Genomic DNA, 144,179 nt, shown 5'->3' on the forward strand with positions numbered 1-144,179 from the left:
AACCATTAAAATCAAAAAGACTATAACCATCAATTCATGAAGAACCACAACTTGGTAAGCGTTTGTAAAGAAATGGCTCCCTGTTGCAGTTACCCCCCACTTTTTGCCTGATACTGATGCTGACTTGACTGAGAAGTGTGCTGGGACCCTGCTAACCAGGCCCCAGCACCAGTGTTCTTTCACCTAAAAGGTACAGTTGTCTCCACAATTGGCACAACCCTGGCACCCAGGTAAGTCCCTTGTAACTGGTACCCCTGGTACCAAGGGCCCTGATGCCTGGGAAGGTCTCTAAGGGCCGCAGCATGTCTTATGCCACCCTAGGGACCCCTCACTCAGCACAGACACACTGCTTGCCAGCTTGTGTGTGCTGGTGGGGAGAAAATGACTAAGTCGACCTGGCACTCCCCTCAGGGTGCCATGCCAACCTCACACTGCCTGTGGCATAGGTAAGTCACCCCTCTAGCAGGCCTTACAGCCCTAAGGCAGGGTGCACTATACCACAGGTGAGGGCATAGGTGCATGAGCACTATGCCCCTACAGTGTCTAAACAAAACCTTAGAATTTGTAAGTGCAGGGTAGCCATAAGTATATATGGTCTGGGAGCCTGTCAAAAACGAACTCCACAGCTCCATAATGGCTACATTAAATACTGGGAAGTTTGATATCAAACTTCTCAGAATAATAAACCCACACTGATGCCAGTGTTGGATTTATTAAAAAGAGGGTGTAGCCACCCTCAAGGACAGTAGCCATTGGCTACTGCCCTCCCAGACTTAAACACACCCCTAAATTCAGTATTTAGGGGCTCCCCAGAACCTAGGAACTCAGATTCCTGCAACCTAAGAAGAAGAGGACTGCTAAGCTGAAAAACCCTGCAGAGAAGGTGGGGACACCAACTGCTTTGGCCCCAGCTCTACCGGCCTGTCTCCCCACTTCTAAAGACACTGCTCCAGCGACGCTTTCCCCAGGGACCAGCGACCTCTGAATCCTCAGAGGACTGCCCTGCTCTAGAAGGACCAAGAAACTCCAGAGGACAGCGGCCCTGTTCACCCAAGACTGCAACTTTGTTTCAAAGGAGCAACTTTAAAACAACTGCGTTTCCCGCCGGAAGCGTGAGACTTGCTACTCTGCACCCAACTCCCCCGGCTCGACTTGTGGAGAAACAACACTTCAGGGAGGACTCCCCGGCGACTCCGAGACTGTGAGTAACCAAAGTTGTCCCCCCTGAGCACCCACAGCGACGCCTGCAGAGGGAATCCCGAGGCTCCCCCTGACCGCGACTGCCTGACCCTCCGATCCCTACGCCTGGAAAAGACCCTGCACCCGCAGCTCCCAGGAGCTGAAGGATCGGAACTCCAGTGCAGGAGTGACCCCCAGGAGGCCCTCTCCCTTGCCCAGGTGGTGGCTACCCCGAGGAGCCCCCCCCTTGCCTGCCTGCATCGCTGAAGAGACCCCTTGGTCTCCCATTGATTTCAATTACAAACCAGACGTGTGTTTGCACACTGCACCCGGCCGCCCCCGTGCTGCTGAGGGTGTACTTTCTGTGCTAACTTTTGTCCCCCCCGGTGCCCTACAAAACCCTCCTGGTCTGCCCTCCGAAGACCGGGTACTTACCTGCTGGCAGACTGGAACCGGGGCACCCCCTTCTCCATTGAAGCCTATGCGTTTTGGGCACCACTTTGAACTCTGCACCTGACTGGCCCTGAGCTGCTGGTGTGGTAACTGTGGGGTTGCTCTGAACCCCCAACGGTGGGCTACCTTGGACCCAAACTTGAACCCCGTAGGTGGTTTACTTACCTGCAAGAACTAACAAACTCTTACTCCACCTAGGAACTGTGAAAATTGCACTGTCTAGTTTTAAAATAGCTATATGTGTTTTATTTGAAAAGTATATATGCTATTGTGATTATTCAAAGTTCCTAAAGTAATTACCTGCAATACCTTTCATGCAAAGTATTACATGTAGAATTTGAACCTGTGGTTCTTAAAATAAACTAAGAAAATATATTTTTCTATACAGAAACCTATTGGCCTGGAATTGTCTCTGAGTGTGTGTTCCTCATTTATTGCCTGTGTGTATGTACAACAAATGCTTAACACTACTCCTTTGATAAGCCTACTGCTCGACCACACTACCACAAAATAAAGCATTAGTATTATCTCTTTTGCCACTATCTTACCTCTAAGGGGATACTATTCATTACTTTGAAATAGTGCATAGAGAGCCAACTTCCTACAGCGTTTAACAATTATATTTCCCTATTATTTACAATACTAAATCACCAAGTTAGATCAAACTGTATTTTAATCCACATGGAAGTAATTCATTAGTCATCATCAATATCATAAACTAATCAGACACTGAGAAAAACATATCCTTGAATGCGTCAGCATAAGTCAATAAAATGAGTACAATGACATTAATAGCAGAAGTTAGCAAGCAGTTTGTCAGTCATTTGTCACTGTCAAACATCTCTCCTAGAAGCCTACCTAACCCAGATTGGCATCAGCATGTTGGGCTTCATGCAAATAATTTACAAAAGATGAATTATGAAAAACATCTTGCTACGAGAAAAGTGATAAAACAGCGCAGTTGGTACCTAAAAGAAAAGGCACAAGTTAGTCACATTGTCATAGCTACCTATCCACGGAATGGATCAGCAACAAAGTCAGCCTTCGTCTTCAGGTCATCAGTAGATCAGCAACGCATCAGGCTCTCAGAGTATGAGCCCAATGACAGAATCTCGAACCGCGTCTCCTGACGTCATCAACGTCTCACCCCTATTCTCCCACATCTGAAGTTTTAGTCCCTTGTCATGACCTTTTATTAGGGTCTTCCAGTCCATCCCCCTAAATTCCCAATTGGTCAGTCAGTCAGCAAATATGACTCTAACCTATCATATAAATTTTCCAAATCTATAAATTTTAATATTAGTCAGTTCACAGCACACGGATTGGTATAGTGGATACGATGTTCTCATCATCCGGCTCTTCAGGTATCGAAAATGTTGCATGTTCCTCTTCAGTCAGTGCTTTCATTGTTCAAGCCCTGGGAAAGTACATTTAGCCTACTCTACCCATAATTGTATCAAATTGTATTCATTATCTCTTGTCTGTTGGTATATTGCAGAAAATTATAGCTAAGCAACTTTAACATCGGGTGGCTAAAGGACAGGTCATGCACCAGCTTCTCTGCAGTGCATTAGTATTTCAGCTCCTCTTGTGAGGCCTGGAAAGGCTAGGCCTTAACCTCAGCTAAGTTAACTTCTAAAAAAATGCAAAATATAGGTTATACATCCTAATAGAACATATCACTACATTATTCTTTCACATTTTCATTATTTCACACATCTTTTAGTTATTTTAGCACAACTTTGTATAAATGGCTACCAATCCCCGTGGTCACAATTTCAAACATGCACTTTATTTTCTCTACAATTAATTTCTCTACAAACTTTTAATTAATCAAGACACCTCAATATTCATTAATAATTTCTAATTAGCATATTTGCGTCAGCAGTACAGTGTTAAGTTTGCGTTTTGATAGGAAAACTGTAAAACAGACCTATACTATTAATAATATACATTCTTCAAACCGCTTCTTTCAACCCTTGACTGGAGAAAAGGTTAATCACATATTGGTTCAAGCCTGGGAAAATATTATGCTCTCACATAATTCTATTGGCTTCTTGGGCATATAATTCCTCTTCCACTTCAGTGCTTCCATTGAACTGTAAGAGGAATTACTTTACAATTGTAGCCCTCTCAGTCTGCTCCCACTGGCTCTCTCGTCTGTCTTGCTGTAATGTGCTAATGCTAAATTTGTAGGCACACTAAACCTCTGTCTATTGGTTTTGCCAGTGCTTGCTTCAAAATGCACTTGGTATCTTTGTTCACTTCATTTTCCATCCTGCCCGGTAATGTCTAGCATGTGTTGTGGCTGGAAATCTACAAGAGCCTGCAGCAATTCAGCTACTCATCTACACAGAACTTACAAGATGGGACAGGTTTCACCAAATGCTCTTGCCTTGGAAAGAACTAGTGATATCACAGAAAGCTATCAAGATAGAATATGAAAGGCCTCAGCACTAGCTATGACATAACAGAGGTAACAAAAGTGATCTATGGTGCAGAGCAGCCAAAACAAAAAGTAACTCTTCAGAACCCAGTCTAAGCCATCACTCAAATAACACTTATATTCCATAAATGTCACACATGTCATTATCTTGCCTTAAACAGCAGCTTGACAGTTTCTGAGAATAATCTATTTTATTAATATTGAATTTTCATTTTACATAAGCATGTTCAATTTCCCTAAACAGCACCTTGCCATTTTCAAACATCACTCACATTTTCTACATTCAAACAAAGATCAATTTTACCTTTCACGCCCATTTATCATCATCAAGATAATAGGGAAGTCCAGCATATGGCAAGGCCTTACACCACATTTGGCAAGGGTAACCAAAATTATGTCAGAAATGGGCACAACAGGTCAAGTTTCTTCACCATTGTGGCAGGACTACTTTTATACAATAGATAGCCGTATGTTAAGAAACCTCAAAACATGTCAAGGATGAGCACCATGAAGCCAGGATACGCACAAACGGGGCCATAATGCTCACATATGTCATAAAAGACTGTAAATATGACAGGGCTAGCCAGAATGACTCAAAAGTGTCTATAATTATGTCAAGGATGGGCCAGAATTTCTGCTCCTGAACCGCACCTCCAACACACACAAACATTCACATTTGAGTTGAAATGTAGTAATGACACATTCCCTAGCCTAAATGTACCTTAATTACATATAAATCAAATGTTGCAGGTAACAGCCTGGTATAAATACCTCTGCCTTGGTGTATCAATTTGGTTGATTAATTGCATCATCTCCATCAATATAAAACATAGACAGCCACACATTGTAGTCTGTCTCCTCTACCTACTACTCTCATGAGCCTTTAACTTTGGCCTGGCTATCCCGTGATGGTAGTGCTATCAGCATTGACTGTTTCAGCTTAGACAATGTTATGGTCACCTAAAGGCAGTATTTCACTCCTTATCAGTACATACTTCAAACCGTAAATGTAACTCGAAAACACTTTCAAATGTGTTTTACAGCTGCCCTAATTACCAATGACCAGTCCTGGAAAGTAGGGGGAACCCGGATTTGCAGCTATTTCTGGGCCAGATGTACCCAGGAAAACATGATGAATTTGTCCTGGTGTCATTTTGCAACACTGGGGCATAATTCAGTTGCCTGTGTTCGGTTTAGAGCAACAACCTTCAGGCAGAGAGTAGACTTTCTTCTTTTAAAATCCAGCTGGTCCCACGACAAAGGCCTGATTTAAAGGGCCATTGGCCCTCCTTTTGTCCAAGTATCCTCCTGGCTGGGAGGCACTTGGATCCTCACACCTCGATGCCAATGCAATGGAAGGAAACAAAGGCAAAACTATGATTTAGCAGCAGATTTTGAACTTTGTTCAGCTCCCTACACAAGAGATTTGCTTGCACTGTAAGAATTCAAGATTTATCTGTTTTATCAATATACAAATATTGATTTAACTGGCACCTACTAATTTATTTTATTTAATTCTTTGATAGCACTACTCATTTAAGCCTAGGGTTTTAGAGGCACAATAAATATAACAAGTGTATAAATCACTGTACAGGAAATGTTATACAAGACATTGAGGGTTATAGGGTGTATGAAGCACATATCATCCATGCTTGTTAACCTTCTTTGTTAACAGTGAATGGTTGAAACAAACCCAAAGGGCCTAACTTAGATGTTTGCGGATGGAACACTGCTTCACCAGTGAGTGATATCCTGTCCACCGTATTACGATCCCCATAGGATAGAAAGGGATCCTAATACAGCGAACTGGATAGCCCTCATGTTTGTGATGGAGTATTCCCCTCCACCAACATCTAAATCGAGCCCAAAGTCAGGGTACAAAACATAACGCAGTGATTGTTGTTGTCTGTACTAACAAGACTCTATCACTTCCCAAGCAAACCCTTCTCTGCAATCTTAGAATAACAACAGATTGAGAAAAAACAATAAGGATCTAAATCCTAGACTTGCAGTTTGCATGCAGCTTATTGATGTTTGTAAACAAATCACTGTACTATATTAGGACTTGTAACTTATGAACTGGAAGTAACAAAATTATCTCAGTGTCAAAAGCAGTAGCCCACTTACCTAGCTAAATAAAATATGAATGTGTGATCTGCACGTTACATGATGTGCCTTGCAGCAGTAACAATAACCCTCTATACTACTTTATGAGTAGTACCAGCACTATGTCATGAGGGCAGTCCCTTGCAAATGAGGGAATAACTTTGCCTTCGTATCCGCGCTGTATTATGGATGCGGGCGCAGATGCAAACATGCCTTTAGAAGGGCCAATGAAAGTAAGCAACAAACAGGTGATGCAAATACAGTTCAATTCCTAAAGGTAGTCATCGGGAAGAGAGAAAGGGGACTCCACCCACACATCTGCTTGCAGGTGGGTAAGTCACTCACTGCACCTCTCTGCAATGGGATCTTTAATGCCCCTTTAATGGCAGGTAGGAGCCACTTGCACAGCAAAACATGGAGTGGCTGCTTCAAAGCCACCCTGTATTTCACTGGATCGCACTGCCCAGAGGGCAGCACATTCACCATAATAGGGTACACTTTCCCTGTTTGTGCCTGGTGGACCTATTTTAATGTGCGCAGTGGCACAAACAGGGAAAGTGTTTCCTTACTGTAATACTGGCCCAGGTGTCCTAATCCTGTGTACTATTTTCCTGTCACATATGCGTTTTCTGCCAATTTCACTGCATCAGATTTATTTTTAAATAAATGTATAAGTTGACTGTCAGATCCCCAAATTATGGGTTCCTGGAGTATTTTTTGTCTAATTCAAGCACTTCCACTCACTGATAATTAAAGCAAACAAAGACAGAAAGGTAATGTTAAAAATGATTACAGAAGATATATATATATATATATATATATAAAATGTACACAAACGGATCAACTGTCACGAATGAGGGATACTTATACGAAATGCTCCAAAATGAATGATAACTGCAGGAAACATTGGGAAATTGTGTCAGCCTTCATTTTAAGTGAAGAGTACATTAAGGTCTAAAAGATGTAATAACATCTGCCCTTGTGCCTCTTGGCAAATACATTGACTTTTTCATTAAGGAGTTTGTTCCATGCACTAAAATCTAAGTTTCTGATAGTGGTGATATGATGACTCAAATAGAGAACATATGTTTTGATCCTGACAATGAATTGCTGGTGTGTTTGGACATTGAATCCCTATATGCCAACATTTCACAGGCTGAAGGTATAAGGGTCCGTAATGATGTTTTGAATAGCCGTCCTGGCCCTGTGATTGTTCTTACTGAGTTTGTAATTGACTTGCTGAATGTGACTCTCACACATAATTATTTTGAATTCGATGGGCAGTTCTATATGCGGATTAAAGGAACATCTATGGGGGCTTCTTAAGCTCCTATTTTTGCTATTTTGGGCCAGATTTATGAAACATTTTTGCATTCTCAAACGGTGCGAATCGCAAAATTCAGCTGTTTGCGAATGCAAAAATGCCTTTCAAGATTTATGAAAGGCATTTGCAGTGCAATTTCAAGGAATCGCTAAAATAGCGATTCCCTGAACTTATGACTCGTTTTTGGGAATCGCAAATTGCCATTCTCTAAATAGGAAATCGTAAATAGGGAATTCCTATTTGCGATTTCCAAAGCACTTGTATCAAGCATTTCCTAAATGCTAATTGGGCATTTAGGAAATGCAATTACCACCAAATCCAATTTGGTGGTAAGCATGTGGAATTTTTTAAATGCATTTTTAAAAATGACATGTAGTGCACACATGCCCCCAGGGCATGTGTGTGCTTAACATGTCCTCAAATATTTTTGGAGGGTGCATCAAATGGGGCCTTAGGCCCCCAGCACCTTGGGGTTTGCATTACCTAATTTGCAAATTCCTAAGAAGAATTCGCAAATTGGGAAATGCAAAACCATTCGCACCTATGGGCCTACAGGCCCAAAGAGAGGAATGGAGTCCCATTCCCTAATTGCGATTCGGTAATAGCGATTGTGATTTTTAAGAAGTCACTATTTTTCTAAATCACAATTTTCATACATCCTATTTTGCATTTCTTAAATAGCGATTTCTCAAAATTCGCTATACGTGTTACCATTTTGTGCACCCAGAGTAATGCCATTACTAAAATTGTGAAAATACATTGGCCACTGATTAAATCTGTCAGTATTTCCATTGAACTACTCTTGTTTTCCAGTAAGGTCATATCAGCACTTATGGTCTCTCATTTTCTTGAAAGTAATCATTTTGCAAATGATATTAAGTGGTAAATTATTGGACAGATTAAGAGACCTCCATCCAGTGGAAACACTCAGGCCATTCTCAATCGAGCTGAATGTTGTTGGATTTTAAGATGTGACAGTATCACACAAGGACTTAATACGATTGAGGAGTGTAATTCTGGGGTTGGGATAACTAATTAGGCATTTTTATTTTTTGTTGGCATTATAGGCTGCAGTATTTCCCAAACATCCATTGACACTTGGTGCGTTTCTTTTGCCTTTTGTAAATTTTGGCTCCTGGCAAACTGTTTCTGTACAAAGAATTCTTTTCAGAAGCTGTGGGCTACTGTTTTGGTTAGTTTAGATGTCATATCACCTTGGACGTTTTAGTAATTCTTTTAGTTCAATCGAAGGCATTGCCCACATTGAGACGCTGGGTGCGCATGTTTCATATCTTTAGAGAGGTTTCCGGGGCTGGCGCAGCTGCCTTGATAAAGCATACTTGTGATGCATCAGGTAATCTCTTGCTTTTTGGGCCTTTTCTTTAAGCTGCAGCTTGTTTGGTGATTGCTCACACCAGGCTGTATATTTATTTTTATTTTTTTCCTCCTTTTCTAGGACAAGCAACTAATTATTGGGTTGGCACTTGAGTTTTGATCGTGCTCTTCCAAGGTGGTTGCTCTGAAGAGCGTACTTTGTAAGCTCTTGGAAGGTAAAGATGGGTTCTCTCAGAGCACAAGTTCTAGAAAAGGAAGTTGGGGGGGAACCAAGTTAAGCAGCATGCAAGTGAAATCATGGTATATGACATCACAGTGCATGACATCACACTTGGGGGCATATTTACAAGCCCCTTGGCCCCCACGTGCACCATATTTACAAAATGGGGCAATGCATGCATTGAGCCACTTTGTAATCCCTTGTGCCACATTATACCTGCGCCAGGTATAATGTATTCGGGAGGGTAGAGGGGTGTTCCATCTCAGGGAGGCCCAAAAAATGGTGCAGTGAAATTTACAAGATTTCACTGCATGATTTTTCTGTCATTTTTAATGCCTGCTCAGGGCAGGTGTTGAAGTGACACTCCCGTAATAACCTGTGGGCCTCCCTGTGCTTTGCTGGACTAGCACCATAATTTATGGCATTAATCCAGCAAAGCACCACAATAGCGTCATAAATTATGATGCTAGTGTGCTAACGCAAATACAGCTCTACTTTTGTGACGTTATGGGGGGCAGTGTGACGCAAGAAAAGTGGCACATCATAGCTGATGTAAATATGCCCCTTGGCATCACAACATAGAACGTCACAGGAAGTAGCATCAGATCTTAACATCTCAGATATCTGTGTAGCAGTACTATTACAACAAAATGTGAGTGCATTGTGAGATTTAACAAGTAAGGTATTGCGTTGGGGTTGTGCCAAAAGCGTTACGCAACCCCAGCACAAAATCTGGGCCGTAATTTATACATTTGTTTTTTTTTAAAGTCTGCCATGAAGAAATCGGCAGCAGCGAGAAATGTGGCAGTAAATCAGCTGTGCTTGATTAGTTACAAAGTCTGCATTTTAAAATATCTTATATGGTTAGGGCACCTTCTGCAGAGATCTTTATGTGCCCAGTAAATCTCAGGAAATAATAACTTGCCTAGTCCCAGATTGAATCAAAGCAGCATAGAGGGTTAATGTGTCTCCTGTAAAGTTCACAATTTGTAATCCTTCTAATATATCGCAGGGAGCTATTAAGGACATGTGACTCCTAGACCTTCTAACCCTCACGGTATTATGTAACACATCCTGTACATTGATTTAAACACATATCATTTATTTTCAAAGTGTTATGTTTACATATGATGTAAAGCACTTGGCCACTCTGCATTAGGATGAGTCACGCTATAAAAGAACTAAAGCAAAAAAGTGGTATTTAAATTGTTATTTGGCTAAGTACTGAGACAGAGCAATATATTTGACATTCTTACAGTGCATGCATATGTCTTGTATGCAGGGTCTGAACAAAGTGAACCATTCCTCTCTTAAGTACCTGTGAAGAGATAACCTGTTTGCTTTTGATTCCTCCATTGCAGCTAAGTGTGAGGCCCCAGACAGCTTTCTGCAAGGATAATAAAACAAAAGGGGCCTGGTGGCCCCTTAATATTGGCCTATGTCCTGGCCGAGCAGGAAAGCCTTCTCCCATCCTGCACGTAGCTGCTCGGAATGAAGGAAAGCATCAATGTGCATTAGCTGCTGAAAGTGTGTTCAGGCGCTGTTTGTGAGTGTCCTGCTGCACGGGGACGAATTCCCTATATTTTAGTAGGGCCCAACTTCTTGGCAGGGTGGACGGTGTCCAATCTGTGAAAACAGTGGCTGGACGCAGTCTACCTGCGTGTACCCCTGACTTGTTCTCTGTGCCGTCTCACTCTACACTGTAGCATTTTTGGTTGTTTTTCACCGCTTGAATTCTGACCTGTCAGTTTATTTATTGTCTCCACCCCTTTCCATAGGAACAGAGACTATTCATTGTTTGGCGCATAATTGTTTATTGTGCTTTGCTTGCTTGGTTTACCTGATTATTATTTCTTCACTTGGTGATTCACTTTTACTTATGTGTTTAAGGTGTTTGTTTCCTGTCACATTGGGCACTCGTCACATTAGCTTTTTTGAGTTTAGTGTCCCTTTACTGGTTGATGGTGACTAACTTTATTGACATGCCACTCCTTGATGATTTGTTTTGTTTTGTTTTTCGTAGGCAAACTTGTTTTCGCCTCTGACTTCTTGTTGGCCTGATTGGTTAGAGACTTGTTAAGTAAGCCTACCCATATACAGGTCCGTTGTAAGTAGGACTGCACTTACTTTTGGCTTTGCTCCTTTTTTTCTCTGCCTTTTCTTTGTACTAATTATGGTACCCTTCATATTTTTTTAGGTTACATTATTTTTGTCTTGGTAGTGACCCTTTGACTTGGTGGGGTTGAAATGCCATTGACCCATCTGGCATTTGGGAAGGGATTTAAACCCTCACTTCCAATTGAATTTGGATCTATGACCTATTTCGAAAGACTATCCCAATGCCATTGCTTGCCTGTTTTAATTCACTATGTATTATCTAATTTGTTTTTGTTATTGTTAATGAGTTGAGCATTAAGTATGGAAGTATTCGTTCCTTTAAGTCTCTTTTTGTTTATATTGGTTGTTTGCCCTAATAATGTACTATGCTGTTTTGAAGTATTGTGTGGGCACTTTTTATTATTTTATTTATATCTTTTTGTCCTTCATGCACTCTTCATTAATTGATTTTACAACTGGTATGCCCTATACCTGGAACCATTGTTGTTTGTAAAGACTGTATTGCCCCCGGTTCTGGGTTCTTTGGGCTGCCCCACTTGTGGTTTACCGGGCTTCATTTTAAGACAGTGTTTAATCTCTGTAGGCTCTCGGCCTATTACAGTGTATTTCTACTCCACAAGGATTTCTTCCATAGTTTATTTACCTGCTTGCTTCTACACGTCTTGGCGGGCTTCATTGGGCTTTGTATTGGCGTGCCAGGAACTTGCTGTTTACAGCTGTACCGGAGATCAAGACAGAGCTGAGAATTTATGCTTTTGCTAACGCGTCCCTTTATGGCTAATTTACTCACTCTGGGACTCGTTTTAGGCCAATGAATCTTTTGACCCTGATTGAAGACACCTGAGGACGAGATAACTAATCAGCATGTCAATCAATATGTCATTAACGTCATTAATATCTATCGTAATAAGACAATTCAAATTAGTCAAATACATTAATAAAACTCAGAAACCACCATGACCTTGCAGTCATGAATAACCACACCAGTTTAGTATGAGTTTGTGATATTTATTCCCTATTGATTACAATTCTTCTAGTAAGTTTATTAATCTCAAAAACAAGAAACACATTAGCATAGTCACAATATGGCAACTCTGATAAGATTTCATCAAAGCAAGAATCACGAATATTAGAACATAGCACGGCGTCAGCATAGGATATCCTTAGCAAAGTATCATTATCATGTTATTCAACAAAGCATAGATTCAGTCATTTGTCTATTTGCATCTGTTTAGAGAACTCCTCATCTAACCTTGTATTAGCATTGGCATGTTGGGCTTCATGCAAAACAATTTGGCAACACCAATTTGGAAAACATCTAACTATGGTTTCTGTCAAAAGGAAGCAGTTGGTCCTAGAAAGGAAAAGCAAAAATCACAATTTCATTGTCATATAGTTACCCTCCTTTTTGAGTCAGCATACAGGTTTTGTCTCCATCCTCAGCTGATTCGCCATCAGCCAGGAATTCTGCAAGTCAGGTAAAAGGGGCACTTCCCTCATAAGGAGGTAAAGTGTAAATGGGCAATATAAGGCAAGAATGGTTTTAAGAACCAAACAGCAAAGTGTCTATGCAGAGTGACAAAGTGTCTGGGTCATAGCAATTCTCATCAGCATCTCCCTAACAAACTAATTTCCTTGTGTCAAGGGTTTTTATCCCATTTTCGTTATACAGTCCCCTAATTCTTCATTGGTCGAGGGGTTGCACCCCACTATCTTCATCCAATAGTTTTTCTATTAGCTCATCAAATTTGTCACCCCATAACTGTTCTCACGTAGTTTATTGGTCCTTATGATTGACGTCTTCAGCAGGTAGAATGTCCGGTATGATTTCATATTCTTGTGGTCCTCTTTGCATCTTTAGTTAGTGGCTCCATTGTCTGTACCGGTTCAGGCGATCTTGTACCTGCAAGTAGTCTACACTGATGCATTCAGCAAGAATGTTTCACTAAGCAAGTCAAATTTCATGACAACGGATTTACTACAGTTACATTCATCTTCTAGTTTTGGAAAAACAAGAGTTCATGTCCTTCAGCAAGTCAGCACACTGCACCTTAGAAAAACACATTTTATATGAAACCAGGCAGCTAAGCCTCAACTCATGCTAACTAAGGCCTAATGATTTATTAGCAGAACTTTGACATAGAAACTTTTAATATTAGTGCAAAATCATATGTTAGCATAACATTTCATCATTATTAGTCAGTTCCATTAGTCCCCGTATATATTGGCGGCCACTCCCCGTGGGCACATTTAAAACACGTGTTTAGCAAAATACATTAATGCACTTTATATACGGCATTATTACATGTTAGTTCAAAAACATTTCATGCTAATATTTAAGTATATAAGCTATGCTCTCCCACTTTTTTCACTGTTGCTCCATCCTAACTCCTGATAGAGCCTGGGGCTGCTTTGTCTCGTCCATTCTTAGACATGCTGCGCTTCAAATGGCATGTGCAGCATGTCTATGGATTGCAAATATGTAAAGAGGGCTGAAACGAAAAGCGCTCTTCACCCATATGCAATCTATGGAGCCCAAGGCACCCCTTCCCTGGGCTGCTCATCTGCACACTTACTTTGCCACCAGCACAGAACCAAAAGCAAAACGAACAGACACATGTGTCAGTTCATCTACTTACATTTCTGGAGCCTTGAGATGCAAAGAGCAGCGTTTCTCTCCTTTTGCATGCTGGTGATGGTAGGTCTTCGCGTTAGTGCCCCTTATGGACCAGCCCTGACTGCTCTTTGGTGAGTCTCTGTGAGAAAATAGCTTACTGCACAAGCAAGCCATGCACAACTAGCTAAATTCACATTTGAGTTTTATCAGACCTGGTTGTTGGCCAGGTGTAGAGGTGAACCACCACTGAGTGTGGTCAAACTTCATGTGCATTGCCTAATGTATAAATAGAGGTTGTCTTTTTTTTTTTAAATGAATACAAACTTCGTTAACATTAAGTAATGCAGTCCAGGTTTATAGCATATTAACCCCTTCGCTGCCAGGCCTTTTCCCCCTCCTGTGCCGAGCCTTTTTTGGCTATTTGGGGCAGTTCGCGCTTAGGCCCTCATAACTTTTTGTTCACAGAAGCTACCCACGCCAAATTTGCGTCCTTTTTTTCCAACATCCGAGGGATTCTAGAGGTACCCAGATTTTGTGGGTTCCCCTGAAGGAGACCAAGAAATTAGCCAAAATACAGTGACATTTTTGTTTTGCTTAAAAAAAAAGAATGGGAAAAAAGGGCTGCAGAAGGCAGCTCATGTTTTTTTCCCTGAAAGTGGCTCCAACAAAGGGTTTGCAGTGGCAAGATCACCATCTTCCCAGCTTTCAGGAACAGGCAGACTTGAATTGGAAAACACAATTTTTCAATACAATTTTGACATTTTATTGGGACATACCCCATTTTTACTATTTTTTGTGCTTTCAGCCTCCTTCCAGTTAGTGACCAAAATGGGTGAGAAACCAAAGCTAAACATTTCTGAAAAGTAGACAAAATTCTGAATTCAGCAAGAGGTAATTTGTGTAGATACTACAAGTGTTTCCTACAGACAAAACAGCTGAAATAAAAAATATTGAAATTGAGGTGAAAAAAACAGCCATTTTTCTCCAAGTTTTACTCTGTAACTTTTTCCTGCGATGTCAAATTTTTTAAAGCAATATACTGTTACATCGGCTGGACTCTTCTGGTTGCAGGGATATATAGGGCTTGTATGTTCATCAAGAACTCTAGGTACCCAGAGCCAATAAATGAACTACACCTTGTAATGGGTTTTTATTCAATACCGGGTATACAGCAATTCATTTGCTGAAATATAAAAAGTGAAAAATAGGTATCAAGAAAACCTTTGTATTTCCAAAATGGCCACAAGATAAGGTGTTGAGAAGCAGTGGTTATTTGCACATCTCTGAATTCCGGGGTGCCCATACTAGCATGTGAATTACAGGGCATTTCTCAAATAGATGTCTTTTTTACACACTGCCTTATATTTGGAAGGAAAAAATGTAGAGAAAGACAAGGGGCAAAAAACACTTGTTTTGCTATTCTGTATTGCCCCAAGTCTCCCGATAAAAATGGTACCTCACTTGTGTGGGTAGGCCTAGCGCCTACAAAACGAAATGGCCCAAAACACAACGTGGACACATCAACTTTTTTCACAGAAAACAGAGGTGTTTTTTGCAAAGTGCCTACCGGTGGATTTTGGCCTCTAGCTCAGTCGGCCCCTTGGGAAACCTAGCAAACCAGCACATTTTTGAAAACTAGACACCTAGAGGAATCCAAGGTGGGGTGACTTGTGGGGATCTGACCAGGTACTGTTACCCAGAATCCTTTGCAAACCTCAAAATTTGACCCAAAAAACACTTTTTCCTCTCATTTCGGTGACAGAATGTTCTGGAATCTGAGAGGAGGCACAAATTTCCTTCCACCCAGCGTTCCCCCAAGTCTCCCGATAAAAAATGGTACCTCCCTTGTGTGGGTAGGCCTAGCGTCCACAAAAGGAAATGTCCCAAAACACAAAGTGGACACATCACATTTTTTCACAGAAAACAGAGGTGTTTTTTAAAGTGCCTACCTCTGGATTTTGGCCTCTAGATCAGCCGGCCCCAGGGGGGGCAGAAATGGCCTAAAATAAATTTGCCCCGTACCAACACACCCGGGGAGCGATCCTTGCCTACGGGGTCACTCCCCCTGCGTGACATTCGTGCAAAAAAAAAGATCCCCAGTGCCTAGTTGTTTCTGCCCTCCATGGGGGCAGATTGACCTAAAATCCGGCGATTTACCCCCAAGGGGGGCAGAAATGGTCTAAATACAATTTGCCCCCCAGGGAAGCGACACTTTCCTAATGGGTCGCTCCCCATCTCTAAAAAAAAAAAACAAACAAAAATAAAATTGCCCTGGCGCCTAGAGGTTTCTGCCCCCACTGGGGGCAGATCGGCCTAAGAACAATAGTCTGATCTGACCCCAGGGGGGGCAGAAATGGGCTAAAATAAATTTCCCCCGACCCCCTCGGGGAGCGACCCTTGCCTACGGGGTCGCTCCCCTTGTGTGACATTGGCGCAAAAAAATAAATGCCCGGTGCCTAGTCGTTTCTGCCCCCCTTGGGGGCAGATTGACCTAAAATCCGCCGATCTGCCCCCAAGGGGGGCAGAAATGGTCTAAATACAATTTGCTCCCCAGGGGAGCGACCCTTGCCTAATGGGTCGCTATCCATCTCTTTAAAAAAACCACAAAAAAAAACACACAAACAAAAATTTGCCCTGGCGCCTAGAGGTTTCTGCCCCCACCGGGGGCAGATCGGCCTAATAACAATAGGCCAATCTGCCCACAGGGGGGGCAGAAATTGCCTAAAATAAATTCCCCCCCAACCGCCCCAACCCCTCCCCGGGGAGCGACCCTTGCCGACCGGGGTCGCTCCCATTGCGTGACATTGGCGCAAAAAAAAAAATCCCCGTTGCCTAGTTGTTTCTGCCGCCAAAGGGAGCAGATTGACCTAAAATCAGCCGATCTGCCCCCAAAGGGGGCAGAAATGGCCTAAATACAATTTGCCCTTCCAGGGGAGCGACCCTTGTCTAAGGGGTCGCTCCCCATCTGTTAAACAACAAAACAAAAAAAAAACGGTGCCTAGTTGTTTCTGCCCCCCTTGGGGGCAGATCGGCCTAATTAAAATAGGCTGATCTGCCTCCCAGGGGGGCAGAAATGGCCTAACATAAATTTGCCCCCCAGGGGAACGACCCTTGCCTAAGGGGTGGCTCCCCTTGCATGAAATTCGCGGAAAAAAAACAAACTCCCTGGTGTCTAGTGGTTTCCGTCCCCCTTGGGGGCAGATTGGCCTCGTAAAAATAGGCCAATCTGCTATGGGAGAGACCCTTGCCTAAGGTGTCGCTCCCCCCTCAAAAATATAAAACAACAGAAAAACAAAACAAAAAAATATATATACTCCCTGGTGCCTAGAGGTTTGATCGGCCTAATTATAGGCCGATCTGCCCCCAGGGGGGGCAGAAAAGCCTTTTTTTTAAAGGGGTCGCTCCCTAATGCCAGTTTCATTTCCCAAAAAACATCCCTGGTGTCTAGTTGGCGTTTTGACAGCCAGATTGCTTTGCAATCCGGCTGTCAAAACGCTGAGCAAGACTTCAAAGGGAAGGAAATAACTTTCCGTGCTCGCACGCTGATGTCACAGGGGGGTTGGGGGTCATCAAGGGTGGAAGGGGAAGGTCTTCCCCTTCCATCCCTGCCTTGGGGGGCTGGGGGGGAACCCCACAGACGGAGCGCTAGCGCTCCCTCTGGGCTCTGTGCCCAGGACGTAATGGTTACGTCCTTGGCACACGAGCACTGTGCCGCAGGATGTAACCATTACGTCCGCGGCACAGAAGGGGTTAAGAATGTTCATAAAAATGACACAAATACTGTTAAAAAGCACACTTAAAATGGAGTGATGACTAAAATACAAAGTCTGAAGAGGAAAAATGCCTGTTATGGCTGGATGTGCGATCTATAACTTACATCCAACCAATGACATCACTGATGACATATCAAATAATATCATCAATGGAATCAGAAATAACTTGTCAAAATGACATCACTGATAGTGGAGGCTGGCACAATGACACTGTGATTTACACACAAGTGGACACTGTAAGGCATGTAAAACAGTGAATTTATAGGGCCATATGTATGAAAACTGGGGTCTGCGAATCGCAAATAGCGATTTTTAAGAAATCGCTATTTCCGAGTTGCAATTGGCTATGTAACAAAAGTGCGATTCGGAATTAGCGATTTCATAAAAATCGCTATTTGTGGTTTGCGAGGCCCATTTACCGAATCGCAATTTGCATTCTCACAATTTGCGATTTTTTTGCGATTCAGTAAAAAAACGCAAAATGTGAGAAAGTTCGAAAATGCACACCTGGAGGAGCCTGATCACATCACCAGCAGGAAATGAGTCATCCCAGGCAGTTTCAGGTGCCACACCCAAACCAGCATCCTGAGAGAGAGCAGCCCAGCCACATAGAGCAGCACTCAGCAGGAGCAGCAACACCTGAGCCAGAATGGAGACCCAAGGAACATCACAGGAGAAGCAGGAGAGGAAGCGCAAGCTCAAGTTCAGTGAACAGGAGCTGGAGGTACTGACTGAAGAGGTAGTGAGGAGCCATGACCGCCTGTTTGGGAAATCATCACTTCAGGTTCCTGAGAGCGAGAAAAGAAGGCCATGGCTGGACATCCAGGGAAAAATCTGCACCATTGGAGTGGCACAGCGCTCCATAGAGGAGATTAAGAAAAGGTGGTACGACCTGCACTCCCCGGCAAAGGAGAGGGTGGCAAGGAGACTTGCAGAGGCTAGGGGCACAGGTGGCGGACCACCAACCGAACCACCTTCCACACCACTGGAGGACCTGGTGGAATCCACACTCCTCCCTGAAGCTGTGACAGGGGTCACAGATATCGACACCTCCGGTCAACCGAGTACCAGCCAAAGTAAGTGCAATGTTGTGTGTGAACCCAATATGTGTATGCACAAAAGCCCCTTAGGAATTAGCATGTAATGTGAAGTAGTGTGTGAAGTAGTCCAGTCCACATCTTAGAAGCAGCACAACAATGCATTATGGAAGTTGCGGTCCACAAACTAGTACAGACAGTAGCATGACAATGTAATGAAGCATAGTGACACCTAAGGTAACACAACACACATAACACCATGTAGAGCAGTACCTGCACCTTTATTGCCATTTTCAGACAGATAATGTAACATACATAACTGACATGCTGCATATTGTTGTTGCAGGTGGGCCTGGCCCAGCAGCCACACACAGACCATGTGTAGGGGAGACAGACACCCAGCAGCCCTCTGACACCAACACCAGTGGGTCCCTCAACATCTCCACTGTGCGCCATAGGCCCAGGGCACTACCACTGCCAGACTTCAGTGGCGACTCAGATGTGCAGCAGGAGGGGCCAAGCACACCGTCTGCACCAGACAGGCGCAGCCAGATACTGGAGGACAGGGGTCAGGCAGCACAATGCAGGAGTGCCACAGTATCCCAGCAGCAACCGCATCAGGCAGGTGAGGGTCCATCCTTGTTCGGGGGCCTTGAGGCTGCTATGTTGCAGCAACAGCACCTGCAAAACAAGCGAATACTTAGTTTGGACCGGAACGTGAGAGTCCACAATAGACACATGATGGGCCTGCATCGGCAACTTGACACACTGAACAGCAACATTACACAGCTGCGTGAGGGACAGGTGCAGGCTTCTGAGGACACTAGGGACCTTACTAGTGCAGTGCGTGACCTCTGCCAGGAGCTGCGCCATGAGAGGGTTAGCCGGCGCAGACAGGAACACCGATTCAGGACAATGTTTGCAAGCTACTGCAGGTCCTCCAACAGGATGGCGAACTCCACAGCACTCATCGCCTGTCGCGCTGTGGCGGCACAAGTGGAGGCTGCACACACCAGCAGGGACGTGGTCCAGGGCCTTGTGCACATCACTAATGTGATTGAACTTGTCATGGGACAGAGATCTGCCACTCCCAGTGAGGTAGCCTTGGGGGACACTGAGGACAGTTCTAGCCTCGGTAGTGTGGCCGTACCTGCAGCAGACACCAGACGGCGCAGTGCCAGGCGCAGCACTGCCACTGAAGGTGACATTCAGGGTGCCAGTGAGTTAACTGGGCACCCGATTGGTGTGCGTGGGAGGAGAAAGTGACTCTTGCCGCATTAACACCGGTGTTGCCACTATGACGTAATAGTGAGTGACTCAGTTCTTTTGTTAATTTTAGTTGTTGCCATCACCTGTTTACTTCATTTATTACCATTCATTACCTGACGTAAGGTAATCAATTTCTATCACTTCAGGTACAGTTGTCAGTGGAGTTTTGTCATTCATACTCACGTCTGAAATGGTTGTGTGTGATGTCGGCACGCCTTTGCCTTCCCTCTGCTGCACTGGTCCTGTCTGCTGGCTGTAGAGGTGGTATGGGATCGTCCTCCTCATCTGATTCAGTGTCACTGATTTCTATAGGTATACCCCTGGTTGTAGCTATATTGTGCAGGATTGCACAAGTAGCCACTATTCTACATGTGGTTTCTGGACTGTACTGTAGTGCCCCTCCACTTTTGTGGAGGCAACGGAAGCGACTCTTAAGAAGGCCAAATGTGCGCTCCACCACGTTGCGGGTTGCCCTGTGTGCTGCATTGTATCTCCGTTCTGCTGGTGTTGTGGGATTGAGGTAGGGCGTCATCATGTAGGTGGGCACTGCGTAGGCACTGTCTCCTGTAAGGGACAGAAGGTGTGATGAGTAACTCTGCCATCTGACATGGGTTTGTCATCTATGCGCCAGTGTACAGAGTGACATTACCTAGTAGATATCCTTCACCAAACTCCCCAGCTAGCAGTCTTGTGTGAATGCCGCTGTGACGAAAGATGTATGAATCATGTGTGCTCCCTGGGTACCTGGCCACAAGATCAGTTATGATATAGGAGGCATTGCATATCACCTGTATATTCATGGAATGTTGGTGTTTATGGTTTCGGTACACATACTCTGTGACTGATGGTGGACATATTGCCACATGTGTGCCATCTATGGCACCTAGGACGTGGGGGAACTGTGCTATCTGATAGAACTCTATTTTTGTCTGCTGTATTTCCTGTGGGGTGTGGGGGAATCTGATGTACTGTTGGAGTTTGCTTAGCATGGCATTGATAAATGCATTGAAACATCTGGAGAGGGTGCTCTGTGACACCCCCCCAGCCGCTGCTATGACACCTTGATAGCTCCCTGAGGCGAGTAGGTGTAAAGAGCATAATACCTGCACATGGGTGGGAATACTATGTGTCCTTAGTGTTCTGCGCTGCAGTAGGGGTTGTAGCTCAGCTATCAGATCAAGTATCATAGCTGAGCTTAACCTATACCTCTCAAATATTTCCTCCTCTGTCAGGTCAAATAGTGTAATGCACACCCTGAAAATGGGCTCCTGTCTCCTCCTCCTCCCTCTCCTCAAACCTGCCAAGATCCTCATCCTCCTCGCCATGACGTAGAGTGCAGCCATTGTGGAGAAGAGTCTGAGGCATTCTGGGCCTCTATATATAGGTTGCACCTGGTTACCACCTGGTTTCACTTAGTGGTATTTTCCATGTGCAAAATGCCTTTCTACGAAAAATCGCTAATTGCGATTTTTTGATGCATCTCTTTGTGATTTGGATTTTGCGAATCGCATTTTGCACCTCGCAATTTCCTACTGGAAATACCGAATCGCAAAATACGACTTGCAAAACCAGGTCGCACCGCAAAAAAACGCAAATTTTGCGAATTCTTAGTTTTGGTCTGCGAATGCCTTTCGTGTATCGCAGACCACGTTTTTGCACTCGCAAACGGCCGATTTTTGCGATTCGCACCGTTTGCGAGTGCAAAAACCTTTCATACATATGGCCCATAATTGCATCATTGGAAAGGCCATAAAAATCATTTACATAATTGAAGCATTTTTACGTACAAAAGCAATTAAGTAGTCTATGGACTTGAAAGTCCTTCCCAGAAAGCATATACAGGTAACACCATCGTCCTGATTTAGGCATTGGAGGAGGGAGATACTCCATCATTACCTGTCGACTTATTACAATCCCATGATATCATATGGGAATCGTAATAAAGCGAACGGGATATCCGTTACTTTGTGAGGTAGTATTCCCTCCACCAAGATCTAAATCAGGTCCTATGTTTCCTATTAAAAGAGAAACTTGGAACAGAAATGGTTTCTGAAAAACAAAGACATGAGCTGTTGTGAGTTATAGAGATTTGTCACAATAAGGAATTGACAGAATGAATATGTGTGATGTTTTGATCGACTCTAGCAACTTTGCTGGTTGGAACTACGATCTATTATTATGTTAGAGTTAAAGGAGCCTACACTTCTAAATTTCTAAATATGGACAAATAACAATTATACATCTTTAGCTTATTTTAGTTACATTAATCTGTAGTACTGTTGTACTTTGTGTTGATCAACGACAGGCAAGTCGCTACACCCATTATATTATAAATACTGAAACACACAAACACGCACACATTAATTACGAGATGAAGCACTTTTACTTTGTGTTTGGCAGTGGTTTGGTTTCAAAAGCCCAGATTACACAGAACAAAGTTTTCAAATGTGAATTATTTCCCATAATACACAGTGCTGAATTAATTTGCATGAAGTGAAATTTCCCAAAACAAAAAATTAACACAGCATTTTGTCTTTCATTGCTGTTGAAACATTCTTTACAATGACAGTGCTGCTCTTAGAACAATAATCAACACACCTAATAAGATCACCTTTGCAGGTCCAACCTTGTTGTAAGCATCTACCAATGAAGCCAGTGCAGCGCTACTTTCCTTGCGCCTCTTTGCACTCCCCTGCTGCCACGATGTGCACACCGTATCTAAGATATGACGCATGCTAGGGGGGAATAGCACCAGAATTTTTTATGCTATCGATGGGCTGTTTAGGGTTAGCGCCAAAATCTTGGCGCTAACCATGAATAGTACATAGCGGCCCATTGTAAACAATGGTGTGCCCCTTTTAACACCTGCTCTGAGCAGGCGTTAAAAGTGCTGAAAGAAATACGCAAAGAAATCAGTTAGATTTCTTTCGTTATTTTTTTGGCCCCCCTTAATAGGGGAACAACCGTTTTGCATATTATGGCATATTATCCCTGGTGCAGGCATCATGTAGCACAAAGGGTCGCAAAGTGGTGTAGTGTATGCAGTGCACCACTTTGTACATCTGGTGCGGGGAAAAGGCCTACTTAACGCCACTTTAGCATCATAAAAATGGTGCTAAGGCAGCACTAAAGTGGTGCTTGGACCTGTTAAATCAGGGCCTAAATATTTGAAAGACAGAAACCTGTCAACAAAAACACTATCCCACATTACACTTTAATACTTTATTTTGCTTCTTTACACATTTCTTGTTAAACCTACTTCTTAGTGTCAATGTGAGTTGGTTTGGAAATGCCACTTTTAGAACGAGGGCATTTTCTTGCTTAACCATTCTGTGACTCTGTCTGCTTGTGGAATCCACGTCTGGGTCAGACTGACAGTTGGGCTGTTTGTGAATTCCCTCTAGACAGTGACACAAAGGGAGCTGAGGTGTGTCCGGTATTTCCTGGTGAGTCTTCCTGGGCTAGAGTGGGGAGGGAGGAGCTGACACCTCCACCTGAAAGGGCTATGACTGTCCTCACACAATGCAGTCTCCAGCTCCCCGGAGTGTGCTTGAGGCAGGTCTGGACAAGGCAGTATTTTGTGAACAACAGAGACTTTCAAGGTTTGACTACTTTAAAGGCAGAAATTAGTATAAGCAGTGGACCCAAACCCCAGATCTTTAGAACACTTCTGAACCAAGAGGGACCTCTGCCAAGGAGAAGAGCTAAAGAGCAAGACCAGTACTGCCTCTTTGCTGTGTGTGCTTTGCTGGGTTGGCCTGCATTTGCTGCATCTGCCTTAAAGAGGACAAATACTGGACGTTGCTGTGTATCCTGCTTGTGAAGATTCTCCAAAGGCTTGGACTGAGCTTCCCTCCTGTTAAGAAGTCTCAGTGACATCAAAGATTTAATCTGCCAGCACCTGGGACTCTCTGACTTGCCAAGTGGTGGCACATCCAGTCCCTGTACCCCTAGAAAGAGAATCTGGCAGAACCAGAGAGAAAATCCATGTACCGGAGGCCAGTCATAGAAAAATTGATGCAGTGCCTGCCCCTCAGCCAGCTCAGCGCAGATTCATCGCTGCTGTGCATCTGGATTTTCAACGCATCGTCCCTGGGCATCAAAATCTTCAACATCACTCCACGGACCCCAGACTGCTGGTCCGGAAACCGACGCATCGCTTACCTGGGCGAAAAAGAATGGATGCACTGACTCACTTGTGAGTAAGGAATTGACACATCACTTGCTTTACCGATGCATGATTGCCCGTGCTGCTTTATTTTTCACGCATACCAGGTACTTTGTGCTAAAACAATGCATCCATTGATTTCTAAAGATTGACTCTTTTTACTTTAAAAATTCATATCTTTGCTTGTATATGTTGGATTTTTGTCATTTTGGATAAATATTGGCTAATTTCCGTAACTTGTGTGGAGTCGTTTTGTGGTGTTTTCAATGGGTTACTGTGTGAGTTGGTGCAAATACTTTACACATTACCTCTGAGATAAGCCTGACTGCTTGTGCCAAGCTACCAAGGGCGTGAGCATGGGTTATGTGAGCTGTCTATCTCCCTTACCGTGAGTAGAGTGAGAGTGCCTAATTGGACAAGGTGTAAACTGACTGCCAACTAGAGACCCCATTTCTAACATGCTCATTTCACAAAAATGAAACCACAATATAACAGGAAGCACTTATAAATATAAGCATAGCAGGTGGCCCAGATGAAGCTCAGCTTCCAGTAAGAACAACTCATCCTAACTTGTTGCTCTTGGCCAAGGCAAATCAAGTGTGTTTTTGTCTGCTGTAGGTTCCGTCAACCCTCGCTGCACACTGCCAAAGGCCATACATGTGAGGTTGGATGTCTATGGGGGCTTGGCTGCAGGGCTGGCTGCAGGTCAGGCCCTGTTACCAGCCCCCACTGAGCACAGCCAAAGCTCATGTGTGGGGCGAGATTTACTGTCCATAGATGGCCAGCTGCAGGGCCTGCCCACAGAAAAGGCTTGTGGACAATCCCTACTGCGCACGGCCAAAGGACATCCATGGAGAGGATTGAATTAATGTAAGGTAATTTGATATTACTTAACATCAAAAAATCTTAGAAAATCACTGAACAAAACAAGGGCTACAGGGACATCATAGTGTGGAAATAGAATTTAAAAAAACTCAGAAATTCACAGATAAAAACAAAGATTACAGAAACTTTATAGTTAGGTTCTGAATTTAAATGCACAAAATCATAGAAATGTAGCTGTTATAGATAGACTTATTTCAAGTAACCAGAACTCGTGCCCTAAGGCAACTATAAGCCGCACCCTCGTCATGCAAGCTAATTACCCCACATATTACATCACTGATGACATCTTCTATGGCATAATTCATATTATCACTGCAACATTAGCAATAAAATGATTGATGAGAACATTGTGCCGACGTGCACCCCGGTAGTGACCGCAATAGTGCAGCTGTTCACCAATGGTTTCTTTCACAAGGTATCAGTCATATGGGAAGTCTATACAATCAGCTAAACTCCCGTAATTTGTTCATATTACAACCAAATAGGGGAATGCTGTCAACGTTTCAGCCCCAAATGATTTTAGGAGTCTCCTCAGGCCACAGTCATCCACCTAACACATGTACAGGGCCATCCAATGCCCCAAATTGTTCCCTATTCCAATAGGTCAGCGTAAATCCAAACAAAGTTGTTGCTATGAATGTAGGTGTCAATTATAGGATGAACTTTCCACATTTTCTTCCCCTAAATTACTCTGGTGATGTACAAGTCCATCTTCAATGCACCAATACACAGCGATGCTGGGAATGAGATGCACAGCCCATCCGCAGAGCTGATGAGCTCATTGATTAGCTTGGAACTGCTAAGTTCCTCAGCACATTTGACCTAATGACTGGGTATTGGCAGATTGCCCTGACCCATGGGGCCAAAGAGTGATCTGCATTCTCTGCACCAGAAGGGCACTTCCAGTCCCAGGTCATTCCCAGGTCATGCCCTTCGGGTTGGAGAATGCCCCTACCACCTTCCAGAGGTTGTTGAATCAGGGCCCACTGGACTGGAGAACTTCAGTGCTGCCTACCTTTGCATTGCAGTCTTCATTTGTAGCTGTGCCACCTGAAGGAAGTACTTCAGGCTGTACAGATGGTAGGCCTGGCCAACAAGGCCAACAAGGCCAGTAATCGCCAGATAGGGCAGGGTTCTGTGATCTGCTTTGGACAACAAGTGGAGCCCCTCTTGGCCAAAATTTAGACTTCATATTTGGGAGCTCCCCAAGACCCGGACAGAAGTAAGAGTCTTCTTATGCCTACTGGATTCTAGAGGAGATTCATCAAGGGTTATGGCATAACCATTGCCCCCTTGACAGAATTGACTTACAAGAAGAAGCCATGTTAGGTTGTTCGAACAGAGGCATGCCAGAACGCTTTTGACACCCTAAAAGAACCCGAGTGCAAGGCACCCGAGCTCAAGGCCCCATATTTCTCTCTATAATGTTTTGTTTAGACGGCGCTTCAGAGCATGGTACAGGGGCTGTGCTCTCACAGATAAATGAAGAGGGACTGAATCAACCATAGCTTTCATCAGTAGGAGGCTACTTCCCAGAGAAGAGAAATGAAGCGTGATTGAAAGGGAAACCTTTGCTGTGGTCTGGGCACCGAAGAAGCTAAGGCCATAACTGTATGACACTCACTTTCAGGTTCAGACAGCTCACAGACTCCTTAGATGGTTAATGCAGATAAGGGGTAAGAATCCCAAACTGTTGAGGTGGTCCATCTCCTTAAATGGAATGGACTTTATGGGGGAACACCGCCCTGGAGCAGACCATGCCAATGCTGATAATCTCTGGTTATTCTGCCTTAGTGAAGAGAACTCCAGAGGGATTGCACAGATCTCCCCACTTTCACATGGGGGGCCATTTGTTAGACCTCACGTCCCTGGTGTGGTTTCCCCTAACCTTTTGCCTTCTGACCTCCTGGTTTTCTGAATCATTTTTGCTGGCTTTTAGGATTCTGGGCACTTTACCGCTGCTGAACAGTGCTAAAGTGCAGGTGCTCTGTACTCTAAACATGGTACCATTGGCTTTGTCACAATGGGTATATTTATATTTATATTACTTGTAAGAACCTAGTAAAGTACCCTAAATCTGCCTGGGCCTGTAAAATAAACGCTACTAGTAGGCCTGCAGCATTGATTGTGCTGCCCACTACAGTAGCCTTTCAACATGTCTCAGGACTGCCACTGCAGAGCCTGTGTGTATAGTTTTAAACTGATATTTCAACCTGGCAAGTGTACTCACTTGCCAGGCCCAAACCTCCGTTCTTCTTACATGTAAGTCACCACTAAGGTAGGCCCTAGTTAGCCACAAGGGCAAGTGCAGTGTAAAGTTGGACATGTGCTTTTAAGTTTAACATGTCTAGGTAGTGAAAAACTCATAAATTTGTTTTTCCCTATTGCAAGGCCTATCTCTCCCATAGAATAACACTGGGATTGCCTTAAAACATCTTTTAAGTGTAATTACCAATTGGGAAAAGATAGAAATATAGAGTTTGGTGTCTCTAGACCACACATTTTGTTTTAAACATCTCTTTATTAGATATTTTAACAGTGTTATCAGTGTTTTACAGCTAGGGATTGATATTTCGCAATATAGGCTAAAGGCCTGTCTTCATGCAGAAGTGGAAATATAAACATATAGTAATTGTATCACATGTCATAGAAATGAACCTCAAATTGGACATTGTCAGCAATCGTCACAATGCTAAACATTGGAGTAAAAAAGTGGAACATATCAGGAAAAGAAAGTAAGCAACATTGCATAACTATGCATGTCTCCCATGTCTATTAGCAAGATGTAAGCAAAGAAAAAGGGGTGGAGGGGGAGTTAGGGATTTGGGGGACCAGGTGTGGTGCTCCCGCTTGTGTATGCTTGCAAATGGGATTGTAATAAATGGGGTTCTAGAGAGTAGTGCAGAGGCCGTCAGCAAATAGTATGCCAGTAGAGAGAGAGAGGCCCTGGGGATGATCGTCCCGTGGTTTCAGCGGGATTAGGTTAAGGGCCCAAATAATACTAGAGCCCGCAACCTGGGCGGATTGAAGCAGTAATATTCCCATTTGAAAAGTATTGTATGAACTGGCTCAAGGTCATTGGAGCGTTCTATAAGTATTGGAGATCAGCCCATTCAACCCCGCATTGGTAGACACCAGCTTTTCAAATAAGATAAGTGGACAGATAGCCGCCGGGTATGCTGAGGGGTGAGGAGCGGTATGCTGAGGGGTGAGGAGCCCAGTGTCTTAATTGCAAGTACTGCAGAGTGATTCAAGAACAGCGTATTCTTCTTTACACAGGGCAAACGTTTTCATAGTGGTGCCCGTAAAAAGCTCTCGTAGCATTCGACAGTCCTTGTCGGTCCACCACCGGAATGCGTGTGTAGAGATAGCCGGTGGGAATACTGGATTACAAGCAATTGGGGTCTTTGGGGAGGGAAAAGACGTGAGGCAGCGTCTCACAGCTATTCTATCGCCAATATAGCTGTTCTCAGGTTTGTTACTAAGTATGCACTACGCGGTCTGGTGGATTTCGGGAGCCAAGCTAGATCCCACAGGGGTTTGTAGGCTACCACTCGTTCCATATGGAACAATGGCATTCGCTTGTGTGCACCGTCTAGTCAGATATAAAACATAAGTGCATTGCCAAGTAGTACTCTAGGCATGCTTAACCTCCTCCCTTGCGTGGCTGCATCAAGAGTTTGTTCGAGATTCTGGGTTTCTTGTTCTAAATAAAGGCAATGATATCCCGCTGTGGTCTAATTATAGCAGGGACAGGTGTGGGTAGGGTTTAGAACACATGGAGGACTCTTGGTAGGATGTTCATTTTTATGACATTGATTCACCCTAGCCATGAAATATAAAGATGCCGCCAGTGGCGGAGGACTTCTAATGTGCCCTTCCGAAGAGGGATCCAGTTTGCTGTTGTCCATGTGCCGAGAGTGGGCGTAAGGTTGAGGTCCAAGTATCGGATTGTGTGTGTTTCCCACTGAAGCGTGCCAGGCTTTGTAAGTGAGAGATGTACGACCTGTGGATAGTGAGATTCAAGATTCATTTTCAAGCCAGAAGCAATCACAAAAGTATCAAGAGCCTGAACAACTGCTGAGAGAGAGGTAGAGGGCTGTGTGAGAGCTAGTAGCAGATCATCTGCAAAGAGACTAACTTTATGTTCCTTACTGCCTAAGGGAATTCCCACAATTGTGTTGGCCTGTCATAGTATAATAATAAGAGGCTCCACAGCTAAGGCATGGAACATGGGCGATAGTGGACATCCCTGATGTTGATTCGCCCTAGCCATGAAATATAAGGATGCTGCTAACGGCGGAAGACCTTTAATATGCTCTTCCAATGAGGGGGCCGGTTCGTTTCTGTCCATGTGTTGAGGGTGGCCGTAAGGTTGAGGCCCAATTATCGGACTGTGTGTTTTCCCACTTAAAGGAATAGCAGAAGGGCTGGCAGTTCATGCCTGTGGGCTTTCTCTAAAAGGTGTGCGATACGTCTCGCATTGTCTGCCCCCTATCTATCCTGTACAAATCCCACTTGATCAGGATTTATGAGGCCAGGCAGGATTCTTTCCAAACACAGAGCCAATATTTTAGTGAAGAGCTTTGCATCAGAGTTAAGAAGGGCAATTGGAAAATGCGAATGGCAGTGGGAAGGATCTTTGCTCGGCTTAGGGATTAGAGCAATCTCAGCCATTGCCATAGAAGGGGTAAGGCCTGTGTCATGGGTAAAAGAGTTAAATAGCCGTAGGAGAGAGTCTCCAAGTTCAGGAAAGAACATTCTAAAAAAGTTAACAGGGAGACCATCCAGTTTGCGGTTTATTCCTTAATGGTTGTGCCTGCAGGACCTTCGTGATTTCATCATGTGAGATGGGGGCATCCATCTCAGCAGCGTGCTGAGGGAGAAGCGGTTCCCATTCGTAGGCCTCTAGGTATTAATACATTTCTGATTGGGGGTCATCCTCCCTGGTATATGGCTTGTGGTAATAGGTATTTAAACCCTGCATTTACCTTCCTCTCCATGTATCCACTCTCCGTCGGTAGATCGTATTTGATCAACATGGGCTTTAAGCTGAGACTGTTCTGAGTCGGTGTGCTAAGAGAGAGCCCGTTTTATTGTCTCCTTCATAAAAGAGCTGCTTTAGCGTCAGGAGGGTGTGTTTTGCTCTATTGGTTCTGTGTGCCCTGAGTTGCCCTCTTAAGAGAGCTGTTGCGGCGTGTGGAGTGCGCCTTATCCTGTTGTTCCAGGGTGTGAATGTCTCATGTCAAGGTGTCTTCCACCAGATGGGCCTCCCTCCTTCCTGCAATAACTAATATGGTGATTACCCCCCCGTATGTGGCTTTGAACCCATCCCAAATGGTGTGCAGTGAAGTATTGTTTTTCCTATTGTGTGCAAAGTAGTCCTTTGTGCCTACACGGATGTCATTGATGTTGGATGGGTCGCACAGGAGGTCCAGGGGAAAGTGCCAGTTTAGTGTATGTCCTGATAGGCTGGGAGAGGACAACCAGGACAAAGCCGTATGTGCGTGGTCTGAGATTGATTTGTCAGATATTTCAGTGTAGAAGAGGAAGAAGAGCGGGAGGGAGAAGGACGTAGTCAATGTAGGAGTAGTTCGCGTGTATATGGGAGTAGAAGGAGTGACCACAGGAATCCGGGTGCTGATGCCACCAGGCATCAATCAGGCCCAGTTCTTGTATGTTTTTTTTCAGTTGAGCCTACATGGCTCGGCCTCTTGAGCGGCTGTAATTTGTCTGTCGATCAATGGATCCCATACCAAGTTGAGGTCACCTCCCACCACTATGTCACCCGTGACTCCCTCTAGATGATCATATAGGACCTTGTGAAGGTACGTGTTCTGTTCAGTATTTGGAACATACATGATCAGGAGTGTAAACTTATGTCGATTTTGGGAAAGGTGTAGGCTGAGGTTTTGGCCGTCTGGTTCATGTACTACCTTAGTAAAGGATGCCTTCCACAGTATGCCCACCACAGTGGTTTTAGTGTCTGTATAGTCCCAGTGACGGATCATGCTGAAGGATGGATCCCCAGACTTGTTTATGCTTATTGAGAAAGTTGAGGCCTCGGATGTTGATGGAAAGCAATTTAGTTCCCCGTAGAAGGGTAGTCATTGGTTACGATTGGTGAGGGAAAAGCTCCCTTGTAGGCCGGGGGCTACCCCTAAGGCCATAGAGCAAGAATAGGCAAGGAAGTGGGATAAACCCCCAAAAGCTGGCTGAGTACAAAAAGATGTTCGGTGGGAACCCCTGAGAAGAAGCTTGGAAGTACGAGCCATGGAGACACTCCTGTAAGGGAAACAATAAGAAAAAAATGAATTTTAAGCAACGGCCAACAGGGCCTAACTCAAGGTTCTTTTTGCTTGGAGAGCAGTGGAGGAACTCCCACTTTCCTCCAGAGGAGTCACCCTCAGGGAAGGTTGAGCAAAGGGGTCAGGCCACATCTTCCCAGAGTCAGTGTGTCACGTATTCATGTCCGCAAGAACTCTCCAGGCTCCTGGTCTGCACCACTGCCAGGAAGCTCAGTTTAAGGGTGCAGGAGGCAAATGTGTGGATAGGCAGATCTCTTCATAATGCTCTGGTGGCAGGAGTCATGGAGTGCCAACAGTTGAGGAGGGAGGGGACGGGGTGTAATCCAGGCTTCGCAAGTGTTGAATGTAGTTGTTTTTTGCTTTCCTCTGGGATGCCTCATATGCACAAGGCTTCTTGCTGTGAAGGCCTGCAGTTTCCCAGGCTGGTTTCAGACGTTTCCTGGGAGGGGAAGTTTCCCCATCCGGGGCCTCTTCAGAGTCTGTGTCCATGAGACTGAGGAGCTTCCGTGCTTCAGAGATGGATCTCAGACATCAACTCTTCCACTCCCAGTCAAGATGAGGGCAAATGGGTGTCCCCACTGGTAGTGGATATTTCTGCTGCGTAGGTGGTCCGTGACCAGTATCAATTCCTTTCGATGGCGGAGGGTACGGGGGGAGAGGTCTTGATACAATTGAGAGTTATAGCCATTAAAAACCAGACTGGGTGATTTGCATGCCTCCACGAGTATCGCTTCCTTCTCGGTGAAGTAGTGGACCCTCACTAGGATGTTGAGGTGTATTGAGTCTTCTAGATGTTTAGGACACCCTATGTGCTCAGTCTAGAGCAGGGAGATGGGCCCAAGGGTCCCCCTTAACAGAGTGGAGGAGGGTCGCCATGAAGGCCATAATGTCTGTCCTTTCCGCTTCTTACAGAATACCTTGAATGCATAAGTTATTTCAGCTGCTTTGATTATCAAGATCTTGTTTGGATTGCAGTTCTAAGTTCTGTTGTTCCAGGGCATTCACAAGTCTCCAAAGCAGCTCCTGGTCCTCCTATCTGGCATCTACTGTGCACTCAAGGTCATCCACTTGTAGTGTAGCCATTTTTATTATAGCTTTCTCCGCGTTTGCTTAAAATATTAGGCCTCTGTGCACTTTGCCCTAGATGCATTTTATTTAGCCTTGCACTGTTATTTTACAATAACCAGTTTCACTGTCTTGTTTTATTTCCTTCTATCACACTGTTTAGCTTACTTCAGCACTGAAGTTCTCAAACAATACATTCTTGCTCGCTTTGTGCTTCAGTCAAGGATACAGTCTGGTACATTGCCGATAGACGTGGTAGAAGTTTAGTATTTAGGGTTCGTAGAAAGTACACATTCTTACGTAGGGACGTTTCTTAGAACACCGGCGTGTTAGTTATAAAAACACTTCCTAGTCCTGATACACGTAAGAGGGAGATTCCGACCAGGAACCCACTACTAAACGCTGACTGCCCTGTTGCAGATGCTGATCCCGATCACATGCCTTTGCTCAGGTATGAGGGTCGATGTCCTCCCGGGGAAACCTAAAAGGCAGGCTTAGAGCTTAACATGCTGTGCTCAAAATAGAACTTAGGAGAGAGAGCGTAATCTAGTTGCATTATGATACCGTTATTCTTATGTTTCACTCTCCTCGTTACTCTTTCAATCCTACTGTGTTGTATGGTTCTGGTTATTGCGGCTCACGCCTTGTTATCTAAAATGCAGTTGTTTTATTAAACCAACCTCTAAAACTCAAACTGCCTTTGTCATTAATATATGAGACCACACTGTGTATGAGAGAACTGGTTGGGACCTGAGTGACCACGACTTCCCTGGGAAACACTAAGATGTCATGTGCTCGGCTGCCCAATTGTCTCTTCCCTTTGGGAGAGATGAGGCACTGCTAGTTAGCCGGAGCTCAACCCGGATTTAGGGTGACAAGGGTCCTTCGCCGTGGGTTGGACTTAGTCCCACACACTACGAACGATCTTGCCACCTAAAAATCCAGTAGTCTCATTAGGATAATGAGAGCCTAAGTGACATGGCGCCGCCAACGATTGGTCTGGCTCTAATTTTCGGGTACACCAGTTTCTCTCGGTCTCATATATTATAATGATCCCTCAGTTCCTTTAATGGAGACGTCCGTGGCACTGAGGACTTCCACCACTGCGATATAGGTGATCCTAGATATAGCGGATGGTTGTTCAAGCTCGAACCTTAAAAAGAAAGACCCCGTTTTGGTGTGCCTTCTCTGAACCAACGCTGTTTTTCTAATGGCGAATCCCCAGGTAATACAAATAGTTCTTAATATGATACAGCCGCTCACGGCACATTTGCTTGCACATGGTCTTATGATCCAGGGTGGTCCAGTCACGTTTGTGGTGGCCGCCCATGCAGCCTATAGAACAGAACTTTTTTACTCTTGGGTCACATTTTCGGCAGTTGATGGGAACACAAATACATTTCACACATATACGGTTGCGAACGCGCCTGGCCAGTACAGAGCGTACGCATACCTAGAGATACCTCTATCTTATCAAGAACATAATAATTGGCTTGATGGCGCTCTACCCCATACAATATTGCCAGTAAGGTTAGGTCCACTGAGTAATGATGGTCCGACCTGGCCTTTATTGGCCACATATACACCACATCCTGCGGTTGCAAACATGCCAGTGGCTGAAGTTCGTCGTTTATATACAGACTTAGCGTCTACATATAGAGGCTTAGTACAATTTGTAATGCAGACATTAAGTACAAACCCAGCGCATGCTGCTCCAGCACAACCACATGCAGTAACACCAGGTATAAATCCGGTAACTGTGCACTCTATCATGGGTGAGGTTCCAGCAAAACGGGAGGAAACTCCATTTTGGCTGGCACAGAAAATGTATACGCTGGAAGTGGTATTTCCCCATATGGGACCTCAGGACAAACATAGAATATTAACTATGTGTTTACCGTTTGGCATGGTTCCCACAGTGGAACATTGTAATACACGGGGCACGGTGTTTGCCGCGCTCTACACAACGGCACACGGTACACCGACATTAGCAAACCTACCGGAAGTGCTTAAACAGATTCAGGATGACTATGAGGCTGCCCCAGCCTTAGATTTGGGAATGCAACTGATGGCCAATTTTGCCACGGTTTCTTCAATAATATTAAGTAATCTTAAAGGGGAGGCAGTTGCACTAGCGGTGTGTATGAGTCTTCTTGGCGTCCTGCAACTAGATCAGGAGCGGGAACTGCCTAAAATAATAGCGGAAACATATTCCAGTATCGGTCGAGATAGCCTACGGGCTAGACCACAGAAACCACAGTTTCAAGGGAAAAATAGTAAAGACAATACTAAACAGCAACCGGAGGGTAATAAAAAGCGCTGAGAGAAAAAACAACAGACAACTAAAAAGGAAAGGGGAGAATCTCCGCACGCGGAGACCCCTCAGACTAGGTATAATCTCAGAAATAGGGATAACTTGAAAACGCCTGATAGATATCAATATAGTGATACACGCCAATCTCGTTCCTTTCAGGACTCATCGGAAAAGAGAAATGAGAGAGGTGGGCGATCAGAGCGAAGAACAGAGTACGTGAAACCAAGACAGGAATCACAACGCTCTTCAGAGGTTTCTGTCAAGAAGGAAGAGAAACCGATACAACAAAAACAACAGTTTAAAAAGAAAACAGTTGCGGCAGTCTCAGTTAGACATGCCACACAGGAAGAGAGTTCTCTTGAAGAACAAGACTTGGGCACTAGCACTGCTAGACAGCGCGGCAGAGGTCACAATAGTTCACCGGAATATTCTAGAGCATCTGGAGGTGAAAGCAACTGATGACTTCATACAAGTCGAAACAGCAGATATGCGTGTCTCTGAACCCGATAGGGTGTATACAGTGACTTTACAATTGGAAGGAGACATTGAACGCACTATAAACGCAATCGTTTGGGATCGCATAGTCAAGATATATGACATTTTGCTGGCTGAACAGGATTGACCGCCTGACTTTGTTCGCACCTGCCCAGTTGGGGAGGAGGTTATTAAACCTTCGTTCTCACCACTTGTTCCAGGGGAACTCGCAGAGTCCTATTGCATCAAGTGAGCTCTGGCACAAGCACCTGCCTTATATAGAAATCACGTAGGGTGGGATAGGGATTCTCCGTATCATGTAATTCCGATTAAAGGTGAACCTCAGCCACAACCGCAATATCCAATAAAACATGAAGCAAGGGCACCGGTGAGAGAAATACTTATGCAATTAGAATACCAGGGAGTAATTGAACCCTGTGTCTCGCCGATGAATAATCCCTTATTCCCTGTAGCTAAACCGGACCATTCATATAGAAAAGTCTTAGACTACAGACATTTGAACGGACATACACGTACATATGCTATACAAAATTCACATAGTGCCGCACTGATGAACAACATTGTGCGGAAAAAATACAAAACGAATTTAGACATCTCAAATGGTTTCTTCTGCCAGAATATAGCACCCGAAAGTAATGACCTCACAAGCTTTAGTCGTTAGCCTCCCAGAAAAAATTCTGTCGTTTACCTCTGGGGTATAAGAATAGCCCGGGACTATTTGCGGCTTGTGTGACTGAAATTTTACAGGGGTTGGACCGCAAAGCATTGTCATATGTAGCTGAAATATATCTCACGGATGACGAGTTACTACAACATTTAAGACGGGTAGCCCGCATTGTTGTTGGGTTTGCCAAAATTGGCTACAAATTTAACTTCAAAAAAAAAAAAATTGCCTTGCTCAGCGTCATATTCCTGGGATATGAGCTGTCAAATGAAGGTAAGAGCCTAGCACCACAATTTAAAGAAAAATGTGCACAAATGCAACCACCTAATACGATTAAAAAACTCCAATCATTGTTGGGCTTTCTAAATTTTGGCAGAATATACATTCCTGATTATGCTACACGCATAAAACCCTTATACAAATTAATTCGTCCTGATTTTTCAGGTAAATTCTGGAAAATTGAACATACACATACTCTTCAGGAGTTACAAGCAGATCTTCTAGCTGCAAAACATTTACATACACGGGACAATAAGACGCATTTTGTCATCGGGGTGATAGCTGGGGCCATTGGGTTTACGTATGTCACATTTAATGAAGGTGAGACAGTCCCAATTGGATACAAGTCCCACTTGTATTCAGCTGCTGAACAACGATTTGCACCAACAGAGAAAATTCTCACTGCTGTACAGATGGCTGTTATTAAGGAACAACCTCTTGCCCAGGGCAACAGCATTATAGTTGTTTCCCCTATTACGGCCCTAGAGGCTGTTACAAAAGCGAGTGTTCCTAACGCGAAAGCACTACACCCGCGATGGATACAATGGGCTACGTCTTTAACAGCCACTGATGTAGATTACATTTTTGACCACAAGTTACAGACTCAGGAATTTCTGCAATATGAAGTTGAATATCCTGTTCCCTCTGACAAGTTGACTATTGATCAATATCAAGTAGTAATGTACACCGATGGCTCTGCGCAACCAGAGGTGGGAACAAAACACCAATATTCTACTGCATGTGCTGTAGTGAGCGGCCATATGGAGGGGGAGAAATTCTGCCCCCAACATACTTATACACAGACCTTAGGGGATTGTACGGCACAGTTTGCTGAGCTGAAGGCTCTGCTGATGGCCTTAGAACATACGGATCCGACACAGTTCACACTGATTGTTTGTGATTTGTATTATTGTGTCCAGTCCTTTAATGAATACCTACATTATTGGCTCTTGAATGGGTTCAGAGATTCAAAGACTGCTGTGGTGGAAGGTAGCAGACCTGAAGGAGACGCTACCCAAAGTCCATGTTGTACATAAGACAATACACAACGAGGTGCCCCTAACGTATACAGTAAACAAAAAAATGAAGAATTCACATATTATTACGAAAATCAGTCCATAATGCCACCAGTGAGTCTTGGAGTAGATCAGTACAGGTAATAAATCAGTCCAATTTATTTAAATTTATTTAAATAAATAATTCCAACTATAATTCACATGTTCTCCATATCTTAATGTATTGGGGAGAGAAACACCAACTATAATTGTCACCAATTCATAAAATAAGCCCAGTTCCGCATTGGGTTCAGTTACATATTTATTGTGAATTTTGACGATTGAGCATATTGGTCCTAACTTACGTGTGTTGTTTATAATTTCTAGCCCTGAAGAAGTCGTAAGGGATGTTAATTATTCCCAAAGATGAAACACGTGTTGGCTGGAAGTTGGAAGTACATTTTGCTTTGGATTGTGGACTGTTCAATATGAAATCATACTCTCAATAAATTTTGGACTGATTTATTACCTGTACTGATCTACTCCAAGACTCACTGGTGGCATTATGGACTGATTTTCGTAATAATATGTGAATTCTTCATTTTTTTGTTTACTGTACGTTAGGGGCACCTCGTTGTGTATTGTCTGAGTTATGAGGTTTTTTGACCTCTAGGGTTGGGTGTTTCCCTAGTGGGGTTCCCCATTATTTACTTGGGTGGATTAGGCACCCTGAGCGCCATATTTCCTCAATTTGCACCCGGTTCTTTTTATTTCTTTCCATGTTGTACATACTCTTGGACACCAGCGTGTTGGAATACACGTTGCTGGGAATACTTTGGCTGGTGAAGCCGCAAAATCGGCAGTGGCAGTTGCCACTGTGGCCGCAGTGACTCGTTCGGGTTCCAAACCAGACACAGAGATTCTGGCTTCCATAAAAGCCACGGTTCATGGTACGCCCTATCCTAAAGGATTTCCTAATAAATATCAATACTTCATGGGAAGTATGCTCAACGCTGAGGTTAGAATACCTAGTGTGGGCATACGCGAGATCCCCAATAAAGTTGAAAGACCACAATTGATTAATGCAGCACATGAGGGAGTGGCATCTGCACATGCTGGCGTGGCCGCCACAATTTCGCTATTACAGGCCCATTACTGGTGGCCTGGTCTTTATAAAGAGACTAAACAGTATGTCCTTTGTTGTGACATCTGTCAACAAATTAAAGTTTCGACAGCTAAACGCCCGCCGCAGACACCCCTCTTAATAGCGAACAGACCATTACAATGTGTGTACTTGGATCATTGCGGTCCACTCACACCGGATAGTGCATACAAATATATACTAGTGGCTGTAGATTCTTGCTCCAGATTTGTGTGGGTGTGTCCACAACGCTCGGCTGACGCTCGAACTGTTATTAAAGATTTGCGTGTCTTTGTCAGTACATATGCAGTTGCGGCGTTCCATTCGGACAAGGGCCCTGCTTTTGCCTCAAGGGCATTCAGGGACACCATGGCTTTGTTGGGGGTCCAGCTCCAGTTCTCGTCTCCATTTCATCCCGAGGGAAATTCCGTCGTGGAGCGATTAAACTGCGATTTAAAGCAATCCTTAACTGCAAGGGTCTTAGGTACGGGTCGTAGTTGGCTAACCCACCTGTATGGAGTTCAGAGAGCACTAAATAACTTGCCTAGAAGGTCCCTGGGGGGTCGTACTTCATATGAGTGCCTGTTCGGAACACAAATGTTTGTTCCGGATCTTGATGGTCCTGGTGTGGAGGCAGCGGAAACACCTTTTGACATAAATGATCGTGTCACTGTTTTGCAGAAATTACAACAGTTCCGTGAAGATAACTCTTCTAAAAGTGCTGCCTCCACAGGAATTAAGGATGTGCCAGTAACACCTACTGGTTGGATTCCCAGAGTTGGGGGTCTTGTGCGTGAAAAGGTCGCAGTGAAAAAAGAATTTGGCCCTTCCTATCGAGCACCAGTCCCTGTGTTGGGGATACACGGAACGAGGACTGTTATTTTACCACCGTTGCCGGGTGCCAAAGAAAATCGCTTTGTTTCTATTGACAATGTCAAGTTACAACATGTGGCCGATTCTGCACAGCAGACCAAGAGGAACATCCAGTAGTTCCCGAATCCCTCTCACTACTGAGGAAGATGTTCCGCTCCAAGTTATCTATATCAACACTGTTGCCTCTCCGAGTTTGGGGAGGGTGGACGATGATCTTGCTTTAGTTCCACTGACAACGAATAATTTAGAAACATTTGATCGAGTCACCATGACTACTGATGTGGCGGGTGGTGCCATCTACATTGTACCACAGCGAGAAACACCGACTCCTCCATTGAATACGGCGACACCTTTTGCACGAACTGCCTCTGGGTACTTTGCCAACAACAACGATGGTCTATCGGACTCGTTTGCCTCTTCAACTACTGACCCAGGTCCATGTAAGCTGATGTATTGGCTTAAAGATACATATTTTGTTTTTCCTTGGAACTATCTGTGGCTCTTCTTGACTATGTCAGCATTTTTTCTCTGGATAGGATTTGTCATTACCTTTTTTCTGTTGATACATGGTCATTTTCTTCCTGAGAGATCAGCGGTTGAACAGGTGGAGGAGGTGTTGAAGCCACATTTTTCATCACATAGGTTTCGAAGAGACTTGTACTTTGTGAACATTTCTGCAGTGCCAATTCCAGATGGGATTGTGTGGAATAAAGTAATGTTTGATATATACGGTCCCACTGAGATAATTCAAATACCGTATGTCCTAAAGTTATCTATGAATGAGATCGTAATACCTGGCATTGTATCTGATGATTGGGATGTGAAAACAGTTGATTCTATGATGACTGAATTACAGTATTATACAGTCTATGAAAATGAAGATGTGTACCAGTTTAAAGACAATTACGGTGACATGTTTTGCTATAATTAGTATGGGCACCATTTTATACATAAAGCAAGTAGTCCAAAAACGATATTTGACTATACGCAATGGGAACATTGCCCAACTCCCCCGCAAGGGAGTTCCAAAACTTATTCTGAAAAGTTTACTTATTTTTTTGGGCATCAGCAAACGAATGCTAAGTCATATTATTTTAAGTTAACTCTGTCGAAAGATAAGCAAATGTTGTTGACTAATACGAAATTCATATACTCAGATTCCTTTGTTTCCCGACTGTCGATTGAAGGTTATGAATATTGGTCAAATAATGTTGATTTGAAAAGTGTTTGTCGAACAAAACATTGGCAGACACAGGATAGAGAAACATTGTTTAGAACATGTCTCATTCCTGTCCAACTGATTTTTTTAAATGAAACAGTACAACAGACTAGTTGTTTTGGCTTAGCAACGATTAGAGAATTGAACATGCCTGGTATACATGTCCCTACAAAAATTAATAATTGGCAGAAATACATAAATGACACCTTTAGTGAGCTTACAGACTGGGTCCAGAATGGTACATTTAACACTTCATTGACACGTCCGGGCGGGTGGTTATTGTGGCCTATAGACACCAATGGGTGTCATCAACGTTTTGTCACCTCCTCGGGGGGTTTCAGGACGAGTCGGGCAGACTCTTGCTATATATTACCAGAACATGCTGACATAATTACTACATACAGTGTGCGAAACTTGTGCCAACAATGGTTAAGATCATCCTCACTAGATGCAGTCAAGACACATCTCACTCTCCTGTCTAATAACACTGACTTGCAAGATTTTTTGTGAGGCCCGAAGACACCACGTAGGAAGCGCTTCTTGTACGAAGTCTACAATGAAATATGGAAACTTTCCCAACAGGAGGCTGCGGCCCGGTTAAGGCAGATAGATCAGGAAAATTTGTAAAATGGCATTAGCTGTTGTGGATAATGGAATTCACACCTTGTCCGACCGAATATATACGATTAACAGCATTGTTTCTTCTGCTATAGACATTATACTATCTGATATGTGTTCTTTATATCATGGACAAAGTCAGACCAGGTCCATTATGCAGTTTGGTTGGACACTTCAGACATTGAAGGCGGGTCGCGTTCCATGGCAGCACATCAGTGCCAGGGAGATATTTTTTTCCTTTAATTTAACGCGACAACAACAACTTATGGCTAAGAAGGAGGCGACTTATGTCATGGTCAACATTTAAAAATTAGAAAGGTTGCCTTTTACCGTGGCCGAAATACCGTCTGCTGAGTGGTTGATGCAAGGGGTTATTAATCTGCCTATTTCTATATTACAATTCACTTCTTGTTTGAAACATGTTCCGGTAGGCAGATATGAAAAGTTGGGAGATAGTTACATCCATGAGGTGTGGGAGCTTCCCTTCTTGTACAAATCCCTCAATGGCATGAAAGAGGTCTTTCTTAGCGGTAGTGAATGTGAGACTTCAGTCAGCCATTCGATGATTTGTAAGCAGCTGTCCTTGCACAGGGCATGTAATGCTTCGGTTGTGAATTTGGCTTGCTATCTGAAGGGAGTTCCAGTCCTCTTGATTAAACGCACGTTCCAGGTGCTTTCAAACGGCAGCTACATCATCCTCAATAGTGAAGACTGTTGTGGCATGCGGGCCGGAATAGTTTACGTTGTTTCGGTCACTAAGGTCGTTACTTGCTGCGGGAATGTGTTGTTTCCCCCCACTAAATTAAGGGAGTTAGCAGCTATCTGGCCTCACATTGCTACTTCCAAGGTGAATTTTGACACGTTAAGTAGACTAAAGGCTTTATTGTTTCAGAAGCATGTGGCCCTTACATCTGCACGCGAGACCTACGCACTTCAGGTGGCAAGGTCATCAGCAGGAATACAGTCCCTGTTAAATACCAACTTTCCGAGCCACTTTGATGAACTCGTGGAACGTATATTTAATGCGTCCAGCCCGGCTGGATTAGCACATTGTTTCAAAGCTGTTGGTGTTGGTTTCGTTCACACCTTCTCTTCCATATTCGGTTTAATACCTTCGGCTATTCATTCAATTTTCGGAAGCATTTTTGGGGGATTTCCGATAACTTTGGCTTTATTACCTGGCATTTTGCTGTTGCTGTTGTTTTTCCGCAGTGGCTGTCCCACCGCAACACGGACGAATTCCATGACCACTAATTGACTTGGATCTCGTCTAAATTGACACTGTTACATGATTTTGGCTCCTGCCGCATGCTTATTTCTAAATGGAGGATTAATGTGCTTTGGTGTCCTCTTAACGTGTTGAAATTCTGTAGGGTTTTAATTATTATTTAGTGCAGGGCATTTTTAGCTTCAGCTTAAACCACTTTCTACCGATAAGGGGAGGGTGTAGTGTAGCCATTTTTAATATAGCTTTCTGCGCGTTTGCTTAAAATATTAGGCCTATGTGCACTTTGCCCTAGATGCATTTTATTTAGCCTCGCACTGTTATTTTACAATAATCAGTTTCACCGTCTTGTTTTATTTCCTTCTATCACACTGTTTAGCTTACTTCAGCACTGAAGTTCTCAAACAATAAATTCTTGCTCGCTTTGTGCTTCAGTCAAGGATACAGTCTGGTACATTGCTGATAGACGTGGTAGAAGTTTAGTCTTTAGGGTTTGTAGAAAGTACACATTCTTACGTAGGGGCGTTTCTTAGAACACCGGCGTGTTAGTTATAAAAACACTTCCTAGTCCCGATACATGTAAGAGTGAGATTCCGACCAGGAACCCACAACTAAATGCTGACTGCCCTGTTGCAGATGCTGATCCCGATCACAGGCCTTTGCTCAGGTATGAGGGTCGATGTCCTCCCGGGGAAACCTAAAAGGCAGGCTTAGAGCTTAACATGCTGTGCTCAAAATAGAACTTAGGAGAGAGAGCGTAATCTAGTTGCATTATGATAGCGTTATTCTTATGTTTCACTGTCCTCGTTACTCTTTCAATCCTACTGTGTTGTATGGTTCTGGTTATTGCGGCTCACTCCTTGTTATCTAAAATGCAGCTGTTTTATTAAACCAACCTCTAAAACTCAAACTGCGTTTGTCATTTATACATGAGACCACACTGTGTATGAGAGAACTGGTTGGGACCTGAGTGACCACGACTTCCCTGGGAAACACTAAGATTTCATGTACTTGGCTGCCCAACTGCCTCTTCCCTTTGGGAGAGATGAGGCACTGCTAGTTAGCCGGAGCTCAACCCGGATTTAGGGTGACAAGGGTCCTTCGCCGTGGGTTGGACTTAGTCCCCCACACTGCGAACGATCTTGCCGCCCAAAAATCCAGTAGTCTCATTAGGATAATGAGAGCCTACGCGACACACTCAACTCAGATGTACCTTACTTCTCTGTGGACATCTTTAATGAACGATTTGAGATTGTCCCTCAGTAATCCCATTTCTGTGCGAATTTCCTGAAGGAAGCGTGTTAGGATATCCTGTGTGAAGTTCATCAGCAGTGGGGGGCATCCCGGGAGTCCAAGGCCCCTTCAGATCTCTCTGTTTCTGTTTTAGGAGGCTTATTCCATAGGGGGGAGATGGGGGTCTCCTTCATAGGTTTCTTTCATGGCATAATGAGGGTCCCAGTCTATGCGCGAGTAGAAATTGAGGCGGTCGCCGTCTCAGAAACCCAGGAGACTGGATTCATGTGGCCCCTACACCCAGATCCTCCGCCGCTAGAGGAGGGGGTGCGAGTAGAAACGAGCGACCAATGACTACATCATCAGGCAAGGGCAGGGCGTGTAGATGAGCCCTCAGCTCCCTGGAGATTACGCTTGTCGTTTCCTTTTATTCATCCCACTTGAAGTTCCAAGAGGGCAAGACTGTCTTTTTTATAGGTGCCATACTGGGGCACACGCTTCAGTCCCTGACTCCATTTGCACCTTCGCCACTGATCAAGGCAGGTAGGGCCTAGGGGCAGATCCTCTGGTCAAATGGTCAGGGCCTAGGGCACAGGAGCATGCCAGATGGTGTGTGCCGTCCAGGACTGCTGGACCAATGGTAGGGAGAGCGACAACCTTATCATGCATGTGGTGGTCGTCGACACCGACCCAGCCGCAGGTTCCAGGCAGCTCAGCTGAAGTAGTGCTTTGGTGGGGTCCGCCCAGCAAGTTGATCGCCTCCGTCCAGTGCATAGGGGCAAGGCCCCAAGCCTCTAGGGGTCCCAGCCCACCGTGGCAGACAGGTCCAGGAAGGCACTAAGCACCCAGGCCAGCAGTAACTACCAGAAAGACAGTGCTGCCCAAGCCCAGAGGTTCCCAGAGCCCAGACACGAGCTCCCCCACCTTTCCCTCTGGGCCCCGGAGGCACCAATGGTCCCAAAGCTCTCCTGATCAGCCCGTAGGCTACTCTAGGAAGGCTGCAGAAGATTCTGGCATGTCAATGATGGGGGGAGACACAGTAGCAAAGCTCCCATGCATTGGTCCTCCTGCGCTGAGACCCCCAGGTGCCCAGAGCGGCGCCCTCTCACGCTGCAGCCTCACAGCCACATCCGTACAGCCACTGTGCTGCTGTCAAAGCCCCAGGCCTCTCGTCCGAGACCCCAAGGTGCCCCATCTTTCCGGACCGCAACATGGAGGGGCTAACATGCCTCCCCTACAGTCCAGGTTCCAGGTTCACTCCCTGCACCAGGCACGGCAGGCCATTCCGTCCCGGCATGGCCAATTCAGGGCTGAGGGCAGCAGCTTCGTAGGCCGTGGTAGGCAGGAAAAACTGGCAGATGCGGCCCCAGTACACATAGTTATTCGATCCCAACCATCTCCGGAGGGAGAAAAGTCAGCCTCGCTCGACAAACCCCCTACCACAAATCAACAGTACGGAGGTATTTAGCCACTCCAGCAGCCCCGTTTTGTTTTAGGTGGCGGCAAATTCTGAGTGCGAAACCAGAGAGCTCAGGTTTAGCATCCTGCACTTGGCCACCTACTACACAATTTTAAATCACAACTTATGCTGCAGTTTTTTAACTTGTCTGAGAAGGCCTTCTTTTTAAAGTTGGCATTTACTTTCTTTAACCTGGACGTCCTTCTGTCTGTCTCTGAATACACATTTAGGGTGGATGAATTGGGCTGTTCCTCTCCCCACATAGAGAACCAGGAAGAGTGTCTGGAGTCAGGGAAGGAAAGGAATTTACCTTGTGATATTTAAAGGCCACTTAGAAGTCTCCCTCACTTCAGAGGCACGTTTGGGTGGACGTACTGGACACCAAACACCACCAAATCGGCACTCAACTAGAACCAAGGATATTCTGTCAGGAAGAAGGACGGCTGTGCTGCTAGGTGGAACTGCCACTCTGCAACAGCATTGCTGTGTTGGCCTACTGCTTGCTGTGAGCTTTGCTGTAGGAGAGACTGTCACTTTGCTACTTGCTTTGCTGTGTTGTCCTGCTGCTTCTTGCCTGGAGCAAGAAAGACTGGACCTTTTCTCTACATCCTTGAGCCCAAGATTCTCCAAGGGCTTGTTGGCTTGCCCCCTGTTCTCCTGCAGTCTCAGGGGCATCAAAGACCACCTGCAACTCTCCTGGTGCTGTTGGTCTTTGCCATCTGTGAGCCGTACCCTTTTCCGAGGTGCTCACCCCAGTCCTGGGCCTCAGAAGTGGGTTCTGCAAGAGTTTTCTGTAAAAATTGACACATCGTGCCCTCAATGTTGACGCTTTGCTCCAACAAAGATACTGTTTTAGTGGAATCTTTGTGGGTTCTGTAGCCAGCCTACCCTCCATCGCTGTCACACTGGATTTTGGATTTGCACTGGCCCCTTGCGACCTCAAGTAACGTTTTGGTTGCTATTGATTTCTAAGCACTGTTTTCACATTTAATTCTATTTATTGGATTTTTGTTGTTTTGATCTTGTTTTACTCAGATAATTATTCTCTATTTTCCTAAACTGGTGTACTGGTGTGGAGTCTTTTTGTGGTGTCTTTCACTGTATTACTGTAAGTAAGTGTTGCACAAATACGTTATACATTGCCTCTTAAGTTAAGCCTGACTGCTCTGTGCCAAGCTACTAGAAGGTGAGCACAAGTTAGTTAGGGTATGTATCTGACTTACCCTGACTAGGATTGTGGTCCCTACTTGGACAGCGTGCATACCCCTGCCAACTAGAGACCCAATTATATATATATATATATATATATATATATATATATATACAGAAAACCAAGGAGAACTCTGGGAAGTTCCCAATTTTAAGTGGAGAGCTGCTCTAGTAAGAAGCACCCTGCAACACCAGCGACACTCTAAATTTGCTCACCTCAAATGTCTGCTTATCTAGCAAAGTTTTTAAGCATAGGATCAGCACAGTGCTATCCTCGCCGAGCTAGATAGTGACAAAGTCTTTTGCCATTTGTACAGCAAAATCTTTAAGCATAGGATTGACATAGTGTCATCCTTGCCGAGCTGTAAAATGTCAAAAGCCATTTACCACTCCGGGCACAGTATTACAGCTTTGTTCTGGTCAAATACTGTCCAAGCCAACCTGGAATGAGTAAAGCAAACCCTGACACGTGTTTCGCTCTCATTAGAGCTCTTCAGAGGGGTATAGCTTTGTCCAGACACAAGGGAGCACTCAGTATAAGTCAAACCAAGGCCCTTTCAGGGTTAGAGTGATGCATAAATTACACAAAAAACAAAGGAGAACTCTGGGAAGTTCCCAATTTTAGGGGGAGAGCTGCTCTAGTAAGGAGCACCCTGCAACACCAGCGACACTCTAGATTTACTCACCTCAAATGTCTGCTTATCTAGCAAAGTTTTTAAGCATAGGATCAGCACAGTGCTATCCTCGCCGAGCTAGATAGTGACAAAGGGGGTCATTACAACATTGGCGGTAAAAGCCGCTTACCGCCGTGCAGAAGACCGCGAATACACCGCCTCGGCCGCGGAATTCCGCCACAGCTATTATGACACACATCTCGGAATCCGCTGAAATTCAGTCACCCACACAAGTCCACCACACCAAAGGTCAGTGTTAAACTGGCGAAAACAAAACCTCCACCTCCACGCCAACAGAAACACGCCCATGCTATTACAACCCACGAATCCACGCTCAAAATACACACACATCTCCAAAACACCGCCACATTGGACAATTACAAATACACACACCTGATACACATACAAACACCACTCCCACACACCCAACACAATATAAAACACACATCCACATCACCCACAAACCCCTACGACCCAAAATTAGTCACAAAGGCGACAGAGAGATAGCACAAAATAGACAATCCCACCAGACAGAGGCACACAACACCATCACCCACACAACATCCACGCACAAAACACCACACACCACTACACATCACCACACACATCAACACTCACACCGCCACACACATCACACACACCACCCCATGTCACGCCAAAGACACCCCCGCTTTTCTGAGGAGGAGCTCCGGGTCATGGTGGAGGAAATCCTACGGGTACAGCCACAACTATTTGGCTCACAGGTGCAGCACACATCCATAGCCAGGAAGATGGAGCTATGGCGCAGAATAGTCGACAAGGTCAACGCTGTGGGACAGCATCCAAGAAATCGGGAGGACATCAGGAACAGGTGGAATGACCTATGGGGGAAGGTGCGTTCAGCGGTCTCCAGGTACAACATTGCGGTTCAGCGGACTGGCAGCAGACCCCCACCTCCTCCCCCACAACTAACAACATGGGAGGAGCAAGTCTTGACCATCATGCATCCTGAGGGCCTCTGAGGAGATGGTGGAGGAATGGACACTGGTAAGTCAAATCTTAACTATCATATCCCCCACCCTACCTGCATGCTATCACACCCCCCCACCCTCACCCCCTCCCCTATCACCCAAACTCCTCACTAATGTACTAATAACACAAACCACACATCCCAACAACAAGCCCTGCATGACACAACTAAGCATGCACACCCAGCACTAAAGCATGCTCACTGCACATACCCATAACAACTCCTAACCATCATCACACAAGCCCCCACACAGGAATGCTTGCACTGGGGTACACGCACACCCACCCATTGCACACCATGACACACACACATGCAATAATCATGCTCTTATGGCCCTGCAGGATCACAAAGGACCGTCACCACACCGGAGGGTCTAGACAACTCCACTCCAACAAAAGAAGAGGCCCACAGTGACGATAGCAGCTCTGCCCTACTGTATCCTGATGACCAGCCCGGACCATCGTGGGCCTCGGGACAGTCGGTTCCCCTTGCACAGGCACAGCCCAACACTGACCTTCCACCCTCTGGTAACAACAGCACAGCACCCACCCAGCGGGCCCAAACCTCCGTACCCAGGACAGGTCAATCAGCTGTGTGTCCACCACTACAGGGAACACAGGATAACCCACCACCCAAACAACAACAGGGACCTGGGGGCAGTGGTAGTGGGCTCACCGTCCAGGGGATGGAGGCACGGGAACACAGGGGAACTGGGAGGGCTGCTGTGCGACAGGGGGCGGACAGGCCAAGGGAACCCACTCTCCACGAGGCCCTCTCCTCCATCATGGGAGCATACCACCACTCCCAGGAGACGATGGCCATGGTCCTGGTCAAGTTTCAGGAGACCCAGCGCCTGCAGGAGGACCAGTATTTGGGGTTCAGGGAGGAGCTCAGGACCATCAGCTCCGCCTTGGGCACCATCGTAGGGGTGCTGAAGGACATACAGCAGACCATGAGGGACACCGTGGCACTCCAAGGGGCCCCTGACACTAGCATGGACAATGAACTGCCCACCACCTCCGCCGGCGCTAGTGGACAGGACGCCCCGCCACCGGACCACCACACCAGCACCCCACCCCCTGCAGACGGACAACCACCACCCAAGCGGTCCCTGAGATCAAGGAACAGGACAGAGCAAGATGGCAAGACTCCCACCAGGAAATGAAACCACCCTGATTGTCACCCCACTGTCCCACTTTGTTAACCTGTCCATGCTTAACCGGTTCTGTGCCTTGGACGAGATGATCTCGTCCAAGGCTACAGTTCCCCTGTGCCTTGGACGAGATCATCTCGTCCTAGGCACAGGGGAACTTGGGGGCGCGCTAGCGCGCCCCCCCGTGTACCCCCCTTCCCCCCCCAGGCGGGGATGGACGGGGAAGACCTTCCCCTTCCACCCCCACCCCCCCCCACGGCAATCCGATGACGTCAGCGTGCGCACAGCGCGCTGACGTCATCTAGTGTTGCTGGCTCGCTGGAAGCCATTTGCTTCCAGCGCGTCTTCGGAGCAGGAGCTCAAAGGTGAGTCCTCTCCGTTTTTGGGGGGCGGGGGGGTTGAGAAAACAGACACGGTGGGAAAGGAAAGGGTTTTTCCTTTCCCCCTGTGTCTGTTTTCTCAAGATTCCTGCTCCACGATCGCGGGCAGGGCCCGCGATCGTGGAGCAGGAATCTCCACTAGCCACCAGGGATTTTCTTTTTGCCTAAATTTGGGGGCGACCCCTTGGGCAAGGGTCGCCCCCCCCCCCGGGGGCAATTTTTATTTGTATTTCGCCCCCCCCTGGGGGCAGATCCGCCGATTTTTCGGCAGATCTGCCCCCAGGGGGGATGGGGGCGAAAACCACTAGACACCAGGGATATTTTTTTTATGTTTGTTTTTGGGGGTGACCCCTTGGGCAAGGGTCGCCCCCCCGGGGGCAATTTTTATTTGTATTTCACCCCCCCCTGGGGGCAGATCCGCCGTTTTTTTGGCGGATCTGCCCCCAGGGGGGGGGCGAAAACCACTAGACACCAGGGATATCTTTGTTTGTGTGTTTTTGGGGGCGACCCCTTGGGCAAGGGTCGCCCCCCCGGGGGCAATTTTTATTTGTATTTCACCCCCCCTGGGGGCAGATCCACTGATTTTTGGGCTGATCTGCCCCCGGGGGGGGGGGGGGGGCGAAAACCACTAGACACCAGGGATTTTGTTTTTATTGTTTATTTTGGGGGCAACTCCTGTGGCAAGGGTCGCTCCCCTGGGGAGCTTTTTTTTCTTCTGTTTCGGCCCCCCCGATGGCAGACCATCCATTTTTTGGACGATCTGGCCCGGGGGGGGGGGGGTGGAAGCACACTAGGTGCCAGGGATTGTGTTTGGTGTTTGTTTGGGGGCACCCCTTGGGCAACAGTCGCCCCCCCCTAAGGTGGGGAAAATTTGTATTGCCCATCTCTGCCCGTAATTTTGTAGGGCCATCTGCCCCCAAGGAGGGCAGAGACCACCAATACGGCAGGGATTATTTTATTTTGTGTTGTGCTGGGGGTGCCCCCTTGGGGAAGGGTCGCCCCCTGAAAGGGGGCACAGAGGTGTTGCCCATTTCTGCCCCCCTTGGGGTCAGATTGGCCAATTCTTTTACGCCCATCTACCCCGAGGGGGGCAGGATCCACTTAGGTACCAGGGACAACTTCTAAGTTCTTGGTGGTGGGGTGTTTGTCAACTGGCAAAGTATTTGTATTTGTGATTATAACAATTTATTTCTTCTTTTTCTTCTAGTTCAACGCTTTTGCTTCCTTTGCTGTGGATCTTTGCGGTTTTGGCAGTAGTTGTCCTGTGGTTTGCATAGTTGCATGTTTTAGGTAAGTGAACGCAATTTACTCCAAAGGAGTATTGTTGACATGTTTGTAGGTGGTGTACTAAATGCAGTATTGTGTGTTTGACATTGTCCTTAGATTTGAGCACAGTGGTGTTTGTGTTGTCATATGTCTAAATTGCTTTTTTCTTTTTTCTTTTTTCTTTTTAGTGGGATATCATTGGTGATTGCTGTCTGTGCAGAGTAGTTGCTTGGTGAGTAGCTATTTCAGGCAACTGTGTGGTATAGTTTTTTGTAGTACATAACTCTTTGTGATAAAGCTACACTTTGTTTATTACTTATTTTAGTGCTAGTTGTTGTTGGCAATCCATTTGTTGTTAGGATCATGGCTAGCCGCAAAGTGACCGCTCAGCAGGTTGTTCGCATGCTCTTTGAGTCGTCTTCAGACCATGATTACGACACTGACTCTGCATCTGAGGCAGAGGAGGAAGCAGGAGATTCTGGAAGTGAGTTTTCTGTCCGAGAGTATTCTTCTGATGAGGAAGCTACTCTCAGTGCAGATGAAGGGCCTGTGTTAGAGGAGGACATTGATGTGCCAAGAGTGCAGCAGCCTGGGGCTGCAGGGTTTCCCATTGGAAGACCTGACACCTGGATTGCCCCAAACATGGAGCAGCCACAGTTACCTGCATTTACTGGTCTCCCAGGGTGTAGAGTTAATACGGAAAACTTTCTGCCTGTCCATTTCTTTCACTTGTTTATGGACGATGTATTTTTGGAAGAGATTGTGGAGCAGACAAATGTGTATGCAGAGAAATATTTGCGGGACAACGCTGCCAGACTTAAGCCTCAGTCTAGAGCTACTCATTGGGTTCCCACATATCTGGAAGAGATGAAAAGGTTTTTAGGTTTGTCTTTTTTGATGGGGTTGATCAGGAAGCCGTCACTGGCTTCTTATTAGTCTACTAGTCCCTTGATGGCAACTGCTATATTTCCTGCAACTATGACACGTAATCAGTATTTGCTTCTTCTTCGTATGCTGCATTTTGTAGACAATGCTTTAGCCTTGCCACGAGATCACCCTGATTGTGACCGCCTTTTTAAGATTAGGCCTGTCCTTGATCATTTTGTGGATCGGTTTTCAGAGGTCTATGTCCCAGGCAAAGAGATAAGTGTGGACGAGTCTTTGGTCCTTTTCAAGGGGCGTTTAGTTTTTAAGCAGTACATTCCTAGTAAGAGGGCACGGTATGGGATTAAATTGTATCTGCTGTCAGAAAGCAGTACAGGATATGTGTATAATTTCCGGGTCTACACTGGTAGGGATTCCAGTATTGACCCTCCTGGTTGTCCGGCCACTTTTGGAGTTAGCGAAAAAATTGTGTGGGAACTTGCTAGACGGCTGTTTAACAAAGGTCACCATTTGTACGTAGATAATTTCTACACTGGAGTGCAGTTGTTCAAGGAGTTGTTTAGGGTGGACACTGTTGCTTGTGGCACAATCCGTTCTAACCGGAAAGGCTATCCAAGGGAGCTTGTCTGTAAAAAACCTGAGAGGGGACAGTGCAGTGCCTTGCGGAATAATGAGCTGCTAGCTCTGAAATTTTCAGACAGGAGGGATGTGTACATGCTATCGACCATCCATGATGAGAGTACTTCCCCTGTGGCTGTTTGGGGTCAGGTTGCGGAAGTGCGCAAACCTGCGTGCATTTTGGACTACAATAGGCACATGGGTGGTGTTGATAGAGTAGATCAGAGGTTAGAACCTTACACTGCTCTTCGTAAGTCATATGTGTGGTATAAAAAGTTGGCCCTACATTTATTTCATTTGGCAACTTTTAATGCCTTTATTGTATACAAGGATTGTTCACCCGAGTCAAGGATGACATTTGTTAAATTTCAGGAGTCGGTGATAGAAAGCCTTATCGTGGTGGAACCGGCAAGAGTTCCTAGAGTAGAAGTGGTGGAGGATGTGGCTAGATTGAAAGATCGGCACTTTCCAGATCACATTCCTCCCACTCCCAAAAAAGACATGCCCACAAAGAAATGTAGAGTATGTGCCCGGAGATTAATCCGGAGGGAGAGCCGGATGTACTGCCCCGAATGCCCTTCAAAGCCTGGGCTGTGTGTTCCCGGCTGTTACAGAAGTTACCATACCAAAAAAAAATTCTGGGAAATACCTTGAGCGTAAGCTGTCTGTTTTATATTTTCATATGTTTCACGGTTGGCATCTGTTGTGTATTTAGTTAGAGCTTTTGTGTTTGTAGTTTTTTGCTTATTTTATAATTAGTAGTTTCTCTGTTTATAAATAAAAAAAAGTGATTGCGGTGTGCGTGGGGTGGCGCTTGGCTGGCGGTGTGCGTGGGGTGGCGCTTGGCTGGCGGTGTGCGTGGGGTGGCGCTTGGCTGGCGGTGTGCGTGGGGTGGCGCTTGGCTGGCGGTGTGCATGGGGTGGCGCTTGGCTGGCGGTGTGGGTGGGGTGGCGCTTGGCTGGCGGTGTGCGCGGGGTGGCGCTTGGCTGGCGGTGTGCGTGGGGTTTTGGTCCAGGGTGCGGCTGTCATGTAGGGAAACCTACAAAACCCAGAAACTTTTTAAAAATAGGCACTCCAAGGAGTCCAGGGAGGTGTGGCTTGCGTGGCTCCCCCAACTATCCCTTCTATCCCTTCAGGTTTTGGGCCTTATTCTGTTGCAGGCACCTGGCCCACCCACACAAGTGAGGTATCATTTTTATCGGGAGACTTGGGGGAACGCTGGGTGGAAGGAAATTTGTGGCTCCTCTCAGATTCCAGAACTTTCTGCCACAGAAATGTGAGGAACATGTGTTTTTTTAGCCACATTTTGAGGTTTGAAAAGGATTCTGGGTAACAGAACCTGGTCTGAGCCCCGCAAGTCACCCCATCTTGGATTCCCCTAGGTCTCTAGTTTTCAGAAATGCACAGGTTTGGTAGGTTTCCCTAGGTGCCGGCTGAGCTACAGGCCAAAATCTACAGGTAGGCACTTCGCAAAAAACACCTGTTTTTTTCCAAAATTTAGGATGTGTCCACGTTGCGCTTTGGGGTGTTTCCTGTCGCCGGCGCTAGGCCTACCCACGCAAGTGAGGTATCATTTTTATCGGGAGACTTGGGGGAACGCTGGGTGGAAGGAAATTTGTAGCTCCTCTCAGATTCCAGAACTTTCTGCCACAGAAATGTGAGGGACATGTGTTTTTTAGCCAAATTTTGAGGTTTGCAAAGGATTCTGGGTAACAGAACCTGGTCCGAGCCCCGCAAGTCACCCCTCCTTGGATTCCCCTAGGTCTCTAGTTTTCAGAAATGCACAGGTTTGGTAGGTTTCCCTAGGTGCCGGCTGAGCTAGAGGCCAAAATCTACAGGTAGGCACTTCGCAAAAAACACCTCAGTTTTTTTCCAAAATTTAGGATGTGTCCACGTTGCACTTTGGGGTGTTTCCTGTCGCCGGCGCTAGGCCTACCCACGCAAGTGAGGTATCATTTTTATCGGGAGACTTGGGGGAACGCTGGGTGGAAGGAAATTCGTAGCTCCTCTCAGATTCCAGAACTTTCTGCCACAAAAATGTGAGGGACATGTGTTTTTTTAGCCAAATTTTGAGGTTTGCAAAGGATTCTGGGTAACAGAACCTGGTCCGAGCCACGCAAGTCTCCCCTCCTTGGATTCCCCTAGGTCTCTAGTTTTCAGAAATGCATGGGTTTGGTAGGTTTCCCTAGGTGCCGGCTGAGCTAGAGGCCAAAAGCTACAGGTAGGCACTTCGCAAAAAACACCTCCGTTTTTTTCCAAAATTTAGGATGTGTCCACGTTGCGCTTTGGGGTGTTTCCTGTCGCCAGCGCTAGGCCTACCCACGCAAGTGAGGTATCATTTTTATCGGGAGACTTGGGGGAACGCTGGGTGGAAGGAGATTTGTAGCTCCTCTCAGATTCCAGAACTTTCTGCCACAGAAATGTGAGGAACATGTGTTTTTTTAGCCAAATTTTGAGGTTTGCAAAGGATTCTGGGTAACAGAACCTGGTCCGAGCCCCGCATGTCACCCCTCCTTGGATTCCCCTAGGTCTCTAGTTTTCAGAAATGCACAGGTTTGGTGGGTTTCCCTAGGTGCCGGCTGAGCTACAGGCCAAAATCTACAGGTAGGCACTTCGCAAAAAACACCTCTGTTTTTTTCCAAAATTTAGGATGTGTCCACGTTGCGCTTTGGGGTGTTTCCTGTCGCCGGCGCTAGGCCTACCCACGCAAGTGAGGTATCATTTTTATCGGGAGACTTGGGGGAACGCTGGGTGGAAGGAAATTTGTAGCTCCTCTCAGATTCCAGAACTTTCTGCCACAGAAATGTGAGGGACATGTGTTTTTTAGCCAAATTTTGAGGTTTGCAAAGGATTCTGGGTAACAGAACCTGGTCCGAGCCCCGCAAGTCACCCCTCCTTGGATTCCCCTAGGTCTCTAGTTTTCAGAAATGCACAGGTTTGGTAGGTTTCCCTAGGTGCCGGCTGAGCTAGAGGCCAAAATCTACAGGTAGGCACTTCGCAAAAAACACCTCAGTTTTTTTCCAAAATTTAGGATGTGTCCACGTTGCGCTTTGGGGTGTTTCCTGTCGCCGGCGCTAGGCCTACCCACGCAAGTGAGGTATCATTTTTATCGGGAGACTTGGGGGAACGCTGGGTGGAAGGAAATTCGTAGCTCCTCTCAGATTCCAGAACTTTCTGCCACAAAAATGTGAGGAACATGTGTTTTTTTAGCCAAATTTTGAGGTTTGCAAAGGATTCTGGATAACAGAACCTGGTCCGAGCCCCGCAAGTCACCCCTCCTTGGATTCCCCTAGGTCTCTAGTTTTCAGAAATGCACAGGTTTGGTAGGTTTCCCTAGGTGCCGGCTGAGCTAGAGGCCAAAATCTACAGGTAGGCACTTCGCAAAAAACACCTCCGTTTTTTTCCAAAATTTAGGATGTGTCCACGTTGCGCTTTGGGGTGTTTCCTGTCGCCGGCGCTAAGCCTACCCACGCAAGTGAGGTATCATTTTTATCGGGAGACTTGGGGGAACGCTGGGTGGAGGGAGATTTGTAGCTCCTCTCAGATTCCAGAACTTTCTGCCACAGAAATGTGAGGGACATGTGTTTTTTTAGCCAAATTTTGAGGTTTGCAAAGGATTCTGGGTAACAGAACCTGGTCCGAGCCACGCAAGTCTCCCCTCCTTGGATTCCCCTAGGTCTCTAGTTTTCAGAAATGCATGGGTTTGGTAGGTTTCCCTAGGTGCCGGCTGAGCTAGAGGCCAAAAGCTACAGGTAGGCACTTCGCAAAAAACACCTCCGTTTTTTTCCAAAATTTAGGATGTGTCCACGTTGCGCTTTGGGGTGTTTCCTGTCGCCAGCGCTAGGCCTACCCACGCAAGTGAGGTATCATTTTTATCGGGAGACTTGGGGGAACGCTGGGTGGAAGGAGATTTGTAGCTCCTCTCAGATTCCAGAACTTTCTGCCACAGAAATGTGAGGAACATGTGTTTTTTTAGCCAAATTTTGAGGTTTGCAAAGGATTCTGGGTAACAGAACCTGGTCCGAGCCCCGCATGTCACCCCTCCTTGGATTCCCCTAGGTCTCTAGTTTTCAGAAATGCACAGGTTTGGTGGGTTTCCCTAGGTGCCGGCTGAGCTACAGGCCAAAATCTACAGGTAGGCACTTCGCAAAAAACACCTGTTTTTTTCCAAAATTTAGGATGTGTCCACGTTGCGCTTTGGGGTGTTTCCTGTCGCCGGCGCTAGGCCTACCCACGCAAGTGAGGTATCATTTTTATCGGGAGACTTGGGGGAACGCTGGGTGGAAGGAAATTTGTAGCTCCTCTCAGATTCCAGAACTTTCTGCCACAGAAATGTGAGGGACATGTGTTTTTTAGCCAAATTTTGAGGTTTGCAAAGGATTCTGGGTAACAGAACCTGGTCCGAGCCCCGCAAGTCACCCCTCCTTGGATTCCCCTAGGTCTCTAGTTTTCAGAAATGCACAGGTTTGGTAGGTTTCCCTAGGTGCCGGCTGAGCTAGAGGCCAAAATCTACAGGTAGGCACTTCGCAAAAAACACCTCAGTTTTTTTCCAAAATTTAGGATGTGTCCACGTTGCACTTTGGGGTGTTTCCTGTCGCCGGCGCTAGGCCTACCCACGCAAGTGAGGTATCATTTTTATCGGGAGACTTGGGGGAACGCTGGGTGGAAGGAAATTCGTAGCTCCTCTCAGATTCCAGAACTTTCTGCCACAAAAATGTGAGGGACATGTGTTTTTTTAGCCAAATTTTGAGGTTTGCAAAGGATTCTGGGTAACAGAACCTGGTCCGAGCCACGCAAGTCTCCCCTCCTTGGATTCCCCTAGGTCTCTAGTTTTCAGAAATGCATGGGTTTGGTAGGTTTCCCTAGGTGCCGGCTGAGCTAGAGGCCAAAAGCTACAGGTAGGCACTTCGCAAAAAACACCTCCGTTTTTTTCCAAAATTTAGGATGTGTCCACGTTGCGCTTTGGGGTGTTTCCTGTCGCCAGCGCTAGGCCTACCCACGCAAGTGAGGTATCATTTTTATCGGGAGACTTGGGGGAACGCTGGGTGGAAGGAGATTTGTAGCTCCTCTCAGATTCCAGAACTTTCTGCCACAGAAATGTGAGGAACATGTGTTTTTTTAGCCAAATTTTGAGGTTTGCAAAGGATTCTGGGTAACAGAACCTGGTCCGAGCCCCGCATGTCACCCCTCCTTGGATTCCCCTAGGTCTCTAGTTTTCAGAAATGCACAGGTTTGGTGGGTTTCCCTAGGTGCCGGCTGAGCTACAGGCCAAAATCTACAGGTAGGCACTTCGCAAAAAACACCTCTGTTTTTTTCCAAAATTTAGGATGTGTCCACGTTGCGCTTTGGGGTGTTTCCTGTCGCCGGCGCTAGGCCTACCCATGCAAGTGAGGTATCATTTTTATCGGGAGACTTGGGGGAACGCTGGGTGGAAGGAAATTTGTAGCTCCTCTCAGATTCCAGAACTTTCTGCCACAGAAATGTGAGGAACATGTGTTTTTTTAGCCAAATTTTGAGGTTTGCAAAGGATTCTGGGTAACAGAACCTGGTCCGAGCCCCGCAAGTCACCCCTCCTTGGATTCCCCTAGGTCTCTAGTTTTCAGAAATGCACAGGTTTGGTAGGTTTCCCTAGGTGCCGGCTGAGCTAGAGGCCAAAATCTACAGGTAGGCACTTCGCAAAAAACACCTCTGTTTTCTCCCAAAATTTTGGATGTGTCCACGTTGCGCTTTGGGGTGTTTCCTGTCGCCGGCGCTAGGCCTACCCACACAAGTGAGGTATCATTTTTATCGGGAGACTTGGGGGAACATAGATTAGCAAAACAAGTGCTATTGCCCCTTGTCTTTCTCTACATTTTTTCCTTCCAAATATAGGAGAGTGTGTAAAAAAGACATCTATTTGAGAAATTCCCTATAATTCACATGCTAGTATGGTCACCCCGGAATTCAGAGATGTGCAAATAACCACTGCTCCTCAGCACCTTATCTTATGCCCTTTTTGGAAATGCAAAGGTTTTCTTGATAGCAATTTTTTACTCTTTATATTTCAGCAAATGAATTGCTGTATACCCGGTATAGAATGAAAACGCACTGCAGGGTGCAGCTCATTTATTGGCTCTGGGTTCCTCGGGTTCTTGATGAACCTACAAGCCCTATATATCCAACCAGAGGAGTCCAGCAGACGTAACGGTATATTGCTTTCCATAATCTGACATTGCAGGGAAAAGTTACAGAGTAAAACGTAGAGAAAAATTGATGTTTTTTTCACCTCAATTTCAATATTTTTCTTTTTCAGCTGTTATTTTCTGTAGGAAACCCTTGTAGGATCTACACAAATGACCCCTAGCTGAATTCAGAATTTTGTCTACTTTTCAGAAATGGTTAGGTTTCTGGGATCCAGCATTGGTTTCATGCCCATTCCTGTCACTGACTGGAAGGAGGCTGAAAGCACAACAAATTGCAAAAATGGGGTATGCCCCAGTAAAATGCCAAAATTGTGTTGAAAAATTGGGTTTTCTGATTCAAGTATGCCTGTTCCTGAAAGCTAGGAAGCTGCTGAGTTTAGCACTACAAACCCTTTGTTGATGCCATTTTCAGGGGGAAATGCACAAGCCTTCTTCTGGAGCCACTTTTTCCATTTTTTAAAAAAAAAAACGAAATTTTCACTGTATTTTGGCCAATTTCTTGGCCTCCTTCAAGGGAACCCACAAAGTCTGGGTACCTCTAGAATCCCTAGGATGTTGGAAAAAAAGGATGCAAATTTGGCTTGGTTAGCTTATGTGGACAAAAAGTTATGAGGGCCTAAGCGCGAACTGCCCCAAATAGGCAAAAAAAGGCCTGGCACAGGAGGGGGAAAAGGCCTGGCAGCGAAGGGGTTAAACAGCCCCAGCTCCACTTCCTATGCCCATATGGGCAGTGCACCTGTGAGACTAATAGACTGGACTCTGCCATGGACATTCGTCCACCATCACCCATCAACATTTTACAACCCACCTCCATTTTTGAGCACTTAAATAAACACCCTTGAACCACAAAACAATGTTGAGTCAGTCTATGATTTGGTAAAATGTATTATCAATGACAGTGTCAAAATGCGTTTCTAGTTGTAAAGGCAACATACCTATGTCACACATCACAAGTCCTTGAAGGATGCATGCAGATGAAACATGTTGGTAAGCACACCTGTGAAACCGTAATGTAAAGGAACAACTCAGTTACCAAATAATCCTACACACAGGATAGAGGAAGACGTGTGACAGTGAATGTAATGGTAAAAATTAAAATGTTCTCACCTGTGTGTCACTGGAAATATTGCTGTATGACTGACTCCCTGTTGTCGTTGTCTTCTTCCTCAGTTTCCTCCTCATCACTGTCCACAGGCTTCACAGCTGCCATAACACCGTCATCCGGACCATCCTCCTGCAGAAAAGGCACCTGGCGTCGCAAAGCAAGATTATGAAGCTTCGAGCAGGCGATGATGATCTGGCACTCCTTCTTCAGTGAGTAGAATAGGGAACCACCTGCATATGGAGGCACCTGAACCTGGCCTTCAGGAGGCCGAAGGTGCGTTCGATCACCCTCCTAGTCCGCCCATGGGCCTCATTGTAGCGTTCCTCTGCCCTGGTCCTGGGATTCCTCACTGGGGTCAATAGCCAGGACAGGTTGGGGTAACCAGAGTCTCCTAATAGCCACACACGGTGCCTCTGGAGTTGACCCATCATATCAGGGATGCGGCTATTCCGCAGGATGTAGGCGTCATGCACTGAGCCAGGGAACATAGCATTAACCTGCAAGATGTACTGGTCTGCCAAACATACCATCTGTACATTCATGGAATGATAACTCTTCCGGTTCCTGTACACTTGTTCACTCCTGTGGGGGGGGACCAGAGCTACATGGGTGCCATCAATAGCACCTATGATGTTGGGGATATGTCCAAGGGCATAGAAGTCACCTTTCACTGTAGCCAAATCTTCCACCTCAGGGAAAATGATGTAACTCCTTAAGTGTTTCAGCAGGGCAGACAACACTCTGGACAGCACGTTGGAAAACATGGGCTGGGACATCCCTGATGCCATGGCTACTGTTGTCTGAAAAGAGCCACTTACAAGGAAATGGAGCACTGACAGCACCTGCACGTCAGGGGGGATTCCAGTGGGATGGCGGATTGGTGACATCAGGTCTGGCTCCAACTGGGTACATAGTTCCTGGATAGTGGCACGGTCAAACCTGTAGGTGACGATTAAATGTCGCTCCTCCATTGTCAACAGGTCCACCAGTGGTCGGTACAGCGGAGGATTCCGCCATCTTCTCAATTGTCCCAAATGACGGTGCCTAGGAAGGACAACAGCGAACACAGAGTCAACTTTTTTCCAGGTATGTACCCACAGTTACACAGAACATGACACCAAACACAAACCCTTCCTGTATGTGTGTTGAGTGTAGGCCTAGCTATGTGTGATGCAGAAGTAAATGAAGCCATGTGGACCCCTGAAATGGTGGCTGCCTGACCTCTAAACTGGGACAAAGGGATTGTGCGGTAACTGCGCTGGCGTTGTACACCGTCGCGGTAGGCGGTCGTAGACCGCGGCGCATTGGTGCATTGGTTAACATTGGACCCTATGGGTCCCAGGAGCCAATGAACAAGTGCGCCGCCGGTGATGATACGCACCGCCGCGGACGTCACTGCCGCAGACGTCACCGCCATTTTCTATCTGTTCAATCACTAGGTACCTGATCTTCGACAGGAGAGGACCTAGACTGCAAGTGCTGCTGTGACCTCGGTCTGGAAGCGACGATGGCTGCTGCGTCTGGGGAAAGGGCCCCTGCCTTCACTGCTCAAGAGTTGGAGAAACTAGTAGACAGGGTCCTCCCCCAGTACACGCTACTCTACGGTCCTCCAGACCAACAGGTTAGTACACAGGTAGCACGTTGTATGGGCTAGGCCTGGGTGGAGAGGGCTGGTTGTAAGAGGGAAGGGGGCAGAGTTCAGGGAACATTAATGCACGTGAATGAATGTGCCACATGGCTAGGGTAGGGAGGGGGGACACTCACATTGACGGTGCAGTTGGTAATGACTTTTTTTCTTCCCTTGTGCATGTCATGTAGGTCAGCGCCCACCAGAAGAAGGACATTTGGCGTGCCATCGCCAAGGACGTCCGGACCCTGGGGGTCCACCAGAGACGGGGCACCCACTGCCGGAAAAGATGGGCCTACGTTCGCCGCTGGAGCAAGAAGACGGCAGAGGCTCAGCTGGGGATGGCCTCCCAACGTGGGAGGGGTGCCCGTCGCACCATGACCCCCCTGATGTTCAGGATCCTGACGGTGGCCTACCCTGAGTTGGATGGGCACTTGAGGGCATCACAGCAGACACAAGGGGATGAGTACACTCTCATTCTCATGACTTTGCGCGCAGTGGAGGGGTCTGGGTGGGGGAGGAGGCCTGTGGGTGTACCTAGGCCAGGCAGACATGCGTAGGCTAAGCCCCTCTGTAATGCAGGCCATGTGGCACTCTACCCCACCGCAGTAGAGTGCCAAGTACAGGTATACATGCCATGTAGGCCAGATCCCAGAAATTGCATCTGTAGAGGCCAGGAGCACGGCGTAGTGCAGGGGGCTGCTGTGTCTGTATTGTCCGCCAATGGTAGCGGTATGCCATGCACTCAACCTGTCTTTCTTCTGTCTCCCCCCCCTTTTTCTGCTCTCCCTGTTCTTTCGTGCATCAGCATCATCAGGCGGAGGTACAGTGGCACCGGAGCATGAGGGAGCTGCATCCCACATGGCCATGGAGGGCCACACCACGGACTCAGAATGCACCAGTGGGACGGATGGCGAGGGGAGCTCCACGTCGGCCACCGGATCACCAACCAGCGACACGGACTCATCTGCCGATGGGAGCTCCCTTGTGGTGGCAGCACCATCTGTGCGCCCCACTTCTACAGGTATAGCCGCCACCTCACCTACCAGCACCGCCCTCCCAGCAGCCCCTCAGCGTTCGCCCCGTGCCCGCTCACCCAGCAGGGTGGGCATCACCTTCGCCCCAGGCACCTCAGGCCCTTCCCCAGTCACCCCTGCTGCCCTCAGTGAGGAGGCCATTGACCTCCTCAGGTCACTCACTGTTGGGCAGTCTACAATTGTGAATGCCATCCAGGGTGTAGAAAGGGAGTTGCAACACGGTAATGCATTCCTGGAGGGCATTCATTCTGGTCAGGGTACCCTTCAGCGAACCCTGCAATCTCTGGCCTCAGCACTGATGGCAGCCATTGTCCCTGTGTCTAGCCTACCCCCTCCAACCTCCTCCACCCAGACCCAATCCCCTGTACCCCAGCCTATCCCAAGCACATCATCAGACCAGCATGCACACACCTCAACACACAAAAGTAGCTCAGTCAAACATAGGCACCACACAACCCACAGGCACACACACAAGCATCACCCACATGCAGACACAGCAACATCCACTGCCTCCACTGTGTCCCCCTCCTCATCGTCTCCCTCCTCCCTCCCAGTCTCGTCTACACTCTCACCTGCATGCACTACAGCTACAGGCACCAGGACTCACACCAGAACACCCAGCACCACACCCCGCTCACCTGCACTCACCACCTCCACTCCCATTTACACGTCCCCTGTGTCCTCTCCCAGTGTGTCTGTGACGCCCCCTCCCAAAGTACACAAACACGGGCACCCACACACCCAACATCCATCCACCTCACGACTGCCTCCAGTACCTGCACCTGCACCCAAAACACCTAAAGTTACACCTCCTACAACTACCTCCTCTTCCTCCACTTCCAGACCCCCTCCAGCTACCCATCTCAGTGTTTGTCAGAAACTGTCCCTCTGCAAAGTTGACCTTTTTGCCCCCACCCCCACCCCTCCAATAAATCAGTCCCGTCGTAGCGCCTCAGCCAAAAAGCCTCCAGTACCAGTGGTGCGTGTTCAAGGTGTGTGGAGTGCACCGGCCACCAGGGCAGGCAGTGTGACACGGAGCCAAGGCACTGCCAGTCCACCCCCTGTAAAGGCTCTGAAGTTGGAAAGTGGTCGACGGGACCGGGTGAAGACTCCTGGAGGCAAAACAACTCACAGGGGTCCCAGGGGGACTGCAGAGTCAGCTGTGACTCCTCCAAAGGTCAGGAAGGGGCAGAAGAAGTCTGCACAGCCTGGTGTAAGCATCACGGCGGAGAAGGGTGGCATCGTTCCCGGCGGCCGGGACGCCGGGACGCCACCACCAGCACCATCCTCACTGGTCAGGAGACCACCGCCAGAGTCATTGCCCAGGAGGGCCCAAGTATTGTCACTGGTCAGGAGACCACTGCCAGAGTCATTGCCCAGGAGGGCCCAAGTATCGTCACTGGTCAGGAGACCACCGCCAGAGTCATTGCCCAGGAGGGCCCAAGTATCGTCACTGATCAGGAGACCACCGCCAGAGTCCTTGCCCAGGAGGGCGCAAGAATCGTCACTGGTCAGGAGACCACCACCAGAGTCATTGCCCATTAGGGCCCCGGCAGCCACAGCCCCGCTGGGCAATGAGGGACCGTCATGCCACACATCAATGCACAGTCCAGAGACCGCCATGGCAAAGCACTGCTGAACAGGGCAAGCACCGCTGAACAGGGCAAGCACCGCTGAACAGTCCAGAGACCGCCATGGCAAAGCACCGCTGAACAGGGCAAGCACCGCTGAACAGTCCAGAGACCGCCATGGCAAAGCACCGCTGAACAGGGGAAGCACCGCTGAACAGTTCAGACACCGCCATGGCAATGCACCGCTGAACAGGGCAAGCACCGCTGAACAGGGCAAGCACCGCTGAACAGTCCAGAGACCGCCATGGCAAAGCACCTCTGAACAGGGCACGCTGAACAGGGCAAGCACTGCTGAACAGTCCAGAGACCGCCATGGCAAAACACCGCTGAACAGGGCATGCACCGCTGAACAGGGCAAGCACCGCTGAACAGTCCAGAGACCGCCATGGCAAAGCACCGCTGAACAGGGCATGCACCGCTGAACAGGGCAAGAACCGCTGAAGAAGGAAAAGACCGCCACATCAAGCATTGTTATCCCATGTGCAGCTGGGACAGTGACGGGACAGGAACTGTCACGGGGAGACTAATCCAGTCTGGGCACCATTCCCCCTCCAGAACCAGTGGAGAGATCCATCCACTACCTCTGTCCTTCACAGGATGAAGCACTCTGGGCACCAGTCCCCCTCCAGAACCAGTGGAGGCTGTTATCTACTTGAGAGACTGTGGCTTTGCACTCCCCAGGATTGAACAGTGGGCAAGCCACCCACTGTAGAGACTTGTGAGACTGTGGCTTTGCACTCCCCTGGATTGAACAGTGGGCAACCCACCCACTGTAGATACTTGTGAGACTGTGGCTTTGCACTCCCTAGGATACATCAATGGGCATGGAGCCCTGTCGTGCATCTGGCTTTGCACTCATCCGGCTGAGGTGCCCCCTCTTCCCTTCCCCCTGAGGTGCCTGTTGTTTTTCTCTCTGATGCCCCGGCAGTGTTCTCTCCGTTTGTGGACAGGTATCTTGTGTGGGCCTCGCCCATGCATTTTTGGCCTAGTGGTGCACGGACATTGAGATGTGTATATATGCACTACTTCTCGTAATGTATATACCTTTGTATGAGTTTATATATATCTGTATATTTTTGACACATGTATTTTGATACATTACAATGTTTGAACTGATTTCCTTTTGTCTTTGCATTCTTCCGGGGGGGTTGTGGGTTGTTACTGTGATGTTTGTAAATGCATTGGTGTGTGTGTTGTAATATGCAAGGGTGGGGGTGTTGCGTGTGTGTCCCTCTGACTTTTTCCTCCCCCCTCCCCTATGTCGTAGGTACAGTACTCACTGTTGTCCTCGCCGCCGCTGGTCTTCGTAGATGAGTAGGAAGAGAAGGGCAGGTAGGATTTGTAATTCCGGCTCCATGGTGTCCTCCTTCCTCGTGGGATGTGTTAAGGTGAGCGTTTTCCCATTGCAGAAACTGTTTCCGCTGTGTTTTTATCCTTGGTGAATCCGCCCCGGAAAAGGTGGCGGATTGGCGGGTTGTGATACTATGGGCGGTACATTGTCTCCCGCCTGTCTGTTGGCGGTGACCGCCGCGCTGCTTGTCTGTACCGCCGTGGTGGGTGGTGTGTTAAAAAAAAAGTGTCTGTCTTTGTTGGCGGTTTCCGCCACGGTCATGATTCCCTTTTTTTGTCCGACGGCCTGTTTGCGGTATTACCGCACCTTTAACACCGTCCGCCAGGGTTGTAATGACCCCTTTTGTCACTATCTAGCTCGGCGAGGATAGCACTGTGCTGATCCTATGCTTAAAAACATTGCTAGATAAGCAGACATTTGAGGTGAGCAAATTTAGAGTGTCGCTGGTGTTGCAGGGTGCTCCTTACTAGAGCAGCTCTCCACCTAAAATTGGGAACTTCCCAGAGTTCTCCTTTGTTTTTTGCATAATTTATGCATCACTCTAACCCTGAAAGGGCCTTGGTTTGATATATATATATTTATTTATATATATATATATATATATATATATATATATATATATATACATATATATATATATATATATATATACACACACATATACATCTATATATATATTAGAGAGTGGTGGTAGCCACTCTGTAATTATAGTTATGGTGACCAAAGAGGAATTTCTGGGATTTGTGTCCCATAATAAATTTGCTCCTGTTTAAGGAATATCCAGAAAACTTGCAGACTTCCTGCCCCTATTTCATTCTTGGAGTCATGGAAGTTTCGGGACAATTCATCAAGGGGAGTGCAAAGAAAAAATTGGGGTCCCAAAACGGGATGGAAATTCAATGCATTTTCCATAGACGTTTGTATTTTGCGTACTGCAAAAAACATCAGCTGGATTTTCATGTAATTTGGCAGTCTGGGGTGTTGTGCAGGAAAGTACAGTAAGTAAAAGTTAATGGATGAGGATTTATGTTAGCTATATCTGTCACCACGGTAGTACAGCAGTACAACCTCAGTAAATAGCTATTACAAGGGATTATCTGATTGGCTAATGTGTACTTTTCCAAAGCGGTTTGGTAGTCATGTACTTTTACAGAATGCTTTCACTATGTTTTGCGGTATACATGAACAATGCGTTTCAGGCTTGTAATTGTATTTGTACTGAGGTCAGTATTGTAATGATATGTAGTCAATAATATTTGAAAAGTTATAACTGACTTTTTTAAGAATTACGTAGTAACAGTACTTTTGCGTTGGTCTCTACAGAGTACTGCGTTACAGTAAAAGTATTTTGAAAAAAACAACTCATATATGTTCATATTTAATTATGCTCCTGTTAGGTTGGCTCTTCAAGTGTGTATTTTGGATTTACATATGTGTTGGTAGGAGCTGGTGGATGTTTTTAATGGAGATGTTATTGCCAGTTCGCAGTACAATGTACACCATCTGCATGATAAAGGTAAGGATTGGAAAATATAATGTTAAGGTGATTTATGGAAGACATGGTATGATCTCTTTGCTTTTTCTACTGAGTACTCTTATTTTATCCTTTGGCAAATATTAGAATATACAAAATGAGTGTGAGGGAATAAGGTTATGAAAGATTTTAAAGTAGCTCTCATCTCTATTTCAATGAATATACTAGTAAGGTGAACAATTGCATTGCCTCTGCAATTAATGTGTATAAAATGGGGATGCTCACAATCACTAAGTGATGAAATTAGAGGTAGGGTGTTATTCCACCTTAAACCTCTTTCAGTCCCCCATGTGATCTCATCATTTGCCTTACCTATATTATGCTCAGTTCCTCGCTTCTTGGCATACTCTCCAGCCCAACAGATAAAGCTGTGCCCAATCATCCACACACAAACTATATTCTTTCATCACTACCAACTACCTTCAAGAAACAGTGAGTGAATGTAGTAAAATACAACATGGCAGTACTGGTCTTAAACACCGGACAATCATCTTGTATGTAATATACAGTATGATAGTTATGAAACAAACAGGTTGATTGGTTGTATGCGAGATTGGGATGGTAAACTAGCCCAAACAGTACTAGAGAAGTACATTCAGTCCTAAAAACATTAGACTGTAATCTTCAAACATACTGCAGAGTAGCTGTAGCTGTTTCATGACAATATAAGGTCCTATGACTATGAAAACCAATTGACTATAGTATTACAATGGTAATCCACCAATTATTTGTTATGCATTTAGAAGAGAATTGCTGTGAAACAGAGACTAACTTTAATCACATGATAAAAAATACTCATTTGTACAAACTTTTACAAATTTTACAAATGTTGTTGTAACCAAAATTTAGATGTACCAGAAATAGCTATTGCAATACATTTACCAGTAGGGTAGAAACATAGACCAATACTAATAGACTTATGCAAACAGTATTTACATTTATTGTATTGCTGTACTAGAACTGTACTTTAAGTAAAGCTTTGGGGTACAGTTATTTCTTTTATACTGTTCTATTGTTAGGTAAGAATAACATTATTTCCTTGGATTGAAGGTAAATTAAAATAAAGGTGCATAATATTTATGCTATTTCACTATGCCCTACTGTATGGTACACTTCTGCAGTGTACATTATTCCAGTATGCGCTACTCCACTCTACTTCACTCAATTCTAATGGAATGCAATACATGCCACTGCCGTGTACCAAAACATACTGTATGCTATTTCAGTTTACAAAACTACATTCTGTGCCACTCCACTACACAACACTTCAGTGTATGTAACTAGCCTCTATGCTTCCATAATTAACCCTATTGAATTGTACAACACTCTAATGTACGCTACTCCACCATATGCCTCTCAAATGTACTTCTCAAGACTTAACACCAGTAAACTCTATGTTATTACAGTAAACACTACTTAACTGAATGCTACCCCACTGTATGGCACTGTACTTTACGATACTCCTGCATGCGCCATGTTTTTTACACTATTACACTGTAAACCAATGCAGTGTACACTGTTTTACTCTGCAACACTCACTCTACAGCACTCTTATGTATGCCACTCCACTTTATGCAGTTCTACTTTACAGCACTACACATTATGACACTCATCTTTATGTAAGCCAATTGTACACTCCTGAAATGTGTGCCACTACATTCCATGCAAAGATACTCTACAATATTTCCAGGACTTAACTTCATTTTGCCACACTCCGCTTTTCCACTGTATACCACTGCACTGTCCACTGCAGTCTATGCCGCTGTAATATATGCCACTCTACTGTACATGACTTCAGAGTATGCCACTTCACTATATTCGACTCGACTCTATGCCACTTTAATGTATGCCTTTCCAGTGTATGCCTCATCAGTATACCAAAATATACTGTGCCACAGTCAACTTTACAACATAATCCTCCACTATATTCTACTACACTCCCCTTATAAACATTAAACTCCACATCACTAAACTGTACCAATATTACACATTTGTTACTAACATTGCAAAAAAATTGTAATTCACAAATAAACAAAGGTTGAACATATATTAGTTAGGAAAACCTTTTTTATGATTGGTAGAAAAACCCAACTTAAACTAAAAATATTTTTATACATTTATAGTTATATCTTTAACTTAGGATTTAAGCACCACTTTCAAAGAACCTCATACTTTTAAATGACATTTATACTTATTCACTGCATTAAAATTCAGATAACTCATGCACCTGTGTACACTTCTCAGCTCACTCGCCACACTACATTCACTGTAACTCACCTCTTCTCCATGCACAACCTATACCTTTGCATAATACAGAAGTTAGAACAGGTGAAATCACTGCATTAATAACAACACTAATGACATCTCAAATTACATGACTTGCCTGATCACACTGCATGGCACACTGATATGTTATAGTTAATAAAGTGTGGGGAGTGAGAAGAGTGTGTACAGAGGTGCATGAGTTATCTTATATATATATATATATATTAATAATGTTGTACATGTAAAAAGATATTTAGGGCCTCATTACGTGACTGGCGGTCTTAAGACCGCCAGTCTTGCGGTGGCGGTCGGACCGCTGCACTCCAGGTGGTCAGACCTCCGCGTTACGACCCTGATGGTCGGACCACCTAAAGACCTCAAGACCTCCATCTCTGCCAGGAACATGGTTCCCGATGGTTAGACGGCGGTCTGAGTTGTGGTCAACCATGGCTGCACTGAGCATCCCCATGCTGATTACAACCCGCCATGGAAAAGCTGGCAGGAAGCCAGTGCCTGGGGCCACAGGGGGGACCCTGCACTGCCCATGGCATGGCCAGTGCAGGCCCCCCCGCCTAGCACCAGCTTTGCAGACAGGGTGTAATCCGAGAGTGCTGGTGTGCTACGATATTGACCTCTGCTCCTTTAAGGGAGATGAGGCCAATCCCGTAGCACTGTTCTCCCTGTAACGGAATGCAATGTTCCCAGCAGTGAGCCAGGCAGGAACATTGCAATACAACTGGGTGGGAAGCAGCCAGCATGGCAACAGCATCCTCCTCGTGGCATTGGCGGTCCCACGGTGGTACTACCAATATAATCATGAGCCCCTAAGTCTAGTATCTGTATCAACACTTCAACCCATGACTGCTAATTTCAAGAAAGCAGACCTACTCATTTGAAGACCCCTATAATTCCCATTATTTCACATTTTAGTGAGCAGATCCTGAGACTGAACACTTATCTCTAGACTTTCTATGTGCATTGAGTTTCATTCCGGAAATTAGCTTTCAGTCTGGGCAAAATATGGCAACAGAGAAATATATGCGAAATGTGATTCCCCTTTGATAAAAGGGAAGGCTGGGATGCAAAACCACATGTTCTGGTTCCACAGCAGTTCAGCTGTCTTTAGGATGATGGAGAGGTTTTCAGGGAATGCCACAGAGGGGAAATGTCACAGTTTGGAGCCCTGCCCAGCTATTTTTATTGCAGTGTTTTTTACCAACATACTTTTTTTAACATAGCAAAACCATGATTAAATGTCAAATCTCAGGGTTCTGTGGCTAAAATTGACAGGAACCTGATTAGTCGCTAGGCGGGTTGTCTACTCACCCCACTGAGTACCCAATCTTCCTGCAGGTCCTTCTGAGGGTTTTTATAGCACTCGCACCCTTGTGCCAGGGTGCAACGGTGCCTGCTTTACGTGCAGGATTGTTTTTGTGCAGGAAAAGGAACCTTTCTGCAGAAAAACAATCCTCAGAGGCATGTGTCTCTTTCTAATTATGCTGCAGAATGCAGCACACTTAGAAACAGAAAATAACAAAGCGAAATAAACATATTTCTCCTTGTTACACCTAACCTGGGAAGGCATAGCATTTGAATGCATTCCCAAGTTTGCTAGACTTAGTAAATTTCGGATTGCACCAAAACTACTGCTGAAGGCTTTCAAACACCCACACTCCATCCATGGAATCCCTTTCTGATCCAGAGTAACATGAAGCAGCGACTTTTCTGGCCTGCGTCACTCCAAATTTACTATGCCAATATAAGTTGGCTCTGCATGGCATCGTAAATCTGACTTAAGGGCTTGTGTTGCCTTGCATGGCACAACAGAAACATAAGCCGTTGATAAATCTAGGCTGATTTTATGCTTTCCTTAGATCTCTTTGAATCCTTGTTTGCTTGGTAGATGAAGATGCAGTACTTTGCTGAATGTAAATAACAATAAAGTATATTTTCAAATTTTGACTCTATGCCTGCCTTTCTCACAATTACCCTTCACAACTCTGTGCTCATAAATTTCTATTGGCACCTACAGCTCAAAGATCATGGACAATTTGTATTGGATCAATGAAAGTCTCCAAAGCTATCCCTGTTTCCCCAGAAATGTAGAGTCTCCTATACTTCGGGCAAAAAGCCTAGGGTCATCTGCTCCTTGGGGGTCCACACTCCTGTGACAAAATGTATCTAAATAATATCAAAGTAGGTTTGACCCATTCCTTTACGATGTAGCTAACGGGGCCATAGGCACATCACTAGCTGCCACCAAATACTGTGTATTGTGTTTCCCCAGATATTGTCTTTTCTAGTTAGTGGTGTTTGGTGCTTTTTAGTTTACAAACCAGTGAGAGGCCCCACAAATGATTTGACCCCGACCCCCACAAAGGCTTTTCACATGGCTGACCAAGAATAAAGGGATGGCAAAATTAGTGTTTCTTCTAGCAAATGGAAACACTCTGGGGACGCAATTCTTTATGGGGAATAAGCTTTTTTAACACCTATTTGTGCATCACCAAATACAAATGAGCATTTTGATTTAATGTTCAATTTGAGTGAGATATTTGTATCAATATAATGCTTGGAAGCTGTTGGTGCTTATGATATACATGTGAAGATCATACATTAACCCGCCCGCAGAAGAGCTTTGTGACTAACAGTATATGTTTTTTTCTGTGCCAAATAATGCTATAAATTGCATGGCAGGACAGTGCACAGTTCACATTGACTCTTCTATGCCTATGCCATTTATCAAGGTCAGTTCCTTTGGTCGGTCTTCAACCTCAATCTTTTTCCTGTTTTTAATGGGCTGTAATTCTGGCAGTTGAACATGCCTTGAGAATCTCATGGCAATCGTAAACATTGGTAAAAGAAGCATCTCTGTTGAAAGCTCTTTCACTAGTTTTCATGATTAAGGTTTGCTTCTGAGTTGATGTTATACATGAACGCTACACATTCTCTTTCTGTGCACAGTTCGTGCTTCCTCGACAAAATAACCAGTGACCTAGAAATGCTGTGTGTCAGTCAGTGAAGAAGGGAACAGTTTACTTTGTAGTTTTCTTTTGATCACACAGGACTTCTCAATTAAACCAAAACGTTTTATTTTTTCTGTTGTACAAGTCACTTACGAATTAAGTACCTGTTTCAACTTTAAATGTTAATGTACAATTGTTTTTTTTTTTTTCTCCAGAGGGGGAAAACATTTATACCTTACCTTCTTTTTTCACTATGAAGGCCAGAGCAGCAACATCTCATGAGCTATGTAGCTGCATCACCTCATTCCCAGGTGTTTATGCCTTGTACTGAAGTTCTATTTTGAAAGATTATGGGACATATTTAGAAGCTCCTAGTGCCAATGGAGCGTCACTTGTTGTGACACTCCAGTGGTGGTCTGCCTTGCGCCATATTTACAAGGCAGTGGTAAGCCATGTTTAGTGGCTTAATGCCACCTTGTTTATGGGCCCCGCCAATGCAGTTTTCTGCAGCAGAGGGGCATGCAAAAGGTGTTGCTGTGCTCGAGTGGCAGTCTGCCTTGCGCCATATTTACAAGGCGGTGCTAAGCCATATTTAGTGGATTAATGCCGCCTTGTTTATGGGCCCCTCCGATGCAGTTTTCTGCAGCAGAGGGGCATGCAATGGGTGTTGCTGTGGGCATTGCACCGCAACAAATTGCTTTTGACACTGCCCCAGATTTACGAGGGGTGGCGTTAGCATGGCGCAACAAGGAGAAATACTTTTATTTTTCATCATTTTTGGTTGATCTATGTGTGGTGCATTCTGCAGCACACATAGAAAAAGCAAATTGCCATGAATGGTGTCCCTTCCTGCACATAAACAATCATTAAATAATGACGATTAGTTATGCAGCACACATAGAAGTGCCAAATAGCCATTGCAGATTGTTTATGTGCAGGAAGGGACACCTTCCTGCACATCAACAAGCATTCCCTTCAATGCAGACACCCTTGCACTGTGGTGCAGGAGTGCCTGCAATGGTGCTAGGCCGCTAGATTTAACGCCTGCTCTAGAAGAAACACAGGGGTGCTCTGTATTTTTGTAAATACAGTGTATCCCTGCCTTTCAGAACTGATGCAGCACGGCGCTGCCAATTTTGGCACAGCTCTGGGCTGCGCCAGTTCCTTGTAAATCTGGCCTTATGTGTAGCATAGAATAGCTCCTGCCGTACATCAAAAAGATACTGCAAGTCACGAAGGCGTTCTTAGACCACATAGAGGAATGTAGCCAAAGGCCAAGTTCCTTTATAAAGCCATGGAAATCTAAAGGTATTTTATGCCTTATAATACATAGTCTCACCATCACCCTTCCCACAAACAAATTAAATCATTTGTGTTGTGCTCTTACATTTGCTAGAGATAGCGTGGTGCAGACATGAAGAAAAAAAAACAGAAGCATCTGTAATACAAAATAAACATGCCAAAAAGCATTTATTAATTTCCTCCAAAAAATATATTAGTATCAGGTTAATGCAAGTTGGAGTAAAAAAAAGTGCTGTGGCTCAGATTTTGTAGAAATATGCAGAGAGATTCTGTTGTTCCTGTAATTACATATATTGGGGAATAATCAACAAGCTGCCATAAATATTTCCTTTTTTTCTGATCACTGTTCCTGATTGAATAATAGATCAGAAGTAAAAGCCAGTTCTCTTTTCTTTGTTTAAACTGAAGCTGTCATATGCTCTGTGACTTACCTTTGACATTGGCTGCAGGCAGCACTGTGACTTCGAAGCTCATCTGTAATAACCTATTATAGCTGAACAACTACCTCATTTCACAATTGTGGGTGACTAGAGACGTCATAAATTGATTGTAGGAGGTTTTTAAGGGGATTGTGGACTCCCATGTAATATATTTTAGTATCTGAATGCAGACTAAGCAACCTAGGATTTTAATTTAATACCCCACTCTGAGCAGATTTGCATTTATCGAACATACTGACAACCATACCGTGTTCCTTTAAACTCTTGGGTGCCAAGGACGTAACGGTTACCTCCTCGGCTACACCGCTCGGGTGCGAGGACGTAACTGTTCTGTCTTGGACCCGGCCCACCCTCCGCTGGGCAGGGATGGAAGGGGAATCACTTCCCCTTCCACTCCACCCCCTCTCCCAGTGACATCTGATGACGTCAGCGCGTGATCACGCGCTGACCTCATCATAGGTTACCCCCGTCACGCTGGAAGCTCAGCTTACAGCGTGATCGGAAGAGAAATGCTTGTATTTCTCTTCCGATCAGGGGGTGGGTGCGGGCAGGGAGACAGGGAAGGAAAGGCTTTTCCTTTTCTTTCATGTCTTTCTGAGCATTCCTGCAGCCCGATCACTTAGCGATTGGGCTGCAGGAATTCCCAGTAGACACCAGGGATTTTGTTGTTTTGATGTAAAAAAATAAGACAAATAAGGGGAGCGACCCATTGGGCAAGGGCCGCTCCCCAAAGGGGGCATTTTTTTAATAGGACATTTCTGTACCCCCCCGAGGACAGATAGGCCTGTTTTAATTAGGCCAATCTGCTCCCGGGGGTGGGGGGGAGTGGAAGCCACTGGGCACCAGGGATATTTTTTTAACATTTGTTTCCCGGTGGGGTGTGACCACTTAGGCAAAGGTCACTCCCCCGGGGAAGTGCATTATTTTTAGGCCATTTCTGTCCCCCTTGGGGGCAGATTAGTCTATTTTTATTAGGCCAATCTGCCCCCAAGGTGGGGGGGGCAGAAACTACTAGACACCAGGGATTTTTTTTCATGACCATTTTACTAAAGGGGAGTGTCCACTTAGGCCAAGGTTGTTCCCCTGGGGGGCAAATTTATTTTAGACCATTTCTAATTATTTTAAATAGGCCGATCTGCCCCCATGGGGGGCAGAAACTACTAGGCACCAGGGATTAAAAAAAAAAAAAATTCAGCTGGGGAGCAACCCCTTAGGCAAGGGTTTCTCCTCTGGGGGCAAATTTATTTTAGGCTATTTCTGCCCCCCTTGGAGGCAGATCGGCCTATTTCAATCAGGCAGATTTGCCCCAATGGAGGGCAAAAACCACTTAGGCACCAGGGATTGGTGTGTGTGTGTTTTGTTTGGGGGGCAGCCCTTTGGGTAAGGGTCACTCCCAATGGGGGCACATTACTATTGGCTATTTCTACCTCCCTTGAGGCAAATTGGCCTATTTTTTGTAAAAGAAAGCCCAGCAGACACAAGGGAAGAATTCTTTTTTTTTAGAAGAGGGTAGGTGTATGGACATACACCCACCCAAAATAATAAGGGGCAAAGTTGTTCTGCCCACCGGTGGGGAGATGGGGCAATTAACCCTGAGCCACCCCCTGGGGGGGGGGGGCAGAAAGCCTACTAGATGCCAGGGAACTAAAAAAAATATATATAGTGGGGTGGTGGATGCCAACCAGTATGGGCATGGTTATGCCCCCACCCAAACTGAAGGGGGTCACAGCCTTTCAGCTCTCCCCGCACACTAAAATATCTTATCCCATGGCAAGCAAAAGGACATTTGATTTTGGTTTTGCATTTGGGCCATGAGAGCTTGTCTAACTCCCAAAATCGTCCCACTTGGAATGGGGAGGGCTGCACTTTTTGGACTTTGGGACGCTGCCTTGTAGAAAAATCGACGAGACCCAGACACATCTGAAAACTAAACATCTAGGTGAGTCCAGAATTGTGTACTTCACATGCACCCTGCTCCATTTTCTTAACCACAATGCCCTGTAAACCTCCAACTCTGCTTGAAATCACACATTTTCCCACATTTTTGTGATGGAACCTTCTAGAATCTGCAGGAATCCACAAAATTCCTACCACCCAGAATTGTTGCATTTATACCAATAAAAAGTCTGCCTCACTTGTCAGCCTAAAACCATTTTTTCTCAAACTGCCCTTTTGGGACCACTTTGGTTGCCCCTCAATTTCGACAAGTTTTTGGCTCTTCCCTCTCACAGGTACTTGGCCCACCTACACAAGTGAGGTATCATTTTTTTCAGGAGACTTAGGGGAACATTGGGTGGTAGGAAATGTGTGCCGGTGTGGTGATCCCACACAGAAATGTGGGGAAAACTTGAGTTTTTAACAAAATTGTAGGTTTGCTGAGGATTCTGGGTAAGAAAACACTAGGGGATCCACACAAGTCACAATTCCCTGGACACCCTCTGGTGTCTAGTTTTCAGAAATGTCTGGGTTTGGTAGGTTTCCCTAGATGGCTGCTGAGCACAGTACCAAAAACGCAGGTGCCACTCCCCAACAAAAACAGTTTGTTTTGTATTTGATAATTTTGATGTGTCCTCGTAGTGTTTTGGGGCATTTCCTGTCGCCGGCACTAGGCCTACCCACATTTTTATTGGGAGATGTGGGGGAATGCATTTTTATCAGGAGGCATTGGGGAATGCTGGGTAGAAGGAAGTTTGTGGCTCCCTTCCGATTCCAGAACTTTGCAGCACCGAAATGTGAGGACAAAAGGCCAGATGTATGAATCTGGCCCATTGCGATTCGGTAATTGCGATTTTTAAGAAATCGCAATCACCGACTCGAAAAGGGCCATGTATCAAATCTGCGAGTCGGTATTGCGATTTCTTAAAAATCGCAAATGCAATTACCGAATTGCAAATTGCGATACATGGCCCCATTCACAGCTATGGGGCCTGTTGGCCCATAGCTGCAAATTTTTTGCATTTTCGCAAATTGCGATTTCTTAAACAGAAATCGCAATTTGAGAAAAGCAAAGGGCCAAGGTGCGGGGGGCCTAAGGCCCCCTCTCCTGCAACCCATTTTTTTTTCACACATTTTTTAATTTTGCACCAGGTTACCACCTGGTTGCTGGACATGGTATTTTGCACTTGCAAAATACCATTCTGTGAAAAATCGCAATTTGCGATTTTTTGCAGAATTGCATTGCGACCTGGATTTTGCGAATCGCAAATTGCGATTCGCAAAATCCAGGTCGCAACGCAGAAAATCGAAATTTTTGCGATTTTCGGTATTTGGTCTGCAAATGCATTTGATGCATTGCAGACCCCGATTTTGCACTCGCAAACGGCCGATTTCGCTGTTTGCGAGTGGAAAATCGGATGATACATCTGGCCCAAAGTGTTTTTTTTGCCAAATTATGTGGTTTGCTAAGAATTCTGGGTAACAGAACCTGGTGAGGCCACCACAAGTTACCCCATCCTGGGTTCCCCTAGGTGTCTAGTTTTCAGAAATATCCAGATTTGCTAGGTTTTCTCAGGTGCCAGATGAGCTATAGGCCAAAATTCACAGTTAGGCACTTTGCGAAAAACAGATCAGTTGTCTTTGGGAAAATGTGATGTGTCCATGTTGTGTTTTGGGGCATTTCCTGTTGCAGGCACTAGGCCTACCCGTACAATTGCGGTACTGTTTCTATCGGGAGACTTTGGTGAATGCTGAGTTGAAGGAAATTTGCGGCCCCTCTCAGATTCAAGAACTTTCTTTCACCAAAATGTGAGGACATTTTTTTGGGGGGGCCACATTTTGAGGTATGCAAAGGATTCTGGGTAACAGAACCCGGTGGGAGTGCCACAGGTTTCCCAATTCTGTGTTCCCCTAGGTGTCTACTTTTAAAAAATGCACAGGTTTGGTAGATTTTCCTGGGTGCCGGCTGAGCTAGAGACCGAAATCCACAGCTAGGCACTTTCCAAAAAACATGTCAGTTTTCAATGTAAAAATGTAATGTGTCTGTGATCTGTTTTGGGGCGTTGCCTATTGCGGGCGCTAGGCCTACCCACACAAGTGAGGTACCATTTTTATTGGGAGACTTATGGAAATGCTGAGTGGAAGGACATTTGTGGCTCCTGTCAGATTCCAGAAATTTCTTTCACTGAAATGTGAGGAAAAAGGTTTTTTTTTGCCCAATTTTAAGGTTTGCAAAGGATTCTGGGTAACAGAACCCGGTGAGAGCGCCACAGGTTTTCCCCCCAGGTGTCTAGTTTTAAAAAATGCACAGGTTTGGTAGATTTCCCTAGGTGCCGGCTGAGCTAGAAACCAAAATCCACAGCTAGGCACTTTCCAAAAAACACGCCAGTTGTCAATGTAAAATTGTAATGTGTCCATGTTGCGTTTTGGGGCATTTTTACTGGGAGACTTGGGGAAATGCTGGGTGGAAGGTAATTGTTTGCTCCTCGCAGATTCCAGAACTTTCTATCTCCGAAATTTAAGGAAAAAGTGTTATTTTTTCCAAATTTTGAGGTTAGCAAAGGATTCTGGGTAACAGAACCTGGTGAGAACCCAACAAGTCATCCTGGATTTCCTTGGGTGTCTAGTTTTAAAAATTGTACAGGTTTGGTAGGTTTTCCCAGGTGCCGTCTGAGCTAGCGGCTAAAATCCACAGCTAGGCACTTTCCAAAAAACATCTCCAATTTCAATGTAAAAATGTGATGTGTCCATGTTGCGTTTCCTGTCGCGGGCATTAGGTCTACCCACACAAGTGAGGTACCATTTTTATCGGGAGACTTGGAGGAACACAGAATAGAAGAACAAGTGTTATTGTCCCATGTCTTTCTTTACATTTTTATCTTCCAAATGTAATACAGTGTGTAAAACAGACATCTATTTGAGAAATGCCCTGTAATTCACATGCTAGTATGAGGCCCCTGGAATTCAGACATGTGCAAATAACCACTGCTTCTCAACACCTTATCTTGTGCCCATTTTGGAAATACAAAGGTTTCCTTTATACCTATTTTTCACTCTTTATATTTCACCAAATAAATTGTTGCATACACGGTATACAATGAAAACCCATTGCAAGGTGCAGCTCCTTTATTGGCTCTGGGTACCTAGGGTTCTTGATGAACCTACAAGCCCTGTGTATCCCCACAACCAGAAGAGTCCATCAGACATAACATCATATTGCTTTGAAAAATCTGCCATAGCTGAAAAAGTTATAGAAGAAAACGTGGACAGAAATGGCTCTTTTTTCACCTCAATTTCAATATTTCTTCATTTTAACTGTCACTTTCTGTAGGAAAACCTTGAAGTATCTACACAAATGATGCTGAATTCAGAATTTTGTACACTTTTCAGAAATGTTTAGCTGTCCAGGATCCAGCATTGGTTTCACACCCATTTCTGTCACTAACTAAAAGGAGGCTGAAAGCACAAAAATAGTAAAAATGGGGTATGTCCCCGTAAAATGCCAAAATTCTGTTGAAAAATGTGGTTTTCTGATTCAAGTATGCCTCTTTCTGAAAGCTGGGAAGATGGTGATTTTAGCACTGTAACCCTTTGTTGATGCCATTTTCAAGGGTTACTTCTGCAGCCGTTTTTCCCATTTAAAAGAAAAACAAATTTGTAGCTGAATTTTGATTTCCTCCAGGGGAACCCACAAACTCTGGGTACCTCTAGAATCCCTAGGATGTTGAAAAAAGGACACTTGGGTAGCTTATGTGGACAGAAAGTTATGAGGATCTAAGCGCGAACTGCCCCAAATAGCTAAAAAAGGCTCGCACCTGTGGGGAAAAGACCTGGCACCCAAGGGGTTAATAATCCGGCCATTAATAAAACAGGTGAGGCCATATTTAGTATAACAGATTTTTTGATGCAGTTTTATGATTAAGGAGGTCCAGGGATGATTAATGAGTTCAGGGACAATGTGAGGAGGAGGGTTGATTTTTGAAAGGTGTAACACAGTGTCAATCAGACGCAATCACTCTTTTTACGGAACAAGCTAGTTTCACTGGTGTATGCGACATGGCTCAGTCTTACGGGCCGTGTATGTGATTCAACTGATTAAGAATATAAATTTCTTGTGAAATGAAGAAGATGAGGTTTACCATTTGTTACTACGAAGGTGGGAATTCAGTGAAGGACCATGAAAATGTTTACAGTGTGGTACTTGGGAGACAGCGGTTTAAATATCCATGAGATGGACATCTCAGTTATTTTTTGAGCCCAGGAAAATGATCGTCTATTTGAAAAAGGATGATGCTCTTTGTAAAAACTGAGCTACGTCAAATTCAAAATTGGTACATCATGAGCAACAAATGATGCTGTGATTAGATATTTGATATACCACTGATAAACTTTTTTTCTAAAAGCGTATCTTTGATTTCTATAGAAAACATTTGACACGCAAAACTTATCAACATTGTCAAATAAAATAATACATCAAATGGGGTGCAACCCTATATAATTTGCTATATTTCATCAATAATCAATTCACAGTACAAATAACACTGATATGCAGCACTGATTATGTTATTGTAGCACCTCATGTCCTGGCCCCGTGCCACGTTTCTATGGCACCAAACCACTATTCCCTTGAACAATACATGTCTTACCCACTTTAGAAACTAAGGGGCAGATGTAGCAAGAAAACATTTTGCGAGTTGCAAATTGCGAGTACTAGCGACTCGCAATTTGCAACTCGCAAAATGTAATGCAGAAAGGTGTCTCAAACACCTTCTGCGACTCGCTATGGGGTCGCAAAGACCCACCTCATGAATATTAATGAGGTGGGTCGCAGTTTGCGACCCCGTAGCAAGTCTAGGCACTCACAGGTATGGTGGCCTGCTGGAGACAGCAGACCACCATGTCTGTGACTGCTTTTTGAATAAAGTATTTTTTTTTTTTCTTTTTGCAGCCCGTTTTCCTTAAAGGAAAACGAGCTGCAAAAAGAAAAAATTCCGAAACCATTTGGTTTCGTTATTTTCAGAGCAGGCAGTGGTCCATAGGACCACTGCCTGCTCTGAAAAAAATATTTTTATTGGCATTCACAAAGGGGAAGGGGTCCCATGGGGATTCTCTTTTGCGAATGAGTTACCATCCACTTCAAGTGGATGGTAACTGCGAGTTGGTTTGCGGCCACATTCGTGGTCCCAAAGCAACTCTGCATGGCGATGCGGTCGCAAATAGGGAGGGAACACCCCTTCCTATTTGCGAGTCACAGCCTCAAATTGCGAGTCGGTACCGACTCGCAATTTGTGGTTGTGCATCGCGTTTGGCCTTTTGCGCCTCGCAAACTGCGTTTTACGCAGTTTGCGAGGCGCAAAAGGCTTGCTACATCTGGCCCAAAAGATTTAATAGACAGAGAGCAACTACACAATCCTCCTTCTGAGCTGCCTGATCGGAATAGAAATCCCTTCCAATTAACTCAAACAGTTCGAATCCCTGCTGATCTTTTGATGAACATTGAAAGCGTTTCTGGTCCATCTCTGCCTGAATTTCTTTCGTTTTAGAGATGTTCACCTCATTCAGTCCTTCTTTTATTTCTGACTCCCTATTTTCTTCATGACAAGGTCCCCGGAGACATACAAAGAGCTATTGGAGCTTCTGGGATGACTGGCCGCGCCCTAACGTGGTGTGCTGGGAATGACCATTGAATCTGGATAGCACTGGCTGCAGCAGTGAGAAGCCCTGGCAGTGCCGGCCAGCAATAATGGCAGCCAGGACTTGGCTAACCTGTAAAGCATGGGAGAAGTGAGCCAGGCATTGTGCCTTTGGAAGACTACTGCAGCGAGAAGGGCTACGGACAAATTAAACTTGTGGCCCTGGCAGTGACATAACATGGCAAGATCAAGTGGCAAACTGTGGTGCCGAGGGCAGGTCCTGGACTGACCATGTTGTGTGTGTGCGGAGTCCGTGTTCGTACCTTTAGTGCCCTGGGTGGCATAGAATGAGACAGGGAGTGGGTGCCTAGGCACGGCAAAACGTACATCTCCTCACACATGCCCCTAGAACTGGACAATGGAGGCCCTTCTGTCTGATGCTGGTACAATAGGAGGGTACGACAATAACCTTGGTAATAACAACCTGGCGTGCCTACTGGTGGGCAAAGTTCTGGATTGCTACAGTGCTACTGACATGGGGAAAGATAAGGGGGCAAAACCGGTGCACGCCAATAAAATCTATCATTGCACAATCTCAATGCCTGAGACATCCCACAAGGACCAAGATCATGAACAACAACCAGAGACCCGAGGCTCGGTGCCCACTACCGCAGAGCTACTGGCGACCATCCAGGGATTCCATGTTGCACTGGAGGATAAACTATACTCAATGGCTATAGAAATGGACCACCTAGAAATGGACTTACGGAATGAGGCCTATCGTACCACGACTGTCAAAGACGATGTGGATGCCCTGAAGCAGGAAGTGAGAATGCTGAGAGCCACAGTAGAGGGCATGAAATGCAGTGCCACACACATGGAGGAACAATTGGAGGATTCCGAGGGGTGCACATAAAGAAACAATATATGTCTGGTTAGCTTCTGGGAATGCGCAGAGGGCTGCTTGGAGGGATTCTTTCTAATGAACTGGAAGCCCCATGCCTTTTTCATGGTCAAGAGGTCACATAGGGCATTAGTAGCACTGCCACCCCCAGGAGCACCTCCCCAGGGTCTCATTACTCACCTTTTCTACTACTGTGACTGTGACATCATCATCCAGCATGTGAGCTCACACAGTCTACTAGATTTGAAGACGTCAATATTTATATAACCTGACTACACTCATAGGGTCTCCAACCTATGCAACAACTTCCTGCCAGTAAAAGAGGGAACTCAACATTAAGCACAGCCTACTGTTCCCTGCCAAATTACACATTCAATATGATGGCCACGTATGCTTTCATGAGTCTTGGGTGTCTTGATTCCTGGGGCGGAAAAATGCCACTGACTTGTCTGGGTAGAAGGAGGATTTTGTCACTGTTAGGACATGTAAAACACATCAGTACATGTCCCACCTTTAACATACACGGCACCCTGCCCATGGGGCTACCTAGGGCCTACCTTAGGGGTGCTTCACATGCAGAAAAAGGAAAGGTTTAGGGCTGGCAAATGGGTACACCTGCCAGGTCGAATTGACAGTTTTAAAACTGCACACACAGACACTGCAGTGGCAGGTCTGAGCCATGTTTACAGAGCTACTGATGGGGGTGGCGCACCCAGTGCTGCGGCCCAATAGTAACATTTGACTTACAGGCCCTCAGCACCTCTAGTGCACTTTACCAGGGACTTACTAGTAAATCAAATATGCCAATCATGGAAAGCCAATTACACATATAATGTACATATGGAACACTTACACTTTAACACTTGTCAGCAGTAGTAAAGTGTCCAGAGCAAATTAAACAATAGAAACAGAGTCGAGCACACAGAAACTACCTGGGAAGCAGAGGCAAAAAGTTAGGGGAGACCACGCCAAGGATGGCAAGTCTAACATGTGTCCCCCCAGCTGAAAGTGGGGAGAAACTACCCAACCTCATGGGAGTTCTCATCGCTAATGTGGAAGAATCTGGACAGACCGTAAGCATTGGTGTGTTCTGTGCTAGGGCGGTGTCCCACCATAAAGTCCATTCCCTGTAGGGCGATGGACCACCTCTACGATTTGGGATTCTCACCCTTCATCTGCATTAAGCATCTGAGGGGCCTGTGGTTTGTCTGAACCTGGAAGTGAGCCCCAAACAAGTAGAGTCTTAGCTTCTTCAGTGCCCAGACCACAGCAAAAGCCTCACACTCAATTGCACTCCACCTACATTCCCTGGGAAGTAACCTCCTATGGATGAAGGCTTTGGGTTGATCTAGGCCCTCTTCATTTTGCTGTGATAACACTGCTCTTATACCATGCTCTGAAGCATCAGTCTGCACAACAAACTCTTTGGAGAAATCAGGTGCCTTCAGCACAGGTGCTGTGCACATGGCTGTATTCAGGGCATTAAACGCTATCTAGCAAGACTCAGTACGGCTACAGATTACTGGGCTCCTTTTTTAAAGTTAACTCAGTCAAGGGAGCAACATTAGTGCCATACCCCTTGACAAACCTCCTATAGTATTCAGTGAGACCTAAAAAGGCTCTTACTTCAGTCTGGGTCTTGGGAAGCTCCCAAGCCAGAATGGTATACATTTTTGGCTGTAGGGGTGCCACCTGGCCATTCCCTACCTGGTGTTCCAAGTACACCAGGGAACCCTGCCCTATTTGGCACTTACTGGCCTTCAGAGTGAGGCCTGCCTTTTACAGGGTCTCCAACACTTTACACAGGTGCTGTAAGTGCTCCTCCCAAGTGGAGCAGAATGCAGCATTGTTAACCAGGTAGGTTGTGCTGAAACCATCAAACCCAGCCAACACCTGGTTGACCAACCTCTGAAAGGTGGCAGGGGCATTCTTCATCCCAAAGGGCATCACCCTAAACTAGTAGTGCCCATCTGGTGAGGAGAATGCAGACCTCTCCTTGGGCTCCTCAGTTATGGCAATCTGCCAATACCCAGAGGTAAGATCATATGTACTTAGGTATTTGGCAGCTCCTAACCAAGCAATGAGCTCATCAGCTCACAGATGGGGTGCGTGACAGTCTTAGTGACTGCATTGAGACCCCAGTAGTCCACACAGAACTGGAGTTTTGGAGTGGCACCAGAAGCAGCAGCATTTGGGACCATGACCAAAGGTCTGGCCCAAGGGCTACTGGAAAACTCAATAACCCGCAATGCTAACATCTTAGAAACCTCATCTTTCATGTTATCCCTAACCTTTTCAGTCACTCCGTAAACTTTATGTTTAACAGGAGGACTGGCCCCAGTGTCCAGATCATGTGTGCACAAATGTGTGACCCCTGGGATCAAGAACAAGGCGGCAAACTGACCCAACACCTGGTGACAGTCCCTCTGTTGTTCTGGGGTCAGGGAGGAGGAGAGATTCAAATCCTTCACAGACCCATCTTCTCCTTAGCAAACAGGAGGTCAGGAAGAGGTTATCCCGAGGCTCCACTGGTGCCATCAGCCACACTTTCTGGCCAGGCTGAAACTCGAACAGAGTGCCATTCTGGTCCTACCAGCATTTCATGTCCTCTTTTGTTGCCTCTAGGTTCTCTTGTGCGAGACCACTGAAGGGGGCAGTCTGGTTTCTAAGAGCCAGCTGTTGCTGAATACATCCTGGGGTGGGTACTGGGGGGCTTTCTCCAAAGCCTCTTTTACCAGACTCAAAGGTCCCCTGACAGTGTGGCCATACATTAGCTCAAAAGACCTAAATCCAAGCGCTTTTGAGGCACCTCCTTGTAGACGAACAGAAGGCATGGCAAGAAGACATCCCACTTATGCCTCAAGGACTATGTTAGGCCCATAATCATGCCCTTCAAAATGCAGTTGAACCTCTCAACCAGACCATTACTTTGGATGTAATAAGGAGTAGTGAACTTATATGTTACCCCTCACTCCTTCCACAGAGACTTCACATACGTTGATATGAAGTTGGTACCCCTATCAGATAACACTTCCTTGGGGAACCCCATGCGGGTATAAACACCCATCAATGCACGATCCACCACAGGGGAGGTGATTGACCTCAGATGACTGGCTTCTGGGTACTGGGTGGCATGGTCCACCAAGACCAGGATAAACCTGTTGGCCATGGCTGTCTTTGGATCCAGAGGCCCCACAATGTCAATATCAACCCTTTCAAAGGGGGTACTAACCACAGGAAAAGGTTGGAGGGGAGCCTTGCATTTCCACCCCACTCTTGCCACTTGCCTGACAAGTTTGGCTGAGTGCCTGTGCATTTGTGATCAGTAAAAGTGGGTGACAAGCCGCTTAAAGGTCTTGTCCTTCCCCAAATGACCAGCTAAAGGCACATCATGACCCAGACACAGTAGGAAGGCTCTGAAGCATGGGGTACCAGTAGCACACGGGCTGACCCAGGCTCAGGTACCTTAGGCTCACTATATAGGAGGCCATCCTCACAGTAAATCAAATGTGATCCAGGCACCTTGCCAGATGCCTGGTCTACAGCCTGCTGCCAAAAATCCTCCAGTGTACGGCCTCCCTGGTCGACCCCCCTTCCTGCTGCCACTGTGACAGCTCAGGGACCTCCCACATTTCAGTCACCTGTTCCCCTCTAGACTCCAGGGTCTCCCCCTCAGGTCCAGCCTCCTCATGAACTGTGGGAACTTTTGGAGCCGGTTTCCCATGCCCCTTGCCCTTCCTCCTTTTGGCAGACACCTGGGCTCCAGGGTCTCCTGATCACCCTGATGGGCTGCCATGGACCGGGTAGACACACACACCCACCCAGGCAGACCCAAAGGCATGGCTGGTCTCACAGCTACTTTCAAGGAACCTGAGACCCCCCCATTCAAAGGGAACCTGCGTCACTTTGCACAGGCACTCTGAGTAGTCCACTGCAACTACCTGGTGTAGTACACTTGGACCTATCGGCTCTTCAGACACCAGGTGATTCCTCACTGTGGACACACTGGTTCCTGTGTCTCTCAAGGCCTCCTCCCTCTGTCCATTGATGGTCACCTACTGCCTATACTTCTTAGGGTTCTCAATCACTAGGGTTCTCTGGACCATCTCACTTTCCCCTAGTGAGACAAGAGTAATCTCAGCTGGCTTCCACCCACATGGAACCAACTCCTCCCCAAGCTCTACGCGGCCCAAACCCTGTGACTGAGCTCCAGTGGGTGCTGGTGTCCACTTGGGACATTTGAGGTCCCCCCTCACATGACCCTCTGGATCACATGCAGAGCACTTGCAGGGACCCTTCTCTGCAGGTTTCCCTGTAGAGACACATGGTTTCTTTTTTACTGGGGGCTGGGATTCCTTACCCTGGGAACTAGGCCGGGGCCCTTAAGAGAACTCCCCCTGTTTACCCCCCACTTCTTATGATAGGGACCATGCCCACCGTTGGCATGGTCTTCCCCGTACCTCTTTTGGACCTTGGTGATCTCCCACTGGTCAGCTTTCTGTTCAAGTTTCCTGGGGTCAGTAGGCTTGCTGTCAATCAGGTATTGGTGCAGTTCTGGAAAACAAAGGCATACAAATGCTCCCATGCAATCAAATTGCACAGCCCCTCAAAGGTTGTTACCTTACTGCCCTTCACCCAACCATCAAATAGCCTGCTTAAGGAATCTACATACTCCAACCAAGTTTGGGACTCTTTCTTTTTGTGGGACCTAAAATTGTCCTTATACTGCTCAGGGGTCAGACTATGGCCCTCATTCTAACCCTGGCGGTCTCAGACCGCCGGGGCCAGGGTCGGCGGGAGCACCGCCGACAGACCGGCGGTGCCCCGCAGGGCATTCTGACCGCGGCGGTTTGGCCGCGGTCAGAAAGGGTAAACCGGCGGTCTCCCACCGGTTTACCGCTGCCCTTAGAATCCCCCATGGCTGCGCCGCCATGGGGGATTCTGACACCCCCTACCGCCATCCTGTTCCTGGCGGTTCGCCCGCCAGGAACAGGATGGCGGTAGGGGGTGCCGCGGGGCCCCTGGGGGCCCCTGCCGTGTCCATGCCAATGGCATGGGCACGGCAGGGGCCCCCGTAAGAGGGCCCCACAAAGTATTTCAGTGTCTGCCTAGCAGACACTGAAATACGCGACGGGTGCAACTGCACCCGTCGCACCTTCCCACTCCGCCGGCTCAATTCTGAGCCGGCATCTTAGTAGGAAGGTTGATTTGCCCTGGGCTGGCGGGCGGCCTTTTGGTGGCCGCCCGCCAGCCCAGGGCAAATCCCAAAATACCCTCAGCGGTCTTTCGACCGCGGAGCGGTATTTTGGTGGGGGAACTTCGGCGGGCGGCCTCCGCCGCCCGCCGAAGTTAGAATCACCCCCTATATCTTATGAGTAGGGTGCCCTTCATTATGGTGTGGGTGAGTCCCTGAGGATCCCCTAAGGATGTCAGAGTGTTCCTCCCCTCTACCTAAAAGTGCTTCCACAGACCCCCCCAACATGCCTTGGGGGCCAGGTTCATATGAAGAGCAGACTCTGCCCCTTGAACCACAAGTATATGTCATCCTCCTTCTTATAGTCCTTCACTAAGTCCTTTGGAATGTGTACCTGTTGGACCTGGCTTTTTTGACAGGGTCATCCCCAAACTTTTTGCCTCCTTCCTCCTATTTTTTCTGACCTGTTGTTGTTGGCTTTTGAACTCTGGGCACTTTACCACTGCTAACCAGTGCTAAAGTGCATATGCTCTCTGTATAAATTGTACTATTGATTGGTTTATCCATGATTGGCTATTTAGTTTACTTGTAAGTCCCTAGTAGAGTGCACTATATGTGCCTAGGGCCTGTAGATTAAATGCTACTAGTGGGACTGCAGCACTGGTTGTGCCACCCACTTCAGTAGCCCCTTAACCTTGTCTCAGGCCTGCCATTGCAAGGCCTGTGTGTGCAGTTTCACTGCCACTTCGACTTGGCATTTAAAAGTACTTGCCAAGCCTAGAACTCCCCTAATGTGGGCCCTAGGTAACCCCTAGAGCAGGGTACTGTGTGGGTAAAAGGCAGGACATGTACCTGTGTAGTTTATATGTCCTGGTACTGTAATACTACTAAATTAATTTTTACACTACTGTGAGGCCTGCTCCCTTCATAGGCTAACATTGGGGCTGCCCTCATACATTGTTGAAGTGGCAGCTGCTGATCTGAAAGGAGCAGGAAGGTCATATTTAGTATGGCCAGAATGGTAATACAAAATCCTGCTGACTGGTGAAGTCGGATTTAATATTACTATTCTAGAAATGCCACCTTTAGAAAGTGAGCATTTCCTTGCACTTAAATCTTTCTGTGCCTTTCAATCCACGTCTGGTTAGGTTTAGTTGACAGCTCCTTATGCATTCACTCAGACACACCCCAAACACAGGGTACTCAGCCTCACTTGCATACATCTGCATTGTGAATGGGTCTTCCTGGGCTGGGAGGGTGGAGGGCCTGCCCTCACACAAAGGACTGCCAGACCCCCTACTAGGACCCTGGCAGACAGGATTGAACTGAAAGGGGACCTGGTGCATTTCTTAGCCACTCTTTGAGGTCACCCCACTTCAAAGGCACAATTTAGTATAAGACAGGGCCTCTGCCCTACCTCATCAGACACTTGCTGGAGAAGAAACCGGAACCAGAAACTACATCCTGCCGAGAAGAACTGCCTGACTGCTCAAAGGATTCACCTGTCTGCTTTCTACAAAGGACTGCTGCCTTGCTGTTGGCCTGCTGCCTTGCTGAACTCTTGTCTGGCTGTAAAAGTGCTCTCCAAGGGCTTGGATAGAGCTTGCCTCCTGTTCCCTGAAGTCTCAGGACCAATGGGTCTTCCTGAGCTGGGAGGGTGGAGGGCCTGCCCTCACATAAAGGACTGCCAGACCCCCTACTAGGACCCTGGCAGACAGGATTGAACTGAAAGGGGACCTGGTGCATTTCTTAGCCACTCTTTGAGGTCACCCCACTTCAAAGGCACAATTTAGTATAAAACAGGGCCTCTGCCCTACCTCATCAGACACTTGCTGGAGAAGAAACCGGAACCAGAAACTACATCCTGCCAAGAAGAACTGCCTGACTGCTCAAAGGATTCACCTGTCTGCTTTCTACAAAGGACTGCTGCCTTGCTGTTGGCCTGCTGCCTTGCTGAACTCTTGTCTGGCTGTAAAAGTGCTCTCCAAGGGCTTGGATAGAGCTTGCCTCCTGTTCCCTGAAGTCTCAGGACCAAAAAGACAAAAATTTCGGCGCACAGCTTGCTCCGCGGCGAGAAAATCGCTGCACGCCGACGCGCTAGACGCGACGCCTACGGGGCGGCCGGAACTTTGACGCATGGCCACGCATGGACAACGCCGACCGACTTTCAGAGGGGAAATCGACGCGACACCTGCTGTGAGAAAGAAAATTCCACGCACAGCCTCGCGGAACGACACGCAGCGGAAAACAAACCGAAGAATCCACGCACAGACCCTGGGACATCTGGTAATCCCACGATCCATAGAAGGAGATTGTCCGCGTGTCTTCCCCGAGTGAAAAATAACGACGCAAGTCTTTGTGTGAAGGGGCGCAACCGACGCAAACAACATTTTTTCTCCCGTAGAACGACGCACGTCTCCCCGCGTGAAAAATAATGACACAAGTCAGTGTGTGAAGGGGCGTAACCGACGCACACACCATTTTTTCACGCATCTCCTCTTCTGCGGCCCTCTGTGGAGATTTTCCACTCCAAACCAGGTACTATGTGCTTGAAAGAGACTTTGGGGGTCATTACAACATTGGCGGTATAAGGCGCTTACCGCCGTGCAGAAGACTGCCAATACACCGCCGCGGCGGGGGTATTCCGCCACAGCTATTATGACACACATCACGGAATCCACCGAAATTCAGACACCCACACAATACCGCCACACCAAAGGTCAGTGATAAACATGCAGAAACAAATCCTCCACCTCCACGCCAACAGAAACACGCCCATGCAATTACGACCCACGAATCCACGCGGTGGTGTTTCAACCACGGTATTCCATTGGCGGTACACACCGCCGCGCTCAAAATACACACACATATACAAAACACAGCCACTTTGGACATTTCGAAATACACACGCCTGATACACATACAAACAACACTCCCACACATCCAATACAATATAAAACACACACCCACATCACCCACAAACCCCTATAACCAGAAATTCTGAGAGAAGGCCAGAGAGAGAGCACAGCTATTGACAACCCCATCACACAGAGGCACACAACACCGTCACCCACACAACAACCAAGCACAAAACACCACATACCACTACACTCACCACAATCATCACCACATACACCACCCCACACATCATACACACCACCCCATGGCACGCCAAAGACACCCCGCTTCTCCGAGGAAGAGCTCAGGGTCATGGTGGAGGAAATCCTACGGGTAGAGCCACAGCTATTTGGCTCAGAGGTACAGCACACATCCATAGCTAGGAAGATGGAGCTATGGCAAAGAATAGTGGACAGGGTCAACGCAGTGGGACAGCATCCAAGAAATAGGGAGGACATCAGGAAGAGGTGGAACGACCTACGGGGGAAGGTGCGTTCAACGGTATCCAGGTGCCACATCGCGGTACAGCGGACTGGCGGCGGACCCCCACCTCCTCCCCCACAACTAACAACATGGGAGGAGCAAGTCTTGACCATCTTGCATCCTGAGGGCCTCGGAGGAGTCGTTGGAGGAACGGACACTGGTAAGTCAAATCTTAACTATCACATCCCCCACCCTACCTGCATGCTATAACACACCCCTACCCTCACACCCTCCCCTATCACTACAACTCCTCACTAATGTACTTATAACACCAACTACACATCCCAACTCCAAGACCTGCATGACGCAACTAAGCATGGACACCCATCACTAAAGCATGCCCACTGCACATACCCAGAACACCCCCCAACCATCAGCACACAAGCCCCCACACAGGAATGCCTGCACTGGGGTTCACACACACCCAACCATTGCACACCATGAAACACACACATGCAATAATCATGTACTTATACCCCCGCAGGAACCCGAAGGAACGTCACCACACCAGAGGGTCCAGACAACGCCACTCCACCCCCAGAAGAGGCCCACAGTGACGACAGCAGCTCTGCCCTACTGGATCTTGATGACCAGCCCGGACCATCGTGGGCCTCAGGACAGTCGGTTCCCCTTGCCGAGCCACAGCCCAACACAGAGCTGCCACCCTCTGGTAACACCAGCACAGCACCCATCAGCGTTGTGTCCACCACTACAGGGCACCCAGGCTAACCCACCACCCCAACAACAGGGACCTGGGGGCAGTGGTAGTGGGCACACGGTCCAGGGGACGGAGGCACAGGAACATAGGGGAACTGGGAGGGCGGCTGTGCGACAGAGGGAGGACAGGCCAAGGGAACCAACTCTCCACAAGGCCCTCTCCTCCATCATGGGAGCATACCACCACTCCCAGGAGACGATGGCCACGGTCCTGGACAAGTTGCAGGAGACCCTGCGTCTGCAGGAGGAGCAGTATTTAGGGTTCAGGGAGGAGCTCAGGACCATCGGCTCCGCCGTGGGCACCATCATAGGGGTGCTGACGGACATTCAAAAGATCTTGAGGGACACTGTGGCACTCCAAGGGGCCCCTGACACTAGCCACGATGATGAACTGCCCACCACCTCCGCCGGCGCTAGTGGGCAGGACGCCCCGCCACAGGACCAACACACCAGCACCCCATCCCCTGCAGACGGACAACCACCACGCAAGCGGGCCCTGAGATCCAGGAACAGGACAGAGCAAGATGGCAAGACCCCCGCCAGGAAATAAGACCACCCTGATTGTCCCCCCACTGTCCCACTTTGTTACCCTGTCCAAATCAGAACTGCCCCAGCTCCACTTCCAATGGGCAGATGTGCAATGTACCTGTGAGACTAATAGACTGGACTCTGCCATGGACATTCCTCCACCATCACCCATCACCATTTTACAACCCCCCTTCATTTTATAGCACTTAAATAAACACCCTTGTAACACTAAAAAAACTGGAGTCAGTCAATGATTTGTAATTTTGTATTATCAATGACAGTGTCATAATGGGTTACCCATTGGAAGGCTAACATACCAATGTCACACATCACAAGCCCTTCAAGGATGCAAGCAGTTGACACGTAGGTTACCACATTTGTGAAACTGAGATGGAAGGGGACAACTCAGTTAACAAATAGTGAGTGAAATGTCGGTACAGGATAGAGGTAGACGTGTGAAAGTTAATGTAATGTTAAACCTGAAAATGTACTCACCTGAGTTTCACTGGAAATATTGCTGTATGACTGACTCCCTGTTGTCGTTTTCTTCTTCCTCAGCTTCATCCTCATCACTGTCCACAGGCTCCACAGGCTCCACAGCTGCTACAACACCGTCATCTGGATCATACTCCTGCAGAAAAGGCACCTGGCGTTGCAATGCCAAATTATGGAGCATGGAGCAGGCGATGATGATGTCGCACACCTTCTTCGGTGAGTAGAATAGGGACCCACCTGTCATATGTAGGCACCTGAACCTGGCCTTAAGGAGGCCGAAGGTGCGTTCGATAACCCTCCTAGTCCGCCCATGTGCCTCATTGTAGCGTTCCTCTGCCCTGGTCCTGGGATTCCTCACTGGGGTCAATAGCCAGGAAAGGTTGGGGTAACCAGAGTCCCCCAATAGCCATACACGGTGCCTCTGGAGTTGACCCATCATATCAGGGATGCTGCTATTCCGCAGGATGTAGGCGTCATGCACAGAGCCAGGGAACATAGCATTTACCTGCGAGATGTACTGGTCTGCCAAAGAGACCATCTGGACATTCATTGAATGATAACTCTTCCTGTTCCTGTACACCTGTTCACTCCTGCGGGGGGGACCAGAGCTACATGGGTCCCATCAATGGCACCTATGATGTTTGGGATATGTCCAAGGGCATAGAAGTCACCTTTCACTGTAGGCAAATCCTCCACCTCAGGGAAAATGATGTATCTCCTTACGTGTTTCAGCAGGGCAGACAACACTCTGGACAAGACGTTGGAAAACATAGGCTGGGACATCCCTGATGCCATGGCCACTGTCGTCTGAAAAAACCCACTTGCAAGGAAATGGAGCACTGACAGCACGGATGGCGGATTGGTGACATCAGGTCTGGCTCCAACTGGGTACATAGTTCCTGGATTGTGGCACGGTCAAACCTGTAGGTGACGATTAAATGTCTCTCTTCCATTGTCAACAGGTCCACCAGCGGTCGGTACACCGGAGGATTCCGCCATCTTCTCATATGTCCCAGCTGACGGTGCCTAAGAAGGACAACAGCGAAGAAACAGTCACTATTCCTCCAGGTATGTACCCATAGTCACACACAAGACTACACCAGACAATAAACCCTTACTGTATATGTGTTGAGTGTAGGCCTCGGTATGTGTGACGCAGTTGAAAATGAATCCATGTGGGCCCCTGAAATGGCGGCTGCCTGACCTCTAAACTGGGACAATGGGATTGTGGGGTAACAGCGCTGGCGTTGCACACCGTCGCGGTAGGCGGTCGTAGACCGCTGCGCAATGCTGCATTGGTTAACATTGGACCCTATGGGTCCCAGGAGCCAATGAACAGGTGCGCCGGCGGTGATGATGCACACCGCCGTGGACGTCATCACCATTTTCTATCTTTTGAATCACTAGATACCTGACCTTCGACAGGAGAGGACCTACACTGCTAGTGCTGCTGTGACCTCAGTCTGGAAGCGACGATGGCTGCTGCGTCCGGGGAAAGGGCCCCTGCCTTCACTGCACAGGAGTTGGAGAAACTTGTGGATGGGGTCCTCCCCCAGTACATGCTACTCTACGGTCCTCCAGACCAACAGGTTAGTACACAGGGAGCACGTTGTATGGGGTAGGCCTGGGTGGACAGGGCTGGGTGGAAGAGGGAAGGGGGCGGAGTTCATACTACAGTAAAGCATGGGAATAAATGGGCCACATGGTCAGAGTAGGGAGGGGGCCACTTACATTGATGGTGCAGTTGGTAATGACTGTTCCTCTTTCCTTGTGCATGTCATGTAGGTCAGCGCCCACCAGAAGAGGGACATTTGGCGTGCCATCGCCAAGGAGGTCCGGGCCCTGGGGGCCCACCAGAGACGGGGCACCTACTGCCGGAAGAGATGGGAGGACATTCGCCGCTGCAGCAAGAAGACGGCGGAGGCTCAGCTGGGGATGGCCTCCCAACGTGGGAGGGGTGCCCATCGCACCATGACCCCCCTGATGTTCCGGATCCTGGCGGTGGCCTACCCGGAGTTGGATGGGCGCTTAAGGACATCACAGCAGACACAAGGGGGTGAGTACAACCTCATTCTGCGGACTTTGCGTGCAGTGGAGGGGTCTGGGTGGGGGAGGTGGGCTGTTGGTGTCCCTAGGCCAGGGCGAGTTAGGTAGGCAAGGCCCCTCCGTAATGTAGGCCATGTGGCACTCTACCCCACCTCAGCAGAGTGGCAAGTTGAGGTATAGTTGCCCCTGTGGCATCCATGTGCGCAGATTTCCACCATTGCCATGTAGGCCATATCCCAGAAATTGCATGTGCAGAGACCAGGAGCACGGCGTTATGCATGGGGCTGCTGCGTCTGTCTTGTCCGCCAACGGTAGCGGTATGCCATGCACTAAAACTCTCTTTCTTCTGTCTCCCCCCCCCCTTTTCCTACTCTCCCTGTCCTTTTGTACATCAGCATCATCAGGCGGAGGTACAGTGGCACCGGAGCACGAGGGAGCTGCATCCCACATGGCCATGGAGGGCCACACCACAGACTCTGAATGCACAAGTGGGACGGAGGGCGAGGGGAGCTTCACGTCGGCCACCGGATCACCATCCAGCGTCACGGACTCGTCCACCGATGGGAGCTCCCCTGTGGTGGCGGCACCATCTGTGCGCCCCACTTCTACAGGTACAGCCCCACCTCCCCTACCAGCACCGCCCTCCCAGCAGCCCCTCAGCGTTCGCCCCGTGCCCGCTCACCCAGGAGGGTGGGCATCACCTTCGCCCCAGGCACCTCAGGCCCTGCCCCATTCACCCCTGCTGCCCTCAGTGAGGAGGCCATTGACCTCCTCAGGTCACTCACTGTTGGGCAGTCTACCATTGTGAATGCCATCCAGGGTGTAGAAAGGGAGTTGCAACACAGTAATGCATTCCTGGAGGGCATTCATTCTGGTCAGGCTGCCATTCAGCGAACCCTGCAATCTCTGGCCTCAGCACTGATGACAGCCATTGTCCCTGTGTCTAGCCTCCCCCCTCCAACTTCCTCCACCCAGACCCAATCCCCTGTACCCTAGCCCATCCCAAGCACACCTACAGACCAGCATGCACACAAGTCAACACACACAAGTAGCTCAAGCAAACATAGGCACCACACACACCACAGGCACTCACACAAGCATCACACCCATACAGATACAGCAACATCCACTGTCTCCACTGTGTCCCCCTCCTCCTCTTCTCCCTCCTCCCTCCCAGTCTCGTCTACACACACACCTGCATGCACCACATCAACAGGCACTAGAACTCGCACCAGGACACCGAGCACCACAAGCCGCTAACCTGCACTCACCACCTCCACTGCCATTTACACGTCCCCTGTGTCCTCTCCCAGTGTGTCTGTGACGCCCCCTCCCAAAGTACCCAAACGCCAGCAATCACTCACCCAACATCCATCCACCTCACGACAGCCTCCAGTACCTGCACCTGCACCCAAAACACCTAAAGTGACACCTCCTACAACCACCTCCTCTTCCTCCACTCCCAGACCCCCTCCAGCTACCCATCCCAGTGTCCGTCAGAAACTGTCCCTATGTCAAATTGACCTTTTTGCCCCCACCCCCCTCCAATTCATCAGTCACGTCGTAGCGCCTCAGCCAAAAAGCCTCCAGTACCAGTGGTGCGTGTTCCAAGTTTTTGGAGTGCACCGTCCACCAGGGCAGGCAGTAGGACCCGGAGCCAAGGCACTGGCAGCCCACACCCTGTAAAGGCTCTGAAATTGGAGAGTGGACGACGGGACCATGTCAAGACTCCTGGTGGGACAACAAGTGAAATGGGATCGAAGGCGATTGGTGAGTCAGCTGTAACTCCAAAAAAGGTGGGGAAGGTCCAGAGGAAGTCTGCCCAGCCTGTTGTGAGTGTCACGGCGGAGAAGTGCGCCATCATTTCCGGCGGTCCAGACACAACCGCCAGCACCGTCGTCACTGGTCCAGAGACCACCGCCAGAGTCACAGCCCAGGAGGGCCCAAGTATCGTTACTGGTCCAGAGACCACCGCCGGAGTCACAGCCCAGGAGGGCCCAAGTATCGTTACTGGTCCAGAGACCACCGCTGGAGTCACAGCCCAGGAGGGGCCAGGATGCCACAGCCCCGCTGGCCTATGATGGAACGTCATGCCACACACCAATGTCCAGTGTGGAAATCGTCATGCCACACACCAATGTCCAGTGTGGAGATCGTCATGCCACACACCAATGTCCAGTATGGAGATCATCATGCCACACACCAATGTCCAGTGTAGATATCGTCATGCCACACACCAATGTCCAGTGTGGAAATTGTCATGCCACACACCAATGTCCAGTGTGGAGATCGTCATGCCACACACCGATGTCCAGTGTGGAAATCGTCATGCCACACACCAATGTCCAGTGTGGATATCGTCATGCCACACCCCAATGTCCAGTATGGAGATCGTCATGCCACACACCAATGTCCAGTGTGGAGATCGTCATGCCACACACCAATGTCAGTATCAGAACCGCCATGACAAAGCACCGCTGAACAGTCCTGAACCGCCATTGCAAAGCACTGCTGAACAGGGCAAAGACCGCCATGGCAAAGCACCGCTGAACAGGGCAAAGATCGCCATGGCAAAGCACCGCTGAACAGTCCTGAACCGCCATGGCAAAGCACCGCTGAACAGGGCAAAGACTGCCATGGCAAAGCACTGCTAAACAGTCCTGAACCGCCATGGCAAAGCACCGCTGAACAGGGCAAAGACCGCCATGGCAAAGCACCACTGAACAGGGCAAAGACCGCCATGGCAAAGCACCACTGAACAGGGCAAAGACTGCCATGGCAAAGCACCGCTGAACAGGGCAAAGACCGCCATGGCAATGCACCGCTGAACAGCCCTGAACCGCCATGGCAAAGCACCGCTGAACAGGGCAAAGACCGACATGGCAAAGCACTGCTGAACAGTCCTGAACCGCCATGGCAAAGCACCGCTGAACAGGGCAAAGACCGCCATGGCAAAGCACCGCTGAACAGTCCTGAACCGCCATGGCAAAGCACCGCTGAACAGGACATGCACCTTGTAGGAATGAATGGACCGCCACATCAGGCATCCTTATCCCATGTGCAGCTGGGACAGTGACAGGACAGGAACTTTCACGGGGCGACTCATCCAGTCTGGGCACCAGTCCCCCTCCAGAACCAGTGGAGACCTGCATCTACTTGAGAGACTGTGGCTTTGCACTCCCCAGGATGGCACAGTGGGCAAACCACCCACTGTAGAGACTTGAGAGACTGTGGCTTTGCACTCCCCAGGATGGCACAGTGGACATGTAGCCCCGTCGTGGATCTGGCTTCGCATTCATCTGGCTGAGGTGCCACCCCTTCCCTTCCCCCTGAGGTGCCTGTAGTGTTTCTATCAGATGCCCCGGCAGTGTTCTCTCCGATTTTGGTCAGGTATCTATTGTGGGCCTCGCCCATGCATTTTTGGACTGTTGGTGCACGGACATTGTTGTGTACATATCTGCACTACTTCTTGTATTGTATATATAATTATGAGTGATTTTGAGATATATATCTGTATATTTTTGTATGACATGTATATTGGCACATTACAATGTTTGACCGAAATTATCTTTCTCTTTGCATTCTTCCGGGGGGATTGTGGGTTGTTAATGTGATATTTTTGACTGCATTGGTGTGTATGTTGTAATATGCGAGGGTGGGGGTGTTTGGTGGGTGTCCCCCTAACTTTTGCCTCCCCCCGTGTCATAGATGCAGTACTCACCGGTATCTTCTGCGCCTACGTCGCTGTTGGTCGCAAAGTAGCAGAAAGACAAGGGCAGGTAGTATTTGGAGTTACGGGTCCATGGAGTCGTCGTTCCTCGTGGGATGTGTTGAGGTGAGCATTTTCCCATAGCCAAAGCTGTTTCCGCCGTGTTTTTATCCACGGTGATTCCGCCCCGGAAAAGGTGGCGGATTGGCGGGTTGTAATGGTGTGGGCGGTACATTGTCTTCCGCCTGTCTGTTGGTGGTAACCGCCGCGCTGCTTGTCTGTACCGCCGTGGCGGGCGGTGTGTTAAAGTGGGTGTCTTTGTTGGCGGTTTCCGCCAGGGTCATAATTCCCTTTTTTTGTCCGTCGGCCTGTTTGCGGTATTACCGCACCTTTTACACCGTCCGCCAGGGTTGTAATGACCCCCTTTGTTTGCTTTTTAAAGACTTAAGACACTTCATATCACTTTTTAGTGATATCTCTACAAATTCATATTGCATCTTTGATCGTTTTGACCTGCAAATACCCTGATAAATATTATATATTTTTTCTAAACACTGTGTGGTGTATCTTTGTGGTGCTATATTGTGTTATTGTATGATTTATTGCAGAAATGCTTTACACATTGCCTTCTAAGTTAAGCCTGACTGCTCGTGCCAAGCTACCAGAGGGTGGGCACAGGATAATTTGGATTGTGCGTGACTTACCCTGACTAGAGTGAGGGTTCTTGCTTGGACAGAGGGCAACGTGACTGCCAACCAAAAACCCAATTTCTAACATTGGTGATCAGCGGTGAGGATAGGACTTGTATTTGTGCAGTGACATTCAGTAGCTAAGTATTTCACTACCTACCCACAGTTGAAGGTCAACTTGATTTTTCATCTTTTTGCTTTTGGTTCTCTGATGTCCTCCTGGATATATTATTGATATTTAGGACTTTGGATTTTGTTTTTTGCCTGTGATACCTTATCAGATTGAGAATGGGTATCTACTGTGTGTCATTCTTTGTGCCTACTGAATCCCTCACTAAGGCTGACCTAAGGAGGCTTTGCAGAAAATGGGGACTTCCTATGTCAAGGAGATCTACTAAGATGGAACTGCTAGATACCTACATAACCTGGTGGGAAGAAAGATGGGCAGAGGAAGAGGCAGCAAAAAACCAAATGACTAAGTACTCCTCAGATGATGAGGAAAGAGAACCAGTGAAAAATGAATGGCTCCTAGAGGCAGAGTGGTCGCTGGAGGAGCTAGATGAATTTATTGAAAGGGCTGAGGCAGCAAGAGCCTTAGCCCTGGAAAAAGAAAGGATTGCAGCTCAGGAGGTGAGCTGTGAAGAGCTGAAACTGGAAGCCGGAAGGGCTGAGTCTAGTTCACATGGTGGCAGCAAATATCTTGCATTTAGTACTGCTGAAGAAGGGCACAAGCCCAGAGATGTGGTGCCCAACTTGAAGAAGGGAGTTGACACACCCCAGGCAGTTCAAGAATATGAGGTAGTTCCCATTATGCACAGGGTCCCTGAGAAGGATTGGGGAACTGGCATAGGGAGTCATATTCCTACTAGGGGGAGGGACACTTTACTGGCTCTAGAAGAGAGTGACAAGGAAAAGGGTTCCTCCTGGTGGACGTCCTGGATATAGAGTGTCGAGACATCCCAGAATAGTATGGGTTGAGTGTCAGGGACAGTCAGATACTGTCTCACCAGTCTCAGGAGGGTGATGTAGAGTGCTTTTTTAAGGCTGAGTCACTGGATGGTTGGGTGAAGGGTACTGTGGTTAATACATGTGAAGGGCAGAGTGATGTAATTGCTGAAGAGCATATGTCTGGTCCTTATTTTCCAGAGCTACGCCAACACCAGGTGGAGTGTGAGTTCTCTGACCCCAGGGAGCTTACAATGGAGGCAGACTCCTGGGTGAATACCAGAGAGTCTGAAGAGGCATTTGGGGGTGCTCCTGAAGGGAGTGGTCTAGGTGTTTCCCAACCAAGTGAGGTGGGAAAGGATTGTAGTGTCCCAGGTAGGTCCCAGGTCCTAGAGGGTTCCATGAGGGAACACCAGGAGGGAAGCCTAGCCTGTACCATAGGGCCACCTGTTGAGGGAGGCCCCGCAGTGTCAGAAGAACTTGGGGGGGGTGACTGTAGCCAGCATCCCACCAGTTCTGGTGTCTGGCAGTACCACTCCTAGTGAGGGGGTGCAGAAGTCCAGACAGAGGGTTGAAAGGGAATTGCGGACCCCATTGGAGGTCCTGGAGAGTCAGGGGTCAGCTCTGAGAGCAGAGCCCCCCAGGAATGACCCAGGTGAAACCGTTTCTGGTTTGGGGGCGATCCAGACTCTGCCGGATGGGCAGAGGTCACGAGACCTGCATCAACCAGACTCTTGTGTGGCCCTTGGGCACGGTGTGTCCCTTGTGGGGGGTGAGTGTGCCCCCAGGAAGTCCTGGTATGCCAGGTAATGGTTCAACCTCAGGGTGGTGACTCTGGGTTGGATGACCAGGTTCAGAGGCTAAACTCTGACCTGCTGGGGGGTAGGTGTGCCCCCCAGAAAGTCCTGGTGTGTCAGGCAATTGTTCAACCTCAGGGTGGTGACTCTGGGTTGGATGGCCAGGTTCAGACGATAAACTCTGACCTGCTGGGGGTAGGTGTGCCCCCCAGAAAGTCCTGGTTTGCCAGGCAGTGATCCAGTTTGAGGGTACAGACCCTGGGCTGGAAGGCCAGGTTCAGGGTGTCCCCCCGGACCTGGAGGGAGGGGCTACTGATAACAGTGCCCCTACCATGTTGTCTTCAGAGGAGGCCACTCCTAGTTGCAGGGTGCTGGACCCCAGAAGGGAGGGCAGGGGGAGGGAAGCCTCACCCCGGGCCCTAGTCCAACCTGAAGGTACAGACCCCAGGTTGGAGGGCCAGTTGCAGGTTAACAGCCCTGCGCTGGTGGAGGAATGGTGCAGGGCGACTTCTATAAGCAACCTGACCATGTTGGACTCTTGGGGTACCGCTCCAGGAGGGAGGGTACAGAGCCCCAGAGGGGAGGACCAGGTTCAGGCTGTCATCCCTGACCTGGTGGAACGGAGAGTGGTTAAAGGGTGCCCAGCAACTGGGGCTACCGCCCCCCACTCTCCACAGCCACAGTGGTGGGAGAGCTTTGAAAGGCCTGGGGCCTGGCTCTCATCCCTGACAGCTGTCAGTAACCACTGTGGCTTGCTGTCCGGGTGGACAGAGTTATCCCTGGGGAGAGGACAAGGGTCACACCCCGGGGGTAGAGTGGGCAACACCACTGTGTTGGTCCTGGTGGTACTATCCTGCTCCTGGGATACGTCTGTGAGCAAAGTAAGGTTAGGTGCTGCACAGATGGTATCCGCAGGTAAGGAGAAAGGTTCCCCATGGGTTGGCGTAGTGGGCCCTGAGAGTATAGACAGAGGGATCCAATTGGAGTCAGGAAGGTGAAGAACTGGAGCATGTCCCTGCTGTTGTGGGCCTGGGTCCTTGTTCTATTGCCTCAAACAGAGAAGTACATCAGGATAGTGATTGTTCTCCCCTGGCTTTAGGCTGGTGGGGAGTCATGTTGGACCTGGCTTTTTTGACAGGGTCATCCCCAAACCTTTTGCCTCCTTCCTCCTATTTTTTCTGACCTGTTGTTGTTGGCTTTTGAACTCTGGGCACTTTACCACTGCTAACCAGTGCTAAAGTGCATATGCTCTCTGTATAAATTGTACTGTTGATTGGTTTATCCATGATTGGCTATTTAATTTACTTGTACGTCCCTAGTAGAGGGCAGTATATGTGCCTAGGGCCTGTAGATTAAATGCTACTAGTGGGCCTGCAGCACTGGTTATGCCACCCACTTCAGTAGCCCTTTAACCTTGTCTCAGGCTTGCTATTGCAAGGCAAGTGTGTGCAGTTTCACTGCCACTTCGACTTCGCATTTAAAAGTACTTACCAAGCCTAGAACTCCCTTTTTTCTACATATAAGTCACCCCTAATGTGTGCCCTAGGTAACCCCTAGAGCAGGGTGCTGTGTGGGTAAAAGGCAGGACATGTACCTGAGTAGTTTATATGTCCTGGTAGTGTAATACTCCTAAATTTGTTTTTACAGTACTGTGAGGCCTGCTCCCTTCATAGGCTAACATTGGGCTGCCGTCATACATTGTTGAAGTGGCAGCTGCTGATCTGAAAGGAGCAGGAAGGTCATATTTAGTACGGCCAGAACGGTAATACAAAATCCTGCTGACTGGTGAAGTCGGATTTAATATTACTATTCTAGAAATGCCACTTTTAGAAAGTGAGCATTTCTTTGCACTTAAATCTTTCTGTGCCTTTCAATCCACGTCTGGCTAGGTTTAGTTGACAGCTCCTTGTGCATTTACTCAGACACACCCCAAACACAGGGTACTCAGCCTCACTTGCATACATCTGCATTTTGAATGGGTCTTCCTGGGCTGGGAGGGTGGAGGGCCTGCCCTCACACAAAGGACTGCCACACCCCCTACTGGGACCCTGGGAGACAGGATTGAACTGAAAGGGGACCTGGTGCATTTCTTAGCCACTCTTTGAAGTCACCCCACTTCAAAGGCACAATTTAGTATAAAACAGGGCCTCTGCCTTACCTCATCAGACACTTGCTGGAGAAGAAACCGGAACCAGAAACTAGATCCTGCCAAGAAGAACTGCCTGGCTGCTCAAAGGACTCACCTGTCTGCTTTCTACAAAGGACTGCTGCCTTGCTGTTGGCCTGCTGCCTTGCTGAACTCTTGTCTGGCTGTAAAAGTGCTCTCCAATGGCTTGGATAGAGCTTGCCTCCTGTCCCCTGAAGTCTCAGGACCAGAAAGACTTCTCTTTTTCATCTGGACTCTTCGTGCGCCGAAAATTTTGGTGCGCAGCTTGCTCTGCGGCGAGAAAATCACTGCATGCCGACCCTGCTCGACGCGACGCCAACGGGGCGGCAGGAACTTTGACGCACCGACTCGCATGGACAACGCCACCCGACTTCCAGAGGGCAAATCGACGCGACACCTGCTGTGAGAAAGAAAATTCCACGCACAGCCTCGCGGAACGACGCGCAGCCGGAAAACAAGCCGAAGAATCCACGCACAGACCCTGGGACATCTGGTAATCCCACGATCCATAGAAGGAGACGGTTCGTGTGCCGGAAAAACAACGCACGTCTACCCCGAGTGAAAAATAACGACGCAAGTCCGTGTGTGATGGGGCACAACCGACGCACACACCATTTTTTCTCCCGTAGAATGACGCATGTCTCCCAGCGTGAAAAATAACGACACAAGTCAGTGTGTGAAGGGGCGTAACCGACGCACACACCATTTTTTCACGCATCTACTCTTCTGTGGCCCTCTGCAGAGATTTTCCACTCCAAACCAGGTACTTTGTGCTTGAAAGAGACTTTGTTTGCTTTTTAAAGACTTAAGACACTTCATATCACTTTTTAGTGATATCTCTACAAATTCATATTGCTTCTTTGATCATTTTGACCTGCAAATACCCAGATAAATATTATATATTTTTCTAAACACTATGTGGTGTATTTTTGAGGTGATATATATTGTGTTATTGTATGATTTATTGCACAAATGCTTTACACATTGCCTTTTAAGTTAAGCCTGACTGCTCGTGCCAAGCTTCCAGAGGGTGGGCACAGGATAATTTGGATTGTGTGTGACTTACCCTGACTAGAGTGAGGGTTCTTGCTTGGACAGAGGGCAACCTGACTGCTAACCAAAAACCCAATTTCTAACATTTGTGATCAGCGGTGAGGATAGGAATTGTATTTGTGCAGTGACATACAGTAGCTAAGTATTTCACTACCTACCCACAGTTGAAGGTCAACTTGATTTTTCAACTTTTTGCTTTTGGTTCTCTGATGTCCTCCTGGATATATTATTGATATTTAGGACTTTGTATTTTGTTTTTTGCCTGTGATACCTTATCAGATTGAGAATGGGTATCTACGGTGTGTCATTCTTTGTGCCCACTGAATCCCTCACTAAGGCTGACCTAAGGAGGCTTTGCAGAAAATGGGGACTTCCTATGTCAAGGAGATCTACTAAGATGGAACTGCTAGATACCTACATAACCTGGTGGGAAGAAAGATGGGCAGAGGAAGAGGCAGCAAAAAACCAAATGACTAAGTACTCCTCAGATGAGGAAGAGGACTGCTCAGATGAGGAGGAAGACTGCTCAGATGAGGCAAGAGAACCAGTGAAAGATGAATGGCTCCTAGAGGCAGAGCGATCGCTGGAGGAGCTAGATGACTTTATTGAAAGGGCTGAGGCAGCAAGAGGCTTAGCTCTGGAAAAAGAAAGGATTGCAGCTCAGGAGCTGAGCTGTGAAGAGCTGAAACTGGAAGCCGGAAGGGCTGAGTCCAGTTCAGATGGTGGCAGCAAAAATCTTACATCCAGTACTGCTGAAGAAGGGCACAAGCCCAGAGATGTGGTGCCCAACTTGAAGAAGGGAGTTGACACACCCCAGGCAGTTCAAGAGTATGAGGTAGTTCCCGTTATGCACAGGGTCCCTGAGAAGGATTTGGGAACTGGCACAGGGAGTCATATTCCTACTGGGGGGAGGGACACTTTATTGGCTCTAGAGGAGAGTGACAGGGAAAAGGGTCCCCCCCTGGTGGACGTCCTGGATATAGAGTGTTGAGACATCCCAGAAGAGTATGGGTTGAGTGTCAGGGACAGTCAGATACTGTCTCACCAGTCTCAGGAGGGTGATGTAGAGTGCTTTTTTAAGGCTGAGTCACTGGATGGTTGGGTGAAGGGTACTGAGGTTAATACATGTGAAGTGCAGAGTGATGTAATTGCTGGAGAGCACATGTCTTGTCCTTATTTTCCAGAGCTACGCCAACACCAGGTGGAGTGTGAGTTCTCTGACCCCAGGGAGCTTACAATGGAGGCAGACTCCTGGGTGAATACCAGAGAGTCTGAAGAGGCATTTGGGGGTGCTCCTGAAGGGAGTGGTCTAGGTGTTTCCCAACCAAGTGAGGTGGGAGAGGATTGTAGTGTCCCAGGTAGGTCCCAGGTCCTAGAGGGTTCCATGAGGGAACACCAGGAGGGAAGCCTAGCCTGTACCGTAGGGCCACCTGTTGAGGGAGGCCCGCAGTGTCAGAAGAACTTGGGGGGGTGACTGTAGCCAGCATCCCACCAGTTCTGGTGTCTGGCAGTACCAATCCTAGTGAGGGGGTGCAGACGTCCAGACAGAGGGTTGAGAGGGAGTTGCGGACCCCAGTGGAGGTCATGGAGAGTCAGGGGTCAGCTCTGAGAGCAGAGCCCCCCAGGAATGACCCAGGTGACACCGTTTCTGGTTTTGGGACGATCCAGACTCTGCCGGATGGGCAGAGCTCAGGAGACCTGTGCCAACCAGACTCTTGCGTGGCCCTTGGGGATGGTGTGTCCCTTGTGGGGTGTGAGTGTGCCCCCAGGAAGTCCTGGCATGCCAGGTAATGGTTCAACCTCAGGGTGGTGACTCTGGGTTGGATGACCAGGTTCAGAGGCTAAACTCTGACCTGGTGGGGGGTAGATGTGCCCCACAGAAAGTCCTGGTGTGCCAGGCAAATGTTCAACCTCAGGGTGGTGACTCTGGGTTGGATGGCCAGGTTCAGAGGATAAACTCTGACCTGGTGGGGGGTAGGTGTGCCCCCCAGAAAGTCCTGGTTTGCCGGGCAGTGATCCAGTCTGAGGGTACAGACCCTGGGGTGGAAGAACAGGTTCAGGATGTCCCCCCGGACCTGGAGGGAGGGGCTACTGATAACAGTGCCTCTACCATGTTGTCTTCTGAGGAGGCCACTACTAGTTGCAGGGTGGTGGACCCCAGAAGGGAGGGCAGGGGGAGGGAAGCCTCACCCCGGGCCCTAGTCCAACCTGAAGGTACAGACCCCAGGTTGGAGGGCCAGTTGCAGATTAACAGCCCTGCGCTGGTGGAGGAATGGTACAAGGCGACTTCTATAAGCACCCTGACCATGTTGGACTCTGGCGGTACCGCTCCAGGAGGGAGGGTAGAGAGCACCAGAGGGGAGGACCAGGTTGCAGGATGTCATCCCTGACCTGGTGGGAGGGAGAGTGGTTAAAGGGTGCCCAGCACCTGGGGCTACCGCCCCACACTCTCCACAGCCACAGTGGTGGGAGAGCTTTGAAAGGCCTGGGGCCTGGCTCTCATCCCTGACAGCTGTCAGTAACCACTGTGGCTTGCTGTCCGGGTGGACAGTTATCCCGTGGGAGGGGACAAGGGTCACACCCCGGGGGTAGAGTGTGCAACACCACTGTGTTGGTCCTGGTGGTACTATCCTGCTCCTGGGATACGTCTGTGAGCAAAGTAAGGTTAGGTGCTTCACAGATGGTATCTGCAGGTAAGGAGAAAGGTTCCCCATGGGTTGGCATAGTGGGCCCTGAGAGTATAGACAGAGGGATCCAATTGGAGTAAGGAAGGCGAAGAACTGGAGCATGCCCCTGCTGTTGTGGGCCTGGGTCCTTGTTCTATCGCCTCAAACAGGGAAGTACATCAGGATAGTGATTGTTCTCCCCTGGCTTTAGGCCGGTGGGGAGTCATGTTGGACCTGGCTTTTTTGACAGGGTCATCCCCAAACTTTTTGCCTCCTTCCTCCTATTTTTTCTGACCTGTTGTTGTTGGCTTTTGAACTCTGGGCACTTTACCACTGCTAACCAGTGCTAAAGTGCATATGCTCTCTGTATAAATTGTACTATTGATTGGTTTATCCATAATTGGCTATTTAATTTACTTGTAAGTCCCTAATAGAGTGCACTATATGTGCCTAGGGCCTGTAGATTAAATGCTACTAGTGGGCCTGCAGCACTGGTTGTGCCACCCACTTCAGTAGCCCCTTAACCGTGTCTGAGGCCTGCCATTGCAAGGTCTATGTGTGCCGTTTCACTGCCACTTCGACTTGGCATCTAAAAGTACTTACCAAGCCTAGAAGTCCCCTTTTTCTACATATAAGTCACCCCTAATGTGGGCCCTGGGTAACCCCTAGAGCAGGGTGCTGTGTGGGTAAAAGGCAGGACATGTACCTGTGTAGTTTATATCTCCTGGTAGTGTAATACACCTAAATTCGTTTTAACACTACTGTGAGGCCTGCTCCCTTCATAGGCTAACATTGGGGCTGCCCTCATACATTGTTGAAGAGGCAGCTGCTGATCTGAAAGGAGCAGGAAGGTCATATTTAGTATGGCCAGAATGGTAATACAAAATCCTGCTGACTGGTGAAGTCGGATTTAATATTACTATTCTAGAAATGCCACTTTTAGAAAGTGAGCATTTCTTTGCACTTAAATCTTTCTGTGCCTTTCAATCCACGTCTGGCTAGGTTTAGTTGACAGCTCCTTGTGCATTCACTCATACACACCCCAAACACAGGGTACTCAGCCTCACTTGCATACATCTGCATTTTGAATGGGTCTTCCTGGGCTGGGAGGGTGGAGGGCCTGCCCTCACATAAAGGGCTCCCACACCCCCTACTGGGACCCTGCAGACAGGATTGAACTGAAAGGGGACCTGGTGCATTTCTTAGCCACTCTTTGAAGTCACCCCCATTTCAAAGGCACAATTTAGTATAAAACAGGGCCTCTGCCCTACCTCATCAGACACTTGCTGGAGAAGAAACCGGAACTAGAAACTACATCCTGCCAAGAAGAACTGCCTGGCTGTTCAAATGACTCACCTGTCTGCTTTCTACAAAGGACTGCTGCCTTGCTTTTGGCCTGCTGCCTTGTTGAACTCTTGTCTGGCTGTAAAAGTGTTCTCCAAGGGCTTGGATAGAGCTTGCCTCCTGTTCCCTGAAGTCTCAGGACCAAAAAGACTTCTCTTTTTCAATTGGACTCTTCGTGCGCCGAAAATTTAGACGCACAGCTTGCTCTGCGGCGAGAAAATTGCCACACGCCGATGCTGCTCGACACGACGCCTACGGGGCGGCCGGAACTTTGACGCACGGCCTCACATGGACAACGCCTCCTGACTTCCAGAGGGGAAATCGACGTGAGGCCTGCCGTGAGAAAGAAAATTCTACGCACAGCCTCGCGGAACGACGCGCAGCCGGAGAACAAGCCGAAGAATCCACGCACAGACCCTGGGACATCTGGTAATCCTGCGATCCATAGAAGGAGATGGTCCGCGTGCCGGTAAATGACGCACGTCTTCCCCGAGTGAAAAATAATGACGCAAGTCCATGTGTGAAGGGGCGCAACCGACACACACACCATTTTTTCTCCCGTAGAAGGATGCACGTCTCCCCGCGTGAAAAATAATGTTGCCAGTCAGTGTGTGAAGGGGTGTAAACGAACGCACAAACCATTTTTTCACGCATCTCCTCTTCTGCGGCTCTCCGCGGAGATTTTCCACTCCAAACCAGGTACTTTGTGCTTGAAAGAGACTTTGGGGGTGATTCTAACTTCGGCGGGCGGCGGAGGCCGCCCGCCGAAGTTCCCCCACCAAAATACCGCTCCGCGGTCGAAAGACCGCTGATGGTATTTTGGGATTTGCCCTGGGCTGGCGGGCGGCCGCCAAAAGGCCGCCCGCCAGCCCAGGGCAAATCAACCTTCCTACTAAGATGCCGGCTCAGAATTGAGCCGGCGGAGTGGGAAGGTGCGACGGGTGCAGTTGCACCCGTCGCGTATTTCAGTGTCTGCTAGGCAGACACTGAAATACTTTGTGGGGCCCCCAGGGGCCCCGCGGCACCCCCTACCGCCATCCTGTTCCTGGCGGGCGAACCGCCAGGAACAGGATGGCGGTAGGGGGTGTCAGAATCCCCCATGGCGGCGCAGCAAGCTGCGCCGCCATGGGGGATTCTAAGGGCAGCGGTAAACCGGCGGGAGACCGCCGGTTTACCCTTTCTGACCGCGGCCAAACCGCCGCGGTCAGAATGCCCTGCGGGGCACCGCCGGTCTGTCGGCGGTGCTCCCGCCGACCCTGGCCCCGGCGGTCTGAGACCGCCGGGGTTAGAATGAGGGCCTTTGTTTGCTTTTTAAAGACTTAAGACACTTCATATCACTTTTTAATGATATCTCTACAAATTCATATTGCATCTTTGATCGTTTTGACCTGCAAATACTCAGATAAATATTATATATTTTTCTAAACACTGTGTGGTGTATTTTTGTGGTGCTATATTGTGTTATTGTATGATTTATTGCAGAAATGCTTTACACATTGCCTTCTAAGTTAAGCCTGACTGCTCGTGCCAAGCTACCAGAGGGTGGGCACAGGATAATTTGGATTGTGTGTGACTTACCCTGACTAGAGTGAGGGTTCTTGCTTGGACAGAGGGCAACCTGACTGCCAACCAAAAACCCAATTTCTAACATTGGTGATCAGGGGTGAGGATAGGACTTGTATTTTTGCAGTGACATACAGTAGCTAAGTATTTCACTACCTACCCACAGTTGAAGGTCAACTTGATTTTTCATCTTTTTGCTTTTGGTTCTCTGATGTCCTCCTGGATATATTATTGATATTTAGGAATTTGGATTTTGGTTTTTACCTGTGATACCTTATCAGATTGAGAATGGGTATCTACTGTGTGTCATTCTTTGTGCCTACTGAATCCCTCACTAAGGCTGACCTAAGGAGGCTTTGCAGAAAATGGGGACTTCCTATGTCAAGGACATCTACTAAGATGGAACTGCTAGAAACCTACATAACCTGGGGGGAAGAAAGATGGGCAGAGGAAGAGGCAGCAAAAAACCAAATGACTAAGTACTCCTCAGATGAGGAGGAGGACTGCTCAGATGAGGAGGAAGACTACTCAGATGAGGAAAGAGAACCAGTGAAAGATGAATGGCTCCTAGAGGCAGAGCGGTCGCTGGAGGAGCTAGATGACTTTATTGAAAGGGCTGAGGCAGCAAGAGGCTTAGCTCTGGAAAAAGAAAGGATTGCAGCTCAGGAGCTGAGCTGTGAAGAGAGGGTAGCAGCAAAAATCTTGCATCCAGTACTGCCTGAGAAGGGCACAAGCCCAGAGACGTGGTGCCCAACTTGAAGAAGGGAGTTGACACACCCCAGGCAATTCAAGAGTATGAGGTAGTTCCCGTTATGCACAGGTTCCCTGAGAAGGATTGGGGAACTGGCACAGGGAGTCATATTCCTACTGGGGGGAGGGACAATTTACTGGCTCTAGAAGAGAGTGACAGGGAAAAGGGTCCCCCCCCTGGTGGACATCCTGGATATAGAGTGTTGAGACATCCCAGAAGAGTATGGGTTGAGTGTCAGGGACAGTCAGATACTGTCTCACCAGTCTCAGGAGGGTGATGTAGAGGGCTTTTTTTAAGGCTGAGTGACTGGATGGTTGGGTGAAGGGTACTGTGGTTAATACATGTGAAGGGCAGAGTGATGTAATTGCTGGAGAGCATATGTCTGGTCCTTATTTTCCAGAGCTACGCCAACACCAGGTGGAGTGTGAGTTCTCTGACCCCAGGGAGCTTGCAATGAAGGCAAACTCCCGGGTGAATACCAGAGAGTCTGAAGAGGCATTTGGGGGTGCTCCTGAAGGGAGTGGTCTAGGTGTTTCCCAACCAAGTGAGGTGGGAGAGGATTGTAGTGTCCCAGGTCGGTCCCAGGTCCTAGAGGGTTCCAGGAGGGAAGCCTAGCCTGTACCGTAGGGCCATCTGTTGAGGGAGGCCTCGCAGTGTCAGAAGAACTTGGGGGGGGTGACTGTAGCCAGCATCCCACCAGTTCAGGTGTCTGACAGTACCACTCCTAGTGAGGGGGTGCAGAAGTCCAGACAGAGGGTTGAGAGGGAGTTGCGGACCCCAGTGGAGGTCCTGGAGAGTCAGAGGTCAGCTCTGAGAGCACAGCCCCAAGGAATGACCCAGGTGAAACCGTTTCTGGTTTGGGGGCGATCCAGACTCTGCCGGATGGGCAGAGGTCAGGAGACCTGCGCCAACCAAAGTCTTGTGTGGCCCTTCGGGACGGTGTGTCCCTTGTGGGGGGTAGGTGTGCCCCCCAGAAAGTCCTGGTGTGCCAGGCAATTGTTCAACCTCAGGGTGGTGACTCTGGGTTGGATGGCCAGGTTCAGAGGATAAACTCTGACCTGGTGGGGGATAGGTGTGCCCCCCAGAATGTCCTGGTTTGCCAGGCAGTGATCCAGTCTGAGGGTACAGACCCTGGGCTGGAAGACTAGGGTCAGGGTGTCCCCGCGGACCTGGAGCGAGGGGCTACTGATAACAGTGCCCCTACCATGTTGTCTTCTGAGGAGGCCACTCCTAGTTGGAGAGTGCTGGACCCCGGAAGGGAGGGCAGGGGGAGGGAAGCCTCACCCCGGGCCCTAGTCCAACCTGAAGGTACAGGCCCCAGGTTGGAGGGCCAGTTGCAGGTTAACAGCCCTGCGCTGGTGGAGGAATGGTACAGGGCGACTTCTATAAGCACCCTGACCATGTTGGACTCTAGGGGTACTGCTCCAGGAGGGAGGGTACAAAGCCCCAGAGGGGAGGACCAGGTTAAGGCTGTCATCCCTGACCTGGTGGAAGGGAGAGTGGTTAAAGGGTGCCCAGCAACTGGGGCTACCACCCCCCACTCTCCACAGCCACAGTGGTGGGAGAGCTTTGAAAGGCCTGGCTCTCATCCCTGACATCTGTCAGTAACCACGGTGGCTTGCTGTCCGGGTGGACAGAGTTATCCCTGGGGAGGGGACAAGGGTCACACCCCGGGGGTAGGGTGGGCAACACCACTGTGTTGGTCCTGGTGGTACTATCCTGCTCCTGGGATACGTCTGTGAGCAAAGTAAGGTTAGGTGCTGCACAGATGGTATCCGCAGGTAAGGAGAAAGGTTCCCCATGGGTTGGTGTTGTGGGCCCTGAGAGTATAGACAGAGGGATCCAATTGGAGTCAGGAAGGCGAAGAACTGGAGCATGCCCCTGCTGTTGTGGGCCTGGGTCCTTGTTCTATTGCCTCAAACAGGGAAGTACAACAGGATAGTGATTGTTCTCCTCTGGCTTTAGGCTGGTGGGGAGTCATGTTGGACCTGGCTTTTTTGACAGGGTCATCCCCAAACTTTTTGCCTCCTTCCTCCTATTTGTTATGACCTGTTGTTGTTGGCTTTTGAACTCTGGGCACTTTACCACTGCTAACCAGTGCTAAAGTGCATATGCTCTCTGTATAAATTGTACTATTGATTGGTTTATCCATAATTGGCTATTTAATTTACTTGTACGTCCCTAGTAGAGTGCACTATATGTGCCTAGGGCCTGTAGATTAAATGCTACTAGTGGGCCTGCAGCACTGGTTGTGCCACCCACTTCAGTAGCCCTTTAACCTTGTCTCAGGCCTGCTATTGCAAGGCCTGTGTGTGCAGTTTCACTGCCACTTCGACTTGGCATTTAAAAGTACTTACCAAGCCTAGAACTCCCCTTTTTCTACATATAAGTCACCCCTAATGTGTGCCCTAGGTAACCCCTAGAGCAGGGTGCTGTGTGGGTAAAAGGCAGGACATGTACCTGTGTAGTTTATATGCCCTGGTAGTGTAGTACTCCTAAATTCGTTTTTACACTACTGTGAGGCCTGCTCCCTTCATAGGCTAACATTGGGGCTGCCCTCATACATTGGTGAAGTGGCAGCTGCTGATCTGAAAGGAGCAGGAAGGTCATATTTAGTATGGCCAGAATGGTAATACAAAATCATGCTGACTGGTGAAGTCAGATTTAATATTACTATTCTAGAAATGCCACTTTTAGAAAGTGAGCATTTCTTTGCACTTAAATCTTTCTGTGCCTTTCAATCCACGTCTGGCTAGGTTTAGTTGACAGCTCCTTGTGCATTCACTCAGACACACCCCAAACACAGGGTACTCAGCCTCACTTGCATACATCTGCATTTTGAATGGGTCTTCCTGGGCTGGGAGGGTGGAGGGCCCGCCTTCACACAAAGGACTGCCACACCCCCTACTGGGACCCTGGCAGACAGGATTGAACTGAAAGGGGACCTGGTGCATTTCTTAGCCACTCTTTGAAGTCACCCCACTTCAAGGGCACAATTTAGTATAAAACAGGGCCTCTGCCCTACCTCATCAGATGCTTGCTGGAGAAGAAACCGGAACCAGAAACTACATCCTGCCAAGAAGAACTGCCTGGGTGCTCAAAGGACTCACCTGTCTGCTTTCTACAAAGGACTGCTGCCTTGCTGTTGGCCTGCTGCCTTGCTGAACTCTTGTCTGGCTGTAAAAGTTCTCTCCAAGGGCTTGGATAGAGCTTACCTCCTGTTCCCCGAGGTCTCGGGACCAAAAGACTCTTTTTCATTTGGACTCTTCGTGCGCCGAAAAGTTCGACGCACAGCTTGCTTGCAGCGAGAAAATCGACCCAACGCCTATGGGGCGGCCGGAACTTTGACGCACGGCCTCGCATGGACAACGCCGCCCGACTTCCAGAGGGGAAATCGACGCAACACCTGCCATGAGAAAGAAGATTCCACGCACAGCCTCGCGGAACGACACGCAGCCGGAAAACAAGCCGAAGAATCCACGCACAGACCCTGGGACATCTGATAATCCCGCGATCCATAGGAGGAGACAGCCAGCCTGCGTGCCTGAAAACGACGCACGTCTTCCCCGAGTGAAAAATGATGACGCAAGTCCGTGTGTGAAGGGGCGCAACTGATGCACACACCATTTTTTCTCCCATAGAACGACGCACGTCTTCCCGTGTGAAAAAGAACGATGCAAGTCAGTGTGTGAAGGGGCGTAACCGACGCACACACCATTTTTTCACGCATCTCCTCTTCTGCGCCCCTCTGCAGAGATTTTCCACTCCAAACCAGGTACTTTGTGCTGGAAAGAGACTTTGTTTGCTTTTTAAAGACTTACGACACTTCATATCACTTTTTAGTGATATCTCTACAAATTCATATTGCATCTTTGATCGTTTTGACCTGCAAATACCCAGATAAATAATATATATTTTTCTAAACACTGTGTGGTGTATTTTTGTGGTGCTATATTGTGTTATTGTATGATTTATTGCACACATGCTTTACATATTGTCTTCTAAGTTAAGCCTGACTGCTCGTGCCAAGCTACCACAGGGTGGGCACCGGATAATTTGAATTGTGTGTGACTTACCCTGACTAGAGTGAGGATTCTTGCTTGGACAGAGGGCAACCTGACTGCCAACCAAAAACCCAATTTCTAACAGTACCCTTCTCTCAGGCTGCACTGAGGTACTGCTGCCACCATTCCTACTGGACTGGCTCCTCTCATCCAGCTCCCTCAAGCTGAGCTCATGAGCCAGCAGTAACTGTTTCTCCTCAATGGCCTGTCTCCTCTATTCCATCTTCCTTTGCATCCTAAACGTCTCTAATTCTAACTGGTGAGCCCTCTCTGCCTGTCTGTCCTGTAGCTCTTCAGGAGTCATACCCTTGGATGTCACTCTGCTACCTGCCCTGGAGACCCTTCCCCCAGGCATAACAGGGCTACCCCGTACACCATTGTGTATACTGTGCACCACCTCATCCTCCTCCTCTGTGTGCCCCTCAACACCCTGTCACCTAGGCCCGCAGTGCCTTTTGCAGCGCTTCCTTCCTAGTGGAGCTCTTAATGTGACAGGCAAGATCCTTACAGAACTGTTTCAACTGAGCAACTGTGTAAATCTACAGTTTCCCTGTGAGAAACCAGGGCTGATTGAAGAGGCCTCCTGAGTTTTTGCCCCATTTTTCACTTTTTGCTGGTGTTTTCCTGACTCTGATGGTGCCATGGGTACTGCTAACCAGTCCCAGGGCCTGTGCTCTCTGTAAAATGAGTATGCAAATTAGACTAATTATAATTGTCTAAGTCAACCTACCTATTAGTCCCTAGTATATGGTAGGTCATGTAGGTTTAGGGACCGCAGCATAGGTGGTGCACACATAGGAGCACTGCTGAGGTGCCCAGTGTCACTTTAAAGGTAGGCCTGCCTTGCTTGCTGCTTTTAAACTAAGGTTACATGCAAATTCGACTTTAGAATTAAAAGTAGTTCCAAAGTCTTAATCTACCCTATTTTTCTATATACGTCACCTCTAAGTTGTGTCCCATGTGCCCCTAGGGCTGGGTGCCATGTAACTGTAAGCAGGGACCTCATAAAAAATAGTTTTAGAATCCCATGTGAGGTAAACCAGCCAAATTTGTTTTCCCCTCGCTGTAGTGAATGGCCTCATAGGCTAAAATGGGGAGATTTTATTTGAATTTATAAAGTCTCCTTATGTGTTAAATACATTAAGTTTGGTATCAAATTAATTGTTACAATAAATACCACAACTTACAATTGTTGGATTTAATATAACTTGTGCAGGTAAAGAGTTTTAAACTCTACCTAAAAAGTTGCCAACTTCAGCCCTGTAGTGCTCTGCTCTGATTGGCCAGCCACTGGCAGCCGAGCCAGGCTGCCTTGATGAGGTGTGAAGTAGCCTCAGTTGAACACAAAGAGATGTGCCCCGGGGAGGAGATCTTCCCTCAGCGGATGAAAAAGCAGGAAGGGAGAGGGCTGCCAAACTGGTCTTCAAAAGCAGAGAAGGACATTCAGAGCAACCAAGCACCTCCCTCACATCCTGCAAACTCAGACAGTTAGGTGCCCCCGATTAGATTAGGAGAGGGCAGGAGAAGGGTGTGTTTAAGATTTTTAGGCACACCAGTGGGTGGGCCCAGACAGATGTAACCTCCAAAAAACAGGTTTAGCCATGATGGATTTTTGAGGAATGTTGCTCCCTGGGATTGATTTTTGCCACACTTCCCAGAAAGTGGTCATCACAGGGGGAAGGACCCTGCACCTGATTGGAGAACCAGGACCCCCCTGTTTTTCAGCCAGGAGCAAGGATAAATATGGCAGAGCTGCACCCACACCTCGGTTCCCTACCAGAGCTCAACAAGGAGGAATGTCAGAAGAAGAGGGACTGCCCTGTTGGCCCCCTGACCTGCAACTGGACACTGCACTCTGAAGGACTGCACCAGCTGCACACTTGGGCTTCACCACTAAAAGGACTTTGTCTGTCTTCTACTGCTTCAAGATAGGACTCTCTATTAGCAACAGGTACAAAGGAGCTGCCCAAAGTCCCCTGCATCAAGTCCTGCAAGCAGAGCCCAGCTGACCAGCTTCCAGTGGCCATTTGAGGATTCTGCCCAGTTGCATTCTGGGAATTGTAGTCCCAACTCCCAAGGAGCGACTCAGAGCTTCTGAAACCTTGGATCAAGTTGTGGACAATTCAAGGACCCATAAATGACCTCTGGGAGAATACCCAGAAGTTTGGAATGTTTGAAGCAACTCCATAAGTTGAAGAAGTGCATTGTGGGAGTTATAGTTCCAGACCCCAAGAGGCAAACCAGAGCCTCTGAACCCTTGACTGGTGCTGTTGACCACTTTCCTGAATCAAGAAACACTTCTGAAAGTGAGTGTGACAGTGTTACCTCGTGGGTGGCTTGACCTCTGGACTTTGTTCCTTTCCAGTGTGACCTTTTTTTAACCCTTTGAGCGCTAGTTGCTTCTATGTGCTAGAAAGCATTAGTTCTTTAGAAATTCATATCTCTGATTCCCCTAATCCATTTTTATTTGTTTTGGTGTCATTGTAAAGATAAACATATAGTCTATTTTTATAAATTTGTGTTGGATTTTTATTATGTTTTGTGTTTTACTTATTTACTGTTTTGTGATTTTTAAATGCTTTACACATTTGACTCCTAGGTTAAGCCTTGTCGCTCGTTGCCAAGCTGCAAAGGGTTGAGCTGGGTTTAATTTATTGAGACCTAACTGAACCTAAGTGGAGGTTAGAGGCCTATTGTAAAGTGTAGTTACTTACCTACCCTTACCAATAATCAATTTTCCAACATTCCCTAACTCAAAAACAGCTCCAGCGGGTGCATCTCCAGATTGAGACATGATGGAAAATCAAACGTGCAAAGTTGAAAGGCTGAAAAAAGAGTTCTCAATGAAAAGTTCAGAATCAATAAAAGGATCACCAAAAATATAGAAGTAGAAAAAGTCCAAAAAGAGAAAAAGCTAAATCACAAAGAAAAGTAGTATGTGGTCACGTAATGGTCTGCACTGAAAACAGTAGTGTACACTTAATCACTGTATGTCAAGTACAAATACAAGTCCAATCCCAACCGCTGATCACCAGTGTTAGAAATGGGGTCTTTGATTGGCAGTCAGGTTACCCCTGTCCAAGAAAGGACCCTCACTCTACAGGGTTAAGGAGAATCTCCCTCAGTGAACCCCCGGTCACCCACTTGGTAGCTTGGCACGAGCAGGCAGGCTTAACTTCAGAAGCAATGTGTAAAGTATTTGTACCCACACACACAGTAATACAGTGATACACTAAAAAATTGACACCACACTGATTTTGAAAAGTAGGTAATATGTATCTAAATAAAACAAGACCAGAACAACAATAATACAACATACACAAGTCAAGATGTGAATTTTATAAAGAATAAGAGTATTAATCCCTAGAAAACTGTGAGAATGCTGTTGTTACACAAAGTACCTGGTTAGCGAAAAAAATAAAGCTGCATGTGCGATCGGGCGTCGAAAAAGGGCAGCGATGAGTCGATTTCTCACTCGCAAGTGAGACCGTGCGTCATACCTTCTCCGGTCGGATCGGCGTGCCTAATTTTCTCTCTTGCACGAGAGAGCGAAGCGTCGATTCCCGGACGGGTACCTTGGGTCAGGGCAGGCTTTGCATTGATTTTTCATGCTCAGAGATGTTGCATCAAAATTCGGTTGCACAGTGTCAGGAAACCGTGCTGCGTGGGGCTTGTGTCGTTATCAGCATCAGCTAGCGGGTGTTGCACATCATTTCTCCTGCTGCAGGGCATCGATCTCCCAGCAGCGATGCAGGGCAAGTGTTGATTTTAGCTGTGAGGGTGGTGGCACGTTGTTTATCAGTCGGGTTGCGGATGGTGCATCAAAAGTTTCCCGGTCTGTGTATGGATTTCACCCCTTTTCCACCAGTTTCACCTTTCGAGGGACTGCAAACAGGTTAGGGCACTACTTGGCAGGGCAGGAGTCTCAGCAGAGAGTCCAGGTGCTGGCTGAGAGAAGTCTTTGATGTCCCTGTGATTTCAACAAGAAGAGGCAAGCTCAGTTCAAGTCCTTGGATATTCTTCACCAGTGGGAAGTCACACAAAAGTCAGTCTTTGTCTTCTTTCAGGTAGAAGCAGCTACTGCAGGCCAACCCAGCAAAGCACAGTCACAGGAAAAGGGGCAGGACTCTGCCTCCAGCTCTTCTCCTTTGCAGAGGTTCCTCTTGGTTCCAGAAGTAATCTGATTTAAGGGGTTTTGGTTCCAATACTTATATCCCTTTTGCCTTTGAAGTAGGTCTACTTCACAGGAAATTCTCTGTTGTTCACAACATCCTGCCTTGCCCAGGCCCAAGCACACACCAGGGGGTTGGAGACTGCATTGTCAGAGGGTAGAAACAGCCCATTCAGGTGTAAGTAACCACTCCTCCCTCCACTCTAGCACAGATGGCTCATCAGGATATGCAGGCTATACCCCAGCTCCCTTTGTCTCGCTGTCTAGAGGAGATTCACAAACAGCTCAACTGTCAAACTGCCCCAGACAGGTAATCCACAAACAGGCAAAGACACAAAATGGTTTAAGCAAGAAAAAGCCTACTTTCTAAAATTGGCATTTTCAAACTAACAATCTTTACTAAAATATGTATTTTTAAATTGAGTTCAAAGACCCCGAACTCTATTTTTCTATCTGCTCCCAAAGGGAACTGCGCTTTAATAATATTTAAGGGCAGCCCGCATGTTAACCGATGAGAGAAATAGGCCTTACAACAGTGAAAACTGAATTTAGCTGTATTTCACTGTGAGGACCTGTAAAACACATCAGTACATGTCCCACCTTGAACATATGCTGCACCCTGCCCATGGGGCTACCTGGAGCCTACCTTGGGGGTGACTTACATATCGAAAAAGGTAAGGCTTAGGCCTGGCAAGTGGGTACACTTGCCAGCTTGAATTGACAATTTTAAAACTGCACACACAGACACTGCAGTGGCAGGTCTGAGCCATGTTTACAGGGCTACTCATGAGGGTGGCACAACCAGTGCTGCAGGTCCACTAGTAGCGCTAGATTTACAGGCCTTAGGCACCTCTAGTTCACTTTACAAGGGACTTACTAGTAAATCAAATATGCCAATCATAGAAAGCCAATTACACATATAATGTTCACAGGGAACACTTACACTTTAACACTGGTCAGCAGTGGTAAAGTGCCCAGAGCAAACAAAACAGCAAATACAGAGTCCAGCACACAGAAACTACCTGTGAAGCAGAGGCAAAAAGTTAGGGGAGACCATGCCAAGGATGTCAAGTCTAACAGCAAGAACACATAATCAAACACATACACAAATGATAACACATGTTATTTTGCAAACAGATATAAATAAATAACAAAAAACATTATTGGGAAGGCTTGAGCTATTCTAAATTCAATTGAAACCACAAATTGTCTATACTGTATTCTGCTTGATGCAGCTCCATTGCATCTATTTATCAATCTGAGGATACTAATTAATTGTTAGCTTCCAATTTCAAATTCCTTGACATTTATAGTACATTTTTAAATGTTCCATTGTCCATTTAGTCACTGTATTTATATACACTTTAATAATCTGTTAATATTTAGTTTTCTAAGCAGTAGTAATTACGCCACCCTCTGCAGGAGCCCTTCAAACACGGCTCAGCCTTGCCATTGATGAGCCAGTGTGTGCAGTTGTAAACTGCACATTGACCTGGCAAGTTAACTCTATTGCCGGGCCCAAATCTACCTTTTCAATGCATATAAGTCACCCCTAAGGATGGCCTTGGACAGTCACAAGGGCAGGGTGCAATGTATTTAAAGGTTCAGACAAGTACCATTTAGTTTTAATGCCCAGGTAGTAAAAAAAACTAAATTCATTCCTCACTACTGTAAGAACTATCTCTCCCATAACTTAATATTGGTATTATCCCATTACATTTAATAAGTGTAGTTTCAAATTGGGAAAAGATGCGACACACTAAGGTTGGTATCTCTGGAATCACAATTTAAAATCAAAACTTGTGATGAAGTCGTAATGTAAATTTTAATCCTGAAAATGCCACTTTTAAAAAGTTGTCCTTTTTTTACTTTAAATCATTGATTGCCTTCAGCCTGTCTCTGAATAGACGTCTGGGTGAGTGACAGCTGGGCTCTTGTGCTTTCCCTCCAGACAGTCCAACACAAAGGGACCTTAGGTGTGACTGATGGGCCATCAACATCCTGATGGCCTATCCTGGGCATGATAGGAGGAAGGAGCTGACACTTGCACCTGAATGGGCTGTGTTCTGATTCCACATAAAGTGCTGCATAACCCCCTATAGTGAGTCGAAAGCCAGGGCAGGAGAGGCAGGGACTCTCTGCACTTCAAAGGCCTCTCTTTGAAGTGTTCTTAACTTCAAAGGCACCACTCGGTATAAGAACTGGACTTCTGACCTCGCCAATACAGTACACTTGTGGACCTGAGAACATTCTGCCTGAAAGAAGGATTACTGTTCTGCTGAAGGAACAGTCACTCTGCTGGACTCTGCTGGACTTTGCTGGACTCCTGCTCTGCTGTGTCTACCCTGCTGCCTGCTGCACTCCTTGCCCGGGAGTGAGAAGGACTGGACTTACATCTCTACATACACAGAACCAAAGTAAGCCAAGGGCTTGCTGGCTTGCCTCCTCTTCCGAAGTCTCAAGGATATCAAATAATTCACTCCATTCTTCAACAGTACCTGCACTTTGCTTGCTGTAAGTCTTGCCCTGTCAAGTGGTGCCAATCCTTTACTTGGCCCCTGGAAGTGGGTGTAAAGTGCTGCATACCATAATTGTGCCAGTTATAACAAACACATCTTCCTCGATGCCCACGTATCAACAATTAAGGAGACAACATTGCATCACAGGCTGTGCAGCTCGCCGATGGTGCATGGCCTACACCTAAAGGGTTCAGCTGTGACCCAGATTTAAACTGGTCTAGCTTGACCAGACAGCCCTGTTGGCGCTTTACACTTTTAAGCACTATATTTACTATATTTGCAGTTATTAATTACAATTCATATCTCAACTTCTACCTATTGTTTTTTTGTTGTTTTGGTCTTGTTTTCTTCATTAAATTAAGATCTATTTTTTTACCCAGGTGTGGTATATTTTTGTGTGGTGTTTTCTCTGTTTTTGTGTTTTGAATGTTGCACAAATACTTTACACATTGACTCCAAAGGTAAGCCTGCCTGTTCTGTGTCAAGCTACCGAAGAGTGAGCACAAGTTAATTTATGGTGTGTATCTAACTTACCCTGACTAAGACTGTGGTTCCTGCCTGAATAGGGTTCATATCTCTGCCAACCAGAATTCCAGAACCATATTTTCAAGGCCATTGCACTGCTGGTGCCTCCGTTTTTATGATGCATAGTGCAGACCCATATGTACGAGACCACACACAGCTTCTTTGTCTGGCTTTTGATGGCTCTATAGATATGGTGTAAGGCAATGCATCGGAAGGCGCTGTATTGCCCTATACTGCATCAAGTAGACGTTTCATAGGCTTTTTGGTGGGTGTTGTCAAGCTACACCCATGGGTTTTGATGCATTCGCAGATTTACAAGGATCTGTAAACCTGGGAATGCATCAGAATTGTACACCTCCCCAGGGCAGGTGCAACGAGAAGAACAATTTTAATTTTTTCTTGTTGTATACTCTTTCTATCAGCACAGATAGACATAGGAAAACGCCTCTCAGGATTCTTTTCGTGCAGGAAGGCGTCCTTTCTGCACAAAACAATCCTGTCAACAATGCAGACACCCTTGCACCATGGTGCACTGGGGGATTGCGTTGACCCTAGGAAGCAAATTATGCACCAGTGCAAGGGAAAAGGACAGAAATGCACTGTACCTTGTAAATACAGTGCATTTCTGCCTTTTTGAATTGGTATAGGGAAGCACAGCAAAAAGACTTGCAGCACTGCCCTACGCTGATTCTTTGTAAATATGCCAACCAGTTTCTTAAAATAGTGCATCTAGGACATTCACACTCCGCTGCCTCCTTGAACTTTGCCATTCTTACATGTGTCCAGTAGCATCTATGAAAGGTGAGAAAATGATTTTGCCTTTGGGTAGCAGATCTCACAGTTGCATATAATAAGTTTGAAGATACTTGTCAAATCTTCTCATTCTCCAGGTTTGGCAAGTCCCACTTCTAGATGTCCAAAAGTTTTAATACCACTTTGAAAACTCCTTCTTCTTTGGTCGAATGCCTTGTAAATCTTTTTCCATTTGACAGCTTTCTACCCTAGAATCGTCCTGCTATATAACCTATGGTGTTATCTAAATAAACTTAAACCTGTAAAAGAGAATGCTTATCCTCAAACTCTACTGTTCCCATGGTAGAGGTTCTTCCTCTCTTACAAGATCCTCCCATCTTGTGACCAGGCTACTTCTAATTAAACTACATAGTTTATCTTTCAGGCACTCTGATGTTCCTGGGGAGTTCCATATTGGGGCCAGTGAGCTATAATAAGGAATGTCAGGATGTGATCTCACATCAAACCACAGCCCGGTTGCAGCCTGTGCAATGTTCATCCTGATCTCCTAAAAGCATTTTGAGCAGCCAAATGTATCCAAAAATGCAATGTTCTCTATACCAGCTGTCAGACTTCTCAGTAGCATATCTACTGGACTCTTGTCAAGTTCCCTCAACAATCCGTTGCAATTCTTCAACTGAAAAGTCCAACAATGGCACTGGCCAAACCTCCCATTAATATCCTTCTACTGAGCTTGCTCCATGATATTCTGACCCCTTTAGGACTTAAGATGAACCTGCTTATCTCTCCCTGAAATTTCTTTAAGACTTGCTTGTTGAAAGCAAAGGAGTACATTACCAAACAAAAAAGTACATTTGGGCAGAACCATCATCTTATTTTGACCATAAATTGCTAAAGGCAAATATTTCCTTTTCTCTATCCTACTCCCACACTCCTTTATGACCCTATTCAAGTTGGACTCCGCATATTTTCCCAGATCTCTTACAAATCTAGGGCCCAAAAATCTGATAGATTGCTTCTTTTTGAGACCTTTACAGTGACAATTTCATTCCATTTTTTCTGTCTTGTCTAGGTTCTTTTGGTCGCCTGAACGTTTACCAAAAATTGCTGCTTCCTGCTGTATTACGATGTAAGAAAATTAGATCATCAGCTTCCAGGCTAAATTTCTTCTTCATACCTTTGCCAGAGAAAGGAACTATACTTCTATTCTGCTAAAGACTCTGCGCCAAAGGCTCTTTATACAAGATAAAAAGCAGAGGGGGTAGCAAGCATTCTTGTTTTATACCACTATTAATCCTCATATAATCTGTCAAACAACCATTTACCAAAACTCTAGCTTGTGGGGGAGTCATAGATCACCTGCATAACCCTACAAAAAGTGGAGGCTAGACCTAGATGTTTCAGCACTTGACCTAAATATTTCCGTCCCACTTTGTCAAAAGCTTTTGCTCATTCTATTGTGATCACCGCTAAGGACAGGTCTCCATGCTTGCCATGTCTATTACCCTGACGAAAGTCATGTGTGAGCTCCCCCATCATAAACCACTTTTCATCCTCATGCACCAATGTATGCATCTGATGCACCAGTCTCTTTTCCATAACAGTTGCAAAAACCTTGCAGTCACAGTTTAGTAACAATATAGGTCGATCTGAATCACACCTATTTGAGGGTTTGTCTGGGTTCCAAATTAAACAAATTGTAGCGACCCACCAAACTTGAGCAAGCCCACTTCCCATGCTAAAATATTATTAAATAAGCCTTTCCAATATGGTATAATCACCTCCTTCACAGCCTTGTATGCTTCTATGGGAGACCATCAAGTCCAGGAACGTTGTCTTTTTTCAGTGCATTAGAGCCTCCATAATTTATGCTTCATCAAGTGTTCACTGTTTTTCAATATCCAGCTTACTCAGATTTTAGTTCTCCAGACACTGTTCCACTTCTACCAAATCTGGTTTAACATATACGTTGCTAAAAACTGGTGAAAAGCAGCCCCAATAACTAGAGACAAAGGCACAACCTTCTCAGTTATGCTCTCCCAGATTTCTGTTAACCATTTTCTGCTTTGGTGAGCCTTTGCTTTTCCACGCTAATATTACCACAATTCTCCTTGTACTCAAAAATCTGCACCTTACTAGCTTTCCACCTCTTTTAATATGGCTCTCTAACTTAACAAATGTAAGACTTTTCTGGCAAACCAGTAAGGATTGTTTCTTGTTTCTTGACTTTCCTGTACTTTTCCTTTAGTCTTGCATCCCTAAGCTGTTCCTGTAGTTGAGGTACCTTTCCTTCTATTTTAGAGACCACCTCATTCCCTCCTCTGTCCCTCTGATGTCTTAGACTTATCAGCTGTCCTCTGTAATATGCATTGTATGCATACCGATTACTTGTTCCCCTCGCTGTCCCATTATTTTGAGTGAAGAACGATTGAGAGCTTCTTTTCAGTTCCTCTTCAATGTGGTATAAAAAAAAATGTTGAATCACACATCCACCTCCCTGCTTAAAACTAATTCTGAGTTATAGATATGTTGCTGTATGGTCAGGTAAATGAAAGGGTCAGTGCTCTACATTGCTAGCATTCTTCAGCTCTCCCTTGACTAATAAAAAATAATATACCCTTGAGAAAGTGGTTGTACTGTATCCCTCAATACGCCCCTGCTAGCTTCTCCATATACCATATACCATAAAGCTCTAATTCCTTCCTCACACGAGATAAATAGACTTGGAGAAACTCACTACATTCCTTTTAGTAGCCCTATCCAAAGTATTATCTAGTACGATATCAAAATCTACACTCAAAATTTAAGGGCAGTTTCTTCAGGGGCGTTGTCTCCATTCGGACAAATATATCCAACACAATCAAATATCTTGCACTTAACCTTGACTTGTCTATTACCCAGCTACCGCCTGAGTACCTCCGAGTGATCCAACATTTCACCACCACATGTTTCCTTATAATTGCTATTCCCCTTGAACAGCAACTTTGTAATGTACTAAAACCTCGCTCAAACCAAGTATACCACCTACATAGCACTATTGCCTCATGCCTCAACAGATGTGCCTCCTGAATCATAGTTATTGCTGCTCATGAAGATATTGCATAACAAGTCACTGTTTCCTCATTCCCCTTAAACCATTTACATTCCAAGTCATTAACAACGTAAAGCAAGTAGGGCCCCCAACCTTATCATTCATCTAAAATGAAAATAACTCAAACGTATCCTGTTTCACTTAATGGTTATACAAGGACTTCTATTTTTTTAAACTTTTTCTGCCTACCCACCCCACCCAGTGCACACAAAGCCAGCCTCTCTCCTCCCCTCTTCACCCCCACTTCCCTCCCTGGGGAACTCGTCCACCTTCCAGGCTGACTTTGCTCATGTCAGTGTTTGAGCCGTGTTGTGGAGCATAAGCTTCAAAAAAACCTCTCTGACCCTTAGAGAGCTTGCAACATTTTCCCTATGATCCTTTCTCCTGTTTTAATCACATTCTAAACTGATCCCCTTCTTATGGCTCTCTAAAGTTGTGCATAACATTATTATGCAGAACTTTTAAAAAAGTGTAAATTTCTAGGTTCAAAGTTTCTGATTTGGGAGATAACTGAAGACTTGGGTTTCAAATAGTTAGGCAAAAATCTAAAATAATTAGGATAAATTCTGAGTAGTAAAATAAAAGATATAGCCACAGTTAATTACAAAACAAACATGATAAAATTATTGTGTGAAAGATGGTCTCACATGGGACTAACCCTATGAGGCAAAATTCACTCATTTAAAATTACAAAATTATCCAAATGTTTGTTTATGTTCCAGAAGATTCTTCTGAATATTATAAAAAAGGAATGTAATGGTGTACATTATTAAAAACATATGTATGGGAAATGTTGTTATCAGAGTAGAAAAGAAATCCCTTATTACAATTACACAACACCAGATATACGTTAAGCATATAACTTTACATCTTAGAGAAGCTCAGTGTACTCACACTAATTGGAGAAAAAAATAAATGGATAACTTGAAACATTTTCTTCCAGAAAACATTATCCTACAAAATAAACTACCACACAAAAATAAAATTATGCTGATGCTAGAATATCTCTCTAGAGTTTAGAGGAACATCTGAATTAAAATTAAAAGTCTTCCTAAAAATATATCCAATATAAGTATGCAGTGTAATTCACTTATTGGGAAATATGTTTTTGTTTTTTAAGGGATCGCTAGAGGGCCCTAAATAAGAAGGTTACAGATTACCAGCGGTCCGGTAGCCGGAGAGCTAATCTTCCAAATATATTGAGCATGCATGCTCATCTGTGTTGCTAAATACTGGCAATGGAAGCACTAACATCTCTAAATGCAGGCAGCCTATTAAATACAAAAATGTGATTGCAGGGGGTACTGGGCAGGGGAAACATGCTGGACCACTGAGCCATTGCGTTCCTAGAGTGGTGTAGATAACAAAGCTGAATCACCAGCTCGGCAGTCGGCAGGAGCCTCACTGCTCTGATGCCAAGGATGTGGTGAGAGGACACTGAACTAGGATCCTTACCGTGAATAGAAGTGAGTAGAGTGGCAGGGAGGCAGGTGTTCACATTCTTATGAATATGGTGGTGGCCTATTTAGTGATATGGCCTACAGGGAGTGCCACAGCTCAGAGAGACCTGTTTAAATGGTCCTTGGGGGCCTACACATGTACATATGGGTTGATAGATGTACGGTAGGTCACAAGGGGGGCTTGAGGAATGAGGAGCTTGCACCACCATTGGAGACACTGCCTTAGGTCCTCCTGCTCTTGTCTTTGTATTTATTTTGGCGTTTCTCAGGATTTGGTTGGAATGAAGGTAAAGGTGCCAACAAATGACTTACTTATTACAAAGGAATTTAAGCTGAGTCATCAGAGATTCTGAGATGTTCAAATTCTAGGAACATTCATGAGGATTTGAACCAACAAACATTTATGTAAACCAATTAAATAGTAATGAAACCACAGGTGTATTAACACAAAAAGCACTTATATTTTCAACAATATATAAATATATCAATCATGAATTTGTAACAGTACATAAACCAAGAACTGCAAAGTTACATACATGTGGTAGGTATAGTATCATCAGAGTTCTTATTCAACCAAATGTCCATGCAACAGTAACCCACTCAATATGAATGTCCAAAGGGGTTATTCATAGAATGATGATCCAAACATCCACAATGAATTGGAAGGTATAAGATAAATTGGGTAGTGCATCAACATTTTGATCTTGATGGCAGATGTTGGTGAGACCGCCACCAGGACTTGAAATTTATGGTAAGGAATAGATGTCCCCTGAGTGTGAACATTCAAGGGCAAGAAGACCGTCCTGTCGCAAATTCTTTACATTCAAGTAGGACCTTAAACTGCAAGTGGTGTCAGTCATATAATGAATAGGAGCTGAGCTGGAATGGGATCAGCAAGGCTATGCAGTGTCCCCCCAACATGCAAGCAAGAGTCTCTCACTCTGTTTGAAAATTACTGAATCATCCCAGGATGGGGGCATTGTGGGAGCGTAACACCAGCTGCCACCACCGGCTGCCCAATCAACAGACAATATTTGCATGCCAACATGGAATTGGTAATTACATTCTCCCTGATTGCTTTGTGTTGCAAGAGAGTGCTTAGCTGGGGGCACCCTGATACCCTGGTCACGGGAAGTGGGCTGGCCATATGGGATATGAAGCAGTGCACCCCCTTCTTCTCTTGACTCCGGGGCCCAGGAGATAGTGTAATAAGCATGGGGAGAGGGCTCCGTGCATGCTACCTCCCCAAAGAGATGATTTGATTTTGAATTAAATCCATGCATTACACCTTTGCTCGGTGGCTAGGCTCTCCCTATGGGAATTGAACCAGAGTTCAATGAAGCACCATCCGCTTGACTTTCACTGTTATTTTTTTCAAAACGTCAAATCTTTATAAGAACATACCTAAGGCCAGTTTGGATGATTTTCTTAATCTTGAGCTTGTTTTGCTCCTGATAGCAAACCTTAGCCACCAGGAGCAGTTTCTACTGGATTCCTTGCTCTGAAGGCAAACATTGCAGAATCAGGTTTTACTGGCTCAGTGTGCTAGTCTTCTCCTCTCCTGGGTCTTTGTGTTCATCTCCTGCTGCTGGGGCCATCTTTTCCAGCCCCTCCACTACCAGCCAGCGACCACCTTCATACCAGTCCCCTCAAGACCCAGAGCCTCCTGAGTGTCTTTTAGATCACTTGGGGATGCAGTGGAGTCCAGATCATCCCCAACTGATCTTCAAGGGACATAAGGGGGCTAGTGTACCTGGCCCAGGAAAGATGCTTCTAGTCTTGAGGACTGATTTATGTCTTGGCAGTAAGCATACTCTGTCACAATGGTGATAGAGTATGCATGGATCAGTGACATAATATCAATCCAACAAATATCCAGAAACACAAATATTGGAAATGAAATATTGAGAACAAAAAGATTGACTCTGTATAAATAACTTTAAAAACCACTAATATTGAGCACACAAATGATGTTGACAAAAATATTGATTTTTACATATATTGTAAACAAAAGTGGTGGAAACACAAATATTGTTAAAATAACAATTACCACGATATTGAATACAAAATTATCACCAAACCAACTACTAAATCCATAAAAAATACAGCAAAACACCAATTTTCACATAAACCAATTACTTGATAAAAACCCTATCCATATAATAAACATTTAAAATTAAATAACAAATATTACATAACCCAAAAATTAAACATTCACCCCCCCAAAAAGTACACCAAAAATATATACAATAAATACACCAAAAACATTATTATTAAATACCCCTTCGGTGCGCATGATGGAGTAACTCCATCATGCGCACCGGCGCTCATGTGCGGAGGACAGAACCATTCTGTCCTCATTACAGGAGCCCCAAATCCTTCTGCTGTTTACATGGTTAAATTATTGTGTGAAAGTTGGTCTCACATAGGACTAACCCTAAAAGGCAAAATGTATTAATTTATTTAAAAAGCAAAGGGATTTGGTTTTTGTGAAAACAGCCTTAAGAGTGTGAAAGAGCTTTTGGTTTTCATTGAAATGACGAGCAGCACGCCTGGCACACTGTCGTCATTTCAATGAAAACAAAAGTGAAATGAGGCAATTGGCTCATTTCACTTTCTCTGCCTCAGTGCTCAGGGGGTTATCTCAGCCCACCAAGCACCTAGGCAGACGTGAGAGGTATCATTGGAAAGGGGAGAATCCTCCCTTTCCAATGGCACCATTCCCTAGTTGATCCCTGCTTGGGGATCACTATAAGAGGGCAATCCCCTAGCAGGAATCCACCCACTAGACACCAGGGAGGGAGGAGCACCCCCTTGGGCAAGGGCTTTTTCTCCCCTCTTACTTTGTTGCACAAGAGCAGTCTTTCTGCACCCCCCTGGGGGAGATGGTGGCAATAACCCCTAATCTGCCCACCAGGAGGGCGGGAAGTCCACTCGGCACCAGCAATAATTATTTTATTACATTAGGTCGGGGCTGCCCAAAATAGGCATGCCAATACCACCACCCCCTAAACACTTATAACAGTCTTTCTGTGCCCCTGGAAGGCAGATGGGATTATTATTCCCAATCTGACCCCTGGGGGAGGCAGAAAGCCCACTAAAAAACAGATGTGTTTTTTTATGATAGAGGGGTGGGGGCTGCCCACAATGGGCATGCCAATGCCCCACCCCCAGGCACAAATAGGAACAGCCTTGGTGCCTACCTGGGGGGGGGGCAGATGGTGGTTATTACCCCGATCTGCCCCCAGGTGGGACAGAAAGCCTGCTGGTCACTATGGTTTTATTCTAATAAGAGAGGGGGTAGGGGGTTGCTCACAATGGGCATGCTAATGCCCTCAGCCTCCCAGACACAAATGGGAAAAGTCTTTCTCTCCCCCTGGGGGGGCAGATGGGGGCAATGACCCACTGGACACCAGAGATTACTTTTTTTTGTTTTGGTTGGAGCCGATATGCATGGGCATGGCCATACCCTCCCCAAAAGCAGGGAAACAGTCTTACTGCTACCGGGGGAGGGGTAGAAAGCCCACTGGACACCTGGGATTACTTTTTTTATTTGCATTGGTGGTGGCTGCCCAACATGAGCATGTCGATGCCCCCCACCCAAAAAGGGAAACAGTCTCTCTGCATCTCTGGGAATGCAGAGGAGAGGACCCACTAGACACCAGGGATTACTTTTTTGTGGGTGCAGGGGCTGTCCAGCATGGCCATGGCCATGCTCCCCACTCAAAAATGGGATGCAGTTGTCTTCTCCCCTGCAGACTAAAGCAATTTACCCCAATGGCAAGCAAGAGGATGTTTGATTTTGTTGGTGGTTGTTTTTATAAATGAGACCAGGAGAGTTTGGCTAACTCAAAGTATCATTCCACTTGAGCTGCACTTTTATAGGCTGCCACTTAGAATATCTTACCAGACTCATACAATTCTGAAAACTTGACATCTGGGGGAGTCCAGGGTGGTGTGCTTCGCATCCAACCCACACCATTTTTGTTACCCACAATTCCCTGCAAACAACACAATGTGACTAAAATCACACATTTCCCTTGCATTTCTGTGCCATATTCTTCCAGAAACATAAATAAAGTAAAAATGTCCTACCACCCAGTGTCCCCTTCAGTCTCTTGATAGAAATAATACCTCACTTGTGCAGGTGCCCAAAGCAGAGTAGGCCTAAAAACGAATTTAAAATACAGCCCTTTTGCACCTGCTTTGCTTCCCGCTCAAACTTAAAGTGTTTTTGGCCTTTCCCTGTCGCAGGCACTTGGCCCACCCTCACAAGTGGGGTATCATTTTCATTAGAAGACATATGTGAATGCTGAGTGAAAGGACATCTGTGGCTCTATGCAGAGTCCAGAACTTTCTATCACAGAAATCTGAGAAAAATATGTTTTTAGTCAAAGTTTGAGGTTTACAAGGGATTCTGGGTAAAACAACCTGGTGAGAGCCAATCAAGTCACCCTATCCTGGATTTTCCTAGGTGTCTAGTTTTAACAAATGTGTAGGTTTGCTATGGTTTCTTAGGTGTCAGCTGAGTTAGAGCCCGAAAACCACAGTTAACCACTTTGCAAAAAATGGGTCAGTTTGTGTGGGGAGTAAACATCAATTGGGATTACACACAAATGGCTATTTATGCATATGGACACTGAGCTTGTGTCTGGAATATGAGCTACATAGCCCCCTGGCCTTAGCAGTCCTCTCACTTCCTCTACTACAAACACTACACAAACAGTCTCCACATATCCAAGTAAATTGACACTGAGAGTTGTGAAACTGTGCTCTGTAATCTAATGTACACTGTTATGGTGTTTGTAGGCAGAGTAACAGTGTCTCCTGTGAGTTGCAGTCAGTGAAATCTATGTACTTGACACACCTGACCAATGTCATCCCCCAAGGTGAGTAAACTCCATTCGTGAGTTGACAGACAGGGGTATTTGGACACGCGTACACTGTGCTGGTGCTTGGGGTTATAGAAATAGTGCCCCCTGGGATTTGCAGTCCTGTTGCTCTCTCTACTACACTACACTCACCATACAAATGTTGTGCCCCAGGTGAGTGCACTTTAATTTAGAGTTACCAAACAAGGGTATTTGGACAGATGGACACTGGGCTGGTGGCTCGAGTTACAGACAAAATGACTGATGAGAGTTGCAGTCAGGTCACTCCCTCTACTTGACACACTATTCAAATAGTATCCTCCCAGATAAGTAGAATTTCTTTGAGCGTTACCAAACAAGGTGCACACCATGTAGGTGATTGAAGTTACAAATATATGGCCTGTTGAGAGTTGCAGTCATGTCAGTCCCTGTACCACACACACTCCATAAATGTGAACCCCCAGGTGAGTACTCTTCATTTGAGACTTGCCAAACAATGGTATTTGGGGAAGAGACACTGGGCTGGTGGTTGGAGTAACAGTAACAGTGCCTCCTGGGAGTTCTAGTCCTGTCAACCCCTTACTATGCACTCAATACATAAAAATAACCACAGGTGGGTACACTTAACTTGTGAGTTCACATACAGGAGTATTTGGGGGAGAGAACACTAGGCTGGTGATTGAAGTTAAAAATAAATTAGGGAAAACGTGAGCGGTGGCATGCATGCCATAGCATTTTAGTGGCATTTTAGTGCTGTGACTTACCAGATTCCTCAGGGTGTAGGATGGCAAAGACTTTCCCCTCCCAGGGAAAAAGATATAATGGGGCACTGTGAGGGCCGCCCCAAGTCTTCTTGCCCTGCAGTTGGTGCTGGGGAACCAAGGAACAGACCTTCCCCTTGAGGTTGTTCTTTGTCCACAAGGTGGGGCCTACAACATTCACTCCATCAATGATTCTCTCCCACATTTTCATTTTCCTACTGAGAGGAGTGTACTGGACTTGGGCTCCAAACAATTGTGGCTTAATCCACCCTGACTTTTTATAGTGTCCTTTGGAGGTGTGTCCATTTCGACTCATTCTCTGTAAAACGTGCGTTTTTGGAGTGTGACATGGTGGTGAACAGAAATACATTATGAAAAATGTTTAACAGTGAGTAACTAAACTGGGGTAGTGCAAAAGGGTGCAAATGAAGTGAAATGTGTGCAGGGTGTGGCATTGGATGTTGAAAGAAAATAAATTCTACAGATTATTCAATATAATGAGCTCTGGCTTCTTTGTCTAGCAGTGAAAATGCAGAGGATTTTGGTGTGTGAAGGGGTGTGTTTCAGAGTGTCCTTTGCAGGTGTGTCCATTGTAGCAATCTGTGTCAGCTCTGCTGTTTTCATGTTCATCCAATGTTCCATTGTGCATTACTTTGGTGAACTCGAAACCGCCATGGCTTGGACCACCATTTGCTGACCGCCGTGGGTGCCTGCTGCTGCAACTTTGGGCTTGTAATACGGTCAGTGGTTGGCTATGGTGCTGGAGGCCTATTTCTGAGCCTCCGCACCATTGCCAGTCTACCTTTTTAGGTTGGTGACCAGCTGTCCTACCTGTGTGATTTGTAATAGGGTAGTCTGAAAAACTGTCAACATGGCGGCTTTTTTTGGACCGACAACATGGAGGTCTGGTGGTCGGACTGGCAAACTTATAACGAGACCCTCACTATTTTGTTGCTCTCTGCATTGCCACATAACAAAAATAGAAATCCATCAAAAAATAAAGAAAACAAATTCAAAAAGCCTCCAAAAAAGCAAACAAATTACCAATCCAACTGAAATTCCTCAAGGCAATCAAAGATCTGTAAATTCAATTTGCCAAAATGTTTTTAAAAAGAACCACTGGAGGAAACTCGAAAAATAAGGAAATCTAAGGGAAAAAATTGGTTTATTACAAACCAAAACAGATTTTTTTTTTTTATTGTAAACTCCAACTTCCCATTGAAATTGTTGATAGACCAAAACCTGTAAAATAAATCTAAAACACCCACCTGTAATAAAACAGGACGCTATAACATAGTGCAAACCACTAACCAAAACCCATCTAAACATCCCAAAAACGTAACCAACACTCTACCCAACTATTAAACATACATCCCAAATCCTCCTTGCCCTCAAATCCCTGAAAACATCCCTAAAAAAGGACTTACCTGTTCCAACGAATAGGCTGAAAAATAAAACCTAGTGGTGAAAAAATGTCTGCCAAATGAAACCAAGAAATAGACTATATCCCCAAAGAAATCAAAGGGAAATATGGTAAAAATGTTTAATAAATGTTATTAAAAAATCTAAAAAAATTTACCAATGTTAAACATGTTAAACAATGTTGTAAAACATTTCTCTAATTATAAAGCATACATTAAGCATACATTAAATAATAATATAAAATATATACAATTATTATATATATTCTACTTGTAAATATGATAAATAATATTTTTAAAAATGCATTAAAAAAGTTTTTTAAAAACACTGAATATAAAATAACAGGTCAAAATGTACATTACACAAATATATCTAAAATGTATTTTGTTTCTGGGTTTTTTTACATTTAAAAAACATGTTTAGTTTACACGCTTTAAATTTGCTATTATTTTCATTTTAAAAATGTTTTGACACAATGTAAAAGTATACAATAAATTAACATTGCCAAAAAATGTAAAAAATATGTTTGACATCTTCATATTATACTAAATTTGGTGAAAATTGTACACACTAAAGACGTGACATTTATTATTCCCACTACAATCTTAACCAACTCGAGGAAGGCTATAGACACTAAAGGGATGACATTTACTATTCCTACTCCAATGTAAACCAGCCGTTGGACACTTAAGTAGTCACATTTATTATTTCTTCTGCAATCTAAACAAACTTGGGGATGGTGTTGGGCCCTAAAGAGGTGGCATTTACTACTCCCACTCCAATGTAAACCAATTTGGGGAAGGTGTTGTACACTAAAGTGTGACATTTACTATTCCCACTCCAATCTAAACCACTTTTAAGGAAGATGATGGACACCAAAAGGGTGAAAGTTATTATTCCCACTCAAATATAAACCAACTCAGGGAAGATGTTGGACACTGAAGAGGTGACATTTTCTATTCCCAATCGAATCTAGACAAACTTGGGGATGGTTTTGAAACTCAAGGGGTGACATTTACTATTTCCACTCCAATATAAACAAACTTAAGGAAATCGTTAGACACTAAAAGGGTGACATTTATTATCCCGCAAAGGGGCCGCTCCTCCATTAGGGGTTCCACAACATGGCGCAGTGGACTCTAAGAGATTCCACTGTGTTATTTTTTGCAGCAACTTTTAACGCCTGCTCAGAGCAGGCGTTAAAAGGGACCACGCAATTGGTTACAATGGGCCCCTATGTACTGTTAAGGGTTAGCACCAAAATGTTGGTGTTAACCCTGAACAGTACATCAATAGTGTAAAAAATGTTGATGATATTGCCCCCTAACCTGTTCCATGGTGAGCCATATTTTTAATATGGCACATCTACTGATACTTTTATAAAAATGTATATTTAGAAAACAAGAAATGTATTTTATTTGGTAATATAATTGGCAAAATTCTAATACATATTTTCTAATGCTCCTAAATTTTGAAAAAAATACAATTACTTTTGCTTCAAATAACCAATTTTTCTGAATACACTTACATAACAATTTATAAAAAAGTTCCTTTCTAATTATTTTTTTCTCTTTTTATACATTTATAATATGTTCATAAAATAATACAATAGTTTATAAAATGTTTTTAACATTTTGCAAATGTTTTTAACATGTAATATTTTATTTTCTTAAAACATTAAAACACATCTTATTTCACACTAAATTTAAAAATAAAATAAATAATTAATGTTATAAAATACATTTTACAATTAATAAAAAGTTAATATCCTAAAATGTACTAACTTAAAATTACAAATTATAATACTTTTTGTAATAATATCCTAACCCTTATTCTCTATTAACTCAACATCCTGCTACTAAAAAAATAATAATTAGGAAAAGAAATTAGCTAATTAAAAATGACAAATGACAACAATGTACTAAGTAAAATGAAAAATAAAAAATGAAAACATATTAAAAAATTGTTAACACATAGTGTAAAAAGTACAAGACATAACAAAGGGCCTCATTGTGAGTCTGGGGACGGTACACCGCTACTGCCAGACCCTCGGTTAGAAGACCGCCAGCACCATCCCCAAGCCCCATTACGAGTTTTCCACTGAGGTGACCAGCGGAAAACAAGGTTTCCGCTGATCAGTCCAGTGGAAAACGTGCAGCGGCTTTGGACTCTGCTCCACATGGAGCCAAGTCCAATATTGTCACAAAAGGAGGCCGACCAGCACCCAAGGAATGCGTACTGTCTGCAGAGCAGACAGTGCACATTCTGATAGTGCTGGGCAGGGGGGCCCCTGTGGCCCCCTACAGGTTCTCTGCCAGCCTTTTTTTCATGGTTGTGAAACTGCCATGAAAAGGCTGGCGGAGAACAAGGTTGTGATCAGCAGGGCCGCGTTGAGTTCAGCACAACCCTGGCTGACTACAACCAAGACCACTGTCATCCCCTCAGGATCTAGGATCCTGGTGGAGACCGAGGTTGGATGGAGGTCCAACCGCCAAAGTTGTAATGTGGTGGTCGGACCACCACAGCTGCGGTGGTCTAATCGCCACTGCGAGGCTGGTGTTCTTGTGAGCGCCAGCCTCATAATAAGGCCCATACTATTTAACACTAAAAAACTATATTATATCCAACAATATTTACTACATCGATAATAAAGATAACACTTAAAATGATATTTTTACCTTTGATCATCCTGTCCATGATATATTTGAAATCCTGAAATTTTTGATACAATCTTTCTGCAACACAATATCTTTTATCCAACATTTTGTCCAAACATCATATGCTTACCACCAAGATAATGGTCTGCCTGCCCGATTTAGATATGAGTGGACCATAGCTTTAGCTATGGCAGTGACTACTCTGTCACCGCCACTGCCAAATCTCTCTGATGGGACAACGGAGTAAGGCCCATCGGAGAAATGGCTATATGTCTACCCCCCCACTTTGGATGGGTAGACATATATCCATTTTTTACTGTCTGTCAGTGCCACGCAATTCACTGTTTTGGGATTTTGTTTATGATTTTTTTTTTAAACTGTTCGCTGCAGGGCTATGTCGTGTAGCAGAAGCATGCACCAAAGAGCATTTACAGGAAGTGCCATCACAGCAGTTCCTGCCAATGCGTTATAAATGGCTGCCAGCTTGGCGGTCATTTATAAATTTGGCAGGCAGTCCCTCCACCAGCAGGACATAGTAATCTACTGAGTCCCCCTGGTGGAACAATGGGCTGCTCGTTGACAATTGAACTCAAGGTCCTTATACAATAAGGTGGCTTCTTCTTCTAGTTGTCCATGTTTCTGGTGCTGTTGCCTTTTAGGCTCAGGGCCCCATTTACCATCCCTCCATCATACAGCGGTTTATGGGTGTGGGTGCAAAGTTCCATAGTCCTAGCTCCACTGGCCAATCCTAAAACACCATCTCATCCCTCCACCCTTGTCCCAACCCTACTGTACAACATTCTGGGACAATCAATATGGCAGAGCCCTTCCTTCCCTGTGCAGAACTCCTGTTCCCACCCAGAGTTGTGGCCATGGAAATGAGCAGCCCTTTCTCTGTAGTCACACAGTTCTGGGGCAACTTCTCCTCCCACTGAGACTGGAACCAGTCTGACTAGAAGGGCAACAGAGGTTGCGGGCCCATATGTTAGCCACATCTGCCTGTGACAGGAGCCTCTTTGAAGTTAGCCAAGTTTCTGGGTACAACCCCAGACCAACCTGTCAAGCGCAGGACAACTCCTCCCTATACCCAAGATGCTTTAGTTGTTGAATTATTTCTCTAGTTGCTACCAATCTAAAATTAGCATTTATTGAATGCAACCATGTAACCCAGTATTTCCCTATAGAAGTAGCTATCCTTGCTACAGTGAAAATATCTTTTGAGGATATTTCCCTGTAAAGACACGTTTAATAATAGCTTTTACATATCTTACTGTAAATACCAAGCACCCTGCTTTGATGTGATGGGCAGTTAGGCCTACTTAGGGAATGACCTAGTAATATTTAAAAGAAAGGTTTGGGCCTGTCAAAGGGGGTTATTTTGAGAAGTCATATTTGCAGTTTTAAACTGCAACAGACATGTGACATGCATGCAGCTACTAGGCTGGCTTGAGAGTAGTCTTTCACATGTGTCCCAAAGACATGCACCCAGGCATGTACACATGAGTTCATGTGTAACCATTCCAGTGTACCTTACCCTAGCTGCACTGCAGTGGCCCTATTCTAAAAGGTGGACACTGGTGGTAAACATGCTCAGTCCAAATACTATGAAATCACCATAAGTAATTCTAGTAGCGAGATTCATCCACAGTGAAGGCCCAAAAATTGGCTGATCAAAAGCTAAAAATTCCTGATGGGATAAATGGGTAGAACACCTTTGCAACAATTTCCACTAGTGATGATCTTCTTCTTGTCTCTCCTCTGGGTTCCCATTTTCCTGCTTTTCAGAAGTGGTTTTGGACTCTTTCCCCATGTTAGAAGTTTGGAGCCCTAAGGTGTTTCTTTTTTGAGACATTTAGCTCCCCGCCTTTATCTAATTTTGGGATGGCCACACCTTCTTGGGATCACCCGTGGGATCTTTTGAACACCCATGTGCATACACATACATCAACTTACCTTACAAGCTTTCTGGGATCAGTCAGCTTCGAATCCACTAGATGCTGGTGTAACTCTAAAGAACAATTACTCAAGATGTGCCCCTTAATAACCAAGTTGTATAGCCATCAGAAGTCTCTACTGTATTGCCCTTCAACCAGCCTTACAGTGCTTCCAAAGAGATGTATATAACATCTGCCCTAGTTTGCTGTTGTGACTCATTGTGGGTGTCCCAATTTTTTTTCCATTGTGAGACCAAACTTCTATTGTTTTTCTTTTATCTGTTTGTAGTAGTCAGCTCCCTCCTCCTCTAGAGTCAGGGGTGTATCCCTATCCAGGGTAGGTACCAACCCCCAAAATAATACTCCCCATTGCTGCTTGACTTCTATATGCAATTTTAAGCCTCTCTCATAGGAGGTGGACCATTTGTCAATGTCATCCACCAGCACAAAGCTAGGACTACACTGTTTGGCAAGTGAAGGATGTTTGACTCCCTGTATGCAGCTCACTATTGCTACCTCCATCTTTATTGGACTCCACAGGTCACAATCTCACCCTCCTTTCCTCTAAGGCTGGCTTTTATCCTTCAGGTCTAGGTTCTCCTTCTCCAGGGCTATAGCTGCCAGTTTGTGCTGAAGCTCCCTTGCTGAATGTGTTTCGCTGTGCTCAGAAGGGCTTAGATTGTCAAAGCCTGCATCATTTCCAGCCCTAGAAGGTGCACTACAGAATATATTTTGAGGCTGGTTGTCCCCTCAACCTTTTCATCCTATACTGAGATGGTTGATTGCTGGCAACACTCTTGGCAGGCCTGAGGGCTTTGTGGAAGACGGAGTTCTTGAATTCCCTGTTCAACGTCAGCCTCTTTGCTTGCACATACTCCACAGCTCTGCCATGTCAAAGCTCCTCATGGTAGAGAGGTCCACCTCCATGTTCCCAAAATGTCTTAAAGTGCAAATATTGAATTACATTTTTAGAAATATAAAAAGAAAATGACCCTATAAAAAGTAATTTATTTTCTGTTAATTAAACAGAATGATTATTAATTTTGACTTTTGAAACTTAGTGGTACTGCTAAACATTAGTTCTGGATCTCACCATAAAATGAATTATTAATTAGGGTGCATTGAGTTCACCACAAGTGGTAAATATAGCACCAAAGGTCAGGTTTGACTAGATGTAGGTGCAACGTCAGGCCAATCATGATGGAGTGCAGATCAAGTAGGTTCATCCCGGTCAGAGATTACACATTGGAAATTAGACTCTGAAATAGAAGTTGAAATCCTCCTGTGGGGAAAGGTTGCATGCTGTATCTAAGAAGAGTTTCATGAGGCCAAATAGCCACTGGGACAAGTCCTGGTGAACTGAAGCCATTGGCTTAAACGGGAAAGGCTCTGAGAGGTAAAATTAAAAAATGTGCACCCAGAGAAGACTTCTTATTAGATGGAGATTTTGCAGACCTTGGTCAGGTCAAGATTTCTATGTTCAGACTTAGGGCCTCATTACAAGTTTGGAAGTCATACCGGCAGACCTCCGTGTTGGCAGTCCTGAAAAGACCGCCACGCTGGTGGTCCCCCAAACCCCTGAATTGTGAGTTAAACAGGCAGGACTGCCAACTGCCAAGCAAAAGAGGGAGGCTGCCAACGGCACAGCAGCTTGGAGATATGCGTGTCTGACTTCCAGTGCCCTCAGCGCTGCAGCCAATCACCGAGCATATCACAATCACAGAGTCACTGTGCGGTCAGCCAAAGGTGGTCGACCACCACGGTTCACCATCAGCATAGTAACAGACAAGTGCACATTAGATGAATTTAAAAACAGCACAGCTGACACACATTGGGCAGGTTGACACACATGCAAATCACACTGTAAAATGCACCCCTTCACAGACCACAATCCCTTGCATTTCCACACGTAGCCCAAGAAGCACGACCTGCACATCTCAATCTTTACATAGATTAGGTACCCCTTATTCCACCATCCCATAGAACACCCTGCACACACCTTTGTCCATTCATACTCTGTTGCACTTCCCCTGTTAAATAAGTAATTGTCACCTTCTTTTTTTGTCACTTGTAAAAAAAAATCAAAATTTCTCTGAAGATGAGTTAACAGTACAAGTCCAGCATTCTTCTTGCAGTAGGAAAATGTAAATGTGGGACAGGATCGTCGACAGAGTGAATGCTGCGCACACCACCCTACGCACAAAGGAGGACATTAGGTAGAGAGGGAATGATGTGGGGGAAAGGTCTGTTCCCTGGTGTCCAGGCTCCAAATGCAGACGAAGAAGACTGCTGGTGGCCCTTCCAGTGCCCCACTACAACTCTGCCTGGGAAGAGTTGGCCATCTTGCATCCCGAGGGCTTGAGAGGAATACCTAGGGGAGTGAAGACTGGTAAGTTACAACACAAAAAAAGCTTTCACAAAAATGCAATGTCATTCTTGCTCACAGCTCACTGTTTGCTACTGTCTTGTTCATGTGTCTCACCAACATTCAATACTCAGAGCATCTGATTGTTAACACTATCAGTCTGCATTGTTAGACCCAACGTCATACTTACCAAGGCCCATCACTTGCCATATGTCCAAATGGTGCCTGGAAATCTCACAATACCAAAAGCACATTCCAGGATCCATGGTATGTCCAAAAGTGTAAATGTATGCTCAAACCTAAATGCAGCCTGCCTACAGATATGTAATACAAAGCAGTTGTCAAGTGTTGGGAAGTAGAAAGAGCGACCTGACTGCAACTCACAGCAGGCCCTGTTACAGTAACTACAATAACTAGTCCAGTATTCTCTTGTCCAAAGACCCCTGTTTCTTAACTCCTAATTGAAGTATACTCTCCTGGGAGGATAACATTTGTATAGTGTGTATAGGAAAGGGAGTGACCTGACTGCAACTCCCAGCAGGCTCTGTTTCAGTAACTCCAAACATCAGCCCAGTGTTCTCTTGTCAAAAGACTTATTTTTGTCAACTCCCAAAAGAAGTGTACACACCTGGGAGTGATCAAGCACAGCTCATGCTCAAATCAGAGACGTGTCTGTCTACCTAGCTCCATCTTGACCTGCAAACCCAAGAGGAAACTATTGAGGACAGGAATGACACTCTACCCAGTGTGTATTCCTAAGACCTCAAGATGCATCACCAAGTTGGTAGCAGCAGAAGGCACATTGACATAGTACTGCGCACATGATGACTCCAGTCACATATACAACAAAGCCTTGGGTCTGACTGCATCCCACTCAGCTAGGGATCAAAATGATCAAGCAATATCTTGCCTCTCCACTGTTTTGGCTGCACTGGCGGTAAAATGTCATTTTCAGGCCATCCTCCAAAGTGCAACTGATCTGCACATCTCATCAGCTGCTCACTCAAATTGGGATGCCATGCTTCACACGTGTCATGTCGAATCACCCAATACCATGGTTACTTGGCACAATTGGATTAACTACAACTTACCTTTGTCCAAGGACTCTCCTTACTGTAACACTAAACCTTTGGAAGTAGATGTTTCTATACAACCTGTAACAATGTATGTTTACCTCAACAGGTGTATCTGCACACAGAGGCACACAGGGGCCATGGAACAGACTACCACTAGCCCTCAGATGAAGTCATCAGTGACGATGACACTCCTGGACATCTGGACATGGAGGACAATTCTGGCCCATCTGGGCAACCTGGTCAGATGGCAGCAGTGAGTCTCACTGTGCCCACGACTTCACCTCTCAGCCCTGTTGTTTCAAAACCCCAGGCATAGGCCAGTGGGGGTAGGTTGCATGGGAGGGAAGCTGTGGGCCAGCAGGTTGAGGCCACTGGGGCTGCTCTTGGCCAGGACAACATCAGCCATCTTTGCGGGGTCTATCAGGAGTCCCAAGGCGTGACAGGCCTGGTGTTGACCGAAGTCCAAGCAATTAAACAGCTGCAGAGGGACATGCAGAGGAACATGCATAAACATATGGAGGCCCACAATTCAAACATGACCTCCCTGACAGGGGTGTTAGGGACATACATATCACCATAAACAGGGCTTTTCAAGACCAGTCAACCCTTCCTTTGGCTCATCAACAGCAGGCCTCTCAACATCGGCACCTGCCACAGGAAGGGAGGCCATGCAAAGGAAACAAAAAGCCACAGACACTGTGCCTCTGTAGCAGCTGATCCCTGCCCTCCGGCAAGTGGGTACGTCCAGCAAAGAATCCAGGAGGTGCGGATGGCAAGACCCCCACCACTGCTAGCAATAACCCTCTTCTTTAAGGACCTCCTTTGTATGTCACAAATTCACTCTGGGCTGATCCTGAGCCACCTACCATTTCCAATGGGAGGAGTACTTTGGACTTTGGACTCCCAATTGTGTCTCATCTACTCCAATAATTTCATTCACCTTGACTGACCCCTTCACATTTGAATTTCTGTTGAGTCATGTCACATATATCTTCTGTTAGTTGTAGCTTCACAATAAAATCAACCTTCACTGACTCATTGTCTGCTATTTTGATTTCATATTTAGCCTTGTAGATATGTCAGACAATGTGAACGATATGATGATGATCCAAGGTACTTGTTTAAGATGGCATATGTTGCAGGTATGTAGTGTCCAGCTCAGGATTAGAACCACCCTACACAAACACACACAAACAAGTATCTGGTCAAAGTAAAGATTGTATTACAGTGTTCAGCATATAGGCTGTCAACATGTCTGAACTATTTGAAATCATACATGATTGACTCATATTTAGTAAATGGACATATTTACAGGTACAGACCTCCAGACCATGGAAAGAAAGGATTTGTCAGACACTGTACAGTAGAATAGACAAACAGCTAGTTTATGTCACCAGCATGGGCCTCATCACACACCACACCAAAGTACTTCAACATCACATAATTCATGATACAGACAGATGGCAGTACAACAGTCCTGGATTGAAGGGCCATCATAATCCAATGCTCATGCATCTGGTGGTATGACACAACCAAATGTCAATGTTGTAGCACAGGCACTGTGGCCTACAATGATGAAACACATCTACAGCTATATTCAGGTCATACAAAAATAATGTTTAGCCAATGTGAAGGGAAAATGACTTGGTTGTAGTCGAGCACTACATAGTATATGCCCACACGATGGCACACATGATGCATTACGGCCACCACAGCACACAAAACAAGTCCAATGGGCACTTCTGACCTTCCAGCCGAACACTGCAAGCTGTCTTGGCACAGGTTTCATACATCCAAACTCTGTGGCCTAGATTACCTGGAACAATCCATGTCCACCTCGTATGTCAGAACAGCATCACATACCTGCCAATGTCACAACTCTGAAATGCCCACATGAAGATGTCATGGTGAAGGTACCTGCACAACAAACAAAAAAAGGAGCTTGAAACTTTACATATGACACAAGTCACATAGCAAACATCTGGAAAACAAAGTACATTGCAAGGAAACTGACACAAACAAAGCAACATCATCAAGATGGGGATGTGTCAAAAGCCTTTGGCTGATTATTGCAGAATATCAGCTCCTTAGCTGTTTCCAAAACAGTCAACTCCACACATTCTTACAACTACAGTTCATTATACAGTCACAGTCATAACACCACATGACATACTAACACCCATGGGAAGTACCTGTGGATGAGGTCTTCTTACAAGTCAGTTCCTTCCTCTTCATCACTGTCATCCTCAGTTGGCATGTCAGGAGTCTCACCTGGTGCATTGCAGGCTCCCCCTCTTCTTGGATGTACAGGATATTCCTCCGCAGGGCGATGTTGTGGAGCATGCAGCATGCCACTGAGATCTGACACCCTTTCCCTGGTGAGTAGAGGAGGGCTCCACCAGTCCTGCCCAAACTTTGTAATCTGGCCATCAGGAGCCCAAAAGCCCACTCCACCGGCTGCTGTGTTCTTCCATGGGCCTCAATGAATCAGACTTCCCCTGGTGTAGTTGGAATTACTCAGCTGTGTCAACAAACAAGGAT

The sequence above is a fragment of the Pleurodeles waltl genome, chromosome 5, assembly GCF_031143425.1.
Source record: "Pleurodeles waltl isolate 20211129_DDA chromosome 5, aPleWal1.hap1.20221129, whole genome shotgun sequence".
Classification (NCBI taxonomy): Eukaryota; Metazoa; Chordata; class Amphibia; order Caudata; family Salamandridae; genus Pleurodeles; species Pleurodeles waltl.